Source organism: Macaca mulatta, chromosome X (assembly GCF_049350105.2).
Source record: "Macaca mulatta isolate MMU2019108-1 chromosome X, T2T-MMU8v2.0, whole genome shotgun sequence".
Taxonomy (NCBI): domain Eukaryota; kingdom Metazoa; phylum Chordata; class Mammalia; order Primates; family Cercopithecidae; genus Macaca; species Macaca mulatta.
This window is the reverse complement of record NC_133426.1, coordinates 148,396,845-148,541,023: the sequence shown is the minus strand read 5'-3', so window position 1 is coordinate 148,541,023 and position 144,179 is coordinate 148,396,845. Positions and strand designations below refer to the sequence as shown.

Sequence of the window (144,179 nt, the reverse complement as noted above, 5' to 3'; positions counted from 1 at the left end):
CATAAACGTATTGACACTGAGAAATATTCACAACTTACCAATGGGGAGAAAAACACAGGATACATCAATAAAATAACCATCGTACTATGACATACAAAGAAAAGCACCTGAAACAATAAACACTACATCGGTAAAGGTAATTATTTTGGTGGAATGGAATCACAAGTAATATTTATTTTCTTCTTTTCCCTTATTTGTATTTTTCCTTATTCTAAATATTTTGCTATGTAGCAATTTCATTTCTCTTGGATTCCTTATCATAATTCTAAAAGAAGAATGCATTGCTTAATATTTTATAAACTTCACTGGGGTTTCAGTGTTGTAGAAAGAACATTTGCTTTGAAGTGAGGCAAACTGTAGTTCAGAATCTGTTCCCAGCATTTTCTGGCCATGTGCTATCTCTAAGCCTTAGTTTCTGCACCCATAAAATTAAAGTAATTCATGGAACTGTTGTGAGGAATATATTAGTACATGTAAAGAAGATAGCACAGTGCCTAGCACATTAAAAAGTACTGAAACCTGGTAGATATTAATATTAATGATATACAACAAACAGATCATTACAAAATGGACACAATGCAGTGAACAAAAATTCACCTTATGGGATAAAAATGACCAAATGAGATAAGAGAAGTCTTACATCAGAATTGAGTATGATGGAGAAAATACCTTAAATCATGTAACCAAGAGACAAGGAAGTTAAATAAGAGCTTTGCCAGAGATTTTCTTCTTGGGAGGATATTCCCTGAGCACGTGTTGTACAAATGTCCCTCCCTGTGTGTTTGTGCATGTCTTCATGTTGGTATTCAATTTGGCTTGCTATTGTTTTGCTCTACAATAAAATAACAGTGCTCAATACATTTCTATTTAAAGAGAAAAGCAACAATTTATGATATTGAATAACTGTGGAAAGTCAAATAACTTGGGGTCAGGTTTCAGGAAGCAGGATACTAAAAAGGTCATGTTTTACAGCTAAAATTTGCCCTGCTGTAATTTTGCATAATAAATCATTGTGGAACTTACCAAAAGTTTAAAGCCAGTTTTCCTTATGGTTACCATAGTGAATGGAATAGAACTCGAGGATTAATTCTAATGCATTTTAAAATAAAGCTGTATTATAAATTATATAATTATTATGAAACATATTTCAAATTGACTAATATCCAGTGAAAGCAGTATGGTAATGCATATACATATGTACATAAACAAATATTGACAACCAAATTTCTCCTTTGTGAGTCTTGATAAGGAGCCTTGCAAAGGTACTAAAAAAAAATCAAAACAGGGACAGAACTTACCTGCCTTTGAATAATATTCAGGGTGCAATGAGAAAAATGCATACCTTTCAAAGCACTGAAAGCATTTAATTAACGAGAAGTTGTTTTTCAGCTCTAAAGTGATGAAAATAGAATCGATATTGCCTTTAGAAGACTTCAGTGAAATCTTGACCTTGCCATCCATGCCTCCATTCTGTGATTTACAATCTCATCTTCAACCTCTTTATTAGATATTCTTTCCTGTCTTTACTGATACTGGGTATTCATCACGTTTCTTAAAGCCCTCTCAAAATAACTTATGCTTATGTTTTCCATCCCCCAACTACTTCAAGGTCAAGAAGTGTCTTTATCCTACTTCTAGACTAGGATTCAACCATGGTCATATAAAATCCATTGCTTTTTGAAAGCTCATGGCATTCAACTATATCACCTTTTAAGTCTCCTTGTTATTCTACCAACTAATTATTGGTCACTCTCTTATTTAAGGGGTCAGCAAATTATAGCTCATGAGCATATAACACCTGAAACTGCTTTATTTCTCTAACCTTAAGCTCAAATAATCTCACTCTTCATTCACAACTATACTCATTTTGCTTTGTTTGGGAAATTACTCTAGAGATGGATTTGAGGGACATTTATATAAAACCTATACTTGCTCTCATGTGATAAACAGGTGCATGCCCATAGGGATAAGAAAGAAAATGCAGGCCAGGTGTGGTGGCTCACGCCTGTAATCCCAGCACTTTGGGAGGCTGAGGCGGGGGGGATCACCTGAGGTCAGGAATTCGAGACCAGCCTGGCCAGCACGGTGAAACCCCATCTCTACCAAACTACAAAAATTAGCTGGGTGTGGTGGTGGACACCTGTAATCCCAGCTACTCGTGAGGTTGAGGCAGGAGAATCACTTGAACCCAGGAGGTGGAGGTTGCAGCGAGCCGGGATCGCGCCACTGCACTCCAGCCTGGGTGACAAGAGTGAAACTCCGTCAAAGAAATAAAGAGAGAGAGAGAGAGAGAGAGAGAAGAGAGAGAGAGAGAGAGAGAGAGAGAGAAAGAAAGAAAGAAAGAAAGAAAGAAAGAAAGAAAGAAAGAAAGAAAGAAAGAAAGAAAGAAAGAAAGAAAGAAAGAAAGAAAGAAGAAAATGCGAAGACAGAACTTTGGGAAATGCTCACGTTTTGAGGACTACAGAATCCATGGATGACTCCTGAGAAGACACTATCAGAGATGTAGAAGGAGATATAGGAGAATGAAATATTTTGGAAACCATAGAAAAGTAGCTGGCAAGAAAAAGGTGGTCGTAGTGCCAAATGCCACAGAGAAGTTAAAAAGTATAAGGATTGAAGCAAAGTAGTAAATTCTTTGCAAAGAATTGGAAAGCATTTTGTCTGAATACAAGGATATCAGCTCATATCTTTCTTCTCAAGAAAACCTTTTTGTTCCATAACATTCATTAGATTGTGCAAACCTATTTTTCAGGGAATATATGTTCCTAGGACAATAAACTTATAGTTCGAAATACAGCAATGCTTCCGAAATTACACATTTAAATAAATACATTGTGTGATAAAATACTAATGATGTTGAAATGAAGGCACATATGAATGTCATGTAGAAAGGGGTATCTTTATATTTGCTAGTCTAGTTACCAAAACTCAAGGCAAACCAGCAATAGAGATGAGAAATGGTTGGACCAAGACGTCCTTTGTGACTCTCCCTTCTATCCCTCCCCTAATTCAAGCTCTTTACCCAGGGATTTCCAAAAATAAAAGTATGATATTCTCCATTATCTTCATTTTGACCACTTCTCAGCACATTGATAAGGTTATTTAGTTTTCTTGTTTTTCAGGGACATTTAGAATAAAGAAAGTGAAGTCAAGTTCAGAAGCATAGGAGAAAAAGCTTTCATTCGCTTAATAGGTATTTGTTGAGGGTCTATTGTGTGTCAGTCGCTGTACTTCAGGGGAAGAGAGGCAACACTTCCAATGCCAAGTACAAATTGGAGAAAAAAAAGAATACACAACTTTTGGAAAGTGCAAGGTAAAATTTTGTTTTCATTTGTATAGCTGCCTTAAGGATGATTTGCTTCCCAAATTTAATGTAGACTGATACTTATCTATGAAAATAATAATAAAAGAAAATATTGATAAGGACATTGGATTATGAAATATGCAGCTACCTGTGGGGTAATCAAACTTCATCTCTGAAGGTCCTGATCTCTCAAAAATAAAAGGATGAAGACAGTTGCAGGGAGTGCTTCAAAGAAGTTAGACGTATGTGCACTGAAAGCAAAATGTCACAAATCTATATAAAATCTCTTTTCTAACTTAATGCTACAATGGGGAGTAGACAAACACCACAGTTCTCTATCATGAGATGAGCCACCAGCAAATTGCTTTGGTGGAGACACAAGACCTCTGGAAGATCTGAAAGTAAAAATCTAGATTTCAATAAAGGATCAAGTGGAGGGCATGTAGGAAAAGGTTGGGACAAGATGGAGTAAGAGGGTAAAGGAAACATTTTTTTCAACTTTTTGGAATAGTTGACAGGAATAAGTGTGTGTATGGGCCTGTAAGACCTGGGGGTTGGGGACAGTGTGTCTGTAGAAAGCTGAGACAACTAGTCATCGTTAGCATCAATCTCCATACGGTATATGTTCTGTGTGAATCTTCTCAAGAGCATGACAAGGAATCAAAAAGCTCCATTGTACAGGTTCCCCAAGGATTTAGCCATTGTTTACTCATGAATGGACACTCTGTATCTAAATTTTGGCAGAATGGAAATATAGGCTTGACAACTTCATATAGCAACCACTGAAGTAAGGCTGAATTAACATAATTATATTTTTATAATTAAAATATTTATAATATCTTATATTTTGTTTTATTATTAATAAATTTTTATTTTCAACTTTTTGGTGAAATATAATTTATAGATAGAAGAGTGTACTGCTATGGTTTAAGTATTGGTCTCCTATCAAAACTCTTGCTGAAACTTAATCCCCAGTGTGGCAGTATTGAGAGGTGAGGCATTTAAGAGGTAATTGAATCTTGAGAGCTCTGCCCTTATAAATGGATAAATTAATTCATGGATTAATGGGTTAATGGGTTAACGCATTGATGGGTTATTATGGGAGTGAGACCGGTGGCTTTATAAGAAGAGGGAGAAAAACCTGAACTAGTATGTTTAGCCCCTTCATCATGTGATGGCCTACACTGCATCAAGACTCTGCAGAGAGTCCCCACCAGCAAGAAGGCCTTCACCAGCTTTGATCCCTTAACTGTGGACATCTCAGTCTCTAAAGCTATAAAAAGTAAATTCGTTTTCTTTATAAATTACCCAGTGTATTAGTCTGTCCTCACACTACTAATAAAGACATGTCTGAGACTGGATAATTTATAAAGAAAAGAGGTTTAACGGACTCACAGTTCCATGTGGGTAGGGAGGCCTCACAATTATGGCGTAAGTTAAATAAGGAGCAAAATCACATCTTACATGGTGGCAGGTAAGAGAGTATGTGCAGGAGAACTCCCCTTTATGAACATCAGATCTGGTGAAATTTATTCACCATCACGCGAACAGCTAAAAACAAAAAAATGCACTCCCATGATTCAAACACTTCCCACCAAGTCCCTCCCATGACATGTGGGGGTTATTACAATTCAAGGTGAGATTTGGGTGGGGACCCAGAGCCAAACCATATCACTGAACCCTAGCCCCTCCCAAATCTCATGTCCCTTTCACATTTCAAAACACCATCATGCCTTCCCAACAGTCCCCCAAAGTCTGAACTCATTTCAGCAGTAACTCAAAACTTCACAGTCCAAAGTCTCATCTGACACAAAGCAAGTCCCTTCCACCTATGAGCATGTAAAATCATAAGCAAGTGAGTTACTTCCCAGATACAATGGGGATACAGGCATTGGGTAAATATACCCTTTCCAAATTGGCCAAAACAATTTCTTCACACAAGTCCAAAATCCAACAGGGCATTCATTAAACCTGAAAGTTCCAAAATGATCTTCTTTGACTCCTTGTCTCATATCCAGGTCACCCTAATGCAAGAGGTGGGCACCCATGGCCTTGTGCAGCTCCGCCCCTTTGACTTTGCAGGGTACAGTGCCCCTCCCAGCTGCTTTCACAGGTTGGTGTTGAGTGTCTGTGGCTTTTCCAGGTGCACAGTGCAAGCTGTCAGTGGATCCACCATTCCAGGAACTGGAGGACAGTGGCCCTCTTCTCACAGCTCCACTAGACAGTACCTCAGTGGGGACTCTTTGTGGGGGCTCACACCCCACATTTCCCTTCTGCTTTGCCCTAGCAGAGGTTCTCCATGAGGGCCCTTCCCCTACAGCAAACTTCTGCCTGGACATTCAGGCACTTCCATACATCCTCTGAAAGCTAGGCAGAGGTTCCCAAACATCAATTCTTGACTTCTGTGCACCCACAGGCTCAACACCAAATGGAAGCTGCCAAGGCTTGGGTCTTGCACCCTCTAAAGCAATGGCCTGAACTGTACCTTGGCCCCTTTTAGCCCTAGCTGGAACTGAAGCAGCTAAGTGGCAGGACACCAAGTCCTGAGGCTGCATAGAACAGGGGGGCCCTGGGCCATGCCCACAAAACCATTTTTCCCTGCTAAGCCTCCAGGCCTCTGATGGGAGGGCTTGCTGCAAAGACCTCTGACATGCCCTGAAGACATTTTTCCCATTGTCTTGCGATTAAAATTTGACTCCTCGTGACTTATGCAAATTTCTGCAGCAGGCTTGAATTTCTCCCCAGAAAATGGGTTTTTTGTTTTTATTGCATTATCAGGCTGCACATTTTTCAAACTTTTATGCACTGCTACCTGTTGAATGCTTTATAGACTAGAAACTTCTTCCACAAGACACATTAAATTACCTCTCTCAAGTTCAAAATTCCACAGATCTCTAGGAAGTTTCAAACTTTCCCACATCTTCCTGTCTTCTGAGCCCTCCAACTCTCTAGGAAGTTCCAAACTTTCCCACATTTTTCTGTCTTCTTCTGAGCCCTCAAATCTGTTCCACCTCTGCTTGTTACCTAGTTCTAAAGTCACGTCCACATTTTCAAGTATCTTTACAGCAGCACCCTATTCCTGATAACCATTTACTGTATTAGTCTGTTCTCACACTGCTAATAAAGACATACCCAAGACTGGGTAATTTGTAAAGGAAAGAGGTTTAATTGACTCACAATTCCACATGGTTGGGGAGGCCTCCCAATCATGGAGAAAGGCAAAGGAGGAACAAAGTCACATATTACATGGTGGCAGGGAAGAGAGTGTGTACAGGGGAACTCCCCCTTATAAAACCATCACATCTCATGAAACTTATTCACTATCACAAGAACAGCATGGGAAAAACCTGCCCCCATGATTCAATTACTTTTCACTGGGTCCCTCCTATGACACATGAGGATTAATACAATTTAAGGTGAGATTTGGGTAGGGACGCAGAGCCAAACTATACCACCCAGTTTCAGGTATTCTGTGACAAACAACAGAAAGCACAGTAAGGTATGCACATAAGTGAAAAACTCAGTGATTTTTTCACAGGCTAAACATACTCACACAATGAGAAAACGAATCAGGACATAAAATATTACCAGTTTCCCAAAAGCTCTTTCATTGCCCCTCCCAAGTGTCTAATAAGTATTCAGATTTAACTACGTAAAGAGTCCCTGTCTTCTAGTTGAGAAATTCACAAGAACTCTGAGGAGAAGGAGGGAAGAATAACATGTCAACCAAGCAATTTTGGAGAAACAGAATTACCTGGGGGAAACCTCTGTGTCATTCATTTATAAGTGCTACAACAGAGAGGAAGTGTACTTGGGAGTTTTAAAGTCAAATGGGCTCAGATCCTTATATTGCAGGTGGTAAAGAGGAGTTGCAAAGCTATTCCTATCTACATCTACTCAATATTTTACAGAAACCTATGAGGAGGTTAACAGGCAATTTCTTACATCAGCTTTTTAGAAAAAAATAGTTCCAAGCATAAGAAACATTTTACTATAGTATAGCACCTGGGGCTGATGCAGTTTGCTAGAGAAAGTAATAACAATGCTGTGATGGGGCCACTTCATGCTACCTAACTCCAAGTGCAATGTCCTGTCTTTTATTAAAATTTCTCTCTATCCCCATGGAGATGTTATACTCTTGTCTGTTCTGATCTCACATTGTCCTTTACAGTTTATCTTGATTCACATTATATTCTGGCACAGTTAATATTGTGATGTCTATATTTGTCTCACCTTTTGCACAAAAGGGTAAGGAACTTAAAGTCAGGCAAATTAAATTATAAATTATATTTGTTTCTGCCTTCTTTGATGCCTACTTTAGAAGCTCTGTTTCACACCCCCTGCCAATACATCCACAAAAGTGTGTACACATGGGTACATATATGCAGTTTGGATCTCAGAAGTAATTATTAGCTTTGTTAAATTCATACCATTTCAGTTTGGCAAATGCATTTCACTGGTCCACTATGGGAAGGCCAAACTGAGGAATGATGCCTGTCATGTAACAGTATCATTATTTACACTGTTCCCCCTTCCTCAATCAATTTCTTAGAATTTAAGAGCTTTCATATAAATATCAGTAGGAATGTGTTCAAATTCCAGAGCCATATGAACTAAGAGTCCACACAAGCAGTACAATAAAACTAGGTTTGAGGAAGAATATAGCTTTTACTCTGTTGTTTTAGAGTCAGAAATTCCTCTTTTAAGTTTCAGAATAAATTAAGAATAAAAAAATGTTATTTTATAAAGTACATACCATTTGATGTGACACAGCTAAGAGACATGGGAACATTTGTCTTGTACTCAGGATGTCTTAATATCACACCCTATTTATCATTTTTCCCAGATTTTAAAGATACTTTTGTCAATAGCTATACCATGTATGTTTTAACTAATTCTGTCACATTTAAGATTAAACTGTTAATAAAAATAATTTTGAAAGACATCAATCAATTTAAAATGATGAATAATCCAATAAATATTAAAAATTAAAGTAAAGTAGTTATAGCCGTTTTTGTTTCTCTTCTATTTCTCCTTTCATTTCCATCCCCTCTAAATTTGGAATCTATTTGTTATCTCTCTTTCTTCTGCTGCTGGTTTCTCTCTCTCTCCTTTGTCTATGTCTTCCTCTGTCTCATTAAAAAAAAAAAAAAAAGTTTAGCTTTGTTTCAAACTAAACTATCAATTATGTTCTTTCTAAGTGTTTTATATTTTCTCATTGCCTTGCTTCAAATTCCAACACTTCTAGTTTTGAAATTTTTAAATAACAGCTAAAGCAAAGCAGAATTGCCAATCAGATGTCATTTTAATTGAATTTTGTTTCTGGGAGTCAGAAGAGTTTTATTTTGTCAGTATAATATCAAAATTATGGTTATGACTTTCATAAATCTATATTTTAAATCAATTAATCAATGAAGGGGTAAATCAACAGTCATTTACTGACTTCATACTACACTCAGGGCATTGATAAAACCAAACATAACCACTGACCTGGAAAAATGTATGGTCTACTAGGGAATAATGAAAAGTAAAATGATAATTTTTAAATGGTAGTAAAAGGTACAGAGTATAACCATGTGCAATGCAAGCATGTGTTGGGAAGGCAAAAGTGAACGAAAGTCTTGAGAGGCTGGGAAACTTTTTCAGAGGAAATGGCTACAACTGTATTAAACTCCAGGCAGACATCTGCCCCAAGCTTTAAATAAACAAATGCATCCCAGAAGCAACAAGAGGAAGTGAGAATTTTTTGAGTCTGTCATCGACTTCCTTTCAGATCTCACAGAACAAAGACCTTTAAATTAAGGAGAAAAAGTACTTAAAGATCTGTGAAAGGTGGTTAATCTGCTAATTAGCATTTCAAAGGACAGTGGTAGAGGGAATAGCACACTTAGAATCTGTGAAAGCCAGGGTGTCAAGTACTGCTTAGCTAGATATTCTTCTATCTCATTGTGACTGCTCAGAGGTCTATTGGAAATATTTTCTGGCCATTTTTTCCACTCTGCACTCAGAGAAGCATGGCTCCTGTTACCTCGCAGGGAGTTGCCTTGCTCTGAAGTGTTTTAGTTTCACAAAGTACAAATAAAAATCGTGGCCAAATTAAAATCTTATGTAAAATTATGAGGAAAAAATGACTTCAATGCAGGGTATCAAAGAAAGTGATTATTTTTTTATTTTTCAAAAAACAGAAATAGACAGATCTGTGAGTAAAAATGGTGAAAAAAGGAACTCTGGGAATCCTCTTGTCAGAGGCATTCAAAATAGAGAGTCTCCATCTTGAATAGGGACTGGATAAAATAAGGCTGAAACCTACTGGACTGCATTCCCAGGAGGTTAGGCATTCTACATCACAGGATGAGATAGCCAGTACTGTCTCAACTGTCTTTGTGAAGAGACCACCGAACAGGCTTTGTGTGAGCAATAAAGCTGTTTATTTCACCTGGGTGCAGGCAGGCTGAGTCTGAAAACAGAGTCAGCAAGCATGGTGGGATTATCATTAGTTCTTATAGCTTTGGGGATAGGCAGTGGAGTTAGGAGCAATGTTTTGCAGGCAGGGGGTGGATCTCACAAAGTACATTCTCAAGGGTGGGGAGAATTACAAAGAACCTTTTTAAGGGTGGGGAGGATTACAAAGTACATTGATCAGTTAGGGTGGGGCAGAAACAAATTACAATGGTGGAATGTCATCTGTTAAGGCTATTTCCACTTCTTTTGTGGATCTTCAGTTGCTTCAGGCCATCTGGATGTATACCTGCAGGTCACAGGGGATATGATGGCTTAGCTTGGGCTCAGAGGCCTGACATTCCTGTCTTCTTATATTAATAAGAAAAATAAAACAAAATAGTGGTAAAGTGTTGGGGCAGTGAAAGTTTTGGGAGGTGGTATGGAGAGATAATGGGCGATATTTCTCAGGGCTGCTTTGAGCAGGGTTAGGGGTGGCGTGGGAACCCAGAGTGGGAGAGATTAAGCTGAAGGAAGATTTTGTGATAAAGGATGATATTGTGGGGTTGTTAGAAGAAACATTTGTTGTATAGAATTATTGGTGATGGCCTAGATATGGTTTTGTATGAATTGAAAAAAGAATAGAGTAAGACAAGGAGAAAAATAGACATTAAAGGACTAAGAATTGGGAGGACCCAGGACATCCAAATAGAGAGTGCCTAAGGAGGTTCAGCATAGCCCTGCCAGCAAAGATTATTTATTTACTTTAAGAGGGAGTTAAGAGTGGCAGTTTTAGGGATAGCACCAGGAGATATCAGCTGTGATGGCTTGGAGAAACAGTGTAAATCGGCAGTGTAAACAAGTTAGGGCATTTATGAGTAGTTGAGAATGGTGAATAGGAGTGTGACTAGACAGAAGACATAGGGATGACAAGTTTTTTGGGGCACAGTCCAAGTTGGTCTGGTGTCTGGAATGAGACTGGGGCCTAATAAAAAGGAGCATCTATACAGGAGCTTAAACGGGCTGTACCCTGTAGCATCCGAGTACAGGCCCGAATTCTGAGAAGGGCAAGTGGTAAAAGTATTGTCCAGTCCTTTTTAAGTTGGTGACTGATCTTGGTGAGGTGTGTTTTTAAAAGACCATTAGTCCATTCTACTTTTCCTGAAGATTGAGGATGGTAAGGGATATAAAGGTTTCACTGAATACCAACAGCCTGAAAAACTGCTTGGGTGATTTGACTAATAAAGGCTGGTCCACTATGGGAAGGCCAAACTGAGGAATGATGTCTGACAGAAAGGAAGAAATGACCGTGGTGGCCTTCTCAGACCCTGTGGGAAAGGTCTCTACCCACCCAGTGAAAGTGTCTACCCAGACCAAGAGGTATTTTAGTTTCCTGACTCGATGCATGTGAGTAAAGTCAATTTGCCAGTTCTGGGCAGGGGCAAATCCCCGAGCTTGATGTGTAGGGAAGGGAGGGGGCCTGAGAAATTCTTGAGGAGCAGTAGAATAACATATGGAACACTGAGAAGTGATTTTCTTGAGGACAGATTTCCACAATGGAAAGGAAATGAGAGGTTCTAAGAGGCGGGCTAGCAGCTTGCAACCTATATGGAAGAGGTTATGAAATGATGATAGAATAGAATGGGCCTGTGAGGCTGGAAGGAGATATTTTCCTTGGTCCAAGAACCATTTGCCTTGTGTGGGAAGAGATTGATAGGTAGAAGTTTCAGCGGGGGAGTAGGTAGGAGTGACCAATGAGGAGAAAAACTGACCGTGACGGACAGAAGTTAGAACACTAGCTGCAATTTAGCTACCTTATCAGCATAAGCGTTGCCCTGAGCGATGGGATCTGATGCCTTTTGATGGCCCTTGCAGTGAATGACTCCAGCTTCCTTTGGAACTAAAGTGGCCTTGAGAAGAGTTTTTATTTAAGAGGAATTAATGATGGAGGACCCTTGTCTAGTGAGGAAACCTCTTTCTGCCCATATAACAGCATGGTGGGGCAGGATATGGAAGACATATTTAGAGTCAGTATAAATATTGACGTGTAGTCCCTTTGCAAGAGTGAGGGCTCAAGTTAAGGCAATGAGTTCAGCTTGCTGAGAGGTAGTGGAGGGGGACAGAGCGGTAGCATCAGTGATAGATGTGGAGATACTACAGCATAGTCTGCCTTTGCTGGTTTGTGGCAATTAGGCCTAGTGAAACTACCATCAATAAACCAAGTGTGATCAGGGTAAGGAACAGGAAAGAAGGAAACATGGGGAAATGGAGTGAATGTCAGGTGGATCAGAGAGATACAGTCATGGGGGTCAGGTGTGGTATCCGGAATAATGTGGAAGGCCAGATTAAAGTCCAGGCCAGGAACAATGGTAATTGTGGGAGACTCAACAAAGAGTAAGTACAGCTAAAGGAGCTGGGGAGCAGAAGGTATATATGTCAGGTGTGAGGAAGAAAATAGATTTTGGAAGTTATGAGAACTGTAGAGAGTGAGTTGAGCATAGTCTGTGATTTTGAGGGCCTCTAAAAGTATTAGGGTGGCATTAGCCACCGCACGGAGACATGAGGGCTAGGCTAAAACAGTAAGGTCAAGTTGTTTGGACAGAAAGACTACAGGGCATGGTCCTGACTCTTGTGTAACAACTCCAATCACACAACCCTGCACTTTGGCTGTATGTAATGAAAAGGGTTGGGATGAGTTAGGGAGAGCTACTGTGGGGGCAGCTTCTAGGGCTGATTTTAAGGAACAGAAAGAGGAGTGGTGAAAGGATTTAGGATCTATGGGGTCAGCTAGGTTTGGTTTTGTGAGTTTATATAATGGTTTTGTTAGGATGGCAAAACCAGGTATCTAAAGGTGAAGGTATCCTACCATGCCCAGGAAGGAAAGGAGTTGTTGTTCTGTACAAGGGGTTGGGGTTTGGGCGATTAGCTGGACATGATCAGCAGGGAGAGCACATGTGTTTTCATGAAGAATTATGATGAGATAGATAATGAATGAAGAATAAATTTGGGCTTGAATGAAGTAATGGAGGCTGTCTGTGAAGCCTTGCAGCAGTACAGTCCAGGTAATTTGCTGAGCTGATGAGTGTCAGGGTCAGTCCAAGTGAAAGCAAAGAGAGGCTGGGATGAAGGGTGCAAAGGAATAGTAAAGAAAGCATGTTTGAGATCCAGAACAGAATAATGGGTTATGGAGGGGCTATGGAGGGAGGTATTGAGGATAGGAGAGTATATGGGTTTGGCACCATGGGGTGGACAGGCAAGACAATTTGGTTGATAAGGCGCAGATCCTGAACTAACCTGTAAGGCTTGTCTGGTTTTTGGACAGGTAAAATGGGGGAACTGTAAGGAGAGTTTATAGGCTTTAAAAGGCCATGCTGTAATAGGCAAGTGATAATAGGCTTTAATCCTTTTAAAGCGTGCTGTGGGATGGGATATTGGCATTGAACGGAGAAAGGGTGATTAGGTTTTAATGGGATGGTAAGGGGTGCATCATTTGTTGCCAAGAAGGGAGTGGAGGTATCCTATACTTGTGGATTAAGGTGGGGGATACAAGAGGAAGACATAAGGAGGCTTTGGGTTGGGAAGAAGGGTGGCAATGAGATGTGGCTGTAGCCCAGGAATAGTCAGGGAAGCAGATAATTTAGTTAAAATGTCTCGACCAAAAAAGGGAACTGGGCTGGTGGGGATAACTAAAAAGGAGTGCATAAAAGAATATTGTCCAAGTTGGCACCAGAGTTGGGAAGTTTTAAGAGGTTTAGCAGCCTGACCATCGATACCCACAATGGTTATGGAGGCAAGGGAAACAGGCCCTTGAAAAGAAGGTAATGTGGAGTGGGTAGCCTCCGTATTGATTAAGAAAAGGATGGACTTAACCTCCACTGTGAGAGTTACCTGAAGCTCGGTGTCCGTGATGGTCTAGGGGGCTTCTGAGGCGATTGGGCAGCGTCAGTCTTCAGCCACTAAGCTCAGAAGATCTGGGAAGGAGTCAGTCAGAGAGCCTTGGGCCAGAGTTCCAGGGGCTCTGGGAGTGGCTGCCAGGTGAGTTGAACAGTATGATTTTCAGTGGGGTCCTGCACAGATGGGACACAGCTTACGAGGAATCCCGGGCTGCAGGCATTCCTTGACCCAGAAGCGAGATTTCCGGCACTTGAAGGAAGATCCCAGGGGAGGAGATCCTGAAGGAACGCCTGACCACTGTGGCTTAGGCATTTGAAGTTCTTGTGCGCTGGAGATGTGGCTGGGGTTTCTGGAGGCAAGGAATTGCAACTCAGAAATACATTGCTACTTGGCTGTCTCTACTGTATTATTGTACAACTTGAAGGTAAGTTTAATTAAGTCCTATTGTGGGGTCTGAGGACCAGAATTTAATTTTTGGAGCTTTATTTAATGTCGGGAGCAGATTGGGTAATAAAATAAAATGCATATTGAGAATAAGACGGCCCTCTGACCTTTCAGGGTCTAGGGCTGTAAAGCGTCTCAGGGTTGCTGCCAAACGGGCCGTGAGCTGGGCTGGGTTTTTATATTTGATGAAAGACAGCCTAAACACTAACTGCTTTGGGAGAGGTCAGATAAAGAAAAAGGAGCATTAACCTTGACTATGCCTTTAGCTCCAGCCACCTTTTTAAGAGGAAATTGCTGGGCAGGTGGGGGAGGGTTAGTCATGGAACAAAACTGTAAGCCGGACCGGACCGGGTACGTGAAGGGGAAGTGATAAAATAATTATAGGGTGGGGGAGCAGAGGCTGAGGAAGAATTGAGATCTAGCTCGGCCTGGCAATGAGCAGCCTGGGGAGGAGGGGAGAGGTCAGATGGGTCTGTAGAAAAGGAAGATTGGAAAGAGGAAAGACTCAGCGACGCTTGGGGTTGGGGCTGAGGGGACAGGCAGGAGGGAAAGAAGGAAGATTTGGGACAAATTGCATTGGGAACAGAGACTAGGGAGGGACTGATGTGTAAAAGAATGCCTGGACGTCAGGCACCTCAGACCGTTTGCCCATTTTATGACAAGAATTATTTAGATCTTGTAGGATGGAAAAATCAAAAGTGCCGTTTTCTGGCTACTTGGAACTATTGTCAAGTTGGTATTAGGGCCAAGCAGGATTGCAGAAGAAAATAACATGTTTAAGTTTTAGGTCAGGCGAGAGTTGAAGAGGTTTTAAGTTCTTGAGAACACAGGCTAAGGGAGAAGAAGGGGGAATGGGGGGTGGAAGGTTGCCCATAGTGAAGGAGGCAAGTTTAAAGAGAAGGGTAGAGACATGGAGAGAAGGGGTGGGGGGTGTTTTCTCCCCAGGAAAGTGGAGAGGGGTGGGAAGTGCTTGCCCCCAGGAAAGTGGAGAACACAGAGAGAAGGGGTGGGGGGGTGCTTACCACTGAAGATATTCTATCCACTTCAAGAGAGACTTAAGGGTGGTGATTTGAGGTAAAACCAGGAGCTAAATACCAAGTGATGGCTTAGCTTGGGCTCAGAGGCCTGACAAGTGCAAGATACAGGTTGCAAAGAACTTGCCAATAAAACAGGTTGCAGTAAAGAAGCCAGCCAAAACCCACCAAAACTGAGATGGCAATGAAAGTGACCTCTGGTCATCCTTGCTGCTCATTATAAGTGAGTTATAATGCATTTGCATGCTAAAAGACACTCCCACCAGTGCCAAGACAGTTTACAAATGCCATGCCAACATCAGAAAGTTATTATATATGGTCTAAAAAAGGGAGGAATCCTCAGTTCTGAGAATTGCTGGCCTGGCCTCTTTCCCAAAAAACTCATGAATAATCCACCCCTTGTTTAGCATATAATCAATAATTAACTTTAAACATTCTTAGTTGGTCAGCCCATTTTGCTATTCAGCCTATGGAGTAGCCATTTTTTTATTTATTTGCTTTCTTAATAAACTTGCTTTTACTTTACTCTATGGACTTGACCTGAATTCATTTTTGCACAAGGTCCAAGAACCATCTCTTGGGGTCTGGATTAGGGTCCCTTTCCAGTAACACTCTCATTCATAAAGCAAAGAGAACACTAACATAAATGGTCAGAATTGACATTTTCAGAACTCCACAGATTAACCAAAGGATTGCAAAAATTCAGGGAGTGTTTATTAAATGAATATGACTGAATCTAAGTAAGAAGATGCGTTCAATGGCATTGATAAATATGAGTTCTAAATTTCTCTTCAAAGAATCAACATGTCCCTATGTTCAACTCTTTGCCTTCTACTTTTAAACTTAACTTTCTAGTAAAGCAACCTTTTTCGATCACCAGCTCCACCCTGACTCATTCTCCACCCTGACTCATTCCGATTTCCTGCTCTGCCAGAAACATTTTTCCCACCAAACCACTCACCCCGTCACTCTCTTTAAATTAGCCAATCAGAATTAGCGTAGCCTGTGCTGTCTAACCCTAGCCAATAGGGGACCGACACAGCAGTAGGGGCCACGTGCATCAGGAATAAGAACACTTTCCCCTCTCTTGCCCAGGTGTGTGGTCACCATTGCTCCATCTGTGAGGGTGCACCCTTCTATAGAAGTAAATTGCCTTGCTGAGAAGAAAAAAAATATATTTTATATTCGAGTGCTATTTCTTTTGCGGCACTGAAACTTTATTTATAACAGCATTGTAACTTGTCCTATTTCCACCCCTTTTCTCCAGCTTTGGAGCAAAATAAATATCAATAGCCTGAAATCATAGTGAAAACCAGCAGCTTGGAAGCTAGTGGGAAGGGAAAGAACAGGGTTAAAGCTACTTGAAAGATCCATTCCCAGAGGTTTGTCATTAATTGAACTATGTGGTGATTATCTGAAAGATCTCACTCCCAGGTTATTTTTAATTGACCTGACTCAGGTCTCACACAGTGGAAAAAGTTCCTTTCCTGAGGGCATTTTTCTGAAACCTCTATGGGTGATTGCTTAACTCCGCAGTGACCTAAGGCAGTGAAAAATAATTTAGGCCAAACAATAAACAAAAAGTTCAAAGAAATAGCTGGGGAATAAGATGTCCATTGGAGTTTGATAAACGTTAACATATTTATGGGGATCTAGAAGGTCATACATATACATAGGTGTACGTGTGCATGCTCAGAAGACACTTGAGAAGACCCTAAACTCTCACCTCTTATTACTATGAGTCTCTGAGTACAAGCAGGAATTCAAGGCTAAAGCAGAGTTATAAACTACCTAAGTGGAGAAGTCCCAGCCAAATATGCATGCTGAGCACCACATCAAAGACTGGGGACTTGTTGGTGGCAGGCATTTTAAACACCTGTTTTCAATTATTGGGTGACCACTAAGCTAATGGAGCAGAAACTTCAATGCCTACACTTAACAAAGAATATAAATCTTACAAAATTAATTCAGGAATGTCAATAAAGAAAATCTACTTTCTCTCTCTTGGAGAGAAAGTAGAATCTTCTTATCAAATTCATGACACCTTATGACTTAAAACGTTACATTTTCAATAAAAATCATGAGACACACAAAGAAACCAGAGAGTATGGCCAATACATAAGAAAAAATTTATAAAATCTATAGAAACAGTTGCTGAGGAAACCCAGATGTTGGACTTTCTAGACAATGATTTTGAACCAGCTATTTAAACTATATGCAAAGAAGTAAATAAAACCATCCCTAAAGACCCAAAGGATCTTTGAAATAGAGAACATCAAAATATAGATAGAAATTACTTATAGAAACATGAAATAGAGAACATCAAAAAATAGATAGAAATTACTTAAGAAAAAAAAATCAGACATTCTGGAGTTGAAAAACACCATAACTAAAATAAATTCACATAAGGCTCTCAGGAGAAAGAAGCAGCAGAAAAAAGCCTGTGAACTTGAATATAGGAAAATTGAGATTGTAAAGTTTGAGGGAGAGAAGGAAAACAGAGTGAAGAAAATAAACAGAACCTCAGAGATCAGTGAGATACAATCATTTAGCATAACACTGGGAGTTGCACAAGAAGAAAGATAAATTAACAGAGTATTTAAAGAAAAACGGCCCAAAACACCAAATATTTAGTTAAAACAATCAATCTTCACATTAAAGAGCCTCAGAAAACTACAAGTAAGATAATCCCTAAAAGATCCACTCCTAGAAATTTCATTAACATAATGTAAAAAGAGAAATAGATAATATGCAAAGAAGCAACTCAGGACATAAAAGGAGGCTTCAATATTATTAACAGCTGATTTTCATTTGGAAACCAAAGATGTCTAAAGGCACCGGGATGACTTGTTCAAAATGCTGAAAGAAAATGGCCATCAGCTAACAATACTATATCCAACATAGTATCCTCCAAAATTGAAGTAGAAATAAAAATATTCTCCAATTTTTTTCTAAACTGAGAGAATTTGTTGCAGCAAATATGTCAAACAAGGAATATTAAAGTGAGTCCTTCAGGATGAAATGTAAGGGCACTATACAGTAAATCAAATCCACATGAAGAAACATAGAACACCAGTAAAGGTAACGACACAGGTAAATATAAAAGACAGTATAAATGCAGATTTTGTTTGCAACTTTTAAAATTCCTTATGTGATTAAAAGACAACTTGATAAAGCAATAAATATAAATCTGTATTGATGTGTACAATGTGTACACTGTATATGAAGATACAATTTGTATGTCAATAAATTCATGAAGGAGGAGAGGAAATAAGGAAATAAAGCTATGTAGGGGTAAAAGTTTTGCATACTGTTACAGTTAAGTTGGTATTAATCCAACTAGATTATTGTAAATTTACATTTCAATTCTCATCCTCAAGGCAATCACTAAGCCTATATATTGATTGGGAACATAATATTTTCACAATATCAATTAACCTTAAAATCTTTATAAGTTTAGTACCCTACCTGTAGCTGCCAAGATGATAATCAAGTTCAAGCTATGGTCTTCTGCTCCTAAAATCAACCCTGGAGAACTATAGAAGGGAGAAATGTATTATGCATATATATATATATACACACACACACACACATGCATGTGTGTATGTATACATATCTGTATATACACACATGTGAGTGCATGTGTGTGTGTGTATGTACAGCAAAATCAAAACAATAAAGCATGGGAAACTCCTCCATGAAACTGGACACTGTGTTGAACTTGTATTTGCGGTGGGAGAAGTGAGATACTTCAATAAAGTCAGTGAGAGTACTTACACTACAGAAGAAAGCATGAGACAGGTTAGGTAGGAGGAAAGTTTTCTTATTTCTTTCCCTGATTCATTTCAAAGATAAAGACAGAATCTGAGACTCAGATGCCAGTAGCCATTGGGTAATACTAGAACATCAAGAAAGATTTAGTTGTTTCAAGCAGTATGACTCCAGAGACTATAATAATAATTTCAAACTATTTTAGTGGTTAAGTACCTGTCTTTAAAAAAAATTAAAAAAAGATAAAGAATAGAATAGAAATATTGGAGTGAATAATGCATAGAGTGAGTATATATGTTTATACATATATAGGTATGTATATATGTACATATAGGTATATATGTATATATTTGTGTGTGTGCATATATAATACACACACACACACAGAAGGTCACTGAAATACAATATTTGGACATATAACTCCTTGACTTTACAGGGGGTTTGTTGAAAAATTAAATCAATTTTCTACTTATGGTATTTTTGGCTTACGATCGTTTATTGAGATATCCCACTGAGATTTGTGGAAGATCTGTATATAAAATTTGCACATAGAACTATATATGAAAATATATATAAAATTTGCACATAGAACTATATATGAATATATATATAATCTATACATATAATTGAGATGTAAAAAAATGAAATCACTGCATCACTGAGTTGAACTATATGCAATGCTAGATAATCTCAAAAGGATAAGACCTTCCTAAATCATGCTGCTAAGCCTTTTCTTGGGCAGAAAATGTTTTAGAACAAAAAGTTTTTCTTCCTGCTTGGGCGACAGTGAGACTCTGTCTAAAAAATAAATAAATAAATGTTTTCCAAAGCCTAAATCTGTCTGGTAAAGAGAACCCATATGAAGATGTGATTTTTCTCTGACAATCTATAACATGTCATGGGTGCTGCAGCTTTGCCTCTAGTATTAACTCTGAGCCCTGAGACTATTATCTGAAGTGCTTGTGGCTGGACAAATGCTCAGAGTTGGTGGGGAGGAGAGAAGCTTCTCTCAGGAAGCTTCTAATCAAGGATCCAGAATGGGTCCTTTGGCTTTTCATTAAAAGCCAAACTGGGTCCCTCAGGTTCTCTACACATCTATGCTTCTATCATATTTTCACCCCAGCATCCTATTACGCTCTACTTTTCTCTCACCTCATCCATAATGTGAGCTCAGTAAATACTTGGAACTCAAAGAGGAGCAGGTACCAATACCCAGGAGTACCTTTTGGACTGTCTACGGTCTCAGTAGAAGTGATAATAAAGCAATGGTCCTCAGACCCTTTTTAAAAAGAGGAAATTCAGCCACCACCATGGGTTTGAGAAAGGGTAAGCAATAACATTAAAATCATATTCTGATTCAGGAATTTAGGACTACAAGAGACTAACCCATAGGTTAAATGGACCCCCACATAAGCCCAAAGCCATCTAGTGGTCTGTGAAACAACATTTGAGAACCACTCTTACAGCATAAGTCAAGCTTACCCAGCTGGGATGTATGAGGCCCAGGGCAGCTTTGACTGTGGCCCAACAAAAATTTGTAAGCTTTCTTAAAACATTATGAGATTTTTTGTGGTTTATTTTTTTAGCTCATCAGCTATTGTTAATGTTAGTGTATTTTATGTGTGGCCCAAGACACAATGTGGCTCAGGGGAGCAAAGAAAGAGATTGTACACCCATGGGATAAGTAATAAAGAAAAAAAGCAGCCACCCTTGAGTGTGTTCTATGTTAGAGGCACTTAATATACAGACTGCTATGTAAGCTTAGGAACAAATCTGAGAAGCAGGTACATTTATGATAATTTCATCTCTTGAAAATATGAGGAAAATGAGATAAAAAGAGATTGAATAACTTCCCTAACTTTACACTCTTAGAAATAGGAAGTTAGGATTGCCAGCCAGGTCTCTATGAATAGTAGATTCAGTGCTTCTTACTCTTTTCTTAACTGTGAAGATCTGGTATAGCCTATGAACCCTTCTAAGACTAATACTTTTAAGTATATACAATAAAACACATCAGATTCCAAAGGAAAAATAATATTTATATTTTATTTTAGTTATTTAAAAATAAATGTAGGATACAGTTACATGTGCCTCTTTAGTAATGTTTTAAATAACAAGATCTAGGGACAGGTCTAATAAGTACTACACTTCCAAAGTAACAATGAAAGTGAATAATATTTTGAGATATCTGTAATACCAGTACAGCTATATGAAAATGCCTATAATTTCTATTGAAGACAAAAATCACACATTTGCTAATATGACTGTGCTTAGTTGCCTATATTCATATTGGAAGGAAATGCTGAACTTCAAGTAAATGTTAACAAAACAAAGATGTATGCCCTTTTCCTCATCCCGGTTAATGAACTCTTTGAATTCCATGCACAGATCCTAGGATTAAAAACTCATGCTCTAGACTTATCCTTTTCACGAGGATGATACATGGCCTTCAACTAGAAAGAGTAAACCCTAGCCGTCTGCTTGCTTATAACTGACATTCTATGACTTTCACCAGTATAATTTAAAAACAGAAAGCAATGTGTCCTTGTCAAACCAATATATGAAAAACTGGGCATTAAATTGATACTTGCCCAAAGCACTCTTTTCAGGAAGATGCACTCCATTCCCATGGGTCATTTTGGTTTTTGTGCTTAAACAGTTTAGACCACCGTTCTGTCTCTTAACTAGTCTCTAATTTGATCTCTTTGAGTGAGTCCCTTCTTTCCTCAGTTGCAGTTGCCGATCTCCTTCATTCTTCTGAAGCCCTAGTCCACCGCACTCTCAGATTCCAGTTAAGAAGCCCTGGGCCACTCTTACTTCACTTTTCAAGTTTAAGTCCTCCATGTGATTTTCTCCCCTCTCCCTTCTCTTTCTGCTCTCCTTTTCTATCATTCTTCTTATGTCATCAGATTATTTGGCTCTTCTTAAAATAATACTCGACCATCTATTTTTCAAAATAATAAAAAAATCCTTGGATTAATCCACACTCTCAGGATAAAATCCATGAAAAGACAAACTGTGTTTTCTTTTCACTAATTTCCTGATGCAGACCTCCTCCTGACCCTTTTGAAATGTGACTTCTATCTATCCACATCACTCTACTTATATTGCTGTACTGACGTCTCTGAAAACTTTATAACTTCCAAGTTCAACATCGTTTACTGTTTCTTCACTTGCCTGGGATTGTCTGCATTATTTTGTACTGCTCTTCTCAGCTGATTCCTTCCCCTTCCTTAATATTCTTCCCTCCTATTCAATGACATGTTTTCTTTCTCCCTGTCCTACTTATGAATCTCATAATAGAAACAGTGTAGTTGAAGCTGTGTGAGACAATAATAATGAATAAAAGCAAAAACTCATATAGTGTTCAAAATATCCCAGATTCTGTTTAAATATATATATATACACATTATATTAATATATAACTTATGAATATAGTACAGCATCATATAAACATGGAACTCTCTGAGGTTTTGTATAAGAATACAATGTTGCATGTATGTATGTATACATATAAATTTAATATATAGCATATGTTATATATAGTTATATATAAAGATAATAAATATATAGCCAATTAAATATACATATTTTATAATATATAAATATAGTTATAAATGTATATATATTAATTTTTAGAGATGCATTTACACATGTTTGCATAAATGTGTGTGTACATGCACATCTAATCCTCATAACAGCCATATGAAATATATGCAATTATTTTCTCAGTTTTATAGATACAGAAACTGAGGCACAGAGAGACTGGCTGACTCGCCCAAGATGACAGAGCTGGTAAACTGTTGAGCTAGGATTCAAACTGGTGTATTTTGAGTAAAGGTCCCATGTCTGTCACTATATTACTCTACAATGTAGGTTCAGTTTCCAGAGAGAGGACAACAGAGACAGTAGATGACCTGCCATGCATCCCAGACATTGTGTCTCAAACTGAAGCCGTCTTTTTCCTGAATAACACAGGCCTTCAGTGAAGACCTATTTTATGGTAAAACTTTCATGATTCTGACAGGTTAATAATTGTCCCAGGTCCAAGTTTTAACTTCATTTGAGATCTTTCTTTCTGTTCTTCTGGTCAGATACCAGCAGTGGTGATATATTTTGCCACCTCTGCCTCCTTCCCTTTTTCTCTAATGTTATTCCGGGTCAGGCCCATGCTTTCTCACTCCTGGACTACAACAACGGCCTTCTATTTAGACTCTTTTTGCAGAAAATCAAAGAAAAAACAAAAGGAAAGAAAAAGCCCAGAAGAGGAATGAGAGAGAAAGAGAGGGAGGAGTGAGAGAGAGAGAGAGAGAACTTTGCCTATAGTGACACAGGGATAAGAAATACAGAGGACTTTTTATCAGAAATCATGGAAGCAAGAATAGAGTAAAATGTAATATTTAAAGTGTTGAAAGAAAAAGAAAACACAAACCTAGAAATTTATACACAGCAAAACTCTCCATCAATAGTAAAATAGAAGTAAAAACTTTCTAAAACAAAACCCATAGAAGAAATAAGAGAATATACTTGTTTACACCCAAATGGTTCTTGACAAAGGCACCAAGAAATTTATTAGGGAAAAGACAGCCTCTTCAATAACTTGTGCTGGGAAAACTGAGTATATATATGAAGAAAAATGAAACTACACAACCTATCTCTCACCATATACAAAAATCAACTCAAACTGGATTAAAGACTTAAATGTAAGACTCAAACTGGAAAACTACTACAAGAAAGCAGAGAAGAAATGCTTCAGGAAACATGTCTTGACAAAGCTTTTATGGGTAAGATTGCAGAAGTACAGACAACAAGGACAAAAATAGAAAAATGGAATTACACCAAACTAAACACCTTCTACATAGCAAAGAAAATAATCAACAGAGTGAAGAGACAACCTTCAAAATGGGAGAAAATATTTTCAAACTATCCATTTTACAAGGCATTAATAAAGAGTATACACAAAATACCCACACATTTCAACATCAACAGATACAATTTAAAAATAAGCAAAGAATCTGAGTAAATATTTCTTGAAAGAAGACATACAATGGTATACGAAATAACACTCAACATCACTAGCTATCAGAGAAATTCAATACAAAACAATAATGAATGTCTATTATCAAAGAAAAACACATGCTCCTGACTATGTGCAAAAAAATGGAAACTCTTATATTCTGTCCAAATTATATTATTATATGGGAAACAAAAAAAAGCACTGATAATAAACCACTGAAAAGGGATTTTCAAAAACGATGAGATACTCCATTTTCGTAATTTAGAAGTCCCAATGTTGTTAGTATGTCATCTGTTTCCAAATTTATTCATAGATTCAATGAAATTCCAATCAAAATTCCAGGAAGCTATGTCTTAGACATCAAAATACTCTAGAGTTTACATGAAAAAGCAAACAGTTAGAATAGCCAACATAATATTGAAGAAAAAGAACAAAATTACAGAGCTCACATTACCCAATTTATCATGTTTATGTGTTGGTATATTTTAAGTCCTCTCTTCTAGCTATTTTTAAGACTACAGTACATTGTTTTTAAATATAGTCACCCTACTGTGCTATTGAACACTAGAACTGATTCCTTCTATCTAACTGTAGGTTTGGACACATTAACTAATCTCTCTTCAATCTCAGCCCCCTTGTCACAATTCTGAACCTCTATTAACTGTCATTCTACTCTCTATGAGATAAACATTTTTAGCTCCCACACGTGAACGAGAACTTTGTCTTTCTGTGCTTGGCTTATTTCATTTAACATAATAATCCTTCAGTTTCAACCATGTTGCTGCAAAAGACAGGATTTTATTTTTTTCTATGCATGAATAGCATTTGATTGTGTATCTATACCACATTTTCTTTATCCATTTATTCATTGATGGACACTTGGATTGATTCCACATCTTGGCTATTGTGAACAGTGTTGCAATAAACATGGAGTATAGGTGTTCCTTTGCTATAGTGATTCAGGAAATTTCGTTCTTTGTTGGTTGTAACAAAAATAGTATAGCCTCTTGGAAGATAGTATTGTATGATTCTATTTATACCATGTTCTGGAAAAAGTACAACTATAAGTGCATCAAAAACCATAGGGTTAGGGAGTGAGGAGGGTATAATATTTTACTACAAAGGGGACACACTGGGGAATTTTAGGCTGATGGAAATGTTTTGTATGATTTTTGGGTGGTAGATATAGGAATCTGTACATTTATTAAAATACACACAACTTTCATGTTGCATGTTATGGTAAACTTTCATGTATGCAATTTAAAAAAATCAACGAGGGATTACATTTTTAAATGGATCCCTGACTCCTTTGAGCAGAAGGGATTTTACAAGGGTAAATCTGGAAAAAGAGGCACCAGTAAGGAAGTTATTGCTATAGTTTATTTGAGAGATGATGGTAGTTTCACTCACAGCAGTGGTAATGAAAATTGACTGAAGTGGATAGATTTAGAATGGATTTTAGAGGCTAACAGAACAGAATGGGTTGATGGATTGGATGAAAGTAAAGGAAAGGAGAGGAATAAAGGTCATCAATAAAAATCTTGCCACCTTTCATATTAACAGAAATAAATTAAGCCATGATTAACTTTTTCATAGATTACTGTGAGAATTTTTTTGTATTTTCTAACCTCCAATTCCAAGACAGATTTCTGGTTGTTTATGTGCTGGAAAAAGAGGAGTTCACCCTACCATTACTGGAATCTCCCTAGCCAATATGGGGAAGAAGATAGGCCTCTACTTCCATCACCTGTTCAAGCTGTCCATAGTCAGAACAACATTACCCTGTCATGCTTTCCTGGAATAGTACTGCCCATCTTATATTTCTTGGATCCCCAGAGCTCCAAAGATCATCACGGGGACTGGTAGTTTGGGAGGTGATTGGCCTCATATCATTGGCCCAGGTTGCTTTGATCCCAAATCAGCACTAAGTTTTTGGTTCTGCTCTTTGAAAATGAAGGTTCATAAAGGTAGTAAGGCCATCTATGTATGAGAATAAGGTCAAGAGGAGCTGCCATTTCCCCTCTTCCTCCCACATACATCATCTCCACTCCTTCTGTTACTGACTTGACAGATTGGAATCAGTGCCTCAGATGATTCCAGTCCTTTCTCTTGCAGCATTATTGATCCTCTAACTGGCCCATAATGGTGGCTTCCTTTTATTTCATTTGTATAAATTTATGAGGTATTAATGCAATTTTGTTACATGCATAGATTTAATAGTGGTGAAATCAGGGCATTTAGGGTATCCATCACCCGAATAAGGTACATTGTACCCATTAAGTAATTTCATATTATCCATCTTCTCCCACTCTGCCCCCCTTCTGAGTCTTAATTGCCTATTATACTATACACTACATCCATGTGTACACATTATTTAACTCCTATTTGTAAGTGAGAACACACTATTGACTTTCTTCATGATAGAATATGAGAAAGTCCACTTTGCTTTTGTATATAATTTTATGTAGGTTTTAAATTTTTTATGATAAACACGTTATTGTCACAATCTAGTATAGGTACATAAGAAGGTGTTTTGGGTGACTCCTTCTTAGTTTCCAGTGGTCTGTTTCTCAATGCCTGTGTGCCTAAACTGCAAAATCTCATTAGTATAACTTTTGAGTAATCCTTACTCTCTGGTAACGTTGTTACATTTAGCTTCTATTTTCTCAAGAATGTCTTGGCTCTGCTCGACCATAGGCATAACTTTAAATTTTAGAATCATCATATTAAGTTTACACACACATTTGCATACAAAGTTTGGTTCCTTAAAATTGGCATTGCAATCAACCTGTAGATAAATTTTCAGGAGAACTAACATATTTACAATATATGTGTTAGGCTGTTCTCACATTGCTACAAACAAATATCTGGGACTGGATAACTTATAAAGAAATAAGGTTTAATTGGCTCACAGTTCTGCAGGCTGTACAGGAAGCATGATGCTGGCATCGGCTTGGCTTCTATAGAGGCCGCAGGAAACTTACAATCATGGTGGAAGTTGAAGGTAGAGAAGACCCATTCCATGGCCAGACAGAAGGAAAAGAGAGAAGTGAGGTGCTACACGCTTTTAAATGACCAGATTGAGTTCGAGCTCACTATTGCGAGAACAGTACCAAGAAGATGATACTAAACCATTTATGAGAAATCTGCCCCCATGATCCAATCACCTCTGACCAGGCTCCACCTCCAACATTGGGGATTACACGTTGACATGAGATTTGGGTGAAGACACAGATTCAAACCATATCAATATGAAATTTTAATATCTATTAACATATATAGTTTTAAACTATTGTAGGGGAGAAGAGTGGAGTTAAATGACGGAATAGAAGGCTCCAATAATCACCTCCCCTGCAAGGATACCAATTTAACAACTATCTGCACAAAAAAAAGTACCTTCATAAGAACCAAAAATCAGCTGAGCACTCATAGTACTTGCTTTTAATTTTGTATTGCTGAAAGAGGCATTGAAGAAGGTAGGAAACAGTATTGGATTACCTACGTCACTGCTCCTACATCTCTGGGCAGTGGCTGGGTGGCGTAGGGAGAATCTGAGTGCTTGGGAGAGGGTGAGCACAACAAATGTGAGACAATGCATTGAATTAAGTGCTGTCCTGTCATGGCAGAAAGCAAAACTAGGCTGAACTCCACTGATGCCTGCACACAGAGAAAATATTTAAACCAGCCCTTTCCAGAGGGGAATGGCCATTCCAACAGTTGGAACTTGAGTACCAGCAAGCCTTGCCGCCATAGGCTAAAGTGCTCTGCTGCTATAAGTAAAGTTGAAAGGCAGTCCAAGCCACAGGGACTACAACTTCTAGGCAAAACTTATGGCTGAATTGGGATAAGAGCCAGTGGAATTAGGGGGAATGCAAGCTATTGAGACATCAGCTAGGGTGGCTAAGGGAGTGCTCCCTCAAACCCATGCTGCACAGCTTGTGGTCCCAAAAGAGACCCCATCCTTCCACTTGAGGAGAGTAGAGGGAAGACCAAATAAGACTTTATCATGTATCTTGGATACTATTTCAGACATAGTAGAATAGGGAATTGGGGAGAGTCATGAGGTCCCCATTCCAGGCCCAAGTTCCCAAATGACATTTCAAGACAAACCCTGGGACAGAGGAAACCAACATCTGTGAAGGAAAGGATCTAGTCCTGGCAGGATCCACCACCTGCTGAGTAAAGGGCCCTTGGGTCCTGAGTAACCAGCAGCATTACCCAGGTAGTACACCATAGGCCTTGAGTGAGACTCTGAGACTTGTCAGCTGCAGGTGAGACTCAGCACAGCCACAGCTGTGGATGCTATGAGGAGAGAATGCTTCTGCTTGAGAAAAGCAGAGGGAAAAGTAAAGGGATCTTTGTATTACACCTGAGGTATCATCTTGGCCAAAAAGAGGTAGAGCACCAAACAGACCCTTAGGGTCTCCAATTCCAAGCCTTGGCTCTTGAACAGCATTTCTGGACAGGTGCTGGGCCAGAGGGAAGCTCACTCCCTGAGGAGTGAGTATCAGGCCAGGCAGCATTCACTGCAAGCTGACAGCAGAACACTTGGGCCTTCAGGGAATATCAGTGGTAGCCTGGCAGTGGGGGTAGTGGCCATGAGGTGAGGCTCCCTTGCCTACGAAAAAGGTATGGAAGAATGGAAAAGGCAGTGTCTCATGGTTTGAGTGCCAGTTCAACTGCAGTACAATAAAACACCAGGTAGATTTCTAAGGTATTTGATTTTAGTTCCTGGATCCCAGATGGCACATCTGGACCTGCCCTGGTCCTGTGGGAACTCACCACCCTAAAGGGAAGGACACAAGTCCGGCTGGCTTTGTTACCTGCTGATTGTAGAGCCACAGGGCCTTGAGAAAATATAGGCAATAGCCTGGCGTGGTTAGAGTGGGCCTTGGGCAAGACCCAATGCTGTGCTGGCTTCAGATCAGACCCAGCACAGTCCTAATGATGGTGACCAGAGGGGTGCTTGTGTCATCCACCCCCAGCTCCAGGCAGCTCCACGCAGAGAGACTTCATTTTGTTGGGAGAATGTAAAGAAAGAGGACAAGAGTCACTGCATGGGAATCCAGAGAATTCTTCCAGATCTTACAAGACCACCAAGATGATACCCCTAAGAGTCTGCAAAAACCCCAGCGTTACTGCCCTTGGGGTGCACCTAATGCAGATATGGCTTAGATCACAAAATCCCAGTTCTTTCAAATATCTGGAAAGCCTTCCCAGGAATGATGGATACAAACAAGTCTAGACTGCAAAGGCTGTAATAAATATCTAACTCTTCAGTGCCCAGACACAGATGAACATCCATAAGCATCACAACCATCTATGAAAACATGACCTCAGCAAATCAACTAAATAAGACACCCAGGGACCAATCCTAGAGAAACAGAGAAATGTGATCTTTCAGACAAAGAATTCAAAATAGCTGTTTTGAAAAAACTCAAAGAAATTTAATATAATGAAAAGAAGAAATTCAGAATTCTATCACATACATTTAATGAAGCAATCGAAATAATTCAAAACAATGAATCAGAAGTTTTGGAGTTGAATAACACAACTGACATAGTGAATAAGACATCGTTTTTTATAAGCAGAATTGATCAAGCAGAAGAAAGAATTGGTGAGTTTAAAGAAAGGCTATTTGAAAATACACAGTTAGAGGAGAAAACAAAAAAGAATAAAAAACAATGAAGTACACATATGAAGTCCAGAAAATAGCCACAAAAAGGGCAAATCTAAGAGTTACTAGCAATAAAGAAGAGGTAAAAGAAAGAGACAAGGGTAGAAAGAGTATCCAAAGAGATAGTAATGAAGAACATCCAAAACCTAGAGAAAGATGTGACTATCCCAGCACAAGAAAGTTATAGAACACCAAGCAGATTTAACCCAAAGAATACACTACCTCAGTGCATTTAATAATCAAACACCCAAAGGTCAAGGAAAATTAAAGGATCCTAAAAGCAGCAAGAGAAAATAAACAAATAACATATCTCAGAGCTCCAATGCGTCTGACGATAATCTTGTCAGTGGAAATCTTACAGGCCAGGAAAAAGTGGCATAACATATTAAAGTTCTGAAGGAAAAAAACAAACTTTTACCTTAGAATAGGATACATGGTAAAAATATCCTTCAAACATGAAGAAGAAATAAAGCCTTTACCAAACAAAGAAAAGCTGAGGGATTTCTTCAACACCAGACATGTCCTACAAGAAATGCTAAAGGGCATAGTACTTCAATCAGAAAGAAAAGAATGTCAATGAGCAACAAGGAATCACCTGGAGGTACAGAACTTACTAGTAGTTACAAGTACACATAAAAACAGAATAGTAACTGTAATATGTATGTATAAGTACACATAAAAACAGAACTGTAACTGTAACTGGTGTGAAACTACTCTTATTCTAAGTAGAAAGACTAAATGATGAGCCAATCGAGAATAATAACAACGACAAATTTTCAAGACACAGACAGTAAAATAAAATATAAATAGAACCAAAAAAAGTTAAAAAGCAGGGGATAAAGCTAAGGCGTACAGTTTTTATTAGTTTCCTTTTTGCTTGTTTGTTGGTTTGTCTATGCAAACAATGTTGTTATCAGTTTAAAATAATGGGTTATAAGATAGTAGGTACGAGCCTCATGTTAACTCGAAATAAAAAAATGGATACACAACAAGATCAAAACCAAGAAATTAAATCATTTCATCAGAGAAAATCATCTTCACTAAAAGCAAGGCAGGAAGGAAGGAATAATGAAAGAAAATACCACAAAATAGCTGTAAACCTAATAAAAAATGGTAGAAGTAAGTCCTTACTTACCAATAATAACTTTGAATGTAAATGGACTAAACTCTCCAATCAAAACACATTGAGTGGCTGAATGGATTAAAAAAACAAAACAAAACAGAACAGTGAACCATTGCCTATAAGAAACACACTTCAGGCCAGGCATGGTGGCTCACACCTCTAATCCCAGCACTCTGGGAGGCCGAGGCAGGAGGATCACTTGAGGTCAGGAGTTCAAGACCTGCCTGGGCAACGTGGTGACACCCTGTCTCCACCAAAAAATACAAAAATTAACCGGGGATGGTGGCACATGTTTGTAGTTCCCACCTACTCAGGAGGCTGAGGCAGGAGAATCACTTGAACCCAGGAGAAGGCGGAGGTTACAGTGAGCCGAGATTTTGCCACTGCACTCCAGCCTGGACACCAAGTGAGACTCCACCTCAAATAAAGAAAATAAAAAGAAAAGAAAAAAAAGAAACATATTTCACCAAAAAAGCAAAACATAGACTGAAAATAAAGAGAAAAAAAAATATTCCATGCCAATTGAAGCCAAAAAAGAGCAGTAGTAGTTAGACGTATATAAGACAAAACAGATTTTAAGACAAAAACTATAGGAAGAGAAAACAGTCACTATATAATGATAAAGGGTTCAATTGATCAAAAGGATATAATTATTGTAAATATATATGGAACCAACAGTGGAGCTCCCAGATATATAAAGTAAATATTATTAGAGCTAAAGAGAGAGATAGACCCAGTACAATAATAGCTGGAGATTTCAAGACTCCACTATCAACATTGGACAGATCTTCCAGACAGAAAATCAACAAAGAAATTTTGGACTTCATCTGTAGTATAGATCAGATAGACTTAATAGGTATTTACAGAAGATTTCATCCATTGAGGCTGCAGAATACACATTGCTCTCCTCTTCACATGGATCAGTCTCATATCTTAGGTCACCAGGCAAATCTTAAAATGTTCAAAAAAATTTTAATAATATCAAGCACTTACTCTGGCCACAATGGAATGAAACCAGTAATCAATAGCAAGAGGAATTTTGGAAACTATACAAACACATGGAAATCAAACAATATGCTCCTAAATGACCAGTGGGTCAAGGAAGAAATTAAGAAGAAAATTGAAACAAAAATTAAAATAAACAGTAACAGAAACACAACATACCATAACCTATGGGGTTCAGGGAAAACAGTACTAAGAGGGAAATTAATAGCTATAAGTATCTACATAAAAAAGGAAGAAAAACTTCAAATAAACAATCTAATGATGCATCATAAAGAATTACAAAAGCAAGAGAAAACTCGAGCCAAAATGAGTAGAAGAAAAGAAATAATAAAGATCAGAGCAGAAGTAAATGAACACGAAAGGAATAAAATAATACAAAATATCAACAAAAAGATTTTTTTGAAAAGATAAACAAAATTGACAAACCTTTAGCTAGACTAACAAAGAAAAAAGAGAGAAGACCAAAATAAATAAAATCATAGATTAAAAAGGATTAATTACAACTAATAATGCAGAAATTCAAAGGATCACTAGTGGCTGCTACAGGCAACTATTTGCCAATGAGCTGGAAAATTTTGAATAGATAAAATCCTAGACACCTACAACCTGCAAACATTAATCCATGAAGAAATCTAGAATGAGAGCAGACCAATGACAAGTAACAAGATCAAAGCCATAACAAAGTGTCTGCTAGTAAAGAAAAGCCCAGGACACAAGAGCTTCACTGCTGAATTCTACCAAAAGTTTAAAGAAGTAATGCCAAACCTACTGAATCCATTCTGAAAAACAGAAGACAGAATACTTTCAAACTCGTTATATGTGAGGTCAGTATTAGCCTGATAGCAAAACAAGACAGATACATCAAAAAAAAAAAAAAAAAGAAAACTGTAGGTAGGCCAATGTCACTGATAAATATTGATGCAAAAATCCTCAACAAAATAGTATCAAACTAATTCAATAACACACTAAAAAGATAATCCATCACAATGAAGTGGAATTTATTGCAGGGATGCAAGGATGGGTCAACATATGCAAGTCAATCAGTGGGATATGTCATATCAACAGAATGAATGACAAAAATAATATAATCATTTTGATTGATGCTGTAAAAGCATTTAATAAAATTAAGCATCCCTTCATGATAAAAATGCTCAAAAACTGTGTATGGAAGGAATGTACCTGAACATTTAAAAAGCTCTATATGACAGATTCATAGCTAGTATCACACTGAATGGGTAAAAACTGAATGCCTTTCCTGTAAGATCTAGAATACAACAAGGATGCCCACTTTCATCACTGTTATTCAACATAGTACTGGAAGATCTAGCTAGAGCAATCAGACAAGAGAAAGAAATAAAGGTCATCCAAATTGGAGAAGAAGAAGTCAAATTATTCTTGTTTGCAGATGACATGATCTTATATTTGAAAAATCTAAACATTCCACCAAAAACTATTAGAACAGATAAACAAATTCAGTAAAGTTGCCAGATACAGCCTACAAAAATCACTAGCATTTCTATATGCCAACAGTGAACCATCTGAAAAAGAAATCAAGAGAGTAAACCCATTTAGAATAGTTACAAATAAAATAAAATACCTAGGAACTAATTTAACCAAATAATTGAAAGATCTCTATAATGAAAACTACAAAACATTGATGCAGGAAATTGAAAAAGACAAGCAAGAAGTGAAAAAATATTTCATGTTCATGGATTTCAAGAATCAATATTGTGAAAATGTTCATACTACCCAAATCAATCTACATATTTAATGCAATTCCTATAAAAATACCTAGGATATTCTTCACAAAAATAGTAAAAACAACCCTAAAAGGTATATGGAGCCACAAAAGACACAGAATAGCCAAAGCCATCCTAAGCAAAAAGAACAAAACGAGAGGAATCACATTACCTGACTTTAAGTTATACTACAGAGTTATAGCAACCAAAATAGCATGGTACAGACATAAAATCAGACAAAAATCGATGAGTAGAACAGAATGGAAAACCCAGATATAAATCCATGCAGCTATAGTGAATTCATTTTTGACACAGGTGTCAAGAGTCTACATTAGGAAAAGGAGTCTCTTCAATAAATGGTGCTGAGAAAACTGCATATTTGTAAACAGAAGAATGAAACCATGTACTACTATCTCTTGTTATATACAGAAATCAAATCAAAATGAAGTAACCACTTACATATAAGACCTCAAACTATGAAACTACTAAAAGAAAACTTTGGGGAAACTCTCCAGAACATGTGACTGGACAAAGATTGTTTCAGTAATACCCCACAAGCACAGGCAAGCAAAGCAAAGATGGACAAAAAGGATCACAACAAGTTAGAAATATTCTCCACAGCAAACAGTAAACAAAGTGAAGATGCATCCCACAGAATTGGAGAATATATTTGCTAATTACCTATCTGACAAGGGATTTTATACAATTTTATACAATTTTATTCTGATATTATAAAATTAGAATATACAAGGATATATAACAATATAATAATGGCATAGAAAATATCTAATAATCTGATTAAAAATGGGCAAAAGATCTGAATAGACATTTTTCAAAAGAAGGCATACGATTGGCCAACAGGTATATCAGAAGGTGCTCAACATCACTGATTAGAGAATTGCAAGTAAAAACTACAATGAGACTTCTCATCCCAGTTATAACGGTTTTTATCCAAAAGTCCAGCAATAATGAAACAGGAAAGGTTTCCTTATCCCCATTGCAGGGCATGCGATGAGGGCGTCGCTCACTTCTTAAGTGCCCCGCTGCTCAGACCTCTAGGGGAGCACACAGACTGTCAGTCTGTGGGGCTTTAAGCCCACAGCAGTGTCTAGGGGTGAATTATAGCTGAAGTCCCAGTGGACGTGTGTTACAGGGTTCTCTTTCAGTTTAGCTATCCATAGGCGGCTTGTGATAGTCAGCTCAATTAGATCCCTGCCTCATCGCAAGGATGGGGGCTTTCTGTATCCCAGGGTTCTTGCCTTGGTGTACTGGAAGAATCGGATTACACGAAGGCTTGGAGAATGAGTGCAAGGTTTTACTGAGTGGAAGTAGCTCTCACTAGATGGGAGAGCCAGAAGAGAGATGGTTTTCCCCTGGAGTCAGGCCACTCCACGCCTGGGCTCTCCTCCGACTGCCCCAACCAAACTCCACCTCATTCTCCTGGTCAATAGCTTGCTGGCGTGCCCGTGTGCGTCATGTGCTCTTCCACTGGAATGCTCCCCTCGATGTCCTCTCAATGTCCAGCCACTTGCGTCTTCTTCTGCAGATGTGTTTCTCTCCATGTCCAGCCGCTTGCGTGTCTGCCTGCTAGGGTCTTGGGGTTTTTATAGGCACAGGATGGGGGCATGGCAGGCCAGGGTGGTCTTGGGAAATGCAACATTTGGGCAGGAAAGCAGAAATGACTGTCCTCACCTAGGTCCGTGGGCACAGGCCCAGGAGTGGAGCCCTAGCCAGGGACCATGCCCTCCTCTACCCAGCACTTCCCTGCCCCGCTTCAGTATCAGTAACAAATGCAAGTGAGGATGTGGACAAAAGGGAACACTTGCATATTGTTGGTGGGAATGTAAATTAGTACAGCTGCTATGGAGAACAGTTTGGAGGTTCCTCCAAAAACTACAAACAGAGCTATCGTATGATCCAGCAATCCCATTGCTTGCTATATTCAGAAAAGAAAGGAAATCAGTATATCAAAGAGATAGCTGCACTCCCATGTTTATGGCAGCACTGTTGATTATAGTACATATACACAATGGAGTACTACTTGGCCATAAAAGAAAATGAGTTACAGTCATTTGCAGCACATGAACAAAAGTATAGGTCATTATGTTCAATGAAATAAGCCAGGCACAAAAGACAAACTGTATATTCTCATTATTTGTGGGGAAAATCAATACGATTGAATTCACGGAGATAGAGCATAGAGGGATGGTTACCAGAGGATGGGAAGGGTAGTGAGAGGGTGGGGAGAAAGTCGGGAGGGCTAATGGGTAGAAAAAAAATAGAAACAATGGGTAAGACCTAGTATTTGCCAGGGCAATGGGATGATAATAGTGAAAAAATAATTTAATTGAACATTTAAAGTAAATAAAAGGGTATAATTGGATTGTTTGTAACACATCAGATACATAATTGATGTAATGGATACCCCCATTTACCGTGTGGTAATTATTACGTATTTCATGCCTGTATTAAAATATCTCATGTAAGCCATAAAAATATACACCTATAATATATTCCCCAAATTAAAAATTAAAATTTTAAAAGCCCTAAATTTATGTAGGGGCTCATCAATTAATCTAAATGCTACATTTATTATTTTCTGTGAAGTTGTTAAATGTTTTTGGTAAATTTATTTTAATTGATATTTTGGTATGATATAAGTTATATTTTGTTTACCATTTTTTTCATACTCTTTGCTCCTGCAAAAAAAGCAAGGTTCATTTTTGTATACTGATCTTTTATCTGACAAGCACGTGTACTGATTTATAGATTAGGGTGATTATCTTTAATTCTGATTTTTTTTCATAAACAGTCTAATAATCTGTTACTCATGGAAACACTATTTTCTACATTAACATCCTAACTGCTTTTATATCTGCTATATATTACATCACTGGCTACTACCTTTATTAGACAATTGAATAGAAATTTGTGATAGCAGGATTCTAGTTTGGTTACTAATCTCAAAGTAGAAGTTTCAAATTTTCCCAGGTAAGTATAATATTTACCATCAAGAGTTAAATAAAATTTCACCTAGTTTGCTAACGTTATCACATTTTAAAAAACCTTTTATTTTAGGTTAATTTTAGATGTATGGAAAAATTATTAAGATAGTACAAAAAGTTCCCAAATATTCCATATCATACCCACCATACAGAGGACAAACTTAATTTGTCACTGACGATGCTAATTTGATCACCATGGCAATGTAGATTGTTTTTAGCTTTCTTCAGGGTACAGTCACATTATTTTTCCCCTGTGTCATACTGACATCCTGGGAAGGACAGGGCAACCCAGGACCAACCAGTAGTCAAATGAGGCTTCTGACGGAAAACTGCAGAGACGCAGCCCACAAAGAGGAGGATCCACAGAATCCAGCTTCCCCACTGCTGTCAGTCATGGGAGGCCCTGGGGCATGGTGGCCCGCTGTGGTGTCCCCTGACTTCTTAGACGGTAGAAAGAGGAGAAGGCTGTGCTCAGGTGAGTCTCACTTCGGATTATGAGAGGGGAAGGGACTCAGGCCCTTTCAGGCATCCCCAGGATGACATAGAGGAAGGACTGGTGAGATATCCCTCCCAAGAAACAGAAGGACACACAAAATCAGCCCCTGTTTTCACCCCTGAGAGGCCTCGGGCAGGGCCCTCAGGCAGGGATGCTAGGGCTCTTCACTTCCTCTTGGTTTGGGGTCTCATGGAAACGGGAACCTTGATCTGAAGACCATGGTCTCTGGACAGCAGGGGAAGGGACTCTGAGGCCCTGTCAGGGATAATAATTACAGGAAGACAGAGTCTTGTCCATGCCATTTCAGACACAGGGCACCGGAGCCCTACCATGGGCTTTGCAGGCCCTATGCCACTGTGGGTGGATGGGATTCTCCCTCTCTTCTACCTTGCTGGTCTCGGGGATGGGAGGGGCTTATTCGGAGGTGAAAGACTCAGATGCACAGAGGCAGGGAGCCCAGGCAGTTTCAGGCTGTGCCTCCCAGGAGGGCAGGAAGGGAACACCCATGACTGGTAGTGCCACCAACCTGTCCCTGTGCCTGCTGCCAGCTCTGGAGGAGTCCATCAGGGTCTCCAGATTTACAACTTTCTGACTTCCATTTTGGGAGTCAGCCAGAGGGGAGATTTTCTCTGAGGAGGGCAGCTTCCGTTAAACAGAGAGAGTAGCCCCTGGGAGGCCATACCCCACTGTGGATGGATGTGAGTCCACCTCTCTTGCACCTTGCAGGTCTCAGGGATGGGAGGTGCTTATTCGGGGGTGAAAGACTCAGATGCACAGGGTCAGGCATCCCAGGCAGTTTCAGGAGTCCAGGCACAGCCTCTCAGGAAGGCAGGAAGGGAACACCCATGACTGGTAGTGCCCCTCCTCTGTCCCCGTGCCTGCTGCCAGCTCTGGAGAAGCCCATCAGGGTCCCCAGGTGTACAACTTTCTAACTTCCATTTTGGAAGCCTGCCAGAGGGGAAGTTTTCTCTGAGGAGGGCAGTTTCAGTTAAGCAGAGAGAGGAGCCCCAGGACTGGCCACTCAACAAGAAGAGAACTCTGTGGAAGGACAATGAACTCCCAACATGGAGGGGAGACCCAGATCACGCCCAGTCACAATCTGCTGTAACACCTGGAGAAAGGAGGTGACCGGGAGAGAGCAGGGAGGTGGGAAGAAAGAGGTGGGCAGGGGCGTGAGAAGGAAAAGGTGGAGGGGGACCATAAGGTAAGCAGGAAGGGCTGGAAGGAGGCAGGGAAGTGGGCAGGAAGAAGTGGGCCAGTCACGTGGAGGTGGATAGGAAGAAGTGGAAGGGGTTGGGGAAGTGGGCAGGAATGGGTGGAAGGGGGTGAAGAGGTGAGCCATAATGGGTGGAATGGGTAGGGAGGTGGGTAGGAAAGGGTGGGAAGGAGTGGGGAGATGGACAGGAACTGGTAGAAGGGGGCAGAAGGTGAACAGTAATGGGTGCAATGGAGTAGGGACGTGGGCAAGAAAAAGTGGATGGAGGTGGAGAGGAGGGCAGGAAAGGGTGGAAAGAGGTGGAGAGGTGGGGGTGGATCCTCCGCAGAGAGGAGGCCCCCCTCCCTGATGCTGGGTGTATAGCACTCTACACCCAGGAGAATGGCTGACATCTAAAACACTGAAACATCAAATGTTGACATGCATGTTGACCAACAGGAACTTTCAGTCGTTGTTAGTGGGATAGACCTGGAGGACTCATGAAAGCATACTGCTAAATGAAAGAAGAAAATCTAAAAAGGCTTCCTAGCATACCACATTCTGGAACAGGCAAGGATGAATACACTAAAAACATTACTGGTTTCCAGGGGCTGAGGGTTGGGGTTGGGGCAAGGGGGATTGATTAATTAGGTGGAACACAGTGGAGCTCTAAGATAGTGAAACAATTCTGTGTGATAACACAATGATGAATACTTGCCATTACACCCTTACCAAAATTTATAGTATCCTCAGTATTAAGAGTGAGTCCTGATGTAAACAATGGACTTAAGAATGAGGTATCAATACAGGTCCATCAGTTGTAGCAAACATGTCATAATAATACAAAATGTAAATAAAAAGATAGACTCTGTGCGTGTGTGTGTGCAGTAAACAGTGCAGGGCGGGTGGTGTAGACATGTAGGAACTCTAATTCTGATGAAGTTTTCTCTTTGTATTCTTGAATTAACAATGCTCTAAAAATGAAGTTTATTCATCTATAAAAAGATGCAAATGATTTGAATAGACACTTTACAAAAGGGAATATAGCAAACGAAAAAAGAAGCATATAAAAAGATGACCAATGTCATGTCATTAAGAAGATACAAACAAAAACCAAAGAAGGTTCCAATACATGCTTATGAGAATGGCTAAAACCTGAAAATCTAAAATACTAAATGTAAGAGAAGATATAGAATAACAGAATTTCTCATTCCTTGCTAGTTGTGATAAAAAAATAGTACAGGCATACTTTTAAGTCAGTATTTTATGAAGCTAATCATATGACAAATTAGAAAAGTTAAAATTATAGGAACTGAAAACAGAAGAGAGTTGCTAGGAGCTTTGTAGAGTGCAGTGATTGACATCAACCGGGATGCACAGGAGAATTTTAGGCAGGTGGAACCGGTCAGTATGATACTTGATTTGCAGATATGGGACTCCATGCATTTTCCAAAATACATATAACTTCACATTCTAGTTAAATCTGATGTGTGTATTTAAAACTTTAATCACGTATTGTTTTTTTAAAGGGTCACGGGTTGCTGAAAAGACAGTGATTTTTGTTCAGGGACTAGAATAGGAAAAGAAGCAACAATAAGGAAGCCTTGTAACACACAGGCTATGGGAGAGATGATATTAACTTCACTCACAGCAGTAAAGTAGAAAAACTTGGAATGGAATTTAGAAGTTGAAGGAACAAATGTTGCTGTCTGGACAGGAGAAGGAAGGAGTATAGGCTCTTTTAGAAGTAATACCTTGAGAAAGCCATAGGGGCCTTCCCACCCCATTTCAGAGGGCAGTGGAGGCCTGCCTTAGGGCCAGGAGGCCCTATCCCACTGTGGGTGGATGTGATTCTACTTCTCTTCCACCTTGCAGGTCTCAGGGATGGGAGGGGCTTATTCGCAGGTGAAAGACTCAGATGCACAGAGACAGGGAGTCCAGGCCATTTCAGGAGTCCAGGCACAGCCTCTCAGGAGGGCAAGAAGGGAACACCCATGACCGGTAGTGCCCTCTGTCCTGTCCCTGTGCCTGCTGCCAACTCTGGAGGACCCCATCAGGGTCCCCAGATGTACAATTTTCTTACTTCTATTTTGGGAGTCAGCAGAAGGGGAGGCTGTCTCTGAGGAGGGCAGCTTCAGTTAAGCAGAGAGAGAAGTCCCAGAACTGGCCAGAAAACAAGAAGAGATGTGGAAGGACGGTGACCTCCCAACACGGAGGGGAGGTGCAGGCTGCACCAAGTCGCTCCCTGCTGACACCCCTGGAAAAAGGAGGGTGGGATGTCAAGGACTGGGGAGGTGGGAGTGAAAAGGTCCACAAGGTTTAGGGAGTGAGCAGGAAGGGTTGGAGGGCAGCTGGGATGTGGGAAGGAAGGGATGGAAAAGAAGCGGAGAGGTGGGGAGTGGTTCCTCCCCAGAGAGGAGGCCCCGCCCCACGTTGACGCTGCCGTCAGCCCTGGACCACTACGGCCGGGTTCCCGGATGTGCTTTCCAGACGGCCATCTTGGGAATCCAAAGGATCGGAGGCATTTTGCAAGGAGATTCGAATCAAGTCAGCGGCGGGGAGTCTTAGACCTGGCCAGTCCACAAGGTGAGGGCCCTGAGGAAGAACTGAGGGACCTCCCACCATAGAGAGATGAAATCCCGGCCTGCACTGCCGCTGCAGTGGGACTGGTAGGTCCCAGACAGGAAAATGCCCACAGAAGAAGGGAGGAGGTGCCAGCCCTCTAGGGAATAAATAGGAAGACATTGAGGAGGACTGGGGGAACCCCCATCTCAGAGGACAGATTCCCACAGATTCCCACCCTGCTCCTCGAGAATCAGCCCTCGTAGAACTCCCCTGCCAGCTCAGGCTGAGTGGCAGCCATCTCATTTCTGGGTGAGGGATGGAGGGGAGGCAGAGGCCTTGTTCTGGGGGTCCCGTGGCAAGTCAGCACGGGGAGCTGCCTCTGGTTGGCAGAGGGAAGATTCCCAGGCCCTGCTGGCGATAAGACAGAAGACAGGAGTCACATGTGCATCAGAACGGACGTGAGGCCACCCAGACCACCTCCATGGTAGAGTCCTGGGAGGTGGCTGCCACTGCACTACCTCCCACTGCTCTCAGGGATGTGGAGGTTGCTAGGAGGTTTTGCCTTAGGCCAGCAGAGTGGTGGGGGCTTGACCCTCTCTGAGAAGCCGTGAGGTTTCCAATTAAATTCTGAGGGGGCCATGCAGTCCAGAACTATGGGGCTCTGGGATTCTGGCCAGCCCCAGCTGTCAGCCCTGGGAGGCCCAAGACTCTACTTGTAGTCTTTAACCTGAGGGGCTCCGTCACTTCCTCTTGCAGGTGCTCCAGGAACCAGGTGGTGACAAACTGGGTGTGAGGCACACATCCTAAAGTCAGCACAGCAGAGGAGACCCAGGCAGTGCCAGGAGTCAAGGTGAGTGCACACCCTGACTGTGTACCAAGGGCCCTACCCCCAGAAACAGAGGAGACCCCACAGCACCCGGCGGTACCCACCTACTGTTATTCCTGGGGTCTCAGGCTCTGCCTGCCAGCTGTGCCCTGAGGTGTGTTCCCACATCCTCCTACAGGTTGCCAGCAGACAAACTCCCTAGGAAGACAGGAGACCTGTGAGGCCCTAGAGCACCACCTTAAGAGAAGAAGAGCTCTAAGTTGGCCTTTGTCAGAGCCATCATGGGTGAGTTTCTCAGCTGAGGCCATTCACACTGTCACTCTCTTCCACAGGCCTGTTGGATCTCATCATCCATATCCCTGTTGATACCTTTACCTGCTGCGCCTGAAGAAGTCGTTATGCCTCCCATTCCGGGCGTTCCATTCCACAACGTTGACGACGACTCTCCGGCCTCAGTTGAGTCAGAGGACTGGGTAGATGCACAGGATCCCACAGATGAGGAAGAGGAGGAAGCCTCCTCCATTTCCTCTTCCACTTTCTACTTAGTATTTTCCCCCTCTTCCTTCTCCTCATCCTCTTCTCTGATTCTTGGTGGTCCTGAGGAGGAGGTGCCGTCTGATGTGATACCAAGTCTTCCCGAGAGCACTCCCAGTAGTCCTCCACAGAGTCCTCCACAGGGTCCTTCCCAGAGTCCTCTGAGCTCCTGTTGCTCCTCTTTTTCATGGAGCTCATTCAGTGAAGAGTCCAGCAGCCAAAAAGAGGAGGATACAAGTACCTGTCAGGGCCTGCCAGACAGTGAGTCCTCTTTCACACATACACTAGATGAAAAGGTGGCCGAGTTAGTGGCGTTCCTGCTCCTCAGGTACAAAGCAGAGGAGCCTGTAACAGAGGCAGAGATGCTGATGATTGTCATCAAGTACAAAGACTACTTTCCTGTGATACTCAAGAGAGCCCGTGAGTTCATGGAGCTCCTTTTTGGCCTTGCTCTGATAGAAGTGGGCCCTGACCACTTTTCTGTGTTTGCAAACACAGTAGACCTCACTGATGAGGGTAGTGATGACGAGGGCATGCCGGAGAACAGCCTCCTGATTATTATTCTGAGTGTGATCTTCATAAAGGGCAGCTTTGCCTCTGAGGAGGTCATCTGGGAAGTGCTGAATGCAATAGGGGTGTATGCTGGGAGGGAGCACTTCATCTATGGGGAGCCCAGGGAGCTCCTCACTAAAGTTTGGGTGCAGGGGCAATACCTGGAGTGTCGGGAGGTGCCAAACAGTTCTCCTCCATATTATGAATTCCTGTGGGGTCCGAGAGCCCATTCAGAAAGCATCAAGAGTAAAGTACTCGAGTTTTTAGCCAAGCTGAACAACACTGTCCCTAGTTCCTTTCCATCCTGGTACAAGGATGCTTTGAAAGATGTGGAAGAGAGAGCCCAGGCCATGACTGATACCACAGATGATGCCACTGTCATGGCCACTGAAAGCCTCAGTGTCATGTCCAGCAACCTCCCCTTTTCTGAGTGAAGTCTAGAATAGTTTCTGCGCTCTGTGTTTGAACAAGGCAGTTTAGGTTCTAGGTAGTGGAGGGCCAGGTGGGGCTCGAGGAACATAATGTTCTTTGCATTTCTGTCCCATATGGGCGATGTGGAGATTTACCTGTTTTTCAGTACTTTTTGAATGCTTTTCCTTTGAATAGCAGGTAGTTAGCTTCAGAGCATTAATTTATGAATATTGGTCACACATGTATTGCTGTTTATCTGGTTTAAGAGTAACAGTTTGATATTTTGTTTAAAAAAAATGGAAATACCTTCTCCCTTATTTTGTGATCAGTAACAGGGTAGTGTGGTATTGTAATAGGCTTTTTGTTTGTTTGTTTGTTTGTTTTTTACAATACGCAATAACTCAGCAGTTAAATAGTGGGACAACGTGAAGGATGGTCAATATTTTCATTTCCTTGTCCTGCTTATTCTTTTGTTCTTGAAAATTAAAGATATATACCTGGCTTTGCTTAGCTTGTTGAAGAAAGTAGCAGAAATTAAATCTTAATAAAAGAAAGCCCCACTGACTCCTTTATTTGCTGAGCATTCTTTCAGTATTTGCTTGTGGAAGTCACTGTTAGTAGTGGGGATGCTAATGAAAGCATGACTTATCTCTATCCATAAAACAGTAGAGTCTAGGAGCAGAAGCCATATCAAGAAGGTGGTAAGATGTTCTCTACAATCTAAAGAACAAGTTAAAAAGGGGCTGGGGAGGTGAGACTCCACATGCAAGCCTTCAAGTGTAAAGGTCTTGAACTAAGGCAGCTTGGGGCTTTGGAAAACTGCACTTGCTTTTCTGAGGGCTGGTAGTTACAAAGCTGGGTGGTGGCTGGGACCAGACTCTCGGAGGGTGAGGGAAGAGCCTGGAATGGGAAATTGCTCTGAGCAGTTGCTTCTGGGTGGAGGATGAAGCAGAGAGGAGTCTCCACATGGGGAAGTAATGGAAGGTGTCCTGTGGCTCTGTAACTGGTGAGTTTGAACACAGTGCAAGAACCAGGTGATTGATATCCATCATCTGCAAGGGTTTCCTGAGAAATGTAGTGATAATCCCTTGAAGTGGTGCCCAGAAGCCTCTAGGCTGACTCACTTACCTGGCGTGGGAGAGCCAGAGCCTACTCCATGGAAAGGCCATTTAATTAGGTGATTTTGAATCTAATGTGGGCAACTCCAAGCAAGGGCTAGATTTTTAGTGGAGGATACATAAAACTAGTGCTTTGGATCGATGAGCATTGGGGAAGGCGAAAAGGAGTTGGTCCTTGACTCAAATTCCAGGATCATTGAGTCGCATTCCACTTGGGGAATTCTCTACTTACCCAAATTATACAATATATCATTTTGGAAAGAGAATGGACTGAGTTTCATTTATGAAGCCGGATTTTTGGTTGAGTTGGTACTCCATGACATATTCAGCTACATATGCTCTGAGATGTTTTAGATCAGAAAACAAGAGTGAAATTTTTCATAAAAGACAGTGGTAGCCTTGGGGTTATAATTACATTGGTAACTGCCATTTGTTAAAATTCCAATCTATGCTTGGCACTGTGCCAGGTGTTTTACTCACATTATAAACATCCAGCAATTCTACAAGACAGGGCTTAGGAAACCCCTTTTACAGATGAAGAACCTGAGGCGCATAGTCCTTGATAAATTCAGTAAGATCACATGGTTACAAAGTGACAGGGCTGGCACTTGAGCCTTGCTCTGAATTCATCTTGACTCATGCTGTCCCTCTCTTCCCAGCCTGAGGAAGGCCTTTGCCTTTTAAGCTACTTCTCTGCACACTTGCTATAATCTCTCAGATGACATCAAGATGAACCCTGTGGCCAAAGTATTCAGGTAGGCTGGGAGAAGAATGGTGACAATGAGAATAAATACAATTTGGGGATCATGGTGGGCTTAGTTTACCTGCTCCTATTCTGAGCCCTAGGTTTCTAGAGAGCTGACTCTGTCCAGGTGCCAGCAGTTCTGTCCAGCCTCAGCACTTTCCCACTTTACAGCACCCTCCTTCTTGTCTCTCCTGTGTGCTCTCCTGAGCAACTCTGGAACCTGTCCTGCTGACCAGCTCGTCCCTACAATCTCTCTGTGAAGGCTGTGCCCTGCTTCCAGTGTAACAGCCCAGAATCAGCAGTCCTTCCCCTGACATAGACGCCTCCTCATCCCCACAGAAGTTCCCTGACTGATCCATCCATACCCCCGGCTCCTGTGCGATAACAGCAATTCGATGTAAATTTTCAGTTTGGATAGTGACAATTCCCTATCTATCCTGGGCATCTTCAACACACTCTCAAAATACTCCCACATAGGGTGGTGAGTAGAATCTGATTTGCCACATAATACACTGGTTCTAGGCATGTAATCCTAGGGTAAGAGAGTTTTTGATATCCTAATATTTGATATTTGTATTAGGATTTTAATATATGATATTTGTAGTAACATTGTTTGAAACAGGCCACTGAAGAGATACACAGATTAATGAGCTATACTGTGTGGTCAAAAAGCAAAGCTTCCTTCATAAACTTGGTATATGAGATAAGACTATGGGAATCACTTTGTAAATAAATGACAAGGAGTTGAATTTCTGAAAAACAGAAAAATAAAAAAATCCTGAATACTGCCTAGGAGGTGACAAAGGTTCCTTGGATAGCTCTGATGAGCAGAGAAAACAATGGTTGATCATCTTTCCATTGTCCTTTGTCTGTTACCTGCCGCACAGGAAAATCCTGGTTTGCAGTCCGCCACAGGCACTCGTGCAGTTGTTCAAGAGTGTTCAGTTATGTGAAGGGTAGCAGAGGCTCTCAGCGTAGGATATACACCAAAAGGCATGACAGGATTCTCAGCCTAAAGAAATTATGTTTATCATAAAAAGGACGGTGCAGCAAAGTGCTGAGGGAATAAGGTTGACCCTCCCTGCCAAGACTTACAGAATTGTTTTAAAACCTATTGTAATTCTTTCTTTGAAACCGCCAATCACCTAGTGGGTGCAATAAAAAACTGTAAGATTTCAAGGCAATGCTGGCTTTCTCATAAACAATTCCAAGAAACTAAAAGACTTACCTTCATCAATTATAATAGTTGCTTTTAATTGCGCACCGTGATGGCTTATGTGAAATGTTACAATTGCCAATCTTCTTGTCTAACTTGTCATCCTGGTTGGTTCCTTTGCAGTTAGACAGAAGCCAGTGCATCATTCCAATGCTTTCATTTCTTTTCAGCAGTTAACATCTGTTATGATATAAAGCTACAAGTTGAAAGCAGCTTGGATACCTGGGTAACATGAGAGCCAAGACTCAGTATGTATTAGTTTATTAAGCCGTAACAACATACCACAGACTGGGTGACTTAAACAATACTCATGTATTTTCTCACATTTCTGGAGGCTAAAAATCCAAGAACAAGATTTTTGCCAGTTGATTTCTTCTGTGCCCTGTCCTTGACTTGCAGATGGCCACTTTCTCACTGAATTTCTACATGGTTGTCCCTTGTTCTGTGTGTCTGTATCTTAATCTCCTCTTCTTATGAGGACACCTACCAGTAATATTGAATACGACCCTAATAATAAGACCTCATTTTAACTTAATTACCTCTTCAAAGGCTTTGTCTCCAAATACAGTGACATTCTGAGGTACTGGGGGTTAAGACCTGGATAGATGCCTTTGGAGGGAGAAGTAGAATTCAGCCCATAAAACCCTGCCAACTAAAATCGGAATTTAAACGTGTTAAACCATGTAAATTTCAGGAAATGTTTTCATTCCATCCGCTTACTGTTACTTTATCTGACTACTACACGGCTACTCTTCCTTTTCTTACGCTTACTTTAATGCTTTTCTCACAAATAGATACTGCATTTATTATTGTTGAAAAAAATTCTGAAAATACACAGAAACCACATTTCTCCCCTTTGTAAAGTTTCTTCAAAATTCAGCCTCTTACTCAGAAGTTTCCACAATTAACAGTGTGGTGTGTAAATTTTAGAAGCTGATTTAAAGATTTTAAATGACAGATGTGGTAATACAGAAACACACACACAGATATTTACATATATATTTATATACATGTCTATAAATATAAGTATACATGGGTAATGATATACATATAGACATGCAAGTTACCTTCGCACTATCATAGGTGAAATTCCGTTTAAATTAAAATGTGATATTATTTGGAGATAGGATTATTTCAGAGGCAATCAAGTTAAAATGAGGTTATTAATGCTGTCCCTGATTAAATATTATGGGAGTCATTATTAAGAGGAGGAATTTGGACATAGAGATATGAGTAGAGGGATGATAATGTAAGCACACATGGATTGAAGACAGCCATCTACAAGGCAAGGAGAGAGGCCCAAAAACATCCTTCCCTCACAGCCCTCAGCAGGAACCAACCTTGCGAACGCCTTGCTCTTTGACTACCAGACTGGAAAACTATGAGACAATAAATATCTGTTGTTTATGTCATCCAGGTTGAGGTACTTTGCTATGGCAGGCCTAACAAACCAATATACTCACTTATTCAAATGGATCCAAAATCTTTGCTTCACAGTACATATACATCTATCTTACTTTTGGACTACTCTCTAGAATTCCCATTTATTTATTGCATTAACACATTGAACAAATCTCCTCCTCATGAACACCCATGTGTTTCTCTTTTGTGGCTATAATAAACACAATAAGCATATTTAAGTATAAATTCTGGGATAAATGCATACAATTACTTATAAGGAATGCATATTAATGTGGAAACTGAGTAAGTGTGAAAAAGGTATGAATATTTTATCTTTTTTATAATCCTGAGGGCTTTTTCCCAAAATGTTTCACCAGCTAATTTCCTCATACATTTGTCCATGGGGAAATGATTCATTTTTACAAGCATTTTATCACAATTTTAAATGTGGGTCAAACTTATAGGTGCAAACACTAGGTGTCCTTGGGTGTGATGAGGAATTTTTCAGATGAAACACTAAAAATATCAACAATCTAAGATAAAGAGAAAAATTGGACTCTAATAAAATTAAATACTTCCACTGTGAAAAGATACTGCTAAGATAATGAAAAGATAAGCAAGAGAAAGGGATATTCTGTGATAAACATATCTGATAAAAGATATGTATTTTAATATGCACAAAACTCTGAAAATCCAAACATAAGAAAACAGAAACCTAATTTAAAGTGGGCAAAAATGTCTGAACAGGCACCCCACCAAAGAATAACTATATAGGAATGGAAAATAAGCATGTATCAGAAAACTGTTCAGTGTCATATGGCATTAGAGAAGTGCAAATTAAAGCACCAAGGAGACAGCACTCTACCACCAGGAGAAAGACTGAATGCCCAAACACTGAAACATCAGATGTTGACATGCATGTTGAGCAACAGGAACTTTCAGTCACTGTGAGTGAGATAGACCTGGAGGAATCGTGAATGCATATTGCTAAGTGAAAGAAGAATAGCTAAAAAGGTGACGTAATGTATGATTCCAGTCATACAATATTCTCCAACGGACAACTATGAATACACTAAAAATATCAGTAGTTTCCATGGGCTGATGGGTTGGGGGTGGGACATGGGGGATTGTTAAATAGGTGGAATGTATAGGAGATTTAGGATGGTGAAACAACTCTGTATGACACTGGAATCATGAATACTTGCCATTATACATGTATCAAAAAGTATAGCATCCCCAGTGTTGAGTGAGTCCTGATGTAAACTGTGGACTTGACTTAATAACGAGGCATCAACAGATGTGAAATCAACTGTAGCAAGCATGCCATGCCATACTAATACAAAATGTAAATAACAGGAGATGCTGTGTGTGTGTGTGTGTGTGTGTGTGTGTCCACATGGGGCAGGGCAGGAGGAAGGTGTAGATATGTGGGAATTCTCTGTACTTTTGATGAGGTTTTCTCTTTGCATTTTTGGGTTAACAATGCTCTAAAAATGAAGTCTGTTCGTTTTTTAAAAGATGCGAATGATTTGAACAGACATTTAAGCAAAGAGGATACACCCACTGCAAAGAGGCATATAACGTCATTTGTCATTAGAGAGATGCAAAAAAAAAAACAAAAAATTGGAATGCACACTTATTTGAATTACTAAAATCTGACAATCTAAAATGCCAAATGTAAGAGAGGATATGGAACAACGAGAATTCTCATTCCTTGCTAGGTGTGATGAGAAATGATACAGCCACACTTTTAAACTCGTATTTTATGGACTTATTCATATGACAAATTGTGAAAGTTAAAACAATGTGAACTGAAAAGAGAGCATAGTTGCTAGGAGCTGTGGAGAAGTGTAGTGACTGACCTCAAATCGGATGCACACGGGACATGTAGGGTGATGGAACTGGTCAGTATGATACATGGGAGGTAGATGTACGATGCAATGCATTTGCCAAAACACATATAACTTCACATTATAGTTAAATCTGGTGTGTGTAAATTAAAAAATAATCACGAATTGGATTTTTAAAAGGATCCCAGGCTGCTGAAAAGATGATGGATTTTTCTGGGACAAGAATAGGCAAAGAAGCAACAATAAGGAAGCCTTTGACATAGGCTAGGTGAGAGCTGATATTAACTTCACACACAGCAGTAAAGGGGAAGGATTTGGAATGGATTTTAGAAGAAAGGTTGCTGTCTGGACAGAAGAGCGAGAGAGTATAGGCCCTAGGAGGCCCAGTCCCACTGTGGGTGGATGCGATTCTCCCTCCCTTCCACCTTGCAGGTCTCAGGGATGGGAGGGGCTTATTTGGAGGTGAAAGACTCAGATGGCTAGAGGCAGGGAGCTCAGGCAGTTTCGGGAGTCCAGGCACAGCCCCTAGGAAGGTTGGAATGGAATGCCCATGGATGGTAGTGCCCCTCCCCTGTCCCTGCGCCTGTGGCCAGCTCTAGAGGACATCAAGCTTGCCAGATGTACAACTTTCTGACTTCCATTTTAGGAGTCAGTCAGAGAAAAAGATTTCTCTGAGGAGGGCAGCTTCAGTTAAGCAGAGGGAGGAACCCCAGGGCTGGCCACTTAATGAGAAGAGAACTCTGTGGAAAGACAGTGATTTCCCATCACGAAGCACCCGGCACTCCCCACCTACTATCAGTTTCCGAGTCTGGGGCTCTGCCTGCCATCTGTGCCCCGAGATGCTCTCTCACATCTTCCTACAGGTTCCCAGGGAACAAACCCCTTATAAAGACAGGTGACCTGTCAGGCCCTAGAACACCACCTTAAGAGAAGAAGAGCTGTAAGTCGGCCTTTGTCAGCCATCATGGGTGAGTTTCTCAACTGAGGCCACTCACACTGTCCCTCCCTCCCTCAGGCCTCTGGGATCCCATGCTCCCCATCCCTGCTTAAAGGATGCTACTTCTGAAAAACAGTCAGCACAGCTCTCTTCCCAAGCCTTCCCCACCTCAACTTTGAGCAAGACTTCCAGAACCCAGTTCTGATACAGGTCTTGGTAGATGCACAGGATTCCACAGATGAGGAGGAGGAAGCCTCCTCCATTTCCTCTTCCTCTTGCCACTTTTTATTCCCCTCCTGCTCTTCCTGCTCTTCCTCCTCCTCATCCTCTATTCTGGTTCTGGATGCTCCAGAGGATGAAGACATGCCTGCTGCTGGGTTTCCAATTCTTCCCGAGTGCTCCCAGGATTCCTCTTCATGATGCTCCCCAGAGACCTCTGAGCTCCTGCTCTTTCTCCCCTTTGTGAGGCCCATTGGATGAGGAGTCCAGCAGGCAAAAAGTGGAGGATACACCTACATGGCGTGCCTTGTCAGACAGTGAATCCTTGCTCACATGTGCACTGGATGAAAAGGTGGCTGAGTTGGTGCAGTTGCTTCTCCTCAAATATCAAACAAAAGAGCCTGTCACAAAGGATGAGATGCTGACGACTGTCATCAAGAAGTATAAGGACTGCTTTCCTATGATCTTTGGGAAAGCTCCTAAGTTCATTGAGCTAATGATTGGCATTGCCCTGACTGAGATGGACCCCAACAACCACTCCTATGTCTTTGAAAACACAGTAGAATTCAGCGACCAAGAGAATCTGAGTGATGGCCAGGGAATGTCCAAGAACCACCTCCTAATTCGTATTCTGAGTGTGGTCTTCATAAAGGGCAGCTGTGCCTCTGAGGACGTCATTTGGGAAGCACTGAATTCGATAGGGTGTATGCTGGGAGGGAGGCCTTCATTTATAGGAAGCCCAGGGAGCTCCTCACTGTAGATTGGGTGCAGAGAAAGTACCTGGAGCACCGGGAGGTGCCTAAGAACTCTCCTCCACATTATGAATTATTGTGAGGTCTAAGAGCCAATTCAAAATCAGAAAGAGGAAAGTCCTAGAGTTTTTAGGCAAGCTCGACAGTGCCATTGCTAATTCCTTTCCATCCTGGTACATGGATGCTTTGAAAGATGTGGAAGGCAGAGCCCAGGCTGTAATTGACACCACAGATGATGCTACTTCCATGGCCAGTGCAAGCCCCAGTATCATGTCCACCAACTTCTGTCCTGAGTCAAGTCTGAGGCTGATTCCCCCTCTGTGTTTGAAGAGGCAGGGGAGGGCAAGAGTGGAGCTGGAGGGACTACAGTGTTCTTTGTATTCCTGTTTCATATAAGTGACCTAAAATTTAACATTTTGTGTGTGGGGGCGGGGGCAGTATTTTTCAAATGCTTCCCCTTTTGGTTGGCTGAATTCACGTCAGAATCTTAATTCATGAAAATCGTCACACATGTACTGCTGTTTATCTGGTTTAAGAGTAAGGATTTGATATTTTGTAAGGAAAAAAATGAAAACCTTGTGTCTTATGATCTGGAACAGTAGAATGTGGTGTTGGGATTGGATTGGAATTTTCTTTGAAATGTGAAAGAACTCGGTATTTAAATCGTGGAACAAAATAAAAGATTGTTAATTTTTGACATTCCTCATTCTCCTTATTCTGTTGTTCTTGAAAATTGAAGCTATATATCTGGATTTGTTTGGCTTATTCAAGAAATATCCAAATTTAATCTTAATAAAAGCATCAATGACTCCTTTACTTGCTGAACAATATTTCAGCATTTGTTTATGGAAGGCACTGTTAGTAGCGGGGATACTATCAAAACAAGATTTATTCCCACCCATAACACGGTAAAGTCTAGGTTCAGAAGCCATATCAGGAAGGGGAAGATTTTCTCTATGATCTAAAGAGTGAGTTTCAACAGTGGGGACATGAGACTTTAGATGGGGCCTTCAAGTGAAAAGGATCTGAGCTAAGGCAGTTTTGGGCTTCAGGAAACTGCAGGTGCTTCTGTGAGAGCTGATTGTTATGAAGCCGGGTGGTGGCAGGGCCCAGACTCTCAGAAGGTGAGAGAAAAGCCTGGAATGGAAAACTACTTGAGCAGATGGCTCTGGGTGGAGGATGAAGCAGAGAGGAGTCTCCACATGGGGAAGTCATGGAAGGTGTCCTGTGGCTCTGTCACTGGGGAGCGTGAACACAGTGCAAGGACTAGGTGATTGATATCCCTCATCTGCAAGGGTTTCCTGAGAAATGTGGTGAGAACTCCTTGATGTGGTGCTCAGAAGCCTCCAGGCTGACACTCATTTGCCAGGCCTGGGAGACCAGAGCCCATTCCATTGACAGGACTTTTAGTTAGGCTATTTTGAATGTAATGTGGACGAGTCTAAGTCAGATCTACATTTTTAGTGAAGCATAAATAAAACAATTCATTTGGATGGGTGAGCAATGGGGAAGGTGAAAAGGAGTTTGTCCTTGACTCAAAATATGATCTTTCAGTTGCATTCCAGCTGCAGACGTCTGGCCTTACCCAAATTATACGTTATATCCTTTCAGAAACACAATGTGCTGAGTTGTATTTGTGAAGCTGAATTGTTGGTTGAGTTCTTCTTCCATGATTTATTCAGCTACATATTTTCCCAGATTTTTGCATAATAAAAAGGAGAGGTGAGGTTTTCAAAAAAGGCAGTGGTAGCCTTTGGGCTTATAATCATAATTGATATCAACTGCCAATTATTAAGTTCCAGTGTATTTCAGACCCTGTGCCACATGCTTTACTCACATTCCATATATTCCTGCAATTCTACAAGACAGAACTTATCCAACCCATTTTACACATGGAGAACCCGAGGCTCATAGTGCTTGATAACTTCCCCAAGATCACTTGGCTAGAATGCGACAGGGCTGGTACTTGAACCCTGGTATGAATTCATCTAGGCCCACACTGTTCCCACTGCCCCCAGCCTGAGGGAGGCCTTCTGCCTATTATGTCATTTCTCTTCACACTTCTCAATATCTCTGAGGTGACCTAAAGATGACCCTGTGGCTAAGATATTAGGTTAAACCTAAAGAAGGAAAGTGACACTGACAATGAAATACAATTCAGGACCTGTTGTGGCCTTTCTTTACTTAAAGTCCTCCTGTTGTGAGGCCTGGGTGTCTTGAGAGCTGACTCTGTCCAAGTGTCAGCAGTTGTGTTCAGTCCCAGCTCTTTCCCACATTCTAGGGCCCTCGTTTTGACCTTCTCTGCGCGCTCCCTTGTCTAATTCTGAAACCTGGTCCGCTGATCAGCTTGTCACTAAGGGTTCTTCTTGTGAAGGCTGTGGCCTGCTCCCAGGGCTGTGGCCTGGAGTCAACTGCCCGTCCCCTGCCATAGACCATTCCTACTCTCTGCAGACATTCCCGGATGGTTCTATCCCTCACCCTGGATGGCAACAGCTCTTTGATATAAATGTGCATTTTGGACAGTGATGTTTCAATACCCATAATGGGAATCTTCAACACACTCTCAAAGAATTCCTAAATAAGCTGGTGAGTAGAATCTTATTTGCCACACAATATACTGGTTTTAGGGATGGAATCATCCTGAAATTTGATATTAGGAGTAGGATTTTAAAAAGATATATTATTTGAAAGAGGCCACTGAACACATACACAGAGGAATGAATTTTCATAGGTGATCCAAAACCAAAGCTTTCCCATAAACTTTGTAGAAGAGACTATAGAAATCACTTTGTAAATAAAAAACTGTGAGAAGCCAAATTTCTAAAAAACAAAACTACCACAACATTCTGAAGTCCACCCCTGATGTGAACAAGGGTTCCCTGGCGGACATGCTAGCTCTGGTGTAAAAAGAAAGCAGTAGTGCACTATCCTTCCCTTGTCTCTTGTCTGTGTAGCTGCACCACAGGGAGTTCCTGGTTTGCAGTGTGTCACAGGCACCTGTGCAACTGTAGGAACGGTCAGTCACTGGAAGGTAGCAGAGGTTCACAGGGTATGTTATTTAGCATACATCAAAAGAATGAGAAAATTCTCAGCCTGAAGAGATTTTATAGGTTGTTAAAACGACAGTGCAGGCTGGGCATGCTGGCTCACGTCTGTAATCCCAGCATTTTGGGAGGCCGAGGCAGGTGCATCACCTGAGGTCAGGGGTTTGAGACCAGCCTGGCCTATATGGTGAAACCCCATCTCTACTAAAAATACAAAAAAAAAAAAAAATAGCCAGCTGTGGTGGCGGCCACCTGTAATCCCAGCTAGTCAGGAGGCTGAGATAGGAGTATCACTTGAACCTGGGAGGCCGAGGTTGCAGTGAACCAAGATGGTGCCACTGCATTCCAGCCTGGGTGACAAGAGTGAGACTCTGTCCACCCCCCTCTCCAAAAAAAAATTTAAAAATGACAGTGCAGAAAATTGCCATTGAGGAAAAAAGGTGGAGCCCTCCCTGCCAAGAGTTAATAATTGTGTTAAAACTAGATGTAATACTGTATTTGAAATCGCAGTTTCCTAATAGGATCTGAAAATAGTTGGGAGAGTTCATGGCAATATTTGCCTTCCCAGAAACTCTTCGAAGAAATGAATATTGTCATAGATGTTCATAGGTGCTTATTATTGAGCAATGTAATGGTTTATGGGAAAGACTACAAGTGCCCACTTCTATCATGTCTGCCTCTCTTTCCTGGGTGGCGTATTTGTATTTACGGAGAAGCCACTGAGACAATCCCGTGCTTTCTTTTCATTCACTTCAGCATACTATAGGTTGTGATGTGGAGCTCAAAGCTGGAAGCAGCCTCGATTCCTGGATCATGCGAGAGCCGAGACCCATCATGTATTTGTTTATTATCCCATAACAAAATACCACAGGCTGGGCGGCTTAAACAACAGAAATTTATTGTCTCACGTTTCCGGAGACTGAAAATCCAAGATCAAGATGTTGGCTGATTTGATGTATCCTGTGGCTTTGTTCTGTGGCTTGTAAATGGCTCTGCCTTCTGACTGAATTCTCACGTGGTTAGTGCTTGGTATGTGTGTCTGTGTCCTAATTTCCACTTCTTATAAAGACATTAGTTATATTGAATAAGGTCCTACACATATGACCGTATTGAACCTTAATAGCCTCTTCAAAGGTTCTATGTCAAAATATCCAAGGTTCAAGACCTTGGATACAGGAATTTGGGGCAGGGGCACAATTCAGTCCATAACACCCAACCAACTCAAATCAGAATTGATGTGCATCAAAGCAACCTTGTTGTGTAAAACCATTCAAATTTCAGGGATATTTTTTCTGTTCCATCAGCTTGCTGTTACTTTATGTGACAACAGCACTGCTCCTTTTCCTGTTCTTAGGCTTATTTCATTATTTTACTTAAAAGAAAATAGTGCTTTGTCAGGTTTGTCAAAAACAAGAAATAGGGAAAGGATTCCCTATTTAATAAATGGTGCTGGGATAATTGGCTAGCCATAAGTAGAAAGCTGAAACTGGATCCTTTCCTTGCTCCTTATACGAAAATTAACTCAAGATGGATTAGAGACTTAAATGTTAGACCTAATATCATAAAAACCCTAAAAGAAAACCTAGGTAATACCATTCAGGACATAGGCATGGGCTAGGACTTCATGTCTAAAACACCAAAAGCAATGACAACAAAAGCCAGAATTGACAAATGGGATCTAATTAAACTAAAGAGCTTCTGCACAGCAAAAGAAACTACCGTCAGAGTGAACACACAACCTACAGAATGGGAGAAAATTTTTGCAATCTACTCATCTGACAAAGGGCTAATATCCAGAACTTACAAAGAACTCAAACAAATTTAAAAGAAAAAAACAAACATCCCCATCAAAAAAGTGGGCAAAGGATATGAACAGACACTTCTCAAAAGAAGACATTCATACAGCCAACAGACACATGAAAAAATACTCATCATCACTTGCCATCAGAGAAATGCAAATCAAAACACAATGAGATACCATCTCACACCAGTTAGAATGGCAATCATTAAAAAATCGGGAAACAACAGGTGCTGGAGAGGATGTGGAGAAACAGGAACACTTTTACACCGTTGGTGGGACTGTAAACTAGTTCAACCATTTTGGAAAACAGTGTGGCGATTCCTCAAGGATCTAGAACTAGAAATACCATTTGACCCAGCCATCCCATTACTGGGGATATACCCAAAGGATTATAAGTCATGCTGCTATAAAGTCACATGCACACTTATGTTTATTGCGGCACTATTCACAATAGCAAAGACTTGGAATCAACCCAAATGTCCATCAGTGACAGACTGGATTAAGAAAATGTGGCACATATACACCATGGAATACTATGCAGCCATAAAAAAGGATGAGTTCGTGCCCTTTGTAGGGACATGGATACAGCTGGAAACCATCATTCTCAGCAAACTATCGCAAGAACAGAAAACCAAACACCGCATGTTCTCACTCATAGGTGGGAATCGAACAGTGAGATCACTTGCACACAGGATGGGGAACATCACACAGCGGGGCCTATTGTGGGGAGGGGGGAGGAGGGAGGGATAGCATTAGGAGATATACCTAATGTAAATGACGAGTTAATGGGTGCAGCACACCAACATGGCACATGTATCCATATGTAACAAACCTGCACGTTGTGCACATGTACCCTAGAACTTAAAGCATAATAATAAATAAAAAAGAAAAAAAAAAGAAAATAGTGCATGTGTTCTTGTTGTAAAAAATCTAAAAATACATATCAATCACAATTTTCCCCTTTACAAAGTTTCTCTAAAATTCAGCCTCCTACTCAGAAGTTACTACAATTAACGATGTGGTTTGTAAAAATTAATAGCTGATTTCAGGCTTTTATACACATAGATGTGCATATATATATATATAAACACTATACGTCTATACACGGGAAATGATACACATATAGATCTGCCACTTGCCTTTACCACTATTCTAAATTTATCTGCCTCCTCCCCAAAATCCTATGTTAACCTCAAAATGTGGCATTATTTGGAAACAGGATCATTTTAGGGGCAATCAATTTAACAAAAGGTTATTAATAAAGGTCTTAATCTGATATCACTGAAGTGCTTATTAAAGGGGAAATTTGGACACAGAGATACGTATAGAGACATGATAATGTGAACAGACACAGGGTGAAGACATCCATCTATCTACAAGGCATGGAAAGAGGCCTGGAAAACATCCTTCCTTCATAGCCTCGGAAAGGACCAATCTTGCAAACACCTTGCTCTTGGACTGCCAGAATCCAAAACGGCGAGACAGGAAGTCTCTGTTTGTATCACCCAGCTTGTGGTAGTGTGCTATGGCGTCCTAACAAACCAAAATACTTGTTTATCACAATGGATGCAGAAGCTTTCCATGAAAACACATATAGATTTCTGTTACTTTTGTAGTAACTCCCTAGAATTCTAATTGATTTCTGTGAAATAACAAATTGAACGAATCTTCTCCTGATGAACATATATTCATTTTTCCTTTGTGGCTGTAATTAATAGAACTACAATCAACAACTTTGAACATAAATTCTTGGGCAAATCCATGTCATTTCTTATATGAAAGTCATATGAATGTGGAAACTGAGTCAAAATAAACAGCGCATGAATATTTTCTATTTTTTTTTATCATGTTGCTGACTTATTTCCCAAAATGTTTCAGCAATTAATTTTCTCCAAAATAAATGTATATGAATACCTTATATTTTCACACACATACTTTAGCAATCTTTTGAATTTTGGTCAAACTTATGAGTGCAATCTTTATGTGACCTCGGGTTTGGTCACCTAACTATTTTAGATGCAACACCAAAAGTACCAACCATCTATGAAAAAAGAGATAAGTTGAATTTCATTAAAATTGCCAAATTCTATTCTGCCAAACATATTGCGAAGAGAATGAAAAACAAGCCAGAGATAGGGATAGAAGATTTGTGAAACCAGTATCTGACAGAAGACATACATTAAAATATACACTAAAGTCTTAAGATCCAACTGTAAGAAAACAAAAAGTCTGATTTCAAATGGGCAAAAAAAAAAAAAAAAAAAAAAATCTGAACAGGCACCTCACCACAGAATATATATGAACGGCAAGTAAACATATGAGAAGATTTTTAACACTATATGTCATTAAGAAATTGCAAATTAAGGCCGAGTGCTTTGGCTCACGCCTGTAATCCCAGCACTTTGGGAGTCTGAGGCAGGCAAATCACGAGGTCAGGAGATCGAGACCATCCTGGCTAACACGATAAAACCCTGTCTCTACTAAAAATAGAAAAAATCAGCCAGGTGTGGTGGTACATGCCTGTGGTCCCAGTTACTTGGGAGGCTGATGCAGGAGAATCGCTTGAACCCAGGAGGTGGAGGTTGCAGTGAACTGATGTTGGACCACTGCAGTCCAGCCTGGGCAACAGAGTGAGACACTGCCTCAAAAAAAAAAAAAAAAAAAAAAAAAAAAAAAAAAAAAAGAAAGAAATTGTAAATTAGAACAACCAGGGGATAGTACTAGATACTCACGAGAATGGCTGAAATCCACTGGACTGAAACAACAAATTCTGACATGTATGTGGAGCATCAGAACTTTCCGTCATTGTTAGTGGAGTGGTATAGACATAGAGGAATCCTGAAAGCATCTTGCTAAGTGAAAAAAGAAAATATAAAAATGGTGCATAATTGATGATTCCAACCATATTCTGGAACAGGTAACTGTGGATACAACGAAAAGTTCTGTAGTTTCTGGGGCCTCAGAGTGGGTAGAAGTTGGAGGGAGATAGATGAATAGGTGAAGCCACAAGAGATTTGGGATGAGGAAACAATTCTGTATGTTACTGTAAGGGTGAATACTTATCATTATACATTAACCAAAACCGACAGCATGTGCAACACTAAAACTGAGTCTTGATGTAAACTGTGGACTTTAATTAATGATGTAGCAATACAGGTCAATCTTTCTGAGCAAATGTGAAAAATTATTACAAAATGTAAATAATAGGAGTTGCTGTGTCTGTGTGTGCAATTGCAGCAAATGTGCAACATTATTACAAAATGTATATAATGGGAGTTGCTTTGTGTGTAGGGGGGCTCACATGGGGGTGGGGGAGTGGAGGTATGCTGGAACTCTGTATTTCTTATTAAGTTTGCTCTCTGAATTTTCTGATCAGCAATACCCTAAAAACATCTATTAGTTTTAAAAAGACGCCAATGATTTGAACAGACACCTCACAAAAGAGAATATACCAATTGCTAAGAGGCATGTGAAAAGATGATCAAATTCATTTGCCATTAGGGAAAAGGAAAGGAAAACCAGAAAGTATTCCACTGCACACTTATTAGAATGACTCAAATCCAAAAATCTTAAAATACCAAACGTAATAGAGGATATGGACCGACAGGGATTCTTATTCCTTGCTGGTTAAAATGAAAAATCATACACCCACTCTTTTAGAAGTGAATATTGCATGAACCTATTCATATGACATTCTGGAAAAGTTACAACTCTAGGAACTATTAATAAAAAGAGAGCATAGTTTCTACCGGCTTGGAAGAAGTGTAGAGATTGACTTTACAGGGGAATTGTAGGCTGATGGAACTGGTCAGTATGATACTTGGGTGGTACCTACAGGACTCTATGCATTTGTTACAATGCATATAACTTTACATAATAGTTAAATCTGATGTGTGTAATCTTAGATAATTAACCATGGTTCAGAATTTTTAAAAAATTATGGGCTGCTGAAAAGACAATGGATTTTACAGGGATAAAGAAAACAAATAAAGGAAGCAACAATAAGGAAACTGTTGCCATAGTCTAGGGAAGAGATGATGTTAGTTTCACCCAAAGCGGTAGTAACAGAGATTGACTTAAGTAGATGGATTTGGAATGAACTTTAGTAGTTGAGGGAACAGAAGATGCTGTTGCATTAGATGGGGGTTAAGATAAAGAAATGGAGGCATCCAGCACACACACACACACACAAAACCTTGCTACCTTTCCTATTAACAAAAATGAAATTGAGCCATGATTTGGTTCTTATGGTTTATTGTTAGAATTCATGTGTGTTTTATAACCTCTCTGATACACAGGTAAATGTTACTTCTTCCTCAAACGATGGGAATGCCCTCCACTCCCCCAACCCCGTGATCAACAAATCTACATTCATGGCAACTATGGTAAACCTTCACTGGCAGAGGCAGCATGTTCCCTGAAGGCTGAAACTAAAGTGAGGAAAAGGAACTGAAGGTGAGTCATTTGGGGTATGTTTGGAGAAGGGTTGTGTTCACTCCTTTAAAAAGCTCCCTGACACTGTCCCACTGATTCAAATCCCAAGATCATCAGTCCCTCTCTCTTCTGGACAGAAGAATTCCTCCCAATACCAGGAGGTAAAAGGATGGGCTGCCATTTTCTTTTCACCTTCCATAAGAAGTGCTCCCTTCTTGGGAACTCAGAAGAAAAGCTCCATGAGGATAATTCCCAAGGACATGGGAGCCAGAGCTGCAATTTACCCACCAGTTCCCTCCCAGGCTGGGAGAAGAGCTTCCTTGTCTGTGGGTTTCCACCTTGAGCGCTGAGGTTTGATCCACCAATCCTGGCTATGAGCAAAGGCCCACTGCCCCTGGGACACTGAGCCAGAGCTGAAGAGGGAAGTCAGCTCATGAACGGCTGAGTTGATGCTGGTCATAGTGGGTGGAGAGAACCCCAACCCTCACTGAATTCTCTGGTAAAGCCACACGTCAACCTCGTTTGGAATCTCAGGGCTCCTGAATCCTTCTGAGGGTCCTGTCAGGAGTAAGAGCAGCTGGAATTCCTTTCATGTGGACCTCCAATCCATATGGAGAGGGTCTTAGGCCACTACTCCAATCACATTTGGGCAAGCTGGCACTGGCTCTAAGGCGATAAACTGTTTGTGGACCTTGTCAGGTTTCTGTCATCAACACAACATCCCCTGTTCATGACTTTCTGGAATAGAACTGCTTGTGTTATATTTCTTGGATCCCCAGAGTTCCAGAGGCCAGCAGAAGGACTGGTCTAATAGGAAGGGGAATAAATCCATCCTTGTTCCAGGTAGCTTTCCTCCAGCCATTGTTGAGTTCTAAGTCCTACTCTGAGAAAGCAAAAGGCTCATGAAAGTAGCCAGACCTTCTATAGGTTGAGACAAGGGGGTGGAAGAAGCTGCCATTTCCTCCCTTCCCGTTTGACTTATACTATCTTGCTTCCTTCTGTTACTGACAGGATCAACGTCCCCAGCCTCTTTCAATCCTTTCACCTCTATCCTAACTGATGCTCTAATATATTTTTACCGCTGACTCCAAAAAAAAAAAAAAAATCTAAACAAAGACTTATTTATTATTCTATATATGTCCGTGTGTATTTTAAGTTGTTTTTTTGTTTGTTTTTTTTTATAGTACAGGATTTTTAAAGTAGGCTTTGAATCTCCTAGCAACAGTTTTGTGTTTGGTGTGAAGAAGGGTGCCACTTAAATTAGGGTTTTTATATGCATACTCAGTTGTTCCACTGACATCTACTGCAACAAGACTGCTCCATGCTCTGAAGCTGTAATTTTGTTTTTTAATCAGTTAAGAACGTGCACAGCTTTCTGCTTTTGTTTTTCAGGACTGTCCATTCAGTTTCATTGGTCTATTGACCAACCCCTGCACCTAAATCTCAAACTCTTCATTGCATTCGCTTCTTTGTAATTCTTACTATCGAGTAGACTAATTACTGTTTTTCAAGAGTGTATTGACTATGCTTGACCATATGCACGTCTTTATATTTAGAATCAGGTGACTCATACATGTCCAAAGCCATTTGCTCATTTTGGTTTGGGATTGCAATTAATCTATATTTTCCTTTTTTTTTCCTGGAAGAACTAACATATTTAAAATATTGAATCTTCATGCCTATGAATTTTTTTATTTTATATTGATGTGAGTCTTCATTAATATGTCTCAACAACATTTTAATATTTTTGTCTGTAAAGTTATTGTTTTTCGTTAAGTATTTTTCTTAGATACTTGTTTTAGTATGAGAGTTTAAAAATTATATATTCTTTACTTTTATTTTCGTACTCTTTCCCTGACAGAAAACAAAGTGGATATACTTTTGAATACTGACCTTATACCAGAAAACTGATATACTATTATATATTGAGTAAATTATCTTTAGTTCTTTTGGATTCTTTTGATGCTCAGTAGTGTCATCCATTAATCACAAAAGTTTGGTTTCCCACTGGCCAATCCTCATTCCTTTCATTTATTCCTCTTTGCACTACATTTGCTACTACCTCTAGTATAAAGAGTAATAGAAAAACTTGTAGCAGAAACTCTAGGATAAGGACTAAGTTCAAACTTCTACTTTCAATATTTAAAATATTTAAAAGGCATATCTGCTATAGGTGTTGCAAACATATCTTTTATCTAGTTTGGTAACATTTTTTCATATTTCATAAACTTTATTTTAGAATAATTTTAGATTTAAAAGAAAATTGTGACAATGCTCAAGAACATTCTTTCACGCCCCCTAATCTATTCCTCCTGTTATTAACATCTTACCTTGGTAAGGTTCTCTAAAACTAATGAACCAATATTGATATGCAAACATCCTTTGTTTATTAACAAACATACTTTATTCACATTTATTTCCTTGTCACGAAAAACTATTTTCTGTCCCAGGATCCCCTGAGGATACTCCATTACATTTATTCATCATGTCTCTTTCAATGCCCGTTGGCTGTGCCAGTTCACTGAGACTTCTCTTGCTTTTGAAAACATTGACAGTTTGGAGGTATATGGTCAGGTATTTTGGAAAACAGCCTTTGATTGGGAAATACAAGATTTTTTATGTTTTGATGTAGGTTATGTTTCCTTGGAAGATGAACAGAGAAGTGAAGTGCCATTCTTATCATATCATACCGAGGGCACAGAGTACAAACACAATCTGTCATTGATGATGTTAATTTGATCACCATGGTGACGTAGTGGTTTACAGTTTCCTTCAGGGTAAAGTCACATTAATTTTTTCCCTGGGTCATGCTGTCATCTTGGGAAGGACAGAAGACCCAGGAGCAGCCAGTAGTCACATGAGGCCTCTGAGGGAAAACTGCAGAGACTTCTTGCCCACAAAGAGGAGGATCCACAGAAACCAGCTCCCCCCTGTTGTCATCCCCGGGAGGCCCAGAGGCATGGTGACCCACAGGGGTGTCCCCTGACATCTTAGGGGGGAGAAAGAGGACAAGGCTGTGCTCTGGTGAGTCTCAGTTCAGATCATGAGAGCGGAAGATCACGAGAGGTCCTTCCAGGCATCCCCAGGCTGATACAGAGGACGGACTGGTGAGCTACCCCACTACGGACACAGGAGGACCCCCCAAAACCAGCCCATTTTCACTCCTCCTGGGAGGCCTTGGGCAGGGCCATTAGGGAGAGATGCAAGGGTGCTCCAGTCCCTCTTGGGGGTTTCATGGAAATGGGAACCTTGATCTGAAAAACAGTCTCTGGAAGGAAGAGAGAGGGAGTGGAGGCCATGCCAAGAATAATCGGTTGAGAAAGACGGAGAGTCCTTCCCACGCCATTTCAGGCGGAGGGCAGCAGAGCGCTACCTGGGGCCTGGGAAGCCATACCCCCCTGTGGAGGGATGTGATTCGACCTCTCTTGCACGTTGCAGGTCTCAGGGATGGGAGGGGCTTATTTGGAGGTGAAAGATGCACAGAGGCAGGGAGCCCAGGCCATTTCAGGAGTCCAGGCACAGCCTCCCAGGAAGGCAGGAAGGGAACATCCATGACCGGTAGTGCCCCTTATCCTGCCCCTGTGCCTGCTGCCAGCTCTGGAGGAGCCCATCAGGGTCCCCAGATTTACAACTTTCTGACTTCCACTTTGGGAGTCAGCTAGAGGGGAGATTATCTCTGATGGGGGCAGCTTCGGTTAAGCAGAGGGAGTTGCACCAGGGCTGGTCACGCAACAAGAAGAGAAGTCTGTCAAGGACAGTGACCTCCCAACATGGAGGGGAGGCGCAGGCTGCACCCTGCCACTCCCTGCTGTTAGCCCTAGGAAAAGGTGGGGTGTGAGTGTCAAGGACTGGGGAGGTGGGAGGGAAGAGTCCGGCAAGGCTTAGGGAGTGAGCAGGAAGGGCAGGAGCACATCCTGGAGGTGGGAAGGAAGGGATGGAAAGGAGGCTGACAAGTGGGGGGTGGTTGCTCCTCTGAGAGGAGGCCCCGCCCCACGCTAGCCCTGCTGTCAGTCCTGATCATCCCCGGCAGGGTTCCCGGATGTGCTTTCCGGCGTCCATCTTGGGAGGCTGAAGAACCTGAGGTATTTTGTGACGAGGCTCGTCTCAGGTCAGCAGAGGGAAGAGCCTTAAACCTATCCAGTCTTCAAGGTGAGGGCCCCGAGGGAGAACTGAGGGACCCCCCCCACCACAGAGAGAAGCCCGCCCGGCTTGCTGTACCCCTGCCGTGGGACTTGTAGTTCGCGGAAAGGAAGATGGTAGCCGAGGGCTGAGGGACGGGTCCTCACGACAGAGGAAGGGAGGAGATGCTGGCCCGCTAGGGAATAAATAGGAAGACATTGAGGAGGACCGGGGAACCCCCACCTCAGAGGATGGCTTCCCGGAGATTCCCACCCTGCTCCTCAAATCAGCCCTCCTAGAGCTCCCCAGTCGGCTCAGGCTGAGCGGCCGCCCTCTTGTTGCCGGGTGAGGGGTGTAGGGGACGGGGAAGGGGAGGCCTTGTTCTGGGGGTCCCCTGGCAAGTCAGCACGGCAAGCTGCCTCCAGCCGGCAGAGGGAAGACTCCCAGACCCTGCTGGGGACAAGAGTGAGGACTGAGGGGTCACATTGAGAGGTGACAACGTGCTATCAGCCCTCGCGTTTGGCGCCTCCTCGGCCTCGGCTACCGCTCTGGCGGCGCTTGAGGAGCCCTTCAGCCCGCCACGGCGCTGTAGAAGCCCCTCTCTGGGCTGGCGGAGGCCCGAGCTGCCTGCCTCTACTTGCGGGGAGGTGTGGAGGGAGAGGCGTGGGCGGGAACTGGGGCTGCTCGTGGCGCTTGCGGGCCAGCTGGAGTTCTGGCGGGTATGGGGGCGGGCTCCGTGGGCGGCAGATGGAGCGACCAGCCGGCGCCTTGGGGCCCAGGGCAGTGAGGGGCTTAGCACCCTGGCCAGCAGCTGCAGAGGGTGCTGGCAGGCGGGCACTCCACTCGAGTTCTCGCGGGGCCTCAGCTGACTCCTGGCGGGGCAGGGCTCGGGATCTGAAGTCTGCCATGTTCGAGCCCCACCTCCGCGGTGTAGTCCCTGGTGGCCCGAGCCTCCCAGACGGGAGCGGCCCCCTGCTCCATGGCGCCGGGTCCCATTGACTGCCCAAGGGCTGAGGATTGCAGGCGCCGCTCGGGACTGGCGGGCAGCTCCACCTGCAGGCCCCGTGCAGGATCCATTAGGTGAACCCATCAGAGCTCCTGAGTCTGGTGGGGACTTGGAGAACCTTTATGTCTAGCTAAGGGATTGTAAATACACCAATCAGCACACTGTGTCTAGCTCAGGGTTTCTAAATACACCAATTGGTACTCTGTATCTAGCTAACCTAGTGGGGATTTGGAGAACTTTTCTGTCTAGCACTCTGTCTGTAGCTCAAGGATCATAAATGCACCAATCAGCACTCTGTCAAAATGGACCAATCAGCTCTCCGTAAAATAGACCTATCAGCTCTCTGTAAAATGGACCAATCAGCAGGATGTGGGTGGGGACAGATAAGGGAAGGAAAGCGAGCCGCCCAAGCCAGCAGTGGGAACCTGCTAGGGCCCTCTTCCACAGTGTGGAAGCTTTATTCTTTCCCTATTTACAATAAATCTTGCTGCTGCGTACTCTTTGGGTCCACGCTGCCTTTAAGAGCTGTAACACTCACCACGAAGGTCTGCAGCTTCACTCTTGAAGCCAGGGAGACCACGAACCCACCGGAAAGAAGGAACAACTCCAGATGCGCCGCCTTTAAGAGCTGTAATGCTCACCGAGGAGGTCTGCAGCTTCACTTCTGTCAGCAAGACCACAAACCCACCAGAAGGAAGAAGCTCCAGACACATCTGAACGTCTGAAGGAACAAACTCCAGACACACCATCTTTAAGAACTGTAACACCACGAGGGTCCGCGGCTTCATTCTTGAAGTCAGGGAGACCAAGAACCCACCAATTCCGGACACGACATGTGCATCAGAACAGACGTGAGGCCACCCGGATCACCCCCGTGGTAGAGTGCTGGGAGGTGGCTGCCACGTCATTTCGTCCCACTGCTCTCAGCGCTGTGGAGTTTGCCCTGAGGTTTTGCCTCAGGACAGCAGAGTGGTGGGGGCCAGGCCCTGTCTGAGAACATGTGACAATGCTAACTGAATGCTGAGGGGGCCACGAACCTCAGAACTGTGGGAATCTGGGAGTCTGGCCAGTCCCAGCTGACGTCATAGCTGGAGGGTCTCCCTCACTTCCTCTTGCAGGTGCTCCAGGAACCAGGAGTTGAAGACCTGGGTGTGAGGGACACATACATCCTAAAAGCACCACAGCAGAGGAGGCCCAGGCACTGCCAGGAGTCAAGGTGAGTGCACAGCCTGACTCTGTACCAAGGGCCCTACCCCCAGAAACAGGGCAGACCTGGCAGCACCCAGCCCATAGCCACCCACTGTCATTCCTGGTGCCTCAGACTCTGCCTGCCAGCTGTGCCCTGAGGTGCTTTCTCACATCCTCCTACAGGTTCCCAGGAGACAAACCCCCTAGAAAGACAGGCGACCTGTGAGGCCCTAGAGCACACCTTAAGAGAAGAAGAGCTGTAAGCCGGCCTTTGTCAGAGCCATCATGGGTGAGTTTCTCAGCTGAGGCCACTGGCACTGTCCCTCTCTCCCTCAGTCCTGTGGGATCCACTTTTGATTCCCCTCCTCCTCCTCCTCTTCCTCTTCTTCCTTCTCATGCTCATCCTCTTCTCTGATTCTGCGTTCTCCAGGGGACAAGCAGATGCCTGCTGCTGGGATGCCGAGTCTTCTCCAGAGTTCCGCTGAGAGTCGTCAGAGTCGTCCTGAGGGGGAGGACTCCCCGAGTCTTCTCCAGAGTCCTCCTGAGGGGGAGGCCACCCAGTCTCCTCTCCAGATTCCTCAGAGTCCTCCTGAGGGCGACGACTCCCAGTCTCCTCTCCAGAATCCTCAGAGTCCTCCTGAGGGCGAGGAATCCCTGTCTCCTCTCCAGATTTCTCAGAGCTCTCCTGAGGGTGAGGACGTCCAGTCTCCTCTCCAGAATCCTGCGAGCTCCTTGTTCTCCTCCACTTTACTGAGTCTATTCCAGAGTTCCCCTGAGAGTACTCAGAGTCCTTTTGAGGGTTTTCCCCAGTCTCCTCCCCAGATTCCTGTGACCTCCTCCTTCACCTCCACTTTACTGAGTCTTTTCCAGAGTTCCCCTGAGAGTACTCAAAGTCCTTTTGAGGGTTTTCCCCAGTCTCCTCCCCAGATTCCTGTGACCACCTCCTTCACCTCCACTTTATTGAGTGTTTTCCAGAGTTCCCCTGAGAGTTCTCAAAGTACTTTTGAGGGTTTTCCCCAGTCTCCTCTCCAGATTCCTGTGACCTCCTCCTTCTTCTCCTCCACTTTATTGCGTGTTTTCCAGAGTTCCCCTGACAGTACTCAAAGTACTTTTGAGGGTTTTCCCCAGTCTCCTCTCCAGATTCCTGTGACCTCCTCCTTCCCCTCCACTTTATTGAGTTTGTTCCAGAGTTCCCCTGACAGTACTCAAAGTCCTTTTGAGGGTTTTCCCCAGTCTCCTCCCCAGATTCCTGTGAGCTCCTCCTTCCCTTCCACTTTACTGAGTTTGTTCCAGAGTTCCCCTGACAGTACTCAAAGTACTTTTGAGGGTTTTCCCCAGTCTCCTCTCCAGATTCCTCTGAGCTCCTCCTCCTCCTCCCCTTTACTGAGTCTTTTCCAGAGTTCCCCTGAGAGTACTCAAAGTACATTTGAGGGTTTTGCCCAGTCTCCTCTCCAGATTCCTCAGAGTCCTCCTGAGGGAGACAACTCCCAGTCTCCTCTCCATAGTCCTCAGAGTTCTCCTGAGGGGGAGGACTCCCAGGCTCCTTTCCAGAGTCCTCCTGAGGGAGAGAACGCCCTTTCTCCTCTCCAGATTCCTCAGAATCCTGAGTGGGAGGACTGTCTGTCTCGTCTCCAGATTCATACGTGTCCTCCTGATGGGGAGGACTTCCAGTCTCCTCTCCAGATTCCTCAGAGTCCTCCTGAGTGGGAGGACTCCCTGTCTCCTCTCCACTTTCCTCATAGGCCTCCTCAGGGGGAGGACTTCCAGTCTTCTCTCCAGAGGCCTGTAAGCATCTGCTCCTCCTCCACTTCATTGAGTCTTCCCCAGAGTTTCCCTGAGAGTCCTCAGAGCCCTCCTGAGGGGCCTGCCCAGTCTCCTCTCTATAGTCCTCTGAGCCTTCCTGAGGGGACGGATTCCCAGTCTCCTCTCCAGAGACCTCAGGGTCCTCCTGAGGGGGAGGATTCCCTGTCTCCTCTCTACATTCCTCAGAGTCCTCCTGAGTGGGAGGACTCCCTGTCTCCTCTCCACTTTCCTCATAGTCCTCCTCAGGGGGAGGACTTCCAGTCTTCTCTCCAGAGTCCTGTAAGCATCTGCTCCCCCTCCACTTCATTGAGTCTTCCCCAGAGTTTCCCTGAGAGTCCCCAGAGCCCTCCTGAGGGGCCTGCCCAGTCTCCTCTCTATAGTCCTCAGAGCCTTCCTGGGGGGACGGACTCCCAGTCTCCTCTCCAGAGACCTCAGAGTCCTCCTGAAGGGGAGGATTCCCTGTCTCCTCTCTACATTCCTCAATGTCCTCCTGACGAGGAGGACTCCCTGTCTTCTCTCCAGTTTCCTCATAGTCCTCCTGTGAGGGAGGCCTCCCTGTCTCCTCTCGAGATTCCTCCATGTTCTCCTGACAGGGAAGATCCCCAGTCTCCTCTCCAGACTCCTCAGAGTCCTCCTGAGTGGGAGGTCTCCTTGTCTCCTCTCCGCTTTCCTCACAGTCCTCCTCAGGGGGAGGACTCCCAGTCTTCTCTCCAGAGTCCTGTGATTATCTGCTCCTCCTCCACTTCACTGAGTCTTCCCCAGAATTTCCCTGAGAGACCTCAGAGACCCCCTGAGGGGCCTGCTCAGTCTCCTCTCCAAAAACCTCTCAGGTCTTTCTCCTACACTTTAGCGAGTCTTCTGCAGAGTTCCCATGGGAGTCCTCAGAGTCCGCCTGAGGGGCCTGCCCAGTCTCCACTCCAGAGACCTGTCAGCTCCTTCTCATCCACTTCACTGAGTCTTTCCCAGAGTTCTCCTGAGAGTCCTCCTGAGGGTCCTGCGCAGCGTCCTCTTCAGAGTCCTGTGAGCTCTTCCTCCTCCACTTCATTGAGTCTTTCCCAGAGTTCCCCTGAGAGTCCTCAGAGTCCTTCTGAGGGGCCTGCCCAGTCTCCTCTCCAGAGTGCTGTGAGCTCCTTCTCCTCCTCCACTTCCTTAAGCCCAGTCAGTGAAGAGTCCAGCAGCCCAGTAGATGAAGATACAAGCACCTCAGACACCTTGCTAGAGAGCGAGTCCTTGACAGACAGTGAGTCCTTGATAGAGAGCGAGCCCTTGTTCACTTATACACTGGATGAAAAGGTGGACGAGTTGGTGCGGTTTCTTCTCCTCAAATATCAAGCGAAGCAGCCTGTCACAAAGGCAGAGATGGTGACGAATGTCATCAACAGGTACACGGGCTACTTTCCTATGATCTTTAGGAAAGCCCGTGAGTTCATAGAGATTCTTTTTGGCATTTCCCTGAGAGAAGTGGACCCTGAGGACTCCTACGTCTTTGTAAACACATTAGAGCTCAGCTGTGAGGGGAGTGTGAGTGATGAGCAGGGCGTGCCCCAGAACCACCTCTTGTTTCTTGTTCTGAGTATCATCTTCATGAAGGGCACCTGTGCCTCTGAGGAGGTCATCTGGGATGTGCTGAGTGGAATAGGGGTGCGTGCTGGGAGGGAGCACTTTATCTTTGGGGAGCCCAGGGAGCTCCTCACTAAAGTTTGGGTGCAGGAACATTACCTAGAGTACCGGGAGGTGCCCAACACTGCTCCTCCACGTTACGAATTCCTGTGGGGTCCAAGAGCTCATTCAGAAATCAGTAAGAGGAAAGTAGTGGAGTTTTTGGCCATGCTCAACAATACCGTCCCTATTTCCTTTCCACCCTCGTACAAGGAGGCTTTGAAAGATGTGGAAGAGAGAGCCCAGGCCATAATTGACACCACAGATGACTCCACTGCCACAGACAGTGCAAGCTCCAGTGTCGTGTCCCCCAGCTTCTCTTCTGAGTGAAGTCTGGGGTAGATTATTCCCTCTGAGTTTGAAGAGGGCGGTCGAGTTTCTACGTGGTGGAGGGCCCGGCTGAAGCTGGGGAGAACACAGTGCTGTTTGCACTTCTGTTCCATATGGGTGGTTAAGGGATTTACCTGTTTTCCTTTTGGATATTTTTCAAATGCTTTTCCTATTAATAACAGGTTTAAATAGCTTCAGAATCTTAGTTTACAAATATTAGTCACACGTGTATTGTTATTTATCTGGTTTAAGAGTAACAGTTTGATATTTTGTAAAAACAAAAACACACACAAACACACCACATTGGGAAAACCTTCTGCCTCATTTTGTGATGTGTCACAGGTGAATGTGGTATTGCTGTAGGAATTTTCTTGAAACTGTGAAGGAACTCTGCAGTTAAATACTGGAACAAAGTAAAGGATTGTTAATATTTGCATTTCCTCAGTTCCTTTAGTCTGTTGTTCTTGAAAAATAAAGATACATACCTGGTTTGCTTGATTTATGTAAGAAAGTAGCCGAAAGTAAATTGTAATAAATAAAAATATCAGTGACTCGTTTATTTGATGACCATCATATCAGCATTTGCTCATAGAAGTTACCGTTAGTAGTGAAGTTACTATTAAAAGCAAGACTTATCCCTACCCCTAAAACGGTAGAGTGTAGCTACAGACGCCATATCAGGAATGTGGTAAGATTTTCCCTACAATCTAAAGAGTAAGTTTCAAAAGGAGTGGGGAGGTGAGACTCCAGATGGAGGCTTTGAGTAAAAAGGCTCTGAGCTAAGGCAGTTTTGGGCTTTGGGAAACTGCAGGTGTTTCTGTGGGAGCTGATTGTTATGAAGCTGGGTGGTGGCAGGGCCCAGTCTCTCAGAAGGTGAGAGAAAAGCCTGGAATGGAAAACTACTTGAGCAGTTGGCTCTGGGTGGAGGATGAAGCAGAGAGGAGTCTCCACATGGGGAAGTCATGGAAGGTGAAGGTGGGGAGTGTGAACACAGTGCAAGGACTAGGTGATTGATCCCCATCATCTGCAAGGGTTTCCTGAGAAATGTGGTGAGAATCCCTTGATGTGGTGCTCAGAAGCCTCCAGGCTGGCACTCATCTGCCTGGCCTGGGAGAGCCCAAGCCCATTCCATTAACAGGACTTTTATTTGGGTTATTTTGAAAGTAATGTGGACAAGTCTAAGCAATGTGTAGATTTTTAGTGGCGCTTAAATAAAACTAGGGGTTAGGTGGATGATCAGTGGGGAAGGTGAAAAGGAGTTAGTCCTTAACTCAAAGTCTACAATCTTTGATTTGTATGCAGCTGTGTAAGCCTCTCCTTACCTGAATGATACAATGTATCCTTTTAGAAAGAAAATGTCCTGAGTTATATTTATGAAGCCAAACTTTTCGTACAGTTCATATTCCATGGCATATTCAGCTGGATGTTCTCTTGACGTTTTGGATAAAAAAACATGAGCTGAATTTTTCTCAAAAGACAGTGGTAGACTCTGGGGTTATAATCATATTGATGACAACTGCCATTTATTAAAATTCCAAGACATGCCAAGCTGTGTGCCAGGTGTTTTACTCACATTACATACATTCCAGCAATTCTACAGCACAGGGATTATCAAACCCGTTTTACAGACGAAGAAGCTGAGGTTATAGTTCATGACAAATTCCCCAAGATCCCATGATGATCACATGATTAGAAAGTGACTGGGCTGGGGCTTGAGTTCTGAAATCATCTAGACCCACACTGTCCCCACTCCTCTCAGCCTGAGCATAGCCTTCTTCCTGTTAAGTCACTTCTCTTCACATTTCCTAATGTCTTCCAGGTAACATAAAGAAGAAACCTGTGACAAAGTATTTAGATGGGCCTAGAGAAGAAAGGTGACAATGGGAATCAATACCATTCAGGGATCGTTTGGGCTTTCTTTAGCTAAATTCTTCCTGTTATGAGCCCTAGGTGTCTTGAGAGCTGACTGTGTCTGGGTGCCAGTGCTTTTGTCCAGCCCCAGGCCTTTCCCACATTACAGCACCCTCCAGTTGATCTCCCCTGTGTGCTCCCTTGTGCAACTCTGGAAGCTGGCGTGCTGACTAACTTCTCACTGTGGTCTCGCCTCTGAAACCTGTGCCCAGCCCTCAGTGCAAGAGCCCAGAGACATCTGCCCTTTCCCTGACATAGACCACTGTGTGTCCCTGGAGAAGTTCCCTGAGTGATCCATCCCTCCCTGGGGCTCCTCCATGATAAAGGCCCTTCGATGTGAATATTCACTTTGGATAGTGACATTTCCATACCTAGGCTGGGCATCTTCAACACACGATCAACGTATTTCCACATAGGCTGCAGAGTAAAATCTGATTTGCCACATAACATACGGGTTTTGGGGATGTAATTCTAAGGTCAGATATAAACTATTTGAAATCTTCCTAATATTTGATACTTGTAGTATGATTTTAATGCGATGCATTATTTGAAACAGGGCACTGAACACAAACAGAGATGAATAAGCTTCTGTAGATGATCAAATGCCAATCTTTGCTTCATAAACTTTGTGGATGAGGAAAGGCTATAGACATCACTTTGTAAATGATCTACAAGATGGTAAATTTCTGGAAAAAAAAGCAAAACAATAACAAAATCTTGAAGACTGCCTAGGACATGACCAGGGTACTTTGGGGAACATGCCAGCTCTGATGAGAAATAAACAATAGTTAAACATCTTTCCACTGTCTCTTGTGTGTGTACCTGCCCCACAGGAAAATCCTGGCTTGCAGGGAGCCACAGGCACATGTATAGCTGTTCAGGAATGTTCTGTCATATGGAAGGTAGCAGAGGCTCAAAGGGTAGGTTATTTTTCACACACCAAAAATATGAGAGAATTCTCAGCCTAAATAAATTATATAGGTTATTAAAGGACAGTGCCAAGTAATATTGAGGGATTAATGTTGACCCTCCCTGTGAAGACTTACAGAATTGTTTTAAAACTGGATGTAATCCTGTATTTGAAACCACCAGTCACCTTATAGGTGCAAGAAAATCTTGGAAGATTTCAAGGTTATGCAGACATTCCCAGAAACAATCCCAAGGAATGAACAGACTTACTGTCGTCAATTATAATAGTTGCTTTTCATTGAGCACCGTAATAACATGTGGAAGAGGCTACAAGTGCCCGCCTCTGTCTTGTCTAGCTCGCCTTCCTGGCTGGTTCATTTGTAGACAGAAACCAGTGCATCATTCCCATGCTTCCATTTCTGTTCAGCAGTTGATATCTGTTGTGACGTGGAGCTACAAGGTGAAAGCAGCTTGGATTCCTGTCTGAATTGAAAGCCAGGATCCGCTGTGGGTTAGTTTCTTACACCATAACACAGAACCACAGGCTGGGTGACTTCAATGATAGAATTGTATTTTCTCACATTTCTGGAGGCTAAATATCTAAGATCAAGGTGTTGGCCAGTTTGATTTCTTCCCTGGCCTCTTCGTGGCTTGCTGATGGCCACTCTCTCAGTGAATTCTGCCATGGTTGTTCCTTGGTCTGTGTGTCTGTGTCTTAATCTGCTCTTCTTATGAGGACACCAGTCATATTGAATATGATCCTAACCATAAGATCTCAGTTTACATTAGTTGCCTCTTCAAAGGGTCTGTTTCCAAATACAGTGATACTCTGCAGTCCTGGAGGTTGAGACTTGGATATATGAACTTGGAAAGAGGGACACAATTCAGCCCACAACACCCTGCCAACTTAAATCAGAATTTATTTGCACAAAAATAAACTCATGTTAAGCCATTTAACTTTCAGGGACTTTTTTCTCTTCCATCAGGTTACTGTTAATGTGACTACAGGAGTGCTCCTCTTCCTTTTCTTAGGGTCATTTCAATATTTGACTTAAAAGTAAGTAGTGCATGTATTTTTGTTGCAAAAAAATTCTAAAAGTACATAGAAATGGCATTGTTGTCTTTACAAACTTCCTCCAAGACTCAGCCTCCTACTCAGAAGTTCCCACAAGTAACAATGGGGCCGTGCAAATTGTAAATATGATTTTCGATTTTGGGCTTTCATACAGATGGGTGTGCTATTTTAAATATACATATATATGTACATATACACACACGTGTAATGATATAATGATATGCATACAGATCTGCCACTTACCTTTGCCACTATTATAAGTTCCGTTGCCTCGTCCACAAACTTCTACATTGAAATTTAAATGTGGCAGTCATTTCAAGATAGGATTATTTCAAAGACAATCAAGTTAAAATGAGGTTATTAATGCTGGCCTTAATAGAAGTTGCTATAAAAAGGGGATATTTGGGCGTAGATATATGAGTAGAGAGATGTCAATGTGAGTAGACATGGAGGGAAGACAGGAAAACATCCCGCAATCACAGCCCTCATAAGGAATCAATCTTGTGTACACTTTGCTCTTGGGCTATCAGATTCCAAAACTGTGAGACAATGAATTTCTGTTGTTTTGTCATCCAGGTTGTGGTACTTTGCTATTGCAACCCTGACATGCCATGATACTCACTTATTAAAATGTACCCAGCATCTTTCCATGACAGCACATAGAGATCTGCCTTACTTTGGCAACTTCTCCCGAGAATGCCAATTTATTTCTGTACAATAACAGACTGGACCTACCTCCTCCTGACGAACACATATTTGCTTTTTCTTTGTGGCTAAAATTAGGATAAATATAATCAACATATTTGAACATAAATTCTGGGACAAATGCATAAAATTCCTTATAAGGAATACATATTAATGTGGAAGTTGAATAGAAGTGAACAGGGTATGAATAATTTTATATTTTTAAAATGTTGCTGACTTTTTCCACCAAAAGTTTCAGCAATTAATTTCACTACACATTTGTTTATGTGAAAATGATTCATTTGTTGACAAACATATTTTATCAGAATTTTAAACCTTATTCAAACTTAGGGGCGAAAATCCTAGGTGAATTTGGTTTTGGTAATGACTTTTTTAGATGCATCACCAAAATTTTGGTCAAACCTACGAGTGCAAACCCTAGTTGACGTTGAGTTTGGTGGTGACTCTGTCAGATGCAACATCAAAAGTACCAACATCTAAGAAAAGAGATATAAATTGGACTTCATTAAAATTAACAACTTCTACTCTAAAAGACTGTGAAGAGAAAAAGACAAGCCAGAGACTGGGATAAATGTTTTGTGAAACACATATCTGATAAAAGATATATATTCAAATATGCACAAAACGCTGAAACCCAATTATAAGAAAGCAGAAAACCTAATTGAAAATAGACAAAAAGTTCTAAACAGGTACCCCACCAAAGGATATATAAGAATAGAAAGTAATCGTATACAACAGTTCAATTTCTGTTATAGTTTTGCTCTGTGTCCCCACCGAAATCTCAACTCAAATTTTAATCCCCACATGTCACGGGAGGGAGGTGATTGGATCATGGGGGCAGTTTCCCCCATGCTCTTCCCCTTGTAGTGAGTGAGTTCTCACGAGATCTGATGGTTTTATACGTGTTTCGAAGGTCCTCCTTTGTGCTTCTTCCTCCTGCCAGCTTGTGAAAAAGGTACCTGCTTCCCCTTCGCATTCCACCATGATCATAAGTTTCCTGAAGCCTCCCCGAGCCGTGTGGAACTGGGAGTCAACTCAACCTCTTTCTTTTATAAATTATTCCATCTCAGGCATTTCTTTATAGCCGTGTGAAAACAGAATAATACAATGTCATACATGATTAGAGAATCGCAAATTGAAACAATTAAGATACAACACTTAAAGGAGTTGTGTTCACTCTTTTAAAAGGCCTCTGACACTCCCCATTGATTCAATTCCAAGAACATTAATCCCTCTCTCTTCTGGAAGGGAGACTTATTTCCAACACGAGGAGGTAAAAGGATAGGCTGCCGTCTTCTTTTTACCATCCATAAGAAGTGCTCCCTTCTTGGGACCTCAGAAGAAAAGCTCCATGAGGATAATTCCCAAGGACATGGGGGCCAGAGCTGGAATTTACCCGCCAGCTGCCTCCCAGTCTGGGAGAAGAGCTTCCTTGTCTGTGGGTTTCCACCTTGAGCATGATCCACCAATCCTGGCTATGAGCAGAGGACAACTGCCCCTGGGACATGGAGACAAAGCTAAGAAAGGAGGTCAGCTCATGAACAACTGAGTTGATACTGACCACAGTGGGTTCAGAAAACCCCAATCCTCAGGTAATCTCTGGCAAAGCCACAAGTCAACCATTTTTGAAATCTCAGGACTCATAAATCCTTCTGAGGGTCCTGTCAGGAGTAAGAGCAGCTGAAAAGAAGTATGTGGAGCTCTTATCCATGTGGAGAGGCAGATAGGCCTCTACTCCCCTATCCTGTGAGCAACCTGGCACTGCCACTAAGTTAGTAAAGTGTTTGTGGACCTGGTCAGGGTGTCTGTCATCAGCACAGCAGCCTCCATCATGACTGTCTGGAATAGAACTGTTCGGGTTATGTTTCTTGAATCACCAGACTTCCAGGGGTCAGGAGGAGGACAGTTCAAGTAAGAGGGGGAATAAATCCATCATGGTCCCAGGTAGCCTTCCTCCAGTTACTATTGAGATCTAAGTTCTACTCTCAAAAAGCAAAGGCTTATGAAAGCAACTAGGCCTTCTATGGGTGAAACAAGAGGGAGAGAGGAGGTGCCATTTCCTCTGTTCCTCTTTGACTCATATCATCTCGCTCCTCTTGTTACTGAAGAGATCACTGACCCCAGAGTCTTTCAGTTCTTTCAACTCCAGCCTTACTGATGCTCTAATTTACTCATCCTGCTGACTCACTAAAAGATAATCTGTACAAAGACTTGTTTATTATTCCGTGCATTTCTGTGTGTTTGAAGTTTTTATAATAAATACTTTTAAACTAGGTTTTGAATTTCCCTGTAATTGCATTTTTGTATAACATGAAAAAGGGTTCCACTTACATTAAGGTTTTTTATATGGATATTTAGTTGTTCCACCGATACTTATTTCAACAAGACAGTCTCCAGTTCTAAAGCTGCAACACATTTTAATCAATTAAGTTTGCATTTATGCATATTTTGTTGGTTTTGTTTTTTCAGGAATTTCCATTCGGTTCCATTGGTCTGTCTGTTAATTCGTGCACCCAGGTTGCCAACACTTCCTACAATAGCTCCTCATAATTCTTACTATCTGTTGGACGAATTGCACTTTTTCAAGCTGTTTGCATGTCTTTATATTTTAGAATCAGGTGATTCATAGATTCTTTCATGTCCAAAGGCATTTGTTTCTTGTGATTTGGGATTACAATTATTCTATCAATTCCATTTTAAGGAAAACTATTGAAACTTCATTCCCATGAATTTATTTTATTTTATGTTCCTGTGGGTCTTCATTAATATTTTTGAATAACATGTTAATGGTTTTTCTGTAACATTTTAAATTTGTTCGTTAGTTTTTTTTTAGGTACTTAATGTTTGGAATGATAGGTTAGAGGTTATGTTTATTTTCATATTCATTGTTGCTCTAAGAAAACAAAGTTTATTTTTCCTGTGTTGATTTTATACATAGGAAATTCATATATTTTCATCTCTTGAGAAGCTGGGCCATTCCGCTGTTGCTGGTGGTACGCGCATTTGAGCATAGACTCTGCTGCTGCCGCCCCAGTGAAGCACTTTAGACAGCAACTCCCAGCAGAGTGTTGTTGTCAGTGGACAAGAAACACCTCAGTGTCTCTAGCAGAGCAGCTGCTTTACATCACAGGGACAGAGAACAATGATGTGGGCCTGGTACCAGTCCCCAAAGGTGGAGCACACAGCCCAAGAGTACTGACCTGAGCTTTTTTCCCCTAACATCTTCCAGAAATGAAATCACTTGACAACCCACCACTGTCAAAACCTCAAGGGCATCAAGGAGTATAAAAGAATAAAAAACCCATTCAAAGCATAGTAACTTCAAATAGCAAAGGAACATCAGCCCACAAAGATAAGAAAGAACCAGCACAAGAACTCTAGCAACTCCAGAAACCAGAGCCCCTTCTTCCCTCCTCACTACCACGCTAATTCTGCAGCAATGGTTCTAAAGCAGGGTGAAATGGCTGCAACGAGAGACAGAGAGTTTAGAATCTGGATAGGAACACAGATCATCGAGATTCAGGAGAAAGTCAAAACCAAATCCAAGGAATCTGAGGAATCCAGTAAAATGATATAAAAGCTGAAAGATGAAATGGCCATTTTAAGAAGGAACCAAGCAGAACAGATAAGGCTGAAAAACTCACTGAAGGAATCTCAGAACGCAATTAAAAGTATTAGAAACAGAATAGACCCAGCAGAGAAAAAATCTCTGAGCCTGAAAACCAGTTCTCCGAATCAACTCAGTCAGAAAAAAATTATATAGAAAAAGAATAAAAAATAATGCCTTAAACCTCCAAGATATTTGAGATTATGTAGTGAGACCAGTCCTGCAACACATTGACATCCCTAAAAGTCAGGAAGAAAGAATAAGCAACTTGGAAAACAAATTTGAGGGTATCATTCACCAAAATTACTCCACTCCTGTTGGATGGTCAACCTTCAAATTCAGGAAATCCAGAGAATCTCTGTGAGATACTATACAAGACAACCATCCCCAAGTCACATAATCATCATATTCTCCAATGTCAAGATGAAAGAAAAAATATTAAAGGCAGCCAGAGAGGCGGAACAGGTCACCAACAAAAGGAATGTCATCAGAGTGGACATCAAGGTGGATAAATGTCAGGTGATATTTATCCTGGTAAATATCAACACTACTCTCTGAGTAAATAATCATTTACATAGGACTTGCATATGTTTATCGGTTACATGAGGTATTTTGATATAGGCTTGCTCTGTTGAATAATCACATCAGGGTAAATCGGTGTACCACCAGCATAGACATTTATCCTTTGTGTTTCAAACGATCCAATTACACTCTTTTAGTTATTTCAAAAAGTACAATTAAATCATTTTGACTATGGTCACCCTGCTGTGATAGCAAATACTAGGTCTTATTAATTCTCTCTAATAGTTATTTGTAAACATTAGCTATCCTCACTTCTCCCCCAGCACCCCTCTACATTTCTCAGTCTCAGGTAACCATCCTTTTACACTTTATCCATGAACTCCATTGTTTTGATTTTTAGCTTCCACAAGTAAGCAAGAATGTGAAATTTGTCTTTCTGTGCCTGGCTTATTTCACTTACCATAATGACCTCCAGTGCCTCCCATGTTGATGCAAATGACAGGGTCTCATTGCTTTTATGGATGAATAGTACTCCATTGTGTATATGTGACACAATTTGTTTATCCGGTCATCTGCTGATGGACACTTAGGTTGCTTTCCAATCTTGGCTACTGTTAATCATGCTGCAGTGAACATGGTTGTGCAGGTAGCACTTCAGTGTAGTGACTTCCTTCATTTTGGGTAAATACTGAGGAGTGGGATTACTGGATAGTATGGTAGTATTGTTTTCATTTTTGGAAGAGTCTCCAAGCTGTTCTCCATAGTGATTTTACCAATGTGCATTCCCACCAACAGTATAAACAAACTGTGATACACCTATACAATGGATTACCATGCAGCCATAAAAAGAAAAGGTCTGCCAGACATGGAAAGACAGGGATGAACATAAAAAGCGTGTTGCTAAAAGAAAGAATTTACTCTGATACCTTGGTTATAAATTACTCCTATTTCAGTTATCCAAGCTATGGTGTCCTTTTTATGTTAAGATCCCTGGCCAGGAGCGGTGGCTCATGCCTGTAATCCCAGCATTTTAGGAGGCTGAGGCAGGTGGATCACCAGAGATCAGGAGTTCAAGACCAGCCTGTTCAACATGGTGAATCCCTGTCTCTACTAAAAATACAAAAAAAAAAAAAAAAAAAAAAAAAAGCCAGACATGGTGGCATGTGCCTGTAACTGCAGCTACTCCAGAGGCTGAAGCACAAGAATCACTTGAGCTCGGCAGGAGGAGGTTGTAGTGAGCCGATACCGTGCCACTACACTCCAGCCTGTGTGATAGAGCGAGACTCTGCCTCAAAAATAAAATAAAATATAAATAAAAAGTGAAAAGATTTCTGCATGACAAGGTTGGACTGATCCAATAACGTCAATTATATTTGATACAATCTCATTCTCACGTTGATTTTTTTGTTTGTGCACCTCCCCGATAAAAACACATAGGTTGTAATGTAATCCTCAATATTTGGCATTTTCATTATGGCAGCCCAAACTGACTACCACACTCCTCTACATTCTCTGACTCTCTTTCTGCTACTCTCACTAGAAAGTGGACTTCGGGTATTTTCCACTATGTCATCCACCTACTTTGAGTAAGTCTGCCTCCCTGGCTAAATAGTGAGAGGATATGAAGAGAAAAATAACAGAGAAGTTTTCTCCCACACTTTTTGGAACAAAGATCTTGTCAGAGGGAAGGATGTTCCTCACTCAGTGTTTTAGATGCCTGACCAGCTGTTGCTGGTGCTTTCATTGGAGGATTACGCCTTCAGGAATGGCGCTGGCTTGCCTGGAGGCCAACCTTGAAGAAGAAAGGAATTTCTCATGTTCTCTTTGTCTTTTAGGAATCTCCTATCCTATTTCTTCAAATACAAAGGTTTTTCTAGAAAAGAAATTATAACATAAATTGCCTTAGAACACTTTCTGTCTCTTTATCCTGTGCAATTCTTCAATTTTATATACCTTTAAGTCCAGGCTGGAAGACTGAGAAGGAAAAAAAGTAATGGAAACTGACTACCCTACCAAATTTTAGTTTGAATTCTAGTTTCCTTCCCTAATTCTTCTGCTTCTATTTACTATTTTTACATAAAGTTTTTGCTTTAGAATCGTTTTAGATTTACAGAAAATTTACAAAGATAATAACTCCAAGATCCAGATGTTGGCTGGTTTGATTTCTTCTCTGGTCTCTCTGTGGCTTGCGGATGGCCACGTTCTCATGGAATACGTACATGGTTCTTCCTTGGTCTGTGTGTCTGTATCTTAATCTGCACTCCTTATGAGGACACCTGTCATATTGAATATGAACCTAACCTTAGGACCTCATTTTACCTTAATTACCTCTTCAAAGTTTCTATCTTCAAATACAGTCACATTCTGGGATACTGGGTTTGAAGACTTGGATATATGAACTTTTGGAGTGAGTCACAATTCAGCCCATAACACCCTGCCAACTAAAATCAGAATTTCTGTGCCATAAAATAAACTTGTTGTGTTAAGTCATATAAATTTCAAGGATTTTTGTTGTTGTTGTTCCATGAGCTTACCATATTTTATCTTCCTACTGGACTGCTCCTCATGCTTTTCTTAGGTTTATTTCAATACTTTCCTTACAAATAAATACTGCCCATATTTCTGTTGCAAAATTTAAGAAAGAGGTAGAAGTCACAGTTCTCCCCTTTGGAAAGTTCCTCCAAAATTCAGTCTCCTATTCAGAAGTTTCCACAATTAACCATGTGGTGTTTACATTTAAAAGCTGATTTAGAATTTTGAGAAAGATAGATGTGGTTTTTAAATATAATTTATACATATATGAGCATGTGTGTGTGTTTATAACTACACATGGGTAATAATATACATATAGGTCTGCCACTTCCTTTTCCACTATTATAGGTTCAGTTGCGTCCCCACTAAATTCTTATGTTGAAGTTTACATGTGGCATTATTTGGAACCAGAATTATTTCAGAGGCAAGTAAGTTCAAAGTGGTTATTAAAGAAGAGCTGGTACTATTCTTACTGAAATTATTCCAAAAAAATTGGAAAAGGAGGAACGTCTCCCTAACTCATTCTATGAGGCCAACATCATCCTCATACCAAAACCTGGCAGAGAAAAACAAACAAACAAACAAACAAAAAAAGAAAACTTCAGGTGAATATCCTTGAAGAACATTGATGCAAAAATGCTCATCAAAATACTGGCAAAATGTATCAAAAAGCAGCACATCAAAAAGCTTATCCACCAGGATCAAGTAGGCTTGATTTCTGGGATGCAAGATTGGTTCAACACATGCAAATCAACAACTGTGATTCATCAAATAAACAGAAACAAAGATAAAAACCACGTGATTATCTCAAAAGACACAAAAAAAGCTTTTGATAAAATTCACCATTCCTTCATATTAAAAACTCTCAATAAATTAGGTGTTGAGGGAACATACCTCAAAGCAAAGTCTCAGGATACAAAATCAATCTACAGAAATCACTAGCAGTCCTATACACCAACAACAGGCAAGCTGAGAGCCAAATCATGAATGAACTTTTTTCACATTTGCCACAAAAGGGGTAATATAGCTAGGAATACAACTAACAAGGGAAGTGAAGAATCTCTTCAAGGGGAAAGACAAATCCCTGCTCAAATAAATCAGGGATGACACAAGCAAATGGAAAAACATTCCGTCCTCATGGATAAGAAGAATCAGTATCGTGAAAATGGCCATACTGCCCAAAGCAATTTATCGATTCAATGCTATTCCCACTAATCTACCGACATTCTTCACACAACTAGAAAAAAAAAAAAAACTATTTTGAAATCCATATGTAACCAAAAAGAGCCCAAATAGCCAAGGCCATCCTAAGCAAAAAGAACAAAGCTAAAGGCATCACACTACCTGACTTCAAACTATACTACAATCTAAAGTAACCAAACAGTATGATGCTGGTACAAGAACCAACACATAGACCAATGGAATAGAATAGAGAATCCAGAAATAAAACTGCACACCTGAAACCATCTGAACTTTGAGAAACATGACAAAAACAAGCAATTGGTAAAGGACTCCCTGTTGAATAAAGGCTTGCCTTATGCAGAAAATTGAAACTACAACCCTTCCTTACACCATATACAAAAATAACTCAAGGTGGATTAAATACTTCAATGAAACCCCCAAAACCATAAAAGCTTTAGAAAACACCTAGGCAATACCATTCAGGACATAGGCATGGGAGAAAATTTCATGACAAAGATGCTAAACATAGTTGCATCAAAGGAAACATTGACAAACAGCATGTATTTAAAGTAAAGAACTTCTGCAGAACAAGAGAAACTATCAACAGAGTAAACAGACAACCCAGAGAATGGGAGAAAATTTTTGCAATCTGTGCATGTGACAAAGGTCTAATATCCAGCATCTCTAAGGAATTTAAACAAATTTACAGGAAAAAAAAAACCATTAAAAGGTGGGCAAAGGACATGCCCAGACCCTTTCCAAAAGAAGACATACATGCTGCCAGGAAGCATATGTAAAAAGCTCAACATCACTGATCACTAGAGAAATGCCAATCAAAACTCCGGTGAGATACCACCTCAACCAGACAGAATGGCTACTATTAAAATGTCAGAAAATAAGAGATTGTGGTGAGGTTGTGGAGAAAAAAGAATGCTTTTCCTCTGTTGGTGGGAGTGTCAATTAGTTCAACTATTGGAGAAAACGGTCTGTCAAATTCTCAAAGACGTAGAGACCAAAATAGCATTCACCGAGCCAGCAAACCAATTACTGGGCATATATTTAAAGGAATATAAATGGTTCTATTATTAAGACATATGCAAGTGTATGGTCAATGAGGCACTATTCACAATAGCAAAAACATGGAATCAACTGAAATGCCCATCAATGATAGACTGGATAAAGAAAAGGTGGTATATATACACCGTGGAATACTATGCAGCCAGGAAAAGGAATGAGATCAGGTGTTTTGCAGGAAAATAGATGAAGCCAGAGGCCATTATCCTTGGCAAAGTAACAGAGGAGCAGAAAACCAAATGTCAAATGTTCTCACTTATAAGTGGGATCTAAATGTTGAGAACACAAGGACACATAGAGGAGAACAATGCACACTAAGGCCTACCAGAGGGCAGAGGGTGGGAGGAGGGAGAGGGTCAGGAAAAATAACTAATGGATATTGGCTTAATACCTGGGTGATGAAATAATACATATAACCAACCTTCATGACACACATTTACATACGTAAAAAGCCTGCACATCCTGCACATGTACCATGAACTTAAACTAAGAGTTAAAAAAATGTGGTTATTAATGCCGTCCCTAATCCCATATGATGGGAGTCATTATAAAAAGGGGAAATTTAGACACCGTGCTGTGAGTAGAGGGATGACCATGTGAACATACACGGAGTGAAGACAACCATCTACAAGGCAGGGAGAGAGCCTGGAAAGCATCCTGCCCTCACAGCCCTCAGCAGGAACCAACCTTGTGTACACTTTGCTCTTGGACCACCAGACTCCAAAACTGTGAGAAAGTCACAAAACTCTGCAAATCCAATCATGAGGAAAAAAACCCAAATATAAAATGGGCAAGATAATCTGAAACGATATGCCAGCAAAGAATATATACGAATGGAAAATAAGCACATAAAACTGTCGAATGTCCTATGTCATTACAGATATGCAAATTAAAACAACTAGGAGATGGCACTTGGCCCCCTGGAGAATGGCTGAATTCCCAAACACTGCAACATCAAATGTCGACATGCATGTTGAGCAACAGGAATTTTCAGGCACCGTTAGTGAGATAGAGCTGGAGGAATTGTGAATGCATATTGCTAAGTGAAAGAAGAATAGCTAAAAAGGTGACATAATGTAAGATTCCAGTTATATAATACTCTGGAACGGTCAACTATGAGTACACTAAAAATACCAGTAGTTTCCATGGGCTGATGGGTTGGGGGTGGGACATGGGGGATTGATAAATAGGTGGAGTACAAAGGAGATTTAGAATGGTAAAATAATTCTGTATGATAATGGAAAGATGAATACTTGCCATTACACACGTATCAAAAGGTATAGCATCACCAATGTTGAGTGAGTCCTGATGTAAACTGTGGACTTGACTTAATAATGAGGCATCAGTAGAGGTCAAATAAACTGTAGCAAGCATGCCATAATAATACAAAATGCAAATAATAGGAGACACTGTGTGTGTGTGTGTGTGTGTGTGCACACGCGCGCGCATGCATGGGGCAGGGCAGGAGGATGGTGTAGATATTTAGGAATTCTCTGTACTTTTGATGAGGTTTTCTCTTTGTATTTTTGGATTAACAATGCTCTAAAAATGAAATCTATTAGTTGTTTAAAAGATGCAAATGATTTGAACAGACATTTTACCAAAGAGGATATACACATTGCAAAGAAGCATGTAACATCATTTGTCATTAGGGAGATGCAAACAAAAAACAAAAAAATTAGAATGCACACTTGTTTGAATGACTACAGCCTGAAAATCTAAAATGCCAAATGTAAGCGAGAATATGGAACAACGGGTATTCTCATTCCTTGCTAGTTGTAATGAAAAATGATACAACCACACTTTTAAATTCGTATTTTATGTACTTAGTCATATGAGAAATTGTGAAAGTTAAAACAATGTGAACTGAAAAGAGAGCATAGTTGCTAGGAGCTGGGGAGAAGTGTAGTGACTGACCTCAAATCGGATGCACACGGGACATGTAGGGTGATGGAACTGGTCAGTATGATACTTGGGAGGTAAATGTAGTACTCAATACATTTGCCAACACACATATAACTTCACCTCATAGTTAAATCTGATGTGTGTATATTAAAAAATAAACACGAATTGGATTTTTAAAAAGGGTCCCGGGCTGCTGAACAGATGACGGTTTTTTCTGGGACAAGAATAGGCAAAGAAGCAACAATAAGAAAGCCTTTGACATAGGCTAGGTGAGAGCTGATATTAACTTCACACACAGCAGTAAAGGGGAAGGATTTGGAATGGATTTTAGAAGAAAGGTTGCTGTCTGGACAGAAGAGCAAGAGAGTATAGGCCCTAGGAGGCCCAGTCCCACTGTGGGTGGATGCGATTCTCCATCCCTTCCACCTTGCAGGTCTCAGGGATGGGAGGGGCTTATTTGGAGATGGAAGACTCAGATAGCTAGAGGCAGGCAGCCCAGGCAGTTTCAGCAGTCCAGGCACAGCCCCTAGGAAGGTTGGAATGGAATGCCCACGGATGGTAGTGCCCCTCCCCTGTCCCTGTGCCTGCGGCCAGCTCCAGAGGACATCAAGCTTGCCAGATGTACAACTTTCTGACTTCCATTTTAGGAGTCAGTCAGAGAAAAAGATTTCTCTGAGGAGGGCAGCTTCAGTTAAGCAGAGGGAGGAACCCCAGGGCTGGACATTCAATGAGAAGAGAACTCTGTGGAAAGACAGTGATCTCTGATCACGAAGTACCCGGCACTCCCCACCTACTATCAGTTTCCGAGTCTGGGGCTCTGCCTGCCATCTGTGCCCCGAGATGCTCTCTCACATCTTCCTACAGGTTTCCAGGGAACAAACTCCTTATAAAGACAGGTGACCTGTCAGGCCCTAGAGCACCGCCTTAAGAGAAGAAGAGCTGTAAGTCGGCCTTCGTCAGAGCCATCATGGGTGAGTTTCTCAACTGAGGCCACTCACACTGTCCCTCCCTCCCTCAGGCCTCTGGGATCCCATCCTCCCCATCCCTGCTTTAAGGATGCTACTTCTGAAAAAGAGTCGTCACGCCTCTTCCCAAGCCTTCCTTGCCTCAACTTTGAGCAAGACTTCCAGAACCCAATTCTGATACAGGTCTTGGTAGATGCACAGGATTCCACAGATGAGGAGGAGGAAGCCTCCTCCATTTCCTCTTCCTCTTGCCACTTTTTATTCCCCTCCTGCTCCTCCTGCTCTTCCTCCTCCTCATCCTCTATTCTGGTTCTGGATGCTCTAGAGGATGAGGACATGCCCGCTACTGGGTTTCCAATTCTTCCCGAGTGCTCCCAGGATTCCTCTTCATGATGCTCCCCAGAGACCTCTGAGCTCCTGCTCTTTCTCCCCTTTGTGAGGCGCATTGGATGAGGAGTCCAGCAGGCAAAAAGTGGAGGATACACCTACATGGCGTGCCTTGTCAGACAGTGAATCCTTGCTCACACGTGCACTGGATGAAAAGGTGGCTGAGTTGGTGCAGTTGCTTCTCCTCAAGTACCAACCAAAGGAGCCTGTCACAAAGGCTGAGATGCTGAAGACTGTCATCAAGAAGTATAAGGACTGCTTTCCTATGATCTTCGGGAAAGCTCATGAGTTCACAGAACTAATGATTGGCATTGCCCTGACTGAGATGGACCCCAACAACCACTCCTATGTCTTTGAAAACAGTAGAACTCAGCGACCAGGGGAGGCTGAGTGATGGCCAGGGAATGTCCAAGAACCACTTCCTAATTCGTATTCTGAGTGTGGTCTACATCAAGGGCAGCTGTGCCTCTGAGGACGTCATTTGGGAAGCACTGAATTCGATAGGGTGTATGCTGGGAGGGAGGCCTTCATTTATGGGAAGCCCAGGGAGCTCCTCACTGTAGATTGGGTGCAGAGAAAGTACCTGGAGCACCGGGAGGTGCCTAAGAACTCTCCTCCACATTATGAATTATTGTGAAGCCTAAGATCCCATTCAGAAATCAAAAAGAGGAAAGTCCTAGAGTTTTTTGGCAAGCTCGACAGTACCATTGCTAATTCCTTTCCATCCTGGTGTGTGGATGCTTTGAAAGATGTGGAAGGCAGAGACCAGGCTGTAATTGACACCACAGATGATGCTACTTCTACGGCCAGTGCAAGCCCCAGTATCATGTCCACCAACTTCTGTCCTGAGTCAAGTCTGAGGCTGAGTCCCCTTCTGCGTTTGAAGAGGGCAGTCGAGGTTCTAGGCAGGGGAGGGCGAGAGTGGAGCTGGAGGGACCACAGTGTTCTTTGTGTTCCTGTTTCATATGAGTGACTTAGAATTTAACATTTTGTTGGCGGGAGGAAGTATTTTTCAAATGCTTCCCCTTTTGGTTGGCTGAATTCACTTCAGAATCTTAGTTCATGAAAATCGTCACACATGTACTGCTGTTTATCTGGTTTAAGAGTAAGGATTTGATAGTTTGTAAGGAAAAAAATGAAAACCTTGTGTCTTATGATCTGGAACAGTAGAATGTGGTGTTGGGATTGGATTGGAATTTTCTTTGAAATGTGAAAGAACTCGGTATTTAAATCGTGGAACAAAATAAAAGATTGTTAATTTTTGACATTCCTCATCCTCCTTATTCCGTTGTTCTTGACAACTACAGCTATATATCTGGGTTTGTTTGGCTTATTCAAGAAAGTAGCAGAGTTTAAATCTTAATAAATAAAAGCACCGCTGACTCCGTTACTTGCTGAACATTATTTCAGCATTTGCTTGTGGAAAGCACACTGTTCTTTGTGGGGATACTATCAAAACAAGGTTTCTTCCCACCCATAACACGATAAAGTCTAGGTTCAGAAGCCATATCAGGAAGGGAAAGATTTTCTCTATGATCTAAAGAGTGAGTTTCAACAGTGGGGACGTGAGACTTTAGATGGGGCCTTCAAGTGAAAAGGCTCTGAGCTCAGGCAGTTTTGGGCTTTGGGAAACTGCAGGTGTTTCTGTGGGAGCTGATTGTTATGAAGCCGGGTGGTGGCAGGGCCCAGATTCTCAGAAGGTGAGAGAAAAGCCTGGAATGGAAAACTACTTGAGCAGATGGCTCTGGGTGGAGGATGAAGCAGAGAAGAGTCTCCACATGGGGAAGTCATGGAAGGTGTCCTGTGGCTCTGTCACTGGGGAGCGTGAACACAGTGCAAGGACTAGGTGATTGATCCCCATCATCTGCAAGGGTTTCCTGAGAAATGTGGTGAGAACTCCTTGATGTGGTGCTCAGAAGCCTCCAGGCTGGCACTCATTTGCCAGGCCTGGGAGAACCAGAACCCATGCCATTGACAGGACTTTTAGTTGGGTTCTTTTGAATGTAATGTGGACAAGTCTAAGCAAGATCTACATTTTTAGTGAAGCATAAATAAAACTAGTGGTTGGATGGACCAGCAATGGGGAAGGTGAAAAGGAGTTTGTCCTTGACTCAAAATAACGATCTTTCAGTTGCATTCCAGCTGCAGACGTCTGGCCTTACCCAAATTATATGATATATCCTTTCAGAAAGACAATGTGCTGAGTTGTATTTGTGAAGCTGAATTATTGGTTGAGTTCTTCTTCCGTGACGTATTCGGCTACATATTTTCCCAGATTTTTGCATAATAAAAAGGAGAGGTGAGGTTTTCAAAAAAGGTAGTGGTAGCCTTTGGGCTTATAATCATATTTGATAACAACTGCCATTTATTAAGTACCAGTGTATTTCAGACCCTGTGCCACATGCTTTACTCACATTCCATATATTCCTGCAATTCTACAAGACAGAACTTATCCAACCCATTTTACACATGGAGAACTCGAGGCTCATAGTGCTTGATAACTTCCCCAAGATCACTTGGCTAGAATGCGACAGGGCTGGTACTTGAACCCTGGTATGAATTCATCTAGGCCCACACTGTTCCCACTGCCCCCAGCCTGAGGGAGGCCTTCTGCCTATTATGTCATTTCTCTTCACACTTCTCAATATCTCTGAGGTGACCTGAAGATGACCCTGTGGCTAAGATATTAGGTTAAGCCTAAAGAAGGAAGGTGACACTGACAATGAAATACAATTCAGGACCTGTTGTGGCCTTTCTTTACTTAAAGTCCTCCTGTTGTGAGGCCTGGGTGTCTTGAGAGCTGACTCTGTCCAAGTGTCAGCAGTTGTGTTCAGTCCCAGCTCTTTCCCACATTCTAGGACCCTCGTTTTGACCTTCTCTGCGCGCTCCCTTGTCTAATTCTGGAACCTGGTCCGCTGATCAGCTTGTCACTAAGGGTTCTTCTTGTGAAGGCTGTGGCCTGCTCCCAGGGCTGTGGCCTGGAGTCAACTGCCCGTCCCCTGCCATAGGCCATTCCTACTCTCTGCAGCCATTCCCTGACTCTTCCATCCCTCACCCAGCATCTTCTGTGATAACAACAGTTCTTTGATATAAATGTGCGTTTTGGACAGTGATGTTTCAATACCCATAATGGGAATCTTCAACACACTCTCAAAGAATTCCCAAATAAGCTGGTGAGTAGATCTTATTTGCCACACAATATACTGGTTTCAGGGATGGAATCATTCTGAAATTTGATATTAGGAGTAGGATTTTAAAAAGATGTATTGTTTGAAAGAGGCCACTGAACACATACACAGAGGAATGAATTTTCATAGGTGATCCAAAACCAAAGCTTTCCCATAAACTTTGTAGAAGAGACTATAGAAATCACTTTGTAAATAAAAAACTGTGAGAAGCCAAATTTCTAAAAAACAAAACTACCACAACATTCTGAAGTCCACCCATGATGTGAACAAGGGTTCCCTGGCGGACATGCTAGCTCTGGTGTAAAAAGAAAGCAGTAGTGCACTATCCTTCCCTTGTCTCTTGTCTGTGTAGCTGCACCACAGGGAGTTCCTGGTTTGCAGTGTGTCACAGGCACCTGTGCAACTGTAGGAACGGTCAGTCACTGGAAGGTAGCAGAGGTTCACAGGGTATGTTATTTAGCATACATCAAAAGAATGAGAAAATTCTCAGCCTGAAGAGATTTTATAGGTTGTTAAAACGACAGTGCAGGCCGTGCACGCCTGTAATCCCAGCATTTTGGGAGGCCGAGTCGGGTGCATCACCTGAGGTCAGGGGTTTGAGACCAGCCTGGCCAGTACGGTGAAACCCCGTCTCTACTAAAAATAACAAAAAAATTAGCCAGGAGTGGTGGCGGCCACCTGTAATCCCAGCTAGTCGGGAGGCTGAGACAGGAGCATCACTTGAACCTGGGAGGCCGAGGTTGCAGTGAACCAAGATGGTGCCACTGAACTCCAGCCTGGGCAACATGAGTGAGACACCCCCCTCCAAAAAAAAAAAAATGACAGTGCCTAAAATTGTTATTGAGGAAAAATTTAACTCCCTGCCAAAATTTAAATAATTGTCTTAAAACTAGATGTAATACTGTATTTGAAATCGCAGTTTCCTAATAGGATCTGAAAATAGTTGGGAGAGTTCACGGCAAGGTTTGCCTTTCCAGAAACTCTTCCAAGAAATGAAGGGACTTATTGTCATAAATGTTCATAGTTGCTTATCCATAGAGCAATGTAATGGTTTATGGGAAAGACTACAAGTGCCCATTTCTATCGTGTCTGCCTCTCTTTCCTGGGTGGTGTATTTGTAGTTAGGGAGAAGCCAGTGAAACAACCCCATGCTTTCTTTTCACTTCAGCAGTTACCATAGGTTGTGATGTGGAGCTCAAAGCTGGAAGCAGCCTTAATTCCTGGATCACGCAAGAGCCGAGACTCATCGTGTATTTGTTTATTATCCCATAAGAAAATACCAAGGCTGGGCGGCTTAAACAACAGAAATTTATTGTCTCACATTTCCGGAGGCTGAAAATACAAGATCAAGATGTTGGCTGATTTGGTGTATCCTGTGGCTTTGTTCTGTAGCTTGTAAATGGCTCTGCCTTCTGACTGGATTCTCACGTGGTTAGTACTTGGTATGTGTGTCTGTGTCCTAATTTCCACTTCTTATAAAGACATTAGTTATATTGAATAAGGTCCTACGTATATGACCTTATTGAACCTTAATTGTCTCTTCAAAGGTTCAATCTCCAAATATCCAAGGTTTAAGACCTTGGATATAGGAATTTGGGGCAGGGACGCAATTCAGTCCATAACACCCAACCAACTCAAATCAGAATTGATGTGCATCAAAGCAACCTTGTTGTGTAAAACCATTCAAATTTCAGGGATATTTTTTCTGTTCCATCAGCTTGCTGTTTCTTTATATGACTACGGCACTGCTCCTCTTCCTGTGCTTAGGCTTATTTCAATATTTTACTTAAAAGAAAATAATGCATGTGTTCTTGTTGCAAACAATTCTAAAAAATACATATCAATCACAATTTTCCCCTTTACGAAGTTTCTCTAAAATTCAGCCTCTTACTCAGAAGTTACCACAATTAATGATGCGGTTTGTAAAAATTAAAAGCTGGTTTCACACATAGATGTGCACGTATCTATACACACATATATATACATACTATACATCTATACATGGGAAATGATACACATATAGGTCTGTGACTTGCCTTTACCACTATTCTAAGTTTATCTGCCTCCTCCCCAATATCCTACGTTGACCTCAAAATGTGGCATTATTTGGAAACAGGATCATTTTAGGGGCAATCAATTTAACAAAAGGTTATTAATAAAGGTCTTAATCTGATATCACTGAAGTGCTTATTAAAGGGGAAATTTGGACACAGAGATACGTAGAGAGACATGATAACGTGAACAGACACAGGGTGAAGACATCCATCTATCTACAAGGCATGGAAAGAGGCCTGGAAAACACCCTTCCTTCATAGTCCCAAAAGGAACCAACCCTGCAAACACCTTGCTCTTGGACTGCCAGAATCCAAAATGGTGAGACAGGAAATCTCTGTTTCTATCACCCAGCTTGTGGTAGTGTGCTATGGCGTCCTAACAAACCAAAATACTTGTTTATCACAATGGATGCAGAAACTTTCCATGAAAACACATATAGATTTATGTTACTTTTGTAATAACTCCCTAGAATTCTAATTGATTTCTGTGAAATAACAAATTGAATGAATCTTCTCCTGATGAACATATATTCATTTCTCCTTTGTGGCTGTAATTAATAGAACTACAATCAACAACTTTGAACATAAATTCTTGGGCAAATTCATGTCATTTCTTGTACGAAAGTCATATGAATGTGGAAACTGAGTCAAAATAAACAGAGCATGAATATTTTCTATTTTTTAACATGTTGCTGACTTATTTCCCAAAATGTTTCAGCAATTAATTTTCTCCAAAATAAATGTATATGAATACCTTATATTTTCACACACATACTTTAGCAATCTTTTGAATTTTGGTCAAACGTATGAGTGTGATCTTTAGGTGACCTCGGGTTTGGTCACCCAACTATTTTAGATGTAACACCAAAAGTACCAACCATCTATGAAAAAAGAGATAAAGTTGAGTTTCATTAAAATTAAGAAATTCTATTCTGCCAAACACATTGCAAAGAGAATGAAAAACAAGCCAAAGACAGGGATAAAAGATTTGTGAAACCAGTATCTGACAAAAGACGTACATTAAAATATACACTAAACTCTTAAGATCCAACTGTAAGAAAACAAAAAGTCTGGTTTAAAATGGGCCAAAAAAAAAAAAAATCTGAATAGGCACCTCACCAGAGAATATATATGAATGACAAATAAATATATGAGAAGATTTTTAACATTATATGTCATTAAGAAATTGCAAATTAAGGCTGGGTGCGGTAGCTTGTACCTGTAATCCCAGAACTTTGGGAGGCTCGGGCAGGCAGATCACAAGGTCAGGACATCAAGACCATCCGGCTAACACGATGAAACCCCGTCTCTATTAAAAATACAAAAAATTAGCCAGGTGTGGTGGTACATGCCTGTGGTTCCAGCTACTCAGGAGGCTGAGGCAGGAGAATCGCTTGAACCCAGGAGGAGGAGGTTGCAGTGAGCTGAGATCGCACCACTGCACTCCAGCCTGGGCAACAGAGTGAGACACAGTGTCCAAAACAAAACAAAAAAAAAAAAAAGAAAGAAAGAAAGAAAGAAAGAAAAAGAAGAAAAAAAAGAAATTGTAAATTAGAACAACCAGGGGATAGCACTAGATACTCATGAGAATGGCTGAAATCCATTGGACTGAAACAACAAATTCTGACAAGTATGTGGAGCAACAGGAACTTTCCGTCATTGTTAGTGGAGTGGTATAGACATAGAGAAATCCTGAAAGCATATTGCTAAGTGAAAAGAGAAAATATAAAAATGGTGCATAATTGATGATTCCAACCATATTCTGGAACAGGTAACTGTGGATACAAGGAAAAGTTCTGTAGTTTCTGGGGCCTCAGAGGCAGTAGAAGTTGGAGGGAGATAGATGAATAGGTGAAGCACACAGGAGATTTGGGATGAGGAAACAATTCTGTATGTTACGGTAAGGGTGAATACTTATCATTATACGTTTGCCAAAACCAACATCACGTGCAACACTAAAACTGACTCGATGTAAACTGTGGACTTTACTTAATGATGTAGCAATACAGGTCAATCGATCCGAGCAAATGTGAAACATTATTACAAAATGTAAATAATAGGAGTTGCTGTGTGTGTATGCAACTGTAGCAAATGTGCAACATTGTTACAAGATGTAAATAATGTGAGTTGCTGTGTGTGTGTGTGTGTGTGTGTCCACACGCATACACGGGGGGCGGGGAGTGGACATATGTGGGAACTCTGTATTTCTTATGAAGTTTGCTCTCTGAATTTTCTGATCAGCAATATTCTGCTTGGTGCGGTGCCTCACGCCTGTAATCCCAAGACTCTGGGAGGCCAAGGCGGGCAGATCACGAGATCGGGAGATCCAGACCATCCTGACTAACACGGTGAAACCCCGTCTCTACTAAAAATACAAAAAAAAAAAAAAAAAAAAATTAGCCAGGCTTGGTGGCGGTCGCCTGTATTGCCTGTAGTCCCAGCTACTCCAGAGGCTGAGGTAGGAGAATGGCATGAACCCGGAGGCAGAGCTTGCCATGAGCAGAGATGGAGCCACTGCGCTCCAGCCTGGGCCACAGAGGGAGACTCTGTGTCAACAACAACAACAACAAGAAAGCCAGTGATTTGAACAGACACTTCACAAAAGAGAATATACCAATTGCTAAGAGGCATTTGAAAAGATGATCAAATTAATTTGCCATTAGGGCAATGCAAAGGAAAACCAGAAAATATTATACTGCACACTTACTAGAATTACTCTAATCCAAAAATCTTAAAATACCAAATGTGATAGAGGTTATGGAGCAACAGGGATTCTCATTCCTTGCTGCTTAAAATGAAAAATGTTACCCCACTCCTTTAGAAGTGAATATCTTATGAACCTATTCATATGACATTCTGGAAAAGTTACATCTCTAGGAACTATTAATAAAAATAGAACATAGCTTCTAGGTTCTTGGGAGAAGTGTAGAGATTGACTTCACGGGGGAATTGTAAGCTGATGGAACTGGTCAGTATGATACTTGGGTGGTAGATACAGGATTCTATGCATTTGTTATGATGCATATAACTTTACATAATAGTTAAATTCGATGTGTGTAATCTTAGAAAATTAACTATGGCTTGGAATTTGTAAAAAAAAAACAATGGGCTGCTGAAGAGACAATGGATTTTACAGGGATAAAGAAAAAAAAAGAAAGGAAACAACCATAAGGCAAGTGTTGCCATAGTCTAGGGGAGAGATGATGTTAGTTTCACCCAAAGCCCTAGTAACGGAGATTGACTTAAGTAGATGGATTTGGAATGAACTTTAGTAGTTGAGGGAACAGAAGATGCTGTTGCATTGGATGGGGGTTAAGATAAAGAAATGGAGGCATCCAGCACACACACACACACACAAAACCTTGCTACCTTTCCTATTAACAAAAATGAAATTGAGCCATGATTTGGTTCTTATGGTTTATTGTTAGAATTCATGTGTGTTTTATAACCTCTCTGATACACAGGTAAATGTTACTTCTTCCTCAAACGATGGGAATGCCCTCCACTCCCCCAACCCCGTGATCAACAAATCTACATTCATGGCAACTATGGTAAACCTTCACTGGCAGAGGCAGCATGTTCCCTGAAGGCTGAAACTAAAGTGAGGAAAAGGAACTGAAGGTGAGTCATTTGGGGTATGTTTGGAGAAGGGTTGTGTTCACTCCTTTAAAAAGCTCCCTGACACTGTCCCACTGATTCAAATCCCAAGATCATCAGTCCCTCTCTCTTCTGGACAGAAGAATTCCTCCCAATACCAGGAGGTAAAAGGATGGGCTGCCATTTTCTTTTCACCTTCCATAAGAAGTGCTCCCTTCTTGGGACCTCAGAAGAAAAGCTCCATGAGGATAATTCCCAAGGACATGGGGGCCAGAGCTGCAATTTACCCACCAGTTCCCTCCCAGGCTGGGAGAAGAGCTTCTTTGTCTGTGGGTTTCCACCTTGAGCGCTGAGGTTTGATCCACCAATCCTGGCTATGAGCAGAGGCCCACTGCCCCTGGGACACTGAGCCAGAGCTGAAGAGGGAAGTCAGCTCATGAACGACTCAGTTGATGCTGGCTGTAGTGGGTGGACAGAACCCCAACCCTCAGTGAATTATCTGGCAAAATCACATGTCAACCTCTTTTGGAATCTCAGGGCTCCTGAATCCTTCTGAGGGTCCTGTCAGGAGTAAGAGCAGCTGGAATTCCTTTCATGTGGACCTCCAATCCATATGGAGAGGGTCTTAGGCCACTACTCCAATCACATTTGGGCAAGCTGGCACTGGCTCTAAGGCGATAAACTGTTTGTGGACCTGGTCAGGTTTCTGTCATCAACACAACATCCCCTGTTCATGACTTTCTGGAATAGAACTGGTCATGTTACATTTCTTGGATCCCCAGAGTTCCAGAGGCCAGCAGAAGGACTGGTCTAATAGGAAGGGGAATAAATCCATCATTGTTCCAGGTATCTTTCCTCCAACCACTGTTGAGTTCTAAGTCCTACTCTGAGAAAGCAAAAGGCTCTTGAAAGTAGCCAGACCTTCTATAGGTTGAGACAAGGGGGTGGAAGGAGCTGCCATTTCCTCCCTTCCCGTTTGACTCATATTATCTTGCTTCCTTCTGTTACTGACAGGATCAATGTCCCCAGCCTCTTTCAATCCTTTCACCTCTATCCTAACTGATGCTCTAATATATTTTTACCGCTGACTCCAAAAAAAAAAAAAAAAAATCTAAACAAAGACTTATTTATTATTCTATATATGTCTGTGTATATTTTAAGTTTTTGTTTGTTTGTTTGTTTGTTTTTTGTAGTACAGGATTTTTAAAGTAGGCTTTGAATCTCCTAGCAACAGTTTTGTGTTTGGTGTGAAGAAGGATGCCACTTAAATTAGGGTTTTTATATGCATACTCAGTTGTTCCACTGACATCTACTGCAACAAGACTGCTCCATGCTCTGAAGCTGTAATTTTGTTTTTTAATCAGTTAAGAACATGCACAGCTTTCTGCTTTTGTTTTTCAGGACTGTCCATTCAGTTTCATTGGTCTATTGACCAACCCCTGCACCTAAATCTCAAACTCTTCATCACATTAGCGTCTTTGTAATTTTTACTATCGGGTAGACTAATTCCTGTTTTTCAACAGTGTATTGACTATGCTTGACCACTTGCATATCTTTATATTTAGAATCAGGTGACTCACACGTGTCCAAAGCCATTTGCTTGTGTTGACTTGAGATTTCAATTATTCTATATTTTCCTCTATTTATTGGAAGAACTAAAACATTTAAAATATTGAATCTTAATGCCTATGAATTTTTTTATTTTATATTTATGTGAGTCTTCATTAATATGTCTCAACATTTTAATATTTTCATCTGTAAAGTTATTATTTTTGGTTAAGCATTATTCTTAGATACTTGATATTTTACTATGAGAGTTTAAAAATTATATATTCTTTACTTTTATTTTCCTACTCTTTCCCTGACAGAAAACAAAGTGGATATTTGTTTGAATACTGACCTTATACTAGAAAACTGATATACTATTATAAATTGAGTAAATTATTTTTAGTTATTTTGGATTATTTCATGCTCAGTAGAGTCACCCATTAATCACAAAAGTTTGGTTTCCAACTGGCCAATCTTCATTCCTTTCATTTATTCCTCTTTGCTTTACAACATTTACCACTACCTCTAGTATAAAGAGTAGTAGAAATACTTGTAGCAGAAACTTTAGGTTAAGTCCCAAGTTCAAACTTCTACTTTCAATATTTAAAATATTTAAAAGGCATATCTGCTATAGGTTTTGCATATATATCTTTTATCTAGTTTGGTAGCACTTTTTCATATTTCATAAACTTTATTTTAGAATAATTTTAGATTTAAAAGAAAATTGTGACAATGCTCAAGAACATTCTTTTATGTCCCATAATCTATTCCCCCTGTTATTAACATTTTACCTTGGTAAGGTTTCCTAAAAGTAATGAACCAATATTGATATGCAAACATCCTTTGTTTATTAACAAACATACTTTATTCACATTTATCTCCTTGTCACGAAAAACTATTTTCTGTCCCAGGATCCCCTGAGGATACTCCATTACATTTATTCATCATGTCTCTTTCAATGCCCTTTGGTTGTGCCACTTCACTGAGACTTCTCTTGCTTTTGAAAACATTGACAGTTTGGAGATGTATTGTCAGGTATTTCGGAAAACAGCCTTTGACTGGGAATTATCTGATTTTTTTTTATGATTTGATGTAGGTTATATTTTCTTGGAAGATGAACAGAGAAGTGAAGTGCCATTCTTATCATATCGTACCGAAGGCACATACTACCAACACAATTTGTCATTGATGATGTTAATTTGATCACCATGGTGAGGTAGAGTTTTCCAGTTTCCTTCAGGGTAAAGTCACATTAATTTTTTCCCTGGGTCATGCTGTCATCTTGGGAAGGACAGAAGACCCAGGAGCAGCCAGTAGTCACATGAGGCCTCTGAGGGAAAACTGCAGAGACTTCTTGCCCACAAAGAGGAGGATCCACAGAAACCAGCTCCCCCCCGTTGTCATCCCCGGGAGGCCCAGAGGCATGGTGACCCACAGGGGTGTCCCCTGACATCTTAGGGGGGAGAAAGAGGACAAGGCTGTGCTCAGGTGAGTCTCAGTTCAGATCATGAGAGCGGAAGATCATGACAGGGGCCTTCCTGGCATCCCCAGGCTGATACAGAGGACGGACTGGTGAGCTACCCCACTACGGACACAGGAGGACCCCCCAAAACCAGCCCATTTTCACTCCTAGGAGTCCTTGGGCAGGGCCATTAGGGAGAGATGCTAGGGTGCTCCAGTCCCTCTTGGGGGAGTTCATGGAAATGGGAACCTATATCTGAAAAACAGTCTCTGGAGACAAGAGGGAGGGAGTGGAGGCTGTGTCAGGAATAGAGGAAGACAGAGGGTCCTTCCCACGCTATTTCAGACGGAGGGCAGCGGAGTCCTGCCTGGGGCCTGGGAGGCCATATCCCCCTGTGGAGGGATGTGATTCGACCTCTCTTGCACGTTGCAGGTCTCAGGGATGGGAGGGGCTTATTCGGAGGTGAAAGACTCAGATGCACAGAGGCAGGGAGTCCAGGCCATTTCAGGAGTCCAGGCACAGCCTCTCAGGAGGGCAGGAAGGGAACATCCATGACCGGTAGTGCCCTCTGTCCTGTCCCTGTGCCTGCTGCCAGCTCTGGAGGAGCCCATCAGGGTCCCCAGATTTACAACTTTCTGACTTCCACTTTGGGAGTCAGCTAGAGGGGAGATTATCTCTGATGGGGGCAGCTTCGGTTAAGCAGAGGGAGTTGCACCAGGGCTGGCCACTCAACAAGAAGAGAAGTCTGTTGAAGGACAGCGACCTCCCAACACGGAGGGGAGGCGCAGGCTGCACCCTGCCACTCCTTGCTGTCAGCCCTGGAAAAAGGTGGGGTGTGAGTGTCAAGGACTGGGGAGGTGGGACGGAAGAGTCCGGCAAGGCTTAGGGAGTGAGCAGGAAGGGCAGGAGCACATCCTGGAGGTGGGAAGGAAGGGATGGAAAGGAGGCTGACAAGTGGGGGGTGGTTGCTCCTCTGAGAGGAGGCCCCGCCCCACGCTAGCCCTGCTGTCAGTCCTGATCATCCCCGGCAGGGTTCCCGGATGTGCTTTCCGGCGTCCATCTTGGGAGGCTGAAGAACCTGAGGTATTTTGTGACGAGGCTCGTCTCAGGTCAGCAGAGGGAAGAGCCTTAAACCTATCCAGTTTTCAAGGTGAGGGCCCCGAGGGAGAACTGAGGGACCCCCCCCACCACAGAGAGAAGCCCGCCCGGCTTGCTGTACCCCTGCCGTGGGACTTGTAGTTCGCGGAAAGGAAGATGGTAGCCGAGGGCTGAGGGACGGGTCCTCACGGCAGAGGAAGGGAGGAGATGCCGGCCCTCTAGGGAATAAATAGGAAGACATTGAGGAGGACCGGGGAACCCCCACCTCAGAGGACGGATTCCCGGAGATTCCCACCCTGCTCCTCAAATCAGCCCTCCTAGAGCTCCCCAGTCGGCTCAGGCTGAGCGGCCGCCCTCTCGTTGCTGGGTGAGGGGTGTAGGGGACGGGGAAGGGGAGGCCTTGTTCTGGGGGTCCCCTGGCAAGTCAGCATGGGGAGCTGCCTGCAGCCGGCAGAGGGAAGACTCCCAGACCCTGCTGGGGAGAAGAGTGAGGACTGAGGGGTCACATTGAGAGGTGACAACGTGCTATCAGCCCTCACTCTCCGTGACTCCTCGGCCTCGACCTCGGCGTCCACGCTGGCGGAGCTTGAGGAGCCCTTCAGCCTGCTGCTCTGTAGGGCTGGCAGAGGCCAGAGCAGCATCCCTCTGCTTGCAGGGAGGTGTGGAGGGAGAGCCGCGAGTGGGAACCCCAGCTGCACGCCGCCGCCTTCGCGGTCCAGCATGAGTTCTGGCTCGGGCGGGCTCGGTGGGACCCACACATGGAGCGGTCAGCTGGCGCCTCCAACCAAGGGCAGTGAGGGGCTTAGCACCCGGGCCAGCAGCTGCAGAGGGTGCTGGTGGGCCAGCACTGCGCTCGAGTTCTCCCCAGGCCTCAGCTGCCTCCCCGCAGGGCAGGGCTCGGGACCTGCATCCCGCCATGTTGGAGCCCCCCTTCCGGGGTGGGCTCCCCCGTGGCCTGAGCATCCCCAACAGGCGCTGCCCCCTGCTCCATGGTGCCTGGTCCCATTGACTGCCCAAGGGCTGAGGATTGCAGGTGCCGCTCGGGACTGGCGGGCAGCTCCACCTGCAGCCCCCATGCAGGATCCACTAGGTGAAGCCAGCTGGGCTCCTGAGTCTAGTGGGGACTTGGAGAACCTTTATGTCTGGCTAAGGGATTGTAAATACACCAATCAGCACGCTGTGTCTAGCTCAGGGTTTCTAAATACATCAGTCATTACTCTGTGCCTAACTCAAGGTTTGTAAATACACCAATTGATACTCTGCATCTAGCTAACTTAGTGGGCACTTGGAGAACTTTTCTGTCTAGCACTCTGTCTGGAGCTCAAGGATTGTAAACACAGAAATCAGCACTCTGTCAAAACGGACCAATCAGCTCTCTGTAAAATAGACCAAACCCTCTCTGTAAAATGGACCAATCAGCAGGATATGGGTTGGGTCAGATAAGGGAAGAAAAGCAGGCTGCCCAAGCCAGCAGTGGCAACCTGCTCGGTCCCCTTCCACACTGTGGTAGCTTTATTCTTTTGCTCTTTACAATAAATCTTGCTGCTGCTCAATCTTTGGGTCCACGCCGCCTTTAAGAGCTGTAACACTCACCACGAAGGTCTGCAGCTTGACTCCTGAAGCCAGCTGAGACCACAAACCCACTGGAAGAACGAACAACTCCAGATGTGCCACCTTCAAGAGCTGTAATACTCAACCTGAAGGTCTGTAGCTTCACTCCTGTCAGCGAGACCACAAACCCACCAGACAGAAGAAGCTCCAGACACATCTGAATGTCTAAAGGAACAAACTCCAGACACACCATCTTTAAGAACTGTAACACCACGAGGGTCCGCGGCTTCATTTTTGAAGTCATCGAGACCAAGAACCCACCAATTCCGGACACAACATGTGCATCAGAACAGACGTGAGGCCACCCGGATCACCCCCGTGGTAGAGTGCTGGGAGGTGGCTGCCACCTCATTACCTCCCACTGCTCTCAGCGCTGTGGAGTTGGCCCTGAGGTTTTGCCTCAGGCCAGCAGACTGGTGGGGGCCTGGCCCTGTCTCAGAACATGTGACAATGCTAATTGAATGCTGAGGGGGCCATGAACCTCAGAACTGTGGGACTCTGGGAGTCTGGCCAGTCCCAGCTGACGTCATAGCTGGAGGGTCTCCCTCACTTCCTCTTGCAGGTGCTCCAGGAACCAGGAGTTGAAGACCTGGGTGTGAGGGACACATACATCCTAAAAGCACCACAGCAGAGGAGGCCCAGGCACTGCCAGGAGTCAAGGTGAGTGCACAGCCTGACTCTGTACCAAGGGCCCTACCCCCAGAAACAGGTCAGACCTGGCAGCACCCAGCCCGTAGCCACCCACTGTCATTCCTGGTGCCTCAGACTCTGCCTGCCAGCTGTGCCTTGAGGTGCTTTCTCACATTCTCCTACAGGTTCCCAGGAGACAAACCTCCTAGAAAGACAGGCGACCTGTGAGGCCCTAGAGCACCACCGTAAGGGAAGAAGAGCTGTAAGCCGGCCTTTGTCAGAGCCATCATGGGTGAGTTTCTCAGCTGAGGCCACTGGCACTGTCCCTCTCTCCCTCAGTCCTGTGGGATCCCATCATATCCATTCATGCTCACACGTTTACCTGCTGCTCCTGAGCAATATTCATCATGCCTCTCTCTCCAAACATTCCATGCCCCAGCTTTGAGCAAGGCTTCCAGAAGCCAAATTTCATACTGGAGTTGGTAGATGCAGAGGATCCCCCAGATGAAGGACAGGAGGAAGCCTCCTCCATTTTCTCTTCCTCTTTCCACTTTTGATTCCCCTCCTCCTCCTCCTCTTCCTCTTCTTCCTTCTCATGCTCATCCTCTTCTCTGATTCTGCGTTCTCCAGGGGACAAGCAGATGCCTGCTGCTGGGATGCCGAGTCTTCTCCAGAGTTCCGCAGAGAGTCGTCAGAGTCGTCCTGAGGGGGAGGACTCCCCAAGTCTTCTCCAGAGTCCTCCTGAGGGGAAAGACTCCCAGTCTCCTCTCCAGATTCCTCAGAGTCCTCCTGAGGGGAAAGACTCCCAGTCTCCTCTCCAGAATCCTCAGAGTCCTCCTGAGGGCGAGGAATCCCTGTCTCCTCTCCAGATTTCTCAGAGCCCTCCTGAGGGTGAGGACGTCCAGTCTCCTCTCCAGAATCCTGCGAGTTCCCTCTTCCCCTCCACTTTATTGAGTGTTTTCCAGAGTTCCCCTGAGAGTACTCAAAGTCCTTTTGAGGGTTTTCCCCAGTCTCCTCCCCAGATTCCTGTGACCTCCTCCTTCCCCTCCACTTTACTGAGGCTTTTCCAGAGTTCCCCTGAGAGTACTCAAAGTCCTTTTGAGGGTTTTCCCCAGTCTCCTCCCCAGTTTACTGCGAGCTCCTCCTTCTCATCTACTTTATTGCGTGTTTTCCAGAGTTCCCCTGAGAGTTCTCAAAGTACTTTTGAGGGTTTTCCCCAGTCTCCTCCCCAGATTCCTGTGACCTCCTCCTTCCCCTCCACTTTATTGAGGCTTTTCCAGAGTTCCCCTGAGAGTACTCAAAGTCCTTTTGAGGGTTTTCCCCAGTCTCCTCCCCAGTTTACTGCGAGCTCCTCCTTCTCATCTACTTTATTGCGTGTTTTCCAGAGGTCCCCTGAGAGTTCTCAAAGTACTTTTGAGGGTTTTCCCCAGTCTCCTCCCCAGATTCCTGTGAGCTCCTCCTTCCCCTCCAATTTATTGCATATTTTCCAGAGTTCGCCTGAGAGTTCTCAGAGTTCTTTTGAGGGTTTTCCCCAGTCTCCTCTCCAGATTCCTGTGAGCTCCTCCTTCTCATCCACTTTATTGAGGCTTTTCCAGAGTTCCCCTGAGAGTTCTCAAAGTACTTTTGAGGGTTTTCCCCAGTCTCCTCTCCAGATTGCTGTGAGCTCCTCCTTCTCCTCCCCTTTACTGAGTCTTCTCCAAAGTTCCCCTGAGAGTTCTCAAAGTACTTTTGAGGGTTTTCCCCAGTCTCATCTCGAGATACCTCAGAGTCCTGCTGAGGCAGACAACTCCCCGTCTCCTCCCCATAGCCCTCAGAGTGCTCCTGACGGGGAGGACTTCCAGTCTCCTCTCCAGATTTCTCCTGAGGGGGAGAACACCCTTTCTCCGCTCCAGATTCCTCAGAGTCCTCCTGAGTGGGAGGACTCCCTGTCTCCGCTTCACTTTCCTCATAGTCCTCCTCAGGGGGAGGACTCCCAGTCTTCTCTCCAGAGTCCTATAAGCATCTGCTGCTCCTCTACTTCACTGAGTCTTCCCCAGAGTTTCCCTGAGAGTCCTCAGAGCCCTCCTGAGGGGCCTGCCCAGTCTCCTCTCTATAGTCCTCAGAGCCCTCCTGAGGGGATGGACTCCCAGTCTCCTCTCCAGAGACCTCAGAGTCCTCCTGAGGGAGAGGATTCCTTGTCTCCTCTCTACATTCCTCAGAGTCCTCTTGAGGGGGAGGACTCCCTGTCCTCTCTCCAGTTTCCTCATAGTCCTCCTGTGAGGAAGGCCTCCCTGTCTCCTCTCCAGATTCCTCCATGTCCTCCTGACGGGGAGGATTCCCAGTCTCCTCTCCAGACTCCTCAGAGTCCTCCTGAGTGGGAGGTCTCCTTGTCTCCTCTCCGCTTTCCTCACAGTCCTCCTCAGGGGGAGGACTCCCAGTCTTCTCTCCAGAGTCCTGTGATTATCTGCTCCTCCTCCACTTCACTGAGTCTTCCCCAGAATTTCCCTGAGAGACCTCAGAGACCCCCTGAGGGGCCTGCTCAGTCTCCTCTCCAGAAACCTCTCAGCTCCTTCTCCTACACTTTAGCGAGTCTTCTGCAGAGTCCTCATGGGAGTCCTCAGAGTCCGCCTGAAGGGCCTGCCCAGTCTCCACTCCAGAGACCTGTCAGCTCCTTCTCATCCACTTCACTGAGTCTTTCCCAGAGTTCTCCTGAGAGTCCTGAGGGTCCTGCGCAGCGTCCTCTCCAGAGTCGTGTCAGCTCTTCCTCCTCCACTTCATTGAGTCTTTCCCAGAGGTCCCCTGAGAGTCCTCAGAGTCCTTCTGAGGGGCCTGCCCAGTCTCCTCTCCAGAGTGCTGTGAGCTCCTTCTCCTCCACTTCCTTAAGCCCAGTCAGTGAAGAGTCCAGCAGCCCAGTAGATGAAGATACAAGCACCTCAGACACCTTGCTAGAGAGCGAGTCCTTGACAGACAGTGAGTCCTTGATAGAGAGCGAGCCCTTGTTCACTTATACACTGGATGAAAAGGTGGACGAGTTGGTGCGGTTTCTTCTCCTCAAATATCAAGCGAAGCAGCCTGTCACAAAGGCAGAGATGGTGACAAATGTCATCAACAGGTACAGGGGCTACTTTCCTATGATCTTCAGGAAAGCCCGTGAGTTCATAGAGATTCTTTTTGGCATTTCCCTGAGAGAGGTGGGCCCTGAGGACTCCTACGTCTTTGTAAACACATTAGAGCTCAGCTGTGAGGGGAGTGTGAGTGATGAGCAGGGCGTGCCCCAGAACCACCTCTTGTTTCTTGTTCTGAGTATCATCTTCATGAAGGGCACCTGTGCCTCTGAGGAGGTCATCTGGAATGTGCTGAGTGGAATAGGGGTGCGTGCTGGGAGGGAGCACTTTATCTTTGGGGAGCCCAGAGAGCTCCTCACTAAAGTTTGGGTGCAGGAACATTACCTAGAGTACCGGGAGGTGCCCAACACTGCTCCTCCACGTTACGAATTCCTGTGGGGTCCAAGAGCTCATTCAGAAATCAGTAAGAGGAAAGTAGTGGAGTTTTTGGCCATGCTCAACAATACCGTCCCTATTTCCTTTCCACCCTCGTACAAGGAGGCTTTGAAAGATGTGGAAGAGAGAGCCCAGGCCATAATTGACACCACAGATGACTCCACTGCCACAGACAGTGCAAGCTCCAGTGTCGTGTCCCCCAGCTTCTCTTCTGAGTGAAGTCTGGGGTAGATTATTCCCTCTGAGTTTGAAGAGGCGGTCGAGTTTCTACGTGGTGGAGGGCTCGGGTGAGGCTGGAGAGAACACAGTGCTGTTTGCACTTCTGTTCCATATGGGCGGTTAAGGGATTTACCTGTTTTCCTTTTGGGTATTTTTCAAATGCTTTTCCTATTAATGACAGGTTTAAATAGCTTCAGAATCTTAGTTTACGAATATTAGTCACACGTGTATTGCTGTTTATCTGGTTTAAGAGTAACAGTTTGATATTTTGTAAAAACAAAAACACACACAAACACACCACATTGGGAAAACCTTCGGCCTCATTTTGTGATGTGTCACAGGTGAATGTGGTATTGCTGTAGGAATTTTCTTGAAACTGTGAAGGAACTCTGCATTTAAATACTGGAACAAAGTAAAGGATTGTTAATATTTGCATTTCCTCAGGCCCTTTAGTTTGTTGTTCTTGAAACTAAAGATACATACCTGGTTTGCTTGACTTATGTAAGAAAGTAGCCGAAAGTAAAATGTAACAAATAAAAGTGTCAGTGACTCATTTATTTGATGACCATTATATCAGCATTTGCTCATAGAAATTACTGTTAGTAGTGAAGTTACTATTAAAAGCAAGACTTATCCCTACCTTTAAAACGGTAGAGTGTAGCTACAGACGCCATATCAGGAATGTGGTAAGATTTTCTCTACAATCTAAAGAATAAGTTTCAAAACAAGTGGGGAGGTGAGACTCCAGATGGAGGCTTTGAGTAAAAAGGCCCTGAGTTAAGGCAGTTTTGGGCTTTGGGAAACTGCAGGTGCTTCTTTGGTTGCTCATTGTTATGAAGCTGGGTGCTGGCAGGGCCCAGACTCTCAGAAGGTGAGAGAAAAGCCTGGAATGGAAAACTACTTGAGCAGTTGGCTCTGGGTGGAGGAAGAAGCAGAGAGGAGTCTCCACATGGGGAGGTCATGGAAGGTGTCCTGTGGCTCTGTCACTGGGGAGCTTGAACACAGTGCAAGGACTAGGTGATTGATCCCCATCATCTGCAAGGGTTTCCTGAGAAATGTGGTTAGAATTCCTTGATGTGGTGCTCAGAAGCCTCCAGGCTGACACTCATTTGCCAGGCCTGGGAGAGCCCAAGCCCATTCCATTGACAGTAGTTTTATTTGGGTTATTTTGAAAGTAATGTGGACAAGTCTAAGCAATGTGTAGATTTTTAGTGTAGCTTAAATAAAACGAGCGGTTTGGATGTATGATCAGTGGGGAAGGCGAAAAGGAGTTCGTCCTTAACTCAAAATCTATAGTCATTGAGTTGCATTCAGCTGTGAAAGCCTCTCCTTACTTGAATGATACAATATATCCTTTTAGAAAGAAAATGTCCTGAGTTATTCTTATGAAGCCAAACTTTTAGTTCAGTTCATATTCTATGACATATTCAGCTAGATGTTCTGTGAGTCGTTTTGCATAACAAAAACAAGAGCTGAATTTTTCTCAAAAGACAGTGGTAGACTTTGGGGTTGTAATCAACTGCCCTTTATTAAAATTCCAAGGTATACCAAGCTCTCTGCCAGGTGTTTTGCCCACAGTGTATACATTCCAGCAATTCTACAGAACAGGGATTTCCAAACCATTTTACAGACAAAAAAGCTGAGGTTTATAGCTCATGACAGATACCCCACGATCACATGATCATCACATGATTAGAAAGTGACTGGGCTGGGACTTGAGTTCTGAATTCATCAAGACCCACACTGTCCCCACTCCTCTCAGCCTGAGCATAGTCTTCTTCCTGTTATGTCACTTCTCTTCACACTTCCTAATGTCTCTCAGATATCAGGCAAACCCGCCCCCAATATTTCAATGTAGGCTCTTTCTATTTTCCCTAAGTGTCGGCCGGTCTGAGAAATAAAGAGGAAGAATACAAAGAGAGGAATTTTACATCTGGGCCACCAGGGGTGACATCACATATTGGTAGGTCCATGATGCCCACCTGAGCCACAAAACTAGCAAGTTTTTATTAGGGATTTCAAAAGGGGAGGGGGTGTATGAACAGGGAGTAGGTCACAAAGATCACATGCTTCAAAGGGCAAAAAGGTGAACAAGGGTCAAATGCTTCTGAGGAAACAGGGCAAGGACAAAATTAGGAACTCCTGATAAGGGTCTATGTTCAGCTGTGCACGTATTGTCTTGATAAACATCTCAACAGAAAGCAGGGTTCCAGAGCAGAGAACTGGTCTGACCTCAAATTTAACCAGGGTGAGGTTTTTTTCCCCACCCTAGTAAGCCTGAGGGTATTGCAGGAGACCAGGGCGTATCTCAGTCCTTATTCCAAACGCATAGGACAGACACTCCCAGAGCAGCCATTTATAGACCTCCCCCAAGGAATGCAGTTCTTTCCCAGAGTATTAAATATCAATATTCCTTGCTAGGAAAAGAATTTAGTGATATCTCTCTTAATTGCACATCCATTTATAGGCTCTCAGCAAGAAGAAAAATATGGCTCTTTTTTCCCGACCCCACAGGCAGTCAGACCTCATGGTTGTCTTCCCTTGTTCCCTAAAATTGCTATTATTCTGTTCTTTTCCAAGGTGCACTGATTTCATATTGTTCAAACACATGTTTTACTATCAATTTGTACAGTTAATGCAATCATAACAGTGGCCCTGAGGTGACGTACATCCTCAGCTTATGAAGATAACAGGATTAATAGATTAAAGTAAGACAGGTGTAAGAAATTTTAAGAGTATTATTAGGGAAGTGATAAACGCCCATGAAATCTTCACAATTTATGTTCCTTTGCCGCGGCTCCAGCTGGTCCCTCCGTTCGGGGTCCCTGACTTCCCACAACATTCAGATAACATAAAAAGGAAACCTGTGACAAATATTTAGATAGGCCTAGAGAAGAAAGGTGACAATGAGAATCAATACAATTCAGGAATGGTTTTAGGCTTTCTTTACTGAAATTCTTTCGTTATGAGCCCTAGGTTTCTTGAGATCTGACTGTCTGGGTGCCAGTACTTTTGTCCAGCCCCAGGCCTTTCCCACATTACAGCACCCTCCATTTGATCTCCCCTGGGTGCTCTCTTGTGCAACTCTGGAACATGGCCTGCTAACTTCTCACTATGTCTCCCACCCTGAAGGCTGTGCCCAGCCCTCAGTGCAAGAGCCCAGAGACATCTGCCCATCCCCTGACATAGAGCACTGTGTGTCCCTGGAGAAGTTCCCTGACTGATTCATCCCTCCCCCTGGCTCCTCTGTGATAATGGCCCTTCAATGTGAATATTCATTTTGGATAGTGGCATTTCCATATCTAGGCTGGGTATCTTCAACACACTGCTACCGTGTTTCCACATATGCTGCAGAGTAAAATCTGATTTGCCACATAACACATGGATTTTAGGGATGCAATCCTAAGGTCAGATACAGCCTATTTGAAATCTTCCTAATATTTGATACTTGTAGTTAGTATGAGTTTAATGAGATGCATTATTTGAAACAGGGCACTGAACACAAACAGAGATGAATAAGCTTTTGTAGATGATCAAATACCAATGTGTCCTTCATAAACTTTGTAGATGAGGAAAGGCTATATACATCCCTTTGTAAATGATCTACAAGAAGGTGAATTTCTAATAAAACAAAACCATAATGAAATCTTGAAGACTGCCTAGGAGGTAACAAGGGTACTTTGGGGGACATGCCAGCTCTGATGAGAAATAAACAATAGTTAAACATCCTTCCACTGTCTCTTGTGTGTGTACCTGCTCCACTGGAAAATCTTGACTTGCAGTGAGCCACAGGCACATGTATAGCTGTTCAGGAATGTTCCATCATATGGAGGGTAGCAGAGGCTCACAGGGCAGGTTATTTATCATACACCAAATATATGAGAGAATTCTCAGACTAAAGAAATTATATAAGTTATTAAAAGGACAGTGCCAAGTGATATTGAGGAAGTAAGGTTGATCCTCTCTGTGAAGACTTACATAATTGTTTTAAAACTGGATGTAATCCTGTATTTGAAACCACCAGTCACCTCGTAGGTGCAAGAAAAAGCTGGAAGATTTCAAGGCTATGCAGACATTCCCAGAAACAATCCCAAGCAATGAAGAGACTTACTGTCATCAATTATAATAATTGCTTTTCATTGAGCACCGTAATAACATATGGAAGAGACTGCAAGTGCCTGTCTCTGTCTTGTCTAGCTCGCCTTCCTGGCTGGTTCATTTGTAGTTAGACAGAAGCCAGTGCATCTTTCCCATGCTTCCGTTTCTGTTCAGCACTTAACATCTGTTGCGATGTGGAGCTACAGGGTGAAAGCAGCTTGGATTCCTGGCTTAGGTGAAAGCCAGGACCCGCTGTGGATTAGCTTATTATACCATCACAGAATACCACAAACTGGGTGACTTTAACAATAGAATTGTATTTTCTCACACTTCTGGAGGCTAAATATCTAAGATCAAGATATTAGCCAGTTTGATTTCCTCCCTGGCCTCTACGTGGTTTGCTGGTGGCAAGAATTCTCAGTGAATTCTTCCATGGTTGTTCCTTGGTCTGTGTGTCTGTATCTTAATCTGCTCTTCTTATGAGGACACCAGTCATATTGAATATGATCCTCACCATAAGAGCTCATTTTACCTTAGTTGCCTCTTCAAGGCTCTGTCTCCAAATACAGTGACATCCTGCAGTCCTGGGGTTTGAGACTTGGATATATGAACTTGGAAAGAGGGACACAATTCAGCCCATAACACCCTGCCAACTTAAATCAGAATTTATTTGCACAAAAATAAACTTGTGTTAAGCCATTTAACTTTCAGGGAATTTTTTCTGTTCCATCAGTTTACTGTTACTTAATGTGACTCCTGGAGTGCTCCTCTTCCTTTTCTTAGGGTTACTTCAATATTTTACTTAAAAGTAAATAGTGCACATATTTTTCTTGCAAAAATTCTAAAAATACATAGAAATTGCATTGTTTTCTTTACAAAGTTCCTCCAGAACTCAGCCTCCTACTCAGAAGTTCCCACAAGTAACGATGTGGCTGTGTAAATTTTAAAATATGATTTTTGATTTCTGCCTTTCATAAACATTATATACATATATATGTACATATACACACACATGTAATGATATAATGATATGCATATAGATCTGCCACTTACCTTTGCCACTATTATAGGTTCAATTGCCTGTTCCGCAAAATTCTACATTGTGGCATTGATTTTGAGATAGGATTATTTCAAAGACAATCATGTTAAAATGAGGTTATTAATGCTGGCCTTAATGGAAGTCACTATAAAAAGGGGATATTTGTACATAGAGATATGAGTAGAGAGATGACAATGTGAGTAGACACAGAGAGAAGACAGCTAGGTACAAGGCATGGAGAGAAGCCTGGAAAACATCCCGCAATCACAGCCCTCATAAGGAATCAATCTTGTGTACACTTTGCTCTTGGGCTACCAGATTCCAAAACTGTGAGACAATGAATTTCTGTTGTTTTGTCATCCAGGTTATGGTACTTTGCTATTGCAACCCTAACATGCCATGATACTCACTTATTAAAATATACCCAGTATCTTTCCATTACAGCACATAGAGATCTGCCTTACTTTGGCAACTTCCCCCAAGAATGCCAATTTATTTCTGTGCAATAACAAACTGAACCAACCTCCTCCTGATGAACACATATTTGCTTTTTCTTTGTGGCTAAAATTAATACAAATATAATCAACATATTTGAGCATAAATTCTGGGACAAATGCATAAAATTCCTTATAAGGAATACATATCAATGTGGAAGTTGAGTAGAAACGAACAGGGTATGAATTATTTTATACCTTTTAAAATGTTATTTTTTCTCCCAAAGGTTTCACCAATTAATTTCCCTACACATTTGTTTATGTGGAAATGATTCAGTTGTTGTCAAACATATTTTATCAGAATTTTAAACCTTATTCAAACTTAGGGGTGAAAATCCTAGGTGAGTTTGGGTTTGGTAATGACTTTTTTAGATGCATCACCAAAATTTTGGTCAAACTTATAGGTGCAAACCCCAGTTGACCTTGAGTTTGGTGGTGACTTTGTCAGATGCGACATCAAAAGTGCCAACATCTAAGAAAAGAGATACAAATTGGACTTCATTAAAATTAGCAACTTCTACTCTAAAAGACTGCTAAGAGAAAAAACAAGCCAGAGACTGGGATAAATGTTCTGTGACACACATATCTGATAAAAGATATATATTTAAATATGCACAAAATGCCAAAACCCAATCATAAGAAAACCAAAACCCCAATTTAAAATGGACAAAAAATTCTAAGCAGTTACCCCACCAAAGGATATATAAGAAAATTAAGTAATCATAAACAACTATTCAATTTCTCTTATGGTTTTGCTCTGTGTCCCCACTGAAATCTCAACTCAAATTTTAACCCCCACATGTCAAGGAAGGCAGGTGATTGGATCATGGGGGCAGTTTCCCCCATGCTCTTCCCCTTGTAGTGAATGAGTTCTCACGAGATCTGATGGTTTTATACATGTTTTGAAGTTCATCCTTCCTGTTTCTTCCTCCTGCCAGCTTGTGAAAAAGGTACTTGCTTCCCCTTCACCTTCCGCCATGATCATAAGTTTCCTAAAGCCTCCCCCAGCTGTGTGGAACTGGGAGTCAACTCAACCTCTTTTTTAAAATAAATTATTCAGTCTCAGGCATTTCCTTATAGCCGTGTGAAAACAGAATAATATAATGTCATATATGATTAGAGAATCACAAATTGAAACAACTAAGATACAACACTACAGACCCAGAAGAATGGCTGAAACCCAAAACACTGAACCAACAAATGTTCACACATGTATTGAGGAACAGGAACTTTCAATCATTGTTAGTGGGACAGACCTGAAGGAATCGTGAAAGCCTTTTGCTAAGTGAAAGGAGAAAATATAAAAATGTGACATAATATATGATTCCCATCATACGATATTCTGGAACAGGCAAGATGAATACACTAAAAATATTAGTGGTTTCCAAGGGCTGAGGGGTTGGAGTTGAGGAATGGGGGATTGATCAATAGGTGGAGTACACAGGAGATTTAGGATGGTGAAACAATTCTGTATGATACTGTAATGATGAATACTGGCCATTTCACACTTATCAAAACCTATAGCATCCGCAGTGTTGAGTGAGTCCTGATGTAAACTGTGGACTTGAGTTAATAAATAGGTATCAATACAGATCCATCACTTGTAGCAAACATGCTATAATAATACAAATTGTAAATAATAGGAGACACTGTGTGTGTGTGTGTGTGTGTGTGTGTGCGCGCGCGCGTGAGGCAGGGCAGGGAGAGTAGTGTAGATATGGGAAACTCTGTAATTTTGACGAAGTTTTCTCTCTGTATTTTTTGATTAGCAATGCTCTAAAAATGAAGCCTATTATTTTTTTAAAACATACAAATAATTTGAACAGACACAGTATCAAACAGTATATGCTTATTGGAAAGAGGTATGTAATGTCATTTGTCATTAGGGAGATGCAAACAAAAACCAAAGAAGATTCCAATACACACTTATTACAATGGCTAAAATCCAACAATCTAAAAATATCAAATGTAAGAGAGGATATGGAACAACGGGAATTCTCATTTCTTGCTGGTTGTGATGAAAACTGATACAGGTGCACTGTTAAATCAGTATTTTCTGCACTTCTTCCTATGACATGGTGAAAGCTAAAACTATAGGAACTGAAAGCAGAACGTAGTTGCCAGGGCCTTTGCAGAAGTGCAGTGACTGACCTCAAATGGGATGCACGGGAGAATTTTAGGTTGATGAAACCGGTCATTATGATACTTGGAGGGTACATATGGGCCTCCATGCATTTGCCAAAATACATGTAACTTCACATAATAGTTGCATTTGATGTGTGGTTTGAAAATTTTTCTCAACTTTTATCTTAGAAGTGCACGTTTGTTACCTAGGTAAACTTTGTCATGGGGGTTTCTTGTACAGATTATTTCATCACCCATTTAATCCCAGTACCCATTCATTATTTTTCCTGATCCTCTCGTTCCTCCCACTCTCCACCCTCTGAAAGGCCCCAGTGTGCGTTGCTCCCCTCTGTGTGTCCATGTGTTCTCCTCTCTAGCTCCCACTAATAAGTGAGAACATGTAGTATTTAGTTTTCTGTTACTGTGTTAGTTTGCTAAGAATAATGACCTCTGGCTGCATCCATGCCATGGATTGGGTTTTTTCTTCAGGTAGCAATAACAAAGAAGCCTTTAACCTCATCTAGGTGAGAGATAATATTAACATCACACACAGCAGTAGTAATGGACATCGAAAAATTGGAAGGATTTGGAATAAATTTTAGAGGTTGAAGGAAAAAAAGTTGCCATTGGATTGGATTTGGGATAAGACAAAGGGAGAAATCAAGCACATAAGTATAAATTGTGTGTGCCACCTTTGATGTTAACAAATATCAAATGAAGACATACTTTGGTTTTTCCGTTTTTTGACAGCCTTCATGTGTATTTTGTAACCTCTCTTACACACACTCAAATGATTCTGATTCCCTGAAATCTGGGAATGCCCTCCCCTCCTTCAACCTGGCATCCAACAATTCTACATTCATGGCACCTGTGGTAAACCTCCACTGGCAGTGGTAGCATCTTCATTGAAGGCTGAATCTAACTGAGAAATAGGAACTGAAGGTGAGTCATTTGGGCATGTTTGGAGAAGGGTTGTGTTCACTCCTTTAAAAGGCCCCTGACACTCCCCACTGATTCAATCCCAAGAACATTAGTCCCTCTCTCTTCTGGACAGGAGACTTATTTCCAATACCAGGAGGTAAAAGGATAGGCTGCCGTCTTCTTTTTACCATCCATAACTAATGCTCCCTTCTTGGGACCTCAGAAGAAAAGCTCCATGAGGATAATTCCCAAGGACACAGGAACGAGAACTAGAATTTACCCACCAGCTGCCTCCCAGTCTGGGAGAAGAGCTTCCTTGTCTGTGGGTTTCCACCTTGAGCGCTGAGGTTTGATGATCCACCAATCCTGGCTATGAGCAGAGGCCCACTGCCCCTGGGACACAGAGACAAAGCTAAGGAAGGAGGTCAGCTCTTGAACAGCTGAGTTGATCCTGACCATAGTGGGTGTAGAGCACCCCATTCCTCAGGGTAATCTCTGGCAAAGCCACAATCACGTTTTTTGGAATCTCAGGACTCATGAATCCTCCTGAGAGTACTGTCAGGAGTAAGAGCAGCTGAAAAGAAGTATGTGGAGCTCTTATCCATGTGGAGAGGGAGATAGGCCTCTACTCCTATCATGTGAGCAACCTGGCACTGCCAGTAAGTTAGTAAAGTGTTTGTGGACCTGGTCAGTGTGTCTGTCATCAACACAACAGCCGTCCGTCATGACTTTCTAGAATAGAACTGCTCAGGTTGTATTTCTTGAATCCCCAGAGTTCCAGAGGGCAGCAGGTGGACGGGTCAAGTAAGAGGAGGAATAAATCCATCATGGTCCCAGGTAGCCTTCCCCCAGCTACTATTGAGATCTAAGTTCTACTCTCAAAAAGCAAAGGCTTATGAAAGCAGCTAGGGCTTCTATGGCTGAGACAAGGGGGTGAGAGGATATCACATTTTCTCTGTTGCTCTTTGACTTGTATCATCTTGCTCCTCTTGTTACTGAGGTGACCATTGACCCCAGCATATTTCAGTTCTTTCAACTCCAGCCTTACTGATGCTCTAATTTACTCATAATGGTGACTCACTAAGAGATAATCTATACAAAGACTTATTTATTTTTCTGTGCATTTCTGTGTTTTTGAAGTTTTTATAATAAACATTTTTAAAGTAGGTATTAAATAGCCCTGTAATGGCATATTTGGATAATACAAAAAAGGGTTCCACTTACATTAAATTGTTTATATGGATATTTAGTTGTTCCACTGATACTTATTTCAATAAGACAGTCTCCAGCTCTAAAGCTGCAACACTTTTTAATCAATTAAGCTTGCATTCATATACTTTGTTGGTTTTGTTTTTCAGGACTTTCCATTCAGTTCCATTGGTCTCTCTGTTAATCCCTGCACCCAAATTTCAAACTCTTCATTACAATAGTTTCTTTGTAATTCTTACTATCTGGTAGATGAATTGCTCTTCTTCAAGAGTGTGCTGTCTATGCTTGGCAATTTGCATGTCTTTATATTTTAGAATCAGGTGATTCACAGATGCCTTCATGTCCAAAGAAATGATAGGTTAGACGTTGTATTTTCTTTATTTTCATATTCATTGTTGCTGCAGAAAAACAAAGTTTATTTTTCCTGGGTTGATTTTATACCTAAGAAGTTTATATATTTTCATCTATTAATAAGCTGGGCCATTCTGCTGTTGCTGGTGGTATGCGCATTTGAGCATAGACTCTGCTGCTGCTGCCCCAGTGAAGCACTTTAGACAGCAACTCCCAGCAGAGTGTTGTGGTCGGCGGACAAGAAACACCTCGGTGTCTCTAGCAGAGCAGCTGCTTTACATCACAGGGACAGAGAACAATGATGTGGGCCTGGTACCAGTCCCCAAAGGTGGAGCACACAGTCCAAGAGTACTGACCTGAGCTTTTCCCCCTAACAACTTCCAGAAATGAAGCCTCTTGACAAAACCCACTACCGTCAAACCCTCAAGGGCATCAGCGAGTATAAAATAATATAAAACCTATTCAAAGTAAAGAAACTTCAAATAGCAAAGGAACATCAGCCCACACAGATAAGAAAGAACGAGCACAAGAACTCTAGCAACTCCAGAAACCAGAGCCTCTTCTTCCCTCCTCACTACCACGTTAGTTCTGCAGCAATGGTTCTAAAGCAGGGTGAAATGGCTACAATGAGAGACAGAGTTTAGCATCTGGATGGACACAGATCATTGAGATTCAGGAGGAAGTCAAAACCAAATCCAAGGAATCTAAGGAATCCAATAAAATGACAGAAACATGAAAGATGGAATCACCATTTTAAGAAGGAACCAAGCGAAGAGGTAAGGCCAAAAAACTCACTGAAGAAATCTCATAATGTAATTAAAAGTATTAACAACAGAATAGACCCAGCAGAGGAAAAATCTCTAAGCCTGAAAACCAGTTCTCTGAATCAACTCAGTCAGAAAAAACTATATAGAAAAAATAATAAAAAATAACGCCTCAAACCCCCAAGAAATTTGAGATTAGGTAGTAAGACCAATCCTGCAACACATTGGCATCCCTAAAAGACAGGGAGAAAGAACAAGCAACTTGGAAAACAAATTTGAGGGTATCATTCACAAAAATTACTCCACCCCTGTTGGATGGTCAACATTCAAATTCAGGAAATCCCGAGAATCTCTGTGAGATACTATATAAGACAACCCCCAAGTCACATAATCATCATATTCTCCAATGTCAAGATGAAAGAAAAAATATTAAAGGCAGCTGGAGAGAAGGAACAGGTCACCAAAAAAAGGAACGTCATCAGAGTGGACATCAAGGTGGACAAATGTCAGGTGATATTTATCCTGGTAAATATCAACACTATTCTCTGAGTAAATAATCATTTACATAGTACTTGCATATGTTTATCAGTTACATGAGGTATTTTGATATAGGCTTGCTATGTGTAATAATCACATCATGGTAAATGGGTTATCCACAAGCATAGACATTTATCCTTTGTGTTTCAAACAATCCAATTACACTCTTTTAGTTATTTCAGAAAGTACAATTAAATCATTTTGACTATGGTCACCCTGTTGTGATAGCTAATACTAGGTCTTATTGATTCTCTCTAACAGTTTTTTATAAACATTAGCCATCCTCACTTCTCCCCCAGCACCCCTCTACATTTCTCAGTCTCAGGTAACCATCCTTCTACATTCTGTCTCCATGAATTCCACTGTTTTGATTTTTAGCTTCTACAAGTAAGCGAGAACATGTGAAATTTGTCTTTCTGTGCCTGGCTTATTTCACTTACCATAATGACCTCCAGTGCCACCCATGCTGATGCAAATGACAGGGTCTCATTCCTTTTATGGATGAATAGTACTCCATTGTGTATATGTGATACAATTTGTTTATCTGGTCATCTGCTGATGGACACTTAGGTTGCTTTCCAATCTTGGCTACTGTTAATCATGCTGCAGTGAACATGGTTGTGCAGGTAGCACTTCAGTGTAGTGATTTTCTTCATTTTGGGTAAATACTGAGGAGTGGGATTACTGGATAGTATGGTAGTATTGTTTTCATTTTTGGAAGAGTCTCCAGGCTGTTCTCCATAGTGGTTTTACCAATGTGCATTCCCACCAACAGTATAAACAAACTGTGATACACCTATACAATGGATTACTATGCAGCCATAAAAAGAAAAGGCCTGCCAGACATGGAAAGGCAGAGATGAACAAAAAAAGTGTGTTGCTAAGGGAAATAAGTTAATCTGATACCTTGGTTCTGATTACTCCTATTTCAGTTATCCAAGCTCTGGTGTTCTTTTTATGTTAAGATTTCTGGCCGGGTGCAGTGGCTCATGCCTGTAATCCCAACACTTTGGGAGGCTGAGGCAGGCAGATCACCAGAGGTCAGGACTTCAAGACCAGCCTGTTCAACATTGTGAAACCCCGTCTCTACTCAAACTACCAAAAAAAAAAAAAAAAAATTAGCCAGGTATGGTGGTGGGCGTCTGTAATCGCAGCTACTCAGGAGGCTGAGGCACAAGAATCTCCTGAACCCAGGAGGCAGAGGTTGTAGTGAGCCAAGATCGCGCCACTATACTCCAGCCTGGGTGATAGAGCGAGACTCCATCTCAAAAAAAAAATAATAAAATAAAACATAAATTAAAGATAAAAGATTCCTGCATGACAAGGTTGGATTGATCCAATAACATCAATTTTATTTGATACACTTCCATTCTCACATTGATTTTTTTGTTTGTGCACCTCCCCGATGAAAATGCATAGGTTGTAACGTAATCCCCAATATTTGGCATTTTCGTTATGGCAAGCCAAACTGACTATCACACTCCTCTACATTCTCTGACTCTCTTTCTGGTACTCTCACGAGAAATTGGGCTTCTAGTACATTCCACTATGCCATCCACCTACTTTTTATGGGTTTGCCTCCCTGGCTAAATAGTGAGAGCATATAAAGAGAAAAATAACAGAGAGGTTTTCTCCCATATTTTTGGAACAAAGATCTTCTTGACAGAAGGAAGGATGTTCCTCTCTCAGAATTTTGATGCCTGACCAGCTGTGGCTGGTGCTCTCATTGGAAGATTACACCTTCAAGAATGGCGCTGGCTTGCCTGGAGGCCAACCTTGAAGAAGAAAGGAATTTCTCATGTTCTCTTTGTCTTTTAGAAATCTCCTATCCTATTTCTTCAAACACAAAGGGTTTTCTAGAAAAAAATGCAAACATAAATTGACATTGATCACTTTCTGTCTCTATATCCTGTGCAATTCTTCAGTTTTATATGCCTTTAAGTCCAGGCTGGAAGACTGAGAAGGAAAAAAGTAAAGGAAACTAATCACCCTATCAAAATATTACTTTGAATTCTAGTTTCCTTCCGTAATTCTCCTGCTTCTATTTACTATTTTTACAAAAAAAATTTTGCTTTAGAATAGTTTTAGATTCACAGAAAATTTACAAAATAATAACTCCAAGATCCAGATGTTGGCTGGTTTGATTTCTTCTCTGGTCTCTCTGTGGCTTGCGGATGGCCACTTTCTCACTGAATTCTTGCATGATTGTTCCTTGGTCTGTGTGTCTGTATCTTAATCTGCACTTCTTATGAGGACACCTGTCATACTGAATATGAACCTAACCTTAATACCTCATTTTACCTTAATTACGTCTTCAAAATTTCTATCTTCAAATACAGTCACATTCTGGGATACTGGGCTTTACAACTTGGATATATGAATTTTTGGGGTGAGTCACAATTCAGCCCATAACACCCTGCCAACTAAAATCAGAATTTCTGTGCCAAAAAATAAACTTGTTGTGTTAAGTCATGTAAATTTCAAGGATTTTTTTTCTTGGTGTTCCATGAGCTTACTGATACTTTATCTTCCCACTGGACTGCTCCTCATGCTTTTCTTAGGCTTATTTCAATACTTTACTTACAAATGAATACTGCATATATTTCTGTTGCAAAAATTTTAAAAATAAGTAGAAATCACAATTCTCCCCTTTGGAAAGTTCTTCCAAAATTCAGCCCCCTATTCAGAAGTTTCCACAATTAACCATGTGGTGTTTAAATTTAAAAGCTGATTTAGAATTTTGAGAAAGATAGGTGTGGTTTTTAAATATAATTTATATGTATATGAGCATGTGTGTGTGTTTATAACTAAACATGGGTAATAATATACGTATAGGTCTGCCACTTCCTTTTCCACTATTATAGGTTCAGTTGCATCCCCACTAAAATCTTATGTTGAAATTTACATGTGGCATTATTTGGAGATGGGATTATCTCAGAGGCAAGTAAGTTAAAATGTGGTTATTAAAGAAGAGCTGGTATTATTCCAACTGAAACCATTCCAAAAAAAATTGAAAAGGAGGAACATCTCCCTAACTCATTCTATGAGGCCAACACCATCCTCATACCAAAACCCGGCAGACACAAACAAAAAAAGAGAAAACTTCAGGCCAATATCTTTAACAAACATTGATGCAAAAATTCTCATCAAAATGCTGTCAAATCATATCCAGCAGCACATCAAAAAGCTTATCCACCAGGATCAAGTAGGCTTGATTTCTGGGATGCGAGGTTGGTTCAACATGTACAAATGAACAAATGTGATTTATCAAATAAACAGAAATAAAGATAAAAACCACATCATTTTCTCAATTGATGCAAAAAAAGCTTTTGATAAAATTCAACATTTTTTCTTATTAAAAACTCTCAATAAATTAGGTGTTGAGGGAACATACTTTAAAATGATAAGAGCCATATATGACAAACTCACAGCCAATATTATACTGGATGGACAAAAGCTGGAAGTATTCTTCTTGAAAATTAGCACAAGACAAGAATGCCCTCCTTCACCACTCTTATTCAACATAGTATTGGGAGTTCTGGCCAGGGCACTCAGGCAAAATAAATAAATAAAGCATATTCAAATAGGAAGAGAGGAAGTCAAACAATCTTTGTTTGCAGATGACATGATCATATATCTAGAAAACCCCATTGTCTCATGTCAAAAGCTTCTTATGCTGATTAACAACTTCAGCAAAGTCTCAGGATATAAAATCAATGTACGGAAATCACTAGGAGTCCTATACACCAACAACAGGCAAACTGAGCGCCAAATCATGAATGAACTTTCATTCCTAATTGCCACAAAAGGAATAATATAGCTAGGAACACAACTAACAAGGGAAGTGAAGTATCTCTACAAGGAGAAAGACAAATCTCTGCTCAAATAAATCAGGGGTGACACAAGAAAATGGAAAAACATTCCATCCGAATGGATAGGAAGAATCAGTATGGTGAAAATGGCCATACAGACCAAAGCAATTTATAGATTCAATGCTATTCCCACTAAACTTTCACTGACATTCTTCACACAACTAGAAACAAAAATCTATTTTGAAATTCGTATGTAACCAAAAAAGAGCCCAAATAGCCAAGGCCATCCTGAACAAACAAACAAACAAAAAAAGCTGGAGGCATCATGCTACTTGACTTCAAACTATATTACAAGGCTACAGTAACCAAACAGCATGGTACTGGTACAAGGACTGACACATAGACCAGTGGAAAAATAATAGAGAATCCAGAAATAAGACCGCACACCTAAAACCATCTGATCTTTGACAAACGTGACAAAAACAAGCAATTGGTAAAGGACTCTCTATTTAATAACCGGTGATGGAAGAACTGGCTAGACCTAAGCAGAAAATTGAAACTACACCCCTTACTTACACCACATACAAAAATAACTCAAGGTGGATTAAATACTTCAATGTGAAACCCAAAACTATAAAAACTTTAGAAGAAACCTAGGCAATACCATTCAGGACATACACATGGGAGAAAATTTCATGACATATATGCTAAACATAGTTTCAACAAAAGCAAGCATTGACAAACAGGATGTGTTTAAAGTAAAGAACTTCTGCAGAGCAAAAGAAACTATCAACAGAGTAAACAGACAACCCAGAGAATGGGAGAAAATTTTTGTAATCTGTGCATCTGATGAAGATCTATATCCAGCATCTATAAACAATTTAAACAAATTTAAATGAAAAAAAAATTAAAAACCCACTAAAAGGTGGGCAAAGGACATGCACAGACACTTTCCAAAAGAGGACATACATGCTGCCAAGAAGCATATGAAAAAAGCTCAACATCACTGATCACTAGAGAAATGCCAATCAAAACTACAGTGAGACACCACCTCACACCAGACAGAATGGCTACTATTAAAATGTCAAAAAATAAGTGATCATGGTGAGGCTGTGGAGAAAAAGGAATATTTTTACTCTGTTGGTGGGAGTGTCAATTAGTTCAACCCTTATGGAAAATAGTCTGTCAAATTCTCAAAGACCTAGAGACAGAAATAGCATTCAGCTGAGCCAGCAAACCCATTACTGGGTGTATATTTAAAGGAGTATAAATGGTTCTATTATTAAGACATATGCAAGTGTATGTTCAATGAGGCACTATTCACAATAGCAAAGACATGGAATCAACCTAAATGCCCATCAATGATAGACTGGATAAAGAAAAGGTGGTATATATACACTGTGGAATACTATGCAGCCAGGAAAAGGATGAGATCAGGTGTTTTGCAGGAAAATAGATGAAGCTGGAGGCCATTATCCTTGGCAAAGTAACAGAGGAACAGAAAACCAAATGTCAAATGTTCTCACTTATAAGTGGGAGCTAAACCTTGAGAACACACGGACACATAGAGGGGAACAATGCACGCTAAGGCCTACCAGAGGGCAGAGGGTGGGAGGAGGGAGAGGGTCAGGAAAAATAACTAATGGATATTGGCTTAATACCTGGGTGATGAAATAATATATATAACAAACTTTCATGACACACATTTACATACGTAAAAAGCCTGCACATCCTGAACATGCACCATGAACTTAAACTAAAAGTTTAAAAAAATGTGGTTATTAATGCTGGCCCTAATCCCATATGATGGGAGTCATTATAAAAAGGGGAAATTTGGACACCGTGCTATGAGTAGAGGGATGACCATGTGAACATACACGGAGTGAAGACAGCCATCTACAAGGCAGGGAGAGAGCCTGGAAAGCATCCTGCCCTCACAGCCCTCAGCAGGAACCAACCTTGTGTACACTTTGCTCTTGGACCACCAGACTCCAAAACTGTGAGAAAGTCACAAAACTCTGCAAATCCAATCATGAGGAAAAAGAAAACCAAATATAAAATGGGCAAGATAATCTGAAAAGATATGCCGGCAAAAACATATACAAATGGAAAATAAGCACATAACACTGTCGAATGTCCTATGTCATTACAGATACACAAGTTAAAACAACTAGGAGATAGCACTCGACCCCCAGGAGAATGGCTGAATTCCCAAACACTGCAACATCAAATGTCGACATGCATGTTGAGCAACAGGAACTTTCAGTCGTTGTTTGGGATAGACCTGGAGGTATCATGAAAGCCTATTGCTAAGTGAAAGAAGAAAATTCTAAAAGGGCTACATAATGTACGATTTCAATCATACCATATTCTGAAACAGGCAACAAAGAATACACTAAAAATATTACTGGTTTCCAGGGGCTGAGTGTTGGGGTTGGTGCACAGGGGATTGATAATTAGGTGGAACACAGAGGAGATCCAGGATGGTAAAACAATCTGTGTAATACTATAATGATGAATACTTGCCGTTACACCATTATCAAAATATATAGTATCCTCAGTGTTAAGAGTGAGTCCTGACGTAAACCATGGACTTAATAATGAGGTAATACAAGTTCATCAGTTGTAGCAAACATGTCATAATAATACAAAATATAAATCAAAAGAGACATTTTGTGTGTGTGTGCAGCAAGCAGGGCAGGGTGGGTGGTGTAGATATGTAGGAACTCTAATTCTGATGAGGTTTTCTCTTTGTATTTTTGGATTAGCAATGCTCTAAAAATGAAGTTTATTCATCTATAAAAAGATGCAAATGATTTGAATAGATACTTTATTAAGGGGGTATACCAATGGTAAAAAAAGCACATAAAAAGACGACAAATTTCATATGTCATTAGGGAGATGCAAACAAAAACCAAAGAAGATTCCAATACATGCTTATGAGAATGGCTAAAACCTGAAAATCTAAAATACTAAATGTAAGAGAGGATATAGAATAACAGAAATTCTCATTCCTTGATAGTTGTGACAAAAAAAAAAGAGTACAGGCACACTTTTAAGTCAGTATCTTATAAACCTAGTCATATGACGAATTGGAAAAGTTAAAACTCCAGGAACTAAAAACAGAAGAGGGTTGCTAGTGTAGCAGGATGAGCCGCAGACAAAACCTCTCAGATACCGACTTGTAGAAGGAAGGGCTTTAGTCAGCTGGGAGCATCGGCAAGCTACTGCCTTAAAATCCCAGCTCCCCCAGTGCACAATTTCTGCCCCTTTTAAGGGTTCATAACACTAAAGATTTCACATGAAAGCGTCGTGATTGAGCAAGCAGCGGGTACGTGACAGGGGCTGCATGCACCGGTGGTCAGAGAGAAAGAGAACAGGGCAGGAAGTTTCACAGTGTCCTATACAATGTCTGGAATCTATGAATAACATCGGTTTCTCAGTTATGAGTTGATTTTTAACTACTGGGTTTAGGCCAGGCAGGCCCAGGCCTGGTTTCGGGTCTGGCACCGGGCTGCCTGTCTTTGGTTTTACTTCCTTGTTTTTTTCTTAAAATAGGTACTGAGTATAAAACCATATAAAACAATATGAGAGGGTCTCTCTCTTTCCTCACTAGGAGCTTAGTAGAGTGCAGTGATTGACTTCAAACGGGATGCACAGGAGAATTTTAGGCAGGTGGAACTGGTCAGTATGATACTTGGTTGGTAGATATGGGAGTACATACATTTTCCAAAACACATATAACTTCACATTCTAGTTAAATCTGATGTGTGTATTTAAAACGATAATCACATATTGGTTTTTAAAAGGAACACCGGGGCCTATCACGGGGAGGGGGGAGGGGGGAGGGAATGCATTGGGAGTTATACCTGATGTAAATGACGAGTTGATGGGTGCAGCACACCAACATGGCACAAGTATACATATGTAACAAACCTGCACGTTATGCACATGTACCCTAGAACTTAAAGTATAATAAAAAATAAATAAATAAATAAATAAATAAAAATAAAAGGAACATGGGCTGCTGAAAAGACAACGGTTTTTTCAGGAACAAGGATAGGAAAAGAAGCAACAATAAGGAAGCCTTCAACATAGGCTGTGGGAGAGATGATGCTAACTTCACACTCAGCAGTAGTTAAAGTGGAAACATTTGGAATGCATTTTAGCGGCTGAAGGAACAAATATTGCTGTCTGGACAGGAGAGGGAGGGAGTGGAGGCCCCCTAAGAACTAATACCTTGAGGGAGACTGAGGGGCCTTCCTACCCCATTTCAGACAGGGGCAGTGGAGCCCTGCGTTGGGCATGGGAGGTTTTATACCACTGTGGGTGGATGGGATTCTCCCTCTCTTCTACCTTGCAGGTCTCAGGGATGGGAGGGGCTTATTCGGGGGTGAAAGACTCAGATGCACAGGGTCAGGCATCCCAGGCAGTATTAGGAGTCCAGGCACAGCCTCTCAGGAAGGCAGGAAGGGAACACCCACGACTGGTAGTGCTCCCTGTCCTGTCCCTGTGCCTGCTGCCAGCTCTGGAGGAGCCCATCAGGGTCCCCAGATTTACAACTTTCTGACTTCCATTTTGGGAGTCAGCTACTAGAGGGGAGGTTTTCTCTGAGGAGAGCAGCTTCCGTTAAGCAGAGGGAGAAGCCCCAGGACTGGCCAATAATCAAGAAGAGAATTCTGTGGAAGGACGATGACCTCCCACCAGGGAGGGGACGCCGAGGCTGCAAAGAGACACTCCTTGCTGTCAGCCCTGGAAAAAGGGGCAGGTGGAGGGTGTCAAGGACTGGAGAGGTGAGAAGGTAGAGGTCAGCAAAGCTTAGGGAGTGAGCAGGAAAGGGTGGAGGGCGGCCAGAAAGTGGTCAGGAAAGGATGGAAGGAGACCGACACGTGGGGGTTGGCTCCTCCGCAGAGAGGAGGCCCCACCCCTCGCTGCCCCTGCTGTCAGCTCTGGTCAAGCCCGGCAGGGTTCCTGGATGTGCTTTTCCGACTTGCACCTTGGGAGTCTGAAGGACCTGAGGCACTTTGTGAGGAGGCTCGTCTCAGTTCAGCAGAGACAAGTCTTAGACCTGGCCAATCCTCAAGGTAAGGGCCCTGAGGAAGAACTGAGGGACCTCCCACCACAGAGAGAAGAAACCCTGGCAGGTGTGCTGCCCCTGCCGTCGAACCTGTAGGTCCCAGACAGGAAAATGGCTGCCAAGGGCTGAGGGGTCCTCATGATAGAAGAAGGGAGGAGGTGCCGGCCCTCTAGGGAATAAATAGGAAGACTTTGAGGGAGACTCGGGGAACTCCCACCTCAGAGGACAGATTCCCGGAGATTCCCACCCTGCTCCTCATATCAACCCTCTTAGAGCTCCCCAGTCAGCTCAGGCTGAGCCGCAGCCCTCTCATTTCTAGGTGACAGGTGGAGGGGAGGGGGGCCTTGGTCTGGGAGTCCTGTGGCAAGTCAGCAGGGGAACTGCTTCTGGTTGGCAGAGGGAAGATTCCGAGACTCTGCTGGGGACAAGACTGAGGACTGAGGAGTCACATGTGCACCAGAACAGGCGTGAGGCTATCCCGACCGCCCCTGTGGGAGAGTGCTGGGAAGTGGCTGCCACCGCACCACCTCCCACTGCTCTCAGGGATGTGGAGTTTGCTCTGGGGTTTTGCCTTAGACCAGCAGAGTGGTGGGGGTCTGGCCCTGTCTGAGAAGCTGTGAGGTTGCTAATTAAATTCTGAGGGGGCCAAGCAGCCCAGAACTATGGAGCTCTGCGATTCTGGCCAGCCTAAGCTGTTAGCCCTGGGAAGTCCAAGGCTCTGCTTGCAGTCTTTAGCCTGAGAGGCTCCCTCACGTCCTCTTGCAGGTGCTCCAGGAACCAGGATGTGAAGACCTGGGTCTGAGTTGCACTTCCTAAAGTCAGCAGAGCAGGGGAGGCCCAGGAGGCGCCAGGAGTCAAGGTGAGTGCACACCCTGACTTTGTTACAAAGGCTCTACCCCCGCAAACAGGGGAGACTCCTCAGCACCGAGCCCTAACCACCTACTGTCATTCCTGGTGCCTCAGGCTCTGCCTGCCAACTGTGCCCTGAGGTGCTTTCTCATATCCTCTTACAGGTGCCCAGGGGACAATCTCTCTAGGAAGACAGCCAACCTGTGAGGCCCTAGAACACCACCTTAAGAGAAGAGGAGCTGCAAGTCTGCCTTTGGCTGAGCCATCATGGGTGAGTTTATCAGCTGAGGTCATTCAGTGTCACTCTCTTCCACAGGCCTGTTGGATTCCATCATCCATATCCCTGTTGATACGTTTACCTGTTGCTCCTGAAGAAGTCGTTATGCCTCTCTTTCCAAGTGTTCCGTTCCCCAACTTTGAGGAAGACTCCCAGTACCCAGTTGTGATAGAGGATTGGATAGATGCATAGGATCCCACAGATGAGGAAGAGGAGGAAGCCTCCATTTCCTCTTCCGCTTTCTACTTAGTATTTTCCTCCTCTTCCTCCTCCTCATCCTCTTCTCTGATTCTTGGTAGTCCTGAGGAGGACGAGGTACACTCTGCTGGGATGTCAAGTCTTCTCCAGAGCACTCCCAAGAGTCCTCCACAGGGTCCTTCCCAATGTCCTCCCCAGAATCCTCTGAGCTCCTGCTCCTCTTCTGTTTCATGAAGCCCAATGAATGAAGAGTCCAGCAGCCAAAAAGAGGAGGATGCCAGTACCTGTCCTGGCCTGCCAGAGAGTCAGTTCTGTTTCACATATACACTAGATGAAAAGGTGGCCGAGTTCCTACTCCTCAAATATCAAACAAAGGAGCCTATAACAGAGTCAGAGATGCTGACGGTTGTCATCACCAAGTACAAAGACTACTTTCCTATGATACTCGAGAAAGCCGGTGAGTTCATAAAGCTGCTTTTTGGCCTTGCCCTGATAGAAGTGGGCCCTGACCACTTCTATGTGTCTGCAAACACAGTAGACCGCACCGATGAGGGTAGTGATGACAAGGGCAGGTCCGAGAACTGCCTCCTGATTCTTATTCTGAGTATGATCTTCATAAAGGGCAGCTGTGCCTCTGAGGAGGTCATCTGGGAACTGCTGAAGGCAATAGGGGTGTATGCTGGGAGGGAGCACTTCGTCTATGGGGAACCCAGGGAGCTCCTCATTAAAGTTTGGGTACAGGAACATTACTTGGAGTATCGGTAGGTGCCCAAGAGTTCTCCTCCACATTATGAATTCCTGTGGGGTCTAAGAACCCATTCAGAAAGCACCAAGCAGAAAGTACTAGAGTTTTTGGCCAAGCTAAACAATAGTATCCCTATTTCCTTTCCATCCTGGTACAAAGATGCTTTGAAAGATGTGGAAGAGAGAGCCCAGGCCATAATTTCCACCACAGATGATGCCACTGCCATGCCCAGTGCAAGCTTCAGTTTCATGTCCAGTAACTTCTCCTGTCCTGAGAGAAGTTTAGGGTAGTTTCTTCCCTTTGTGTTTGAAGAAGGCAGTTGAGGTTCTACATAGTGGAGGGCCCAGGTGGGGCTGGAGATAAAACAGTGTTCTCTGCATTTCTGTTTCATGTGAGTGGTTTATATATTTACCTGTTGTTCTTTTGGTTATTTTCAAGTGCTTTTACTTTAGTAGCAGGTTTAATTGGTTTCAGAATCTTAGTTTATGAATAGTACTTACACACATCTTGTCATTTATCTGACTTAAAAGTAAGAATTTTATATTTTGTTAAAAAATTGGGAAAACCTTCTCTCTTATTTTGTGATCTGTAACAGGATAGTGTGGTATTATAATAGGAATTTTCTTTAAAATGTGAAAGTACTCTGCAGTTCAGTAGTTGAACAAAATAAAGGATGGCTAATATTTGCATCTCCTCATATCCTTTATTCTCTTGCTCTTAAAAATTAAATATGTATACCTTGCCTGGCTTGGCATATTCAAAAAAGTAGCAGAAATTAATTCTGAATACAAGAAAGCCTCACTGACTCCTTTATTTGCTGAACATTATTTAAGCATATGCTTTGGGAAGGCACTCTTCATAGTAGGGATAGTGTGAAAAGCATGACTTACCCCTACTCATAAAACAGGAGATTATTGGAGCAGAAGCCATATCAAGAAGGTGGTAAGGTGTTCTTTACAATTTAAAGAACAACTTAAAAAAGGACTGGGGAGGTTAGACTCCCATGTGAGCCTTCGAGTATAAAGGTCCTGAGCTAAGGCAGCTTGGGATTTTGGAAAACTGCAGGTGCTTCTGTGGGAGCTGATTGTTATGAAGCTGGGTGTTGGCAACAGCGGGACTCTCAGAAGGTGAGAGAAAAGCCTGGAATGGAAAACTGCTCTGAGCAGTTCCCTCTGGGTGGAGGATGAGGCAGAGAGGAGTCTCCACATAGGCAATTAATAGAAGGTGTCCTGCAGCTCTCTAACTGGTGAGCTTGAACACAGTGCAAGAACTAGGTGATTGATACTCATCACTTGCAAGGGTTTCCTGAGAAATAGAACGATAATCCCTTGAAGTGCTTCCCAGAACACTCTAGGCTGGCACTCAATTCCCTGGCCTGGGAGAGCCAGAGCCCACTTCATGGAAAGGACATTTAATTAGGTTATTTTGAATGTAAGTTCGTCAACTCTAAGCAAGGGCTATTTTTAGTGGAGGACAAATAAAAGTAGTGGTTTGGATGGACGAGCATTGGGGAAGGTCAAAAGGAGTTGGTCCTTGACTTAAATTCTAGGATCATTGAGTTGCATTCCACCTTGGGAATTCTTCCCTTACCCAAACTATAGAATATATCATTTCAGAAAGAAAATGTGATGAGTTTTATTTATGAAGCCGAATTTTTAGTTGACTTGGTACTCCATGACATATTCAACTACATATGCTGAAATGTTTTGAATAACAAAAACAGCTGAATTTTCACAAAAGACAGTGGTAGCCTTTGGGATTATAATTATATTGATAACAACTGCCATTTGTTAAATTTCCAATATATGTCAGACATTGTGCCAGGTGTTTTACTCACATTACATACCAGCAATTCTACAAGGCAAGGCTTATGAAACCCCTTTTACAGATGAAGAACCTGAGGCTCATAGTGCTTGATAAATTCCACAAGATTACATCGCTAGAGAGTGACAGGGCTGGGCCTTGAGCCTTGCTCTGAATTCATCTAGACTCATACTGTCCCCACTATTCCCAGCCTGAGGAAGGCTCATATCTGTTGTGAAATTCCCCAATATCACATTGCTAGAAAGTGACTCGGACTTGAGCCCTGGCCTGAATTTAATCTAGGCCCACACTATCCCCACTTCTCCCAGCCCGAGGACAGCCTTTAATCTAAGTCACTTCTCTTCATGCTTCTTAATGTCTCTCAAGTAACATAAAGATGAACCCTGTGGCCAAAGTTGTAAGTTAGGCCTAAAGAATGAAGGTGATAATGAGAATAAAGTACAATTCAGGGATCATTATTGGCTTTCTTTACCTACAGTCCTCGTGTTCTAAGCCAAAGGTTTCTTGAGAACTGACTATGTCCAGGTGCTGGCATTTTTGTCCAGCCCCAGTACTTTCCTACATTACAGCACTGTCCTTTTGATCTTCCCTGTATGTTCCTTGTGCAACTCTGGAACATGTCCAGGGGACTATTTTGTCACTAGTGTCTCTCCCTCTGAATGCTGTGCCCTGCTCCCAATGCAAAAGCCCTGAATCATCTGCCCTTCCCCTGAGATAGACCATTCTTACTCCGTGCAGAAGTTCCCTGACTCATCCATCCCTCCCCCTGAGTCCTCTGTGATAACAGCCCTTCGATGTGACTATTCACTTTGGATAGTGACATTTCAATACCTACCCTGGGCATCTTCAACACACTCTCAATGTATTTCCACATAGACTGGTGAGTAGAATCTGATTTGCCACATAATATACTGGTTTTAGACATTCTAAAGTCATAGACAGAGTATTTGAAAGAATCTTACTATGTGATATCTGTGGTAGGATTTTAATAAGACACATTATTTGAAACAGTGCACTGAACCCAAACATAGTTAAATGAGCTTTCATAGATGATCAAAAACCAACGTTTCCCTCATAATCTTTGTAGATGAGGACAGACTATAAAATCTCTTTGTAAATGATATACTAGAAGCTGAAATTCTAAAAAGCAAAATAATAACAAAATCACGAAGACTGCCTAGGAGGTGACAAGGGTTCCATGGCAGACATACTAGCTCTAATGAGAAAAACCAACAATGGTTAACCATCTTTCCACTCTCTCTTATCTGTATATCTGCCTCGCAGGAAAATCCTGGTTTGCAGCATGCCACAGGCACATGTACAGCTGATCAGGAATGTTTAGTCATGTGGAGGGAAGTAGAGGATCTCAGAGTAGGATATTTATCATACACCAAAATGAATGAGAGAATTCTCAGCCTAAAGAAATCGTGTAGGTTATAAAAAGAACAGTGCAGAAAAGTGCTATTGAGGGAATAAGGTTGACCCTCCCTGCCAAGACTTAAGGAATTGTTTTAAAGCTAGATGTAATCCTGTATTTCAAATTGCCAGTCACCTCATAAGAACAATAATAAGTTGGAAGATTTCAAGGCAATGCTGGCATTCCCATAAACCATTCCAATAAAATAAAAGACTTACTGTCATGAATTATAATGGCTGCTTTTAATTGAGCACCATAATGGATTATGGGAGAGATTACAAGTGCCCCTCGCTTTCTTGTCTACCTTGTCTTCCTGAGTGGTTCATTTGTAGTTAGACAGAAGCCAGTGCACCATTCAAATGCTTTCATGTCTGTTTAGGAGTTAACATCTGTTGCAATGTGGAGCAATAGGGTAAAATCAGCTTGGATTCCTGGGTGACATGAGAGCCAGGACCCACCATGTGTTAGTTTATTATACCATAACAACATATCACAGACTGGATGACTTAAAAATGGAAATGTATTTTCTCACATTTCTGGAAGCTGGATTATCTAAGATCAACATGTTGGCCAGTTTGATTTCGTCTGTGGTTTCTCCTTGGCTTGCAGATGACAGCCTTCTCACTGAATTCTTATGTGGCTGTCCCTTGGTCTTTGTGTTTGTGTCCTAATCTCCTCTTCTTATAAGGGCACCAGTCATACTGAATAAGGTCCTACTTTTAAGACTTTACTGTATCTTAATTGCCTCTTCAAAGGCTCTATCTTCAAATACAGTGACATTCTGAGGTACTGGGAGTTGTGACTTGGATAAATGAATTTGGGGAGAGAGGTGCAATTCAGCCCACAGCACCATGTCAACTCAGGTTAGAATTTATGTGCACAAAAATAAACTTGGGTTAAGCCATTTTAATTTCAGCAATTTTTTTGTTCCATCAGCTTACTGTTACTTTATCCAACTACTACACTGCTCCTCTTCCTTTTCTTGGACTTACTTTAGTATTTTTTCTTCTAAATAAATATTGCATATATTCTTGTTGCAAAAAGTTCTAAAAATACATAGAAATCACATTTCTTTCCTTTAGAAAGTTTCTCCAAAATTCAGCCTCCTACTCAGAAGTTTCCACAATTAACAATGTGGTGTGTAAATTTTAAAAGATTATTTTAGGCTTTTAGAAGTACAGATGCACTAATATATATACATATATATGCATATATTATATATAATAGCACACATGTATATGCTGTGTGTGTATATATACATGTATACATATAAAACTATACATGTGTAATAATATGCATATAGGTCTGCTGTTTGTCTTTGCTACTATTATAGGTTCAATTTCATCTTCCCCCAAATTCTACATTGACATTAAAATGTGACATTATTTAGAGATAGGATTATTTCAGATGCAATCAGGTTAAAATGAGGTTATTCATGCTGGCCCTAATCAAATATGATGGGAGTCATTATAAAAAGGGGAAGTTTAGACACAGAAATATGAGTAGAGGGATGACAATGTGAGCACGCATGGACTGAAGACAGTCATCTACAAGGCAAGGAGAGAGGCCTGGAAAGCATTCTTCCCTCACAGCCCTCAGAAGGAATCAACCTTGCGAATGCCTTGCTCTTTGACTAACAGACTCCATAACTATGAGACAATAAATTTTTGTTGTTTATGTCATCCAGGTTTTGGTACTTTGCTATGGCAGTCCTAATAAACCAATATAATCACTCATTAAAGTGGATCTGGCCGGGCGCGGTGGCTCACACCTGTAACCCCAGCATTTTGAGAGGCCGAGGTGGGTGGATCACCTGAGGTCAGGAGTTTGAGACCAGTCTGGGCCAATGTGGTGAAACCCTGTGTCTACTAAAAATACAAAAATTAGCTGGGCGTGGTGGCTCACACTTGTAATCCCAGCTACTTGGGAGGCTGAGGCAGGAGAATCGCTTGAACCAGGAAGCGGAGGTTGGAGCCGAGATCACGCCACTGCACTCCAGCCTGGGCGACTATCTTACTGTTGGGACTACTTCCTAGAATTCCATTTTATTTCTGTGCGATAACAAATTGAACGATTTTCCTCCTGATGAACACATACGTGTTTCTCTTTTGTGGCTATAATTAATATAAATAAATTCAACATATTTGAGCATAAATTCTGGGACAAATGCCTATAGTTACTTATAAGGAATGCATATTCATGTGGAAACTGAGTCAGTGTGAACAGAGTATGAATATCTTATACTTTATAATGTTGGTGGCTTTTTCCCCAAAATGTTTAACCAGTTAATTTCCCCCACATATCTGTCTACGGGGAAACTATTCATTTATTCACAAACATATTTTATCACAGTTTTAAATATTGGTCAAACTTACGGGTGCAAACCCTAGGTGACTTGGTTTTGGTGATTAATTTTTTAGATGCAACACCAACGTTTTGGTCAAACTTGTAGATGCAGATCCTAGGTGATCTTGGGTTTTATGATGACTTTCTCAGATGCAATACCAAAAGTACTAACCATTTATACCAACCTTTTAAGAAACAAGAGATAAATTGGACTTCTTGACAATTAAAAATTTCTACCCTGAAATAACACTGCTAAGATAATGAAAAGACAAGTCAGAAACTTGGATAAATGTTGTATGAAACACATATTTGATAAAATATGTGTATTTAAATATGCACAAAACTCTGAAAACCCAATCGTCAGAAAATAGAAAACCCAATTTAAAGTAGGCAAAAAAAAAAAAAAAAAAATCTGAACGGGCACTCTACCAAAAAATAAATATATAGGAATGGAAAATAAGCATATATAATAAAAATGTTCAATATCATATAGCATTAGAGAATTGCAAATTAAAGCACCTGGGAGATAGCACTCTACACCCCGGAGAATGACTGACATCCCAAACACTGAAACATCAAATGTTGACGCATATGTTGAGCAACACAAACTTTGAGTCATTGTTTTAAGTGGGAAAGACCTGGAGGAATCATGTAAGCATATTGCTAAGAGAAAGTAGAAAATCTAAAAAGGCTGCATAATATATGATTACAATTATACAATATTCCGGAACAGGTAACTATGAATACACTAAAAATAGTAATGGTTTCCAGGGGCTTAGTGGTTGGGGTTGGGGCATAGGGGATTAATAAATAGGTGGAGTACACAGGAGATCTAGGATGGCAAAACAATTCTTTGTGATACTGTGATGAATACTTGCCATTACACACTTATCAAAACTTTTAGCATCCCAAGAGTTAGGGAGTCCTGATGTGAACTGTTGACTTTACTTAGTGAGGTATCAATACAGGTCCATCGGTTGTAGCAAACATGGCATAATAATATGAAATATAAATTATAGGAGACACAGTGTGTGTGTGTGTGTGTGTGTGTGTGTGTGTGAAGTGGGCAGGGCAGGAAGAGTGGTGTACATATGTAGGAACGCTGTAATTTTTATGAAATTTTCTCTTTATATTTTTGGATTAACAGTGCTCTAAAAATGAAGTCTATTAGTTTTGAAAAATATGCACATCATTTGAACAGATACTTTACCAAAGAGGATATACCATTCAGAAAGAAGTACATAAAAAGATGGCCAATATCATTTGTTATTAGGAAGATGCACACAAAAACCAAAGAAGATTCCAACACATGCTTATTAGAATGGCTAAAATTTGAGAATCTAAAATACCAAATATGAGTGGATATGGAAAAACAGGAATTCTCATTTCCTGCTATTTGTGATGAAAAATGATACAGCTAGGTTTATAAGTCAGTATTTTATGAGCCTATTCATAATGACAAATTTGGAAAGTTAAAACCATAGGAACTGAAAACAGAACAAAATTGCTACAGGCTTTGGAGAAGTGCAGTGATTGACCTCAAACGGAATGCACAGTGGAATTTTAGGTTGATTGAACTGGTCATTATGAGACTTGAATGGTAGATATGGGCCTCCATGCATTTGCCTAAATAAATATAACTTTACATAGCAGTTAAATTTGATGTATGTATTTAAAATGTTTAACTTTTATCTTAAATTCAGAGATGCAAGTGTAAGTTTGTTACATATGTCGACTTGTGTCATAGTGATATTCGTACAGATTATTTCATCACTCAGTTATTAAGCCTAGTACCCATTCATTATTTTTCCTGATCTTCTCCCTCCTCCCACCCTCCACCCTCCCAAAGGCCCTAGTGTGTATTGTTCCCCTTTACGTGTTCATGGTGTTTCCAACATTTAGCTCCTACTTATAAGTAAGTACATGCGGTATTTGGTTTTCTGCTCCTGTGTTTGCTAAAGATAATGGCCTCCAGCTCCAAATTTGTATGGATTGGATTTTCAAAAGGATCATAGCCTGCTGATAAGACGGTGGATTTTACGGGGACAATGATAGAAAAAAGTAGCAACAACAAAGAAGCCTTTAACCCAGCGTAAGCGAAAGATAACATTAACTTCACACACAGCAGTAGTAATGGAGATTGAAAAAGTAGAAGGATTTGAAAAGGATTTTAGCAGTTGAAGGAACAAAGTTGCTGTTGGTTTTGATTTGGGATAAGATAAATGTAGGTATCAAGCACAACAGGAAAAACTGTGCCATCTTTGATGTTAACAAAAATCAAATTGAGCCATACTTTGTTCTTTCAATTTTTTGTCGGACTTCCTGTGTGTTTTGTAACCTGTCAGAAACATGCACAAATGTTTCTTCTTCTTTGAAATCTGGGAATGCCCTCCCTTCCTGCAACCCTGTGCCCAACAATTCTATATTCATGGCAACTATGGTACACCTCCATTGGCAGAAGCAGCATGTTCACTGAAGGCTGAATCTGAAGTGAGAATGGGACTGAAGGTGAGTCATTTGGGAGATGTTTAGAGAATGGCTGTGTTCGCTCACTTCAAAAGTCCCTGACACTCCCCACTGATGTCATCACAAGAACCTCAGTGCCTCTCGCTTCTGGACAGGAGACTTACTCCCAATATCAGTAGGTAAAATGATAGATTGCCATTTCTTTTCACCTTCCATAAGAAGTGCTCCTTTCTTGGGACCTCAGAAGAACAACTCCATGTGGATAATTTCCAAGGACATGGGGCCCAGAGCTGGAACTCAACCTACTTGCTGCCTCCCAGTCTGGAAGATCTTCCTTCTCTGTGGGTTTCCACCTTGAGCACTGAGGTTTGATACACCAATCCTGATTGTGAGTAGTCAGGATTGCTGTGTAAAAGCTTTTTAAGATGATGCAATCCAATTTGTCTATTTTTGCTTTTGCTGCCTGTGTTTGTGAGAGTATTACTGAAGAAATCCTTGGAAATTCCAATATCTTGCAGATTTTCTCATTTTTTTTTTTACAAGTTTCTTAGGTTGAGGTCTTCAGTTTAAGTCTTTAATCAATTTTGATTTGATTTTTGTATATAGCAAGAGATAGCAGTCTAATTTCATTCTTCTTTATATGGATATCCAGTTTTTCTAGTAGTTATAAATTAAGTCTTTCCTTTCCCCAGTTTATGTTCTTGGCACCTTTGTGAAAAATGAGGTCACTATCGATGTATGGATTTATTTTTGTGTTTCTATATTATGTTCCACTGATCTGTGTGTCTGTTTTTAAGCTAGTACTGTGCCATTTCATTACTATAGCTCTGTAGTATAATTTGAAGTCAGGTAATGTGATTCCTCCAGTTTTGTTCGTTTTGCTTAGAATAGCTTTTGCTTTTCTGGATTTTTTGTTGTTCAGTAGAAATTTTAGGATTTCTCTTTTTTTAGTTCTGTGGAGAATATCACTGGTATTTTGAAAACGATTACACTGAACCTGTAGATTCCTTCAGGTAGTACGGTATTTTAAAATTATTGATTATTCCAATCTATAAACATAGAATATCTTTCCATTTTTTGTGTCTTCTTCAATTTATTTTGTCAGTGTTTTATAGTTTTCCTTCTAGAGCTCTTTCACTTCTTTGTTTATGTTAATTTCTAGGTATTTTATTTTATTTTTAACTATCATAATGGGATTAATTTCTTAATTTCTTTTTCAGATGATTCATGACTGGTATATACAAAAGCTACTGATTTTTGTATGCTGATATTGTATCATGCAAATTTACTGAATTTTTTAAATCAGTTCTATATTTTGGTTGAGTCTTAGGTGTTTCCAAATATTAGATTACATCATCTGCAAACAAGGATATATTTTCTTCCTTTCCAATTTGGATGCCTTTTATTTCTTTATCTTTTCTGATTGCTCTACCTGGGAATTCCAATACTCTGTTGAATAACAGTGGCTGAAGTGGGCATCCATGTCATGTTCCAGGTTTAGAGGAAGGACTTCCAGTTTTTTGCCATTCAGTATGATACTAGCTGTGGGTCTTTCATACATAGCTTTTATTATGTTGAAGCACGTTCCTTCTATACCCAGTTTTTCAGGGATTTTATTATGAAAGGTCTGAATTTCATCAAATGCTTTTTCAGCATCAATTGATATGATCATATGGTTTTTGTCCTTCATTCTGTTGACATGATGTATCACATATATCGATTTACATATGTTGAACCATTCTTGCATCCCTGGGATAAATTCCACTTGTTCACGAAGAATGATTTTTTTAATGTGTTGTTAAATTTGGTTTTCTTCCATTTCATTGAGGATTTCTACATGAATATTCATCAGTGGTATTGGCCTGCAGTTGTCTTTTTTTAATGTGTTTTTGTCTGGTTTTGGTGTTGAGATAATACTGGCCCAATAGAGTTTGGAAGCATTCCCTTCTCCTCTACTTTTCAAAATTCATTGAGCATGTTTGATATTATTTATTCTTTATGTGTTTGGCAAATATAGTAGTGAAGCCACTGGGTCCTGGGTTTTTCTTTATTGCGAGCTTTTGTGTTGTTGTTGCAGATTCAATGTTGTTCTTTTCAGGTTTTGAATTTCTTCATGGTTCAAACTTGGAAGGCTTTTATGTCTGGGAATTTACCCATTTCCTCTAGATGCTCTTATTTGTTGGTATATAATTGCTCATAGTAGCCACTAATGATTCTTTGAATTTCAGTGGTATTGGATGTAATGTCTTCTTTTTCATCTCAAATTTATTTGGGTCTTCTCTATATTCTTCTTAGTTAGTCTGGGTAAAGATTTGTCAATTTTGTTTATCTTTTCAAGAAAACCAACTTTTTGTTTAATTGATCTTCTGTATTGTTTTTGATATTTCTGTTTATCTCTGCTTTGATTTTTATTATTTCTTTTCTTCTACTAACTTGGGGTTTAGTTTGTTCTAACTTTTCTAGTTATTTAAGATGGATCATTAGGTTGTTTTTTGGAATTCTTCTTCTTTTATTGTTGTAGATACTTATAGCTATAATCTTCCCTCTTGTATTAGTTCATTCTTGCATTGCTATAAAGAACTACCTGAGACTGGATAAATTATAAAGAAAAGAGGTTTAATTGACTTAGGGTTTCATGGGCTGTACAGAAAGCACAGCTCAGAAGGCCTCAGGAAACTTATAATCATGGATGAAGGTGAAAGGGAAGCATACATGTCCTACATGGCTGGAGGAGGAAGAAGAGGGATAAGGGAAAAGTACTGCACACTTTTAAACAAGCAGATCTAATGAAAACTCACTCACTGTCATGAGAACCGCAAGGGCAAAGTCCACTCCCATGATTCGACTACATCCCACCAAGCCCCTCCTCCAACACTGGGGATTAAAATTCAACATGAGATTTAGGTGAGGACACAGAGCCAAAACATATTGCCTCTTATTACTGCTTTCACTGTGTCCCATCAGTTTTAGTATGTTGAGTTTCCATTATCATTGTTTCAAGAAATTTTTAAATTTCCTTGTTATTGTCTTTATTGGTTCACTGATCATTCAAAAGCATATATCATGTATTTGAATAGTTCCTAAAATTCCTCTTATTTATTTCTAGCTTTATTCCATTGAGGTCAAAGAAGATGCTTGATATTATTTCCTTTTTTTACAAGTTTTGATATTCCTTTGTGACCTACCATAAGGTCTATTCCTGAGAATAATGTGTATTGTGCAGCTGTGGGATGAAATGTTCTGTAAATACCTATTAGGCCCAGTTTGCCTATAGGACAGGCTAAGTCTCATGGTTCTTTGTTGATTTTCTGTCTGGAAGATCAGTTCAATGCTGAACTTGGGGTGTTGAATTCCTCAGCTATTATTGTATTGGGGTCTCTTTCTTAGGTTTAATAACATTTACTTTATATAACTAGGTGGTCCAGTGTTGGATACATATATATTGACAACAGGTAGCTTCTCTTTCAGAATTGACTCCTTTATCATTATATACTGACCTTCTTTGTCTCTTGTCATACTTTTCGTGCTAAAATCTATTTTGTCTGACATAAATGTAGCTACTCCTGCTCTTGTTTTTTTTTGTTTAGCATGGAGTAACTTTTTCCATCCCTTTATTTTCAGTCTCTGTGTGTCTTTATAGGTGAAGTTTGTGTTTTTTTTTGCAGGCAACAGATCTCTGGGTCTTGTTGTTTTTTGTTTTAATCCATTCAGTCACTCTATATCTTCTAATTGGAGATTTTAGTCCATTTACATTCAATGTTATTATTGATCGGTAAGAACTAATCTCTGCCATTTTGTTGTAAGTTTTCTGAGTTTTTGTGTAGCCTTCACTTCCTTCTTTTTTCCATCCTGTTCTAGTTTCTGTGAAGATAATTATCTCTGGTGATATGATTTAATTTATTGCTTTTCATTTTTTGTGTATCTGTTGTATGTTTTCAGATTCAAAGTTACTGTGTGACTTATTAATACCGTATTAGAATCCATTACTTGAAACTGATAACAACACAGTTCACATTAAAAATCTAAAAAGCAAATGGAAAGCTAATACAACTCTATACTATAACTTTATCTCCCTGCTTTTTAAACTTTTTATTATCTCTTCTTATATCATGTTTTACTCTGTATCTTGAAAATGTATTGTTATAATTTGTGATTGGTTCATTGTTCAGTGTTTCTACTTAAGATCAAATTAGTGTACACAGTTACAGTGTTATAGTATTCTGTGTTTTTCTGTGTACTTACTACTGCTTGTGAGTTTTGTACCTCCTGATGATGTCTTATTGCTCATTAACATCATTTGTATTCTGATTGAGACACTGTTCCCTTTAGCATTTCTTATAGGACAGGTCTTATGTTGATCAAATCCCTCAAGTTACATTAATATTTGTCTGGGACAGTATTTGTCGTTCATGTTTGATGAATTTTTTGACCCTGAATATACTACTGTAGGGTAAAACTTCTTTTCTTTGGCCCTTTAAATATGTCATGCTGCTTTCTCCTGGCCTGCAAGGTTTCTACTGAAAAGTTGGCTGCCAGTCATGTTGAAGTGCAATTGTATGTTATTTGACTCTTTTCTCTTGCTTTTAGAATTCTTTCTTTGTCCTTGGCCTTTGGTAGTTCGATTTTTGATTATTAAACTCCTTAACTCTTCTTCAGGTTAAATCTGCCTGTTGTTTTAAATGCTTCTTGTACTTGGATATTGATATGTTTCTCTGGGTTTGGAAAGTTCTCTGTTATGGAATAAACATTAACCCCTCCGCCCCACTGCTTTAAGGCCAATCACTCTTAGATTTGCACTTTTGTGATTATTTTGTACATATTGTATGTGTTTTTACCTTTGTCTCCTCTGACTATGTATTTTTACATAGTGTGTCTTCGAGCTCACTAATTCTGCTTAATTCTGCTATTAAAAGACTCAGATACATTCTTCAGTATGTCAATTGCATTTTTCAACTCCCATATTTCCACTTTATTCTTTTTAATTCAGTCTCTTTGTTTTTTTTTATTATTATTATACTTTAAGTTCTAGGGTACATGTGCACAACTTGCAGGTTTGTTACATATGTATACTTGTGCCATGTTGGTGTGCTGCAGCCATCAACTTGTCAGCACCTATCAACTCGTCATTTGCATCAGGTATAACTCCCAATGCCATCCCACCCCCTTCCCCCCTCCCCATAATAGGCCCCGGTGTGTGATGTTCCCCTTCTGGAGTCCAAGTGATCTCATTGTTCAATTCCCACCTATGAGTGAGAACATGTGGTGTTTGGTTTTCTGTTCTTGGGATAGTTTGCTGAGAATGATGGTTTCCAGCTGCATCCATATCCCTACAAAGGACACAAACTTACAAGGGATGTAAAGGACCTCTTCAAGGAGAACTACAAACCACTGCTCAGTGAAATAAAAGAGGACACAAACAAATGGAAGAACATACCATGCTCATGGATAGGAAGAATCAATATTGTGAAAATGGCCATACTGCCCAAGGTAATTTATAGATTCAATGCCATCCCCATCAAGCTACCAATGACTTTCTTCACAGAATTGGAAAAAACTGTTTTAAAGTCCATATGGAACCAAAAAAGAGCCTGCATTGCCAAGACAATCCTAAGTCAAAAGAACAAAGCTGGAGGGATCACGCTACCTGACTTCAAACTATACTACAAGGCTACAGTAACCAAAACAGCATGGTACTGGTACCAAAACAGAGATATAGACCAATGGAACAGAACAGAGTCCTCAGAAATAATACCACACATCTACAGATATCTGATGTTTGACAAACCTGACAAAAACAAGAAATGGGGAAAGGATTCCCAATTTAATAAATGGTGCTGGGAAAATTGGCTAGCCGTAAGTAGAAAGCTGAAACTGGATCTTTTCCTTGCTCCTTATATGAAAATTAATTCAAGATGGATTAGAGACTTAAATGTTAGACCTAATACCATAACAACCCTAGAAGAAAACCTAGGTAATACCATTCAGGACATAGGCAAGGACTTCATGTCTAAAACACCAAAAGCAATAGCAACAAAAGCCAAAATTGACAAATGGGATCTCATTAAACTAAAGAGCTTCTGCACAGCAAAAGAAACTACCATCAGAGTGAACAGGCAACCTATAGAATGGGAGAAAATTTTTGCAATCTACTCATCTGACAAAGGGCTAATATCCAGAATCTACAAAGAACTTAAATAAATGAACAAGAAAAAATCAAACAACCCCATCAAAAAGTGGGCAAAGGATATGAACAGACACTTCTCAAAAGAAGACATGCATACAGCTGACAGACACATGAAAAAATGCTCGTCATCACTGGCCATCAGAGAAATGTAAATCAAAACCACAGTGAGATACTATCTCACACCAGTTAGAATGGTAATCATTAAAAAGTCAGGAAACAACAGGTGCTGGAGAGGATGTGGAGAAATAGGAACACTTTTACACTGTTGGTGGGATTGTAAACTAGTTCAACCATTGTGGAAAACAGTATGGCGATTCCTCAAGGATCTAGAACTAGAAATACCATTTGACCCAGCCATCCCATTACTGGGTATATACCCAAAGGATTATAAATCATGCTGCTATAAAGACACATGCACACGTATGTTTATTGCAGTACTATTCACAATAGCAAAGACTTGGAATCAACCCAAATGTCCATCAGTGACAGTCTCTTTGTTAATTTATCTGATAGGATTCTGAATTCCTTCTCTGTGTTATCTTTATTTATTTCGTTTCCTTAGAACAGCTAGTTTGAATTATCTGTCAAAGAGGTCATATATCTCACGATTTGTCCCTGGTGCCTCATGTAGTTCATTTGGTGAGGTCATGTTTTCCTATGTGGTCTTGATTCTTGTGGATGTTTGTCAGTGTCTGGACATTGAATAGTTAGATGTTTATTGTAGTCTTTGTAGTCTGGGCTTCTTTATACTCATCCTTCTTGTTAAAGTTTTTCAGGTGTTCAAAAGGACTTCAGTATTATGATCTGGCCATATCTGCATTAGGGGACACCCCAAGCCCAGTAACTCTGTGGATCTTCCAGACTCATAGAGGTACTGCCTTGAAGAAGATCCGGAATAATTATCTGGATTACTAGGCAGAGACTCTTGTTTTTCTTCCTTACAATATCCTGAACAACCAAAGTATCTTTCTCTATTCTGAGCCTCCTGGAGCTGAGGGAGAGGTGGCACAAACACTCCTGTGGTCACCACTACTGGAATGGTACTTGATCAGACTTGAAACTTGCACAGCATGGGTCTTACACATCACCCACAGTAACCACTACATGGCCACTGCCTATGTTTGCTTAAAGCCCT

General features: G+C 41.6%; 4 protein-coding genes and 2 pseudogenes across 5 annotated transcripts; all 6 read left to right on the top strand.

Annotated features, from left to right (window-relative positions):
• Positions 1 to 40,614: 40,614 nt before the first annotated feature.
• Positions 40,615 to 43,592, top strand: MAGEC2 (melanoma antigen family C, 2). Of its 2 annotated transcripts, none has more exon segments than NM_001265825.1 (3): positions 40,615 to 40,728; positions 41,464 to 41,557; positions 41,866 to 43,519. In NM_001265825.1, a coding segment is annotated over 1 exon segment (1,122 nt). In that variant the 5' UTR covers positions 40,615 to 40,728; positions 41,464 to 41,557; positions 41,866 to 41,931; the 3' UTR covers positions 43,054 to 43,519.
• Positions 43,593 to 49,910: 6,318 nt separating this feature from the next.
• Positions 49,911 to 52,542, top strand: LOC114674828 (melanoma-associated antigen C3-like). The gene is made up of 4 exons (XM_077988425.1): positions 49,911 to 49,980; positions 50,765 to 51,218; positions 51,361 to 51,610; positions 52,321 to 52,542. The coding sequence occupies exons 1-4, from the start codon at positions 49,911 to 49,913 to the stop codon at positions 52,540 to 52,542; spliced, it is 996 nt and encodes a 331-aa protein (XP_077844551.1).
• Positions 52,543 to 64,590: 12,048 nt separating this feature from the next.
• LOC699802 (uncharacterized) lies at positions 64,591 to 71,203 on the top strand. Its single transcript, XM_028842017.2, has 4 exons — positions 64,591 to 64,696; positions 66,791 to 66,888; positions 67,044 to 67,149; positions 67,291 to 71,203. The coding sequence occupies exons 3-4, from the start codon at positions 67,146 to 67,148 to the stop codon at positions 70,650 to 70,652; spliced, it is 3,366 nt and encodes a 1,121-aa protein (XP_028697850.2). The 5' UTR covers positions 64,591 to 64,696; positions 66,791 to 66,888; positions 67,044 to 67,145; the 3' UTR covers positions 70,653 to 71,203.
• A 15,416-nt stretch (positions 71,204 to 86,619) lies between these two features.
• Positions 86,620 to 88,399, top strand: LOC114674827 (melanoma-associated antigen C3-like; annotated as a pseudogene).
• Positions 88,400 to 99,059: 10,660 nt separating this feature from the next.
• Positions 99,060 to 106,851, top strand: LOC699556 (uncharacterized). The gene is made up of 4 exons (XM_028842016.2): positions 99,060 to 100,425; positions 102,547 to 102,644; positions 102,800 to 102,906; positions 103,245 to 106,851. Exons 3-4 carry the CDS (start codon positions 102,903 to 102,905, stop codon positions 106,310 to 106,312), a joined length of 3,072 nt encoding a protein of 1,023 aa, XP_028697849.2. The 5' UTR covers positions 99,060 to 100,425; positions 102,547 to 102,644; positions 102,800 to 102,902; the 3' UTR covers positions 106,313 to 106,851.
• Positions 106,852 to 127,969: 21,118 nt separating this feature from the next.
• LOC100429007 (melanoma-associated antigen C2-like) lies at positions 127,970 to 129,097 on the top strand (annotated as a pseudogene).
• The last annotated feature ends 15,082 nt before the right edge of the window (positions 129,098 to 144,179 follow it).

What these genes read in the sequence shown, in the direction of transcription:
- MAGEC2 (XM_028841693.2), top strand. Translation starts at nt 41,932, where the DNA reads ATGCCTCCCATTCCGGGCGTTCCATTCCACAACGTTGACGACGACTCT.
- LOC114674828 (XM_077988425.1), top strand. Translation starts at nt 49,911, where the DNA reads ATGGATGGTAGTGCCCCTCCCCTGTCCCTGCGCCTGTGGCCAGCTCTA. An exon ending in GGACATCAAGCTTGCCAGAT is followed by an intron (nt 49,981 to 50,764) that starts GTACAACTTTCT and finishes CCCCTTTGTGAG; the next exon opens with GCCCATTGGATGAGGAGTCC. An exon ending in GTTTGAAGAGGCAGGGGAGG is followed by an intron (nt 51,611 to 52,320) that starts GCAAGAGTGGAG and finishes TTTGGGCTTCAG; the next exon opens with GAAACTGCAGGTGCTTCTGT.